Source organism: Pleuronectes platessa, chromosome 11, assembly GCF_947347685.1.
Source record: "Pleuronectes platessa chromosome 11, fPlePla1.1, whole genome shotgun sequence".
Classification (NCBI taxonomy): Eukaryota; Metazoa; Chordata; class Actinopteri; order Pleuronectiformes; family Pleuronectidae; genus Pleuronectes; species Pleuronectes platessa.
In genome coordinates this window covers 24,715,035-24,859,213 of record NC_070636.1, presented here as the reverse complement: position 1 = coordinate 24,859,213, position 144,179 = coordinate 24,715,035, and the positions used below count along the sequence as shown (strand labels likewise).

Sequence of the window (144,179 nt, the reverse complement as noted above, 5' to 3'; positions counted from 1 at the left end):
GTGGCTGCGGTGAGGTCGAAGAAGAGATGTGAGAAACAGGTTGAAATAGAAAAGGTGGTTGTTGCCGAGCAACAACAGGAGATGCAGTGTGGTCCTGCACAGCAGGCAGAACCACAGGCTGAAGTAAACAACAGTCAGGTTAGTGAGATGGATGTGGAGGAAGATTATGAATCTGATAATGTGTCTCTAGCTGACAGCATCTCACTAAGCGCAGATTTATATTCATTAAAAGAGGTCAATGAGTTTCTGGATGAATCATTTGGCAAAGCAGTGGAAGTAGGAGAGTACTTCCCAGACGTAGAAAAGTTCATTCAGACAGTCAGTACACTGCAGAAGGTGGTGGGGACGGATGTCCTGGATGAGAAAAGAAGGTATAGGCTCAGGAAGCATGTCACTGCGGCTAAAAAAGGTCTACCATGTAATATACGGTCCAAGAGAAGAAAAAGTTGTAAATAAAATTGACCATGACCATTCATCACTGGGTGTTTTCGTTCTGCTGTGTGTACCTGTTTGTCTTTTTAAGCTGCATTTTTTATCCTCTCATGGCATTACGGGTAGCCTCATTAAACATTAACGGGGGTAGAAGTGCTCAGAAAAGGTTTTTAGTATCAGAACTTTTTAAAGTAAAAAAGCTGGATGTCCTTTTTTTACAGGAGACACACAGTGATTGCCTGAATGAGACAGACTGGGGAGTATGGTGGGGGGGGCAGCACATACTCAGCCATGGCTCTAACCTGAGCGCAGGAGTCGCTGTGTTATTTTCTCCCTCTTTAAACATGACAATTCTATCCAGCACAGAGAGCATGGCAGGCAGGTTTCTGACTATAAGAGTAGAAATACACAGTATTATTTTTAATTTAATCAACGTGTATGCACACAACCAAGGTCCTGAACGGGTTACTCTTTTTAAATTATTAAAAAACATGTTGGGTAGTGTTGGTCAAGGGGAATGTATTGTAATGGGGGGGGATTGGAACTGCTGCACGGATGTCAATCTGGACCGAACAGGACAGGAGCTCCATCCTCAGTCCTCCTCTTTCCTGGGCCAGACAGTCAAGGAGGCAGATCTAGTGGACCCGTGGAGGAGGCAACATCCTTCGGCCAGGCAGTACACCTGGATAAAGATAACAGACGGCAGGATCCATGGTGCCCGGCTGGACAGATTTTACATATCCGCTCCTTTTATTACCCGTGTGACAAACTGTCAAATTCACCCGGTTGGCTTCACAGACCATCATTTAGTTCTAGTAGATCTACTTTTATCTCCTGCTAGAAAGCCTGGATCCTCCTGGCATTTTAATGTTAAGCTTTTAAAGGATTTAAATTTCTGTGGGAATTTTAAGCTGTTCTGGGCCAACTGGGAATCAAAGAAATAGTTGTTTCCCTCCCTGTGTCAGTGGTGGGAGGTTGGCAAGGGTCAAATTAAGGTGTTCTGCCAGCAATACACTGCGTACTCTTCAGGGAACATTAAAAGAGCAATGGAGCAGCTAGAGGCCGACATAAAGGAGCTGGAAAGTGTACCTACCAACACGGAGACATTAAAAACTAAAAAACAACAACTAAACTCCTTTCTCCAGGAGAAGGCCAAAGGAGCTCTGGTTCGAGCTCGGTTCCAGAAATTAAAAGACATAGACGCACCCACTTCTTTCTTTTTTAATCTGGAGAGATCCGTGGCCCAGGGGAAGCAGATGGTGGGTCTCCGGCTGCCGGATGGGAATATAACAGCAGAACCAGCCGAGATGAGGAGACACGCAGTGGAGTTTTATTTCGACCTGTTTGGGGCAGAGGAGTGTGACGCTGAAGCTGTGGCCGAGTTGCTGCAGGACCTCCCACAGCTGAGTCCAGGTGAGAGGGACATCCTGAGCTCGGACATCACTCTGGAGGAGCTGACCACTGCAGTTTCGCAGATGGCTGCAGGCAAGTCACCAGGTTTGGATGGATTACCGGCAGATTTTTTAAAACATTTCTGGAACATTATGGGACAGGATCTGCTGGATGTCTTGAAGGAGTCGTTTGGGAAGGGGCTTCTTCCAGCCTCCTGCAGACGAGCTGTAATATCACTCCTGCCGAAGAAAGGGGATCTGACCCTGCTGAAAAACTGGAGACCCGTCTCTCTTTTATGTAGTGACTATAAAGTTTTATCTAAGGTTTTAGCAAAAAGATTCAAGGTTTTTATGGAAGTGTTTATTGGTGCTGACCAATCCTATTGTGTACCAGGTAGGTCAATGCAAGACAATTTGTTTTTAATGAGAGACATTTTTGATCTGTGTACAACGTGTAATATTAATATTGGCATTATTTCCATTGACCAGGAAAAAGCATTTGATCGTGTCGATCGTTCATTCCTGTTTTCCACACTGCAGGCTTTCGGTGTTGGGGAGCATTTTCTGTCCTGGGTGAAACTATTATATAATGATACGTGTTGTGTTTTGAAGGTGGGGGGAGGGCTGAGCAGACCTGTACCAGTTGAAAGAGGGATAAGGCAGGGATGCCCCATCTCAGGCCAACTTTACAGTGTGGCAATCGAACCGCTCCTGTGTCGGCTCAGGACTCGGCTGAAAGGCCTGCGTCTGCCTGAGCTGGCTCACAGCCCCCCAATAGTAATATCAGCTTATGCGGATGATGTGAACATCTTTGTCAAGGATCAGGCAGACATACAAGAATTAGAGACAGTCTGTCATTGTATGTGAAGGCTTCATCGGCAAAAGTTAACTGGGGTAAGAGTGAAGCCTGTGTGATTGGTCAGTGGGACGCAGGGAGAGTACCCCGTCTCCCTGGGAACCTGACATGGGGAATTAAAGGGTTAAAAGTCCTCGGCTTGCATATCGGCAGTGAAGCTAAGAGAGGCAGAACTGGGAGGGAGTGCTGGGAAAGGTGCAGGTCAAGTTGTCTAAATGGAAATGGTTGCTACCCCAGTTGTCCTACAGGGGAAGAAGTCTGATAGTCAATAACCTGGTTGCAGCATCCCTGTGGCACAGACTCTATGTGCTCACTCCTCCACCGGGACTCATCGAGCAACTACAGAGGCTCCTGGTCGACTTCTTCTGGTCGGGTCACCACTGGGTGCGGGCGTCCGTGCTGTACCTCCCTGTGGCAGAGGGGGGCCATGGACTGACAGACATCATATCCAGGACTGCTGCCTTCAGACTGCAGGCAGCCCAGAGGCTCCTGTACGGCCCCACACTGTGCTGGTCGGCTGTGGCACGCCTGCTGCTCTGGAGAGCCGGGGGCCTTGGTTATGACAAACAGCTGTTCCTGTTGAACTCTCCGCAGCACAAACTAACTGGACTCACGCAGTTTTACACCTCTGTGATAGATGCCTGGAGGACACTCAACTTCACGAGAACTCCTGACCCCGCGCCTGGGATGTGGCTATTTGAGGAGCCACTGTTTGATAATGGTTTCCTGGTCACTTCAGTCCTGACATCCACACCCACTTCAACAACGGTAAAAAACAAGTTCAGGGAGGCAGGAATAGTGAAGCTGGGCCACCTGACCCGGACGTCACTTGAGAGGCTGGCAGAGGTGACGGGAATTCGATCCACCAGAATGCTGCGGAGCCTCGTGGATGAGGTGTGGCAGGCACTGCCCCAGGCTCTGCGGACCTTCGCCCAGAACAAAAGTCAGGCGGACCAGTGGACCAAAACACAGGAATACGTGTTCCCTATCCTGAAGGTGAGTCCTGCAGTGGGGGAGTGGACAGAAGAGAGCGGCCAACTGCTAGCCCTCAGGACTCCAGCACTGGGCACCTTCAACAACTCTGGAGGGAAACAGCTCTACCATAGCTGCGTGAAGGTCCTGAACTGTCGCTCTCTTGAAGGAGTCAGGGAGTCGAAATGGATTGAGGTTTTTGGCTCAGACTATTCCCCTAGTGGCAGCTGGCGGGTCCTGTATAAACCTCCGGTGGAGAGACGGATGGCAGACATCCAGTGGAGAATTATACATGGAGCTCTAGCTACAAACAGATACAGAGCTCACCTGGACCCAAGCACTGAGGGGGGGTGTCCATTCTGTTCACTGCCTGAGACCCTGGAGCACTTAGTGGTGTCCTGTCCCAGGTTAGCTGAAATGTTTAAACAGCTGCAGGAGTGGGTGGGGGGGTTAGGAGAGGTTTTCTCGTTGCCACTTTTTGTGTTTGGACCCATGTACACAGCAAGAAAAAAACATACTATGGTTTTAATGAATTTTCTTTTTTCTAATGCAAAGATGGCAACCTGGATTAGTAGAAAAAACAAAATGGCTGGGGGAGGATGGACAGATCCACTGCGCTGTTTGAGGGGGTTTGTGGCAGCTCGGCTGAGCATTGAACATGCGTATTTTACACTTACTAGCAATTTGGAGGGTTTCAGGGCTGTGTAGGGGGTGGGACAGGTCCTATGCTCACTGGGGGAGAACCAGTCTCTGGTTTTAACTTTTTAGGGTTGGTTTATGATGTGTGCGTGTATATAATGTTTTCATCCCTTGTCTTTTCCCAAAAAAAAAAAAAAAAAGGGTTTTTGAGTAATTAAGAGCTATTTTGATAATGTCTCTTAAATAAAGTTATTTAAAAGTCAAAAGTCTTCTTCTTCTTCTTCTTCTTCTTCTTCTTCTTCTTCTTCTTCTTCTTCTTCTTTTGCCGAGGATGTGCACGATGAGGACTCTGCAGCAGCGGTGTCACGCACCGGGTCGTAGTCCTCGTCGACGCAGTCGTCGGTGTCTTCTTCGTCTTCTGCCTCGTCTTCTTCTTCGTCTTCTTCGTCTTGGTCCTCTGCCTGTTCAGAGGATTGTCTCGAGGAGAACAGCTGTTCGAGAACCTGTTCTCTGGTGAAACGATCTTGACGTGACATCGCGTGACCTCGTCAGGGACAACAGCACGGTGTTGTACCGACTTGTACCACGGATGCCTTGTTAGTAACAGCCTTCTCTCCGAGCTGGTCCCCGTGACCCGAGGGCACGCGCAGCGAGCTTCCCCGGCTGCCAGCGTTGCGTACTCGAGCCTGTTCTTGTTCGGTGAGCGTTGCAAAAAAAAAAGAAAATTACGATGCGGTGGCAAAGCGTCTGACTCTTTTTTTGGTACTCTCCGCACGCCACGCTCCAAGTTGCGCGCCGGTGTGACGTGGGACCCCTGGGATGCCCGGGTCGGGGAATCTCTTCGCCCTGGGTCTCTGTGACCCGAAGGCTCGCGACGAGGGGCTTGCGCGGCTGCTCGCGTTGAGGGCCATCTCTCCCATCGGCGTCCCTCTGTTCTTGCTCGGTGATGAGAAGAAGGAGAAGAAGGAGAAGAAGGAGAAGAAGGAGAAGAAGGAGAAGAAGGAGAAAAGGAAACTATTTTTTATTATTTCTCTTATAGCTGAATGACACACGCAAAGACGTAGGGCCGGTGAATCGTGGGACCCCTGGGATGCCCGGGTCGGGGAATCTCTTCGCCCTGGGTCTCTGTGACCCGAAGGCTCGCGACGAGGGGCTTGCGCTGCTGCTCGCGTTGAGGGCCATCTCTCCCATCGGCGTCCCTCTGTTCTTGCTCGGTGATGAGAAGAAGGAGAAGAAGGAGAAGAAGGAGAAGAAGGAGAAGAAGGAGAAAAGGAAACTAATTTTTATTATTTCTCTTATAGCTGAATGACACACGCAAAGACGTAGGGCCGGTGTGACGCGGGACCCCTGGGATGCCCGGGTCGGGGAATCTCTTCGCCCTGGGTCTCTGTGACCCGAAGGCTCGCGACGAGGGGCTTGCGCGGCTGCTCGCGTTGAGGGCCAGCTCTCCCATCGGCGTCTCTCTGTTCTTGCTCGGTGATGAGAAGAAGGAGAAGAAGGAGAAGAAGGAGAAGAAGGAGAAGAAGGAGAAGAAGGAGAAAAGGAAACAAATTTTTATTATTTCTCTTATAGCTGAATGACACACGCAAAGACGTAGGGCCGGTGAATCGTGGGACCCCTGGGATGCCCGGGTCGGGGAATCTCTTCGCCCTGGGTCTCTGTGACCCGAAGGCTCGCGACGAGGGGCTTGCGCGGCTGCTTGCGTTGAGGGCCATCTCTCCCATCGGCGTCTCTCTGTTCTTGCTCGGTGATGAGAAGGAGAAGAAGGAGAAGAAGGAGAAGAAGGAGAAGAAGGAGAAAAGGAAACAAATTTTTATTATTTCTCTTATAGCTGAATGACACACGCAAAGACGTAGGGCCGGTGAATCGTGGGACCCCTGGGATGCCCGGGTCGGGGAATCTCTTTGCCCTGGGTCTCTGTGACCCGAAGGCTCGCGACGAGGGGCTTGCGCGGCTGCTCGCGTTGAGGGCCATCTCTCCCATCGGCGTCCCTCTGTTCTTGCTCGGTGATGAGAAGAAGAAGAAGGAGAAGAAGGAGAAGAAGGAGAAGAAGGAGAAGAAGGAGAAGAAAAAGACTCTTGCTCATTGATGATGATAATAATAATAATAATAATAATAATAAAGGAAGAAGGAAATTAATTTGTATTCTTTTTAGACGTAGGGCCTGTAACACGTCGGCCGGGGTCCCGGTGACCCGAGGGCACGCGCCGCGAGCGTCCCCGGTTGCCAGCGTGGCGTACCCAAGCCCCTGCTGTTGCTCGGTGATAATAAAAATTATAATTATAAGAAGAAGAAGAAGAAGTAGTAGAAGAAAATGAGGTGGCACACGTTTTTTTCTAAAAATAATTTGTATTGCTGCACGCCACGCACAAAGACGGGAGACTGTCACACACACACAAACACATGCTGGGTCAACCAGACCCTGGGACAACACAAGGGTTATAAAGGCTTAAAAGCCAATCACTAGTCAGGGCAGGAGCAAATAAAGACTTGTATAATTTTGGTTGGCAGATGGAGGCGTGGTGGGAATGTTGTATACTAGAATCTGACATGCGGAAAGCAAAGAGAGGCCCACCGTGTAGGTGCTGACTGTGACCGAGAGGCTCCTCCGCTGCTCTTGAACAGAGGGCCATGCTGACTCTGGTTTCTCTTCATAACGCACAAGTCTTTCGCCTTTTACTAAAAACTTCCGTGGAGAGGAACAAACATGAGTTGAATCTATTTTTGGCAGGCTTTGCTTTATGGCTGAGCCTTATGAAATTGGGAAAAGTCAAAGAATTGTCTAGGTCAGAAATCAAGTGTCCACACAGGAGAGCTTAGGCGGAGGTGATGAGCAGCAGCCATTGTTATGCACACCTACAAACGGGGTACCACAGCAAGGGAGATTTGCGCCAAGAGCTTGGCGTGGACATCCAACACTTGTGGATTATTGCTTCTCGGCTTTTTGGCTAAGATCAAGTGGAGAAACGGCAACAAAGTTGGACGAAGAAGGAACACAGCTGACAAAAAGATGGCCCCAACGTCCTCCAAGGAACAGACGAGCCCAAAGTTCGGTGTGAGGTTCACGATACGCTTCCAGGCGGAGACGGTGGAGGAACATCTGATTTCGAGAGACTGGTTCTGCAAAAATGTCATCTTGGAACAACTGAGGTTGAAGGTAGAAGATGTATACTGCATCCAGTGGAATCAGCCAGAAAAAGCGTTTGACGTTACCCTGGTAAGCGAGGATGTGTATTCAAGAGTGGCTGAAGCCTGTAGAAAGGAGGCTGGGACAAGATTCATAGCCGGTTACAAGATTTTGAACCTGGACAGACCAAATTTCAGAACTGTCACGGTGCATACGTACAACCCCTTCGTCACCGACCGAGCGCTAGTTGCTTTTTTGGGACAGCACGGAGAGGTTGTGACTAGTGCTAGGTATGTAAAAGACATGAGGGGATTCTGGACAGGAAGAAGGCAGTTCCAAGTGCTGCTGAACCCTGACCCAGAAGGACCTGGAGGACTGAAGCAGCCACCTGCTCTTTTCAGCCTTGGTGGGGACCGCGGTTACCTGTTTTACGCCCGGCAACCAGCTTTCTGTAGGCGTTGCAGACAGTCTGGCCATACAGAGGCAGGCTGCCGTACCTGTGGCCAAGGGGGCCATGAGGCTAAAGAGTGCACAGGGCCCAAGGCCTGTCATGGATGTGGTGAAATGGGCCACCTGTACCGCAACTGTCCAAGCCGGAGGAGGACCTTCGCGGAAGTGGCCAAGTCCAATGGAGAACCGGAAAAAGCAAAGGATCCAGGAAAGGGACCCGTGCCTAGAGAGAATGGCTTATGCACACGGTACATTTTTCTGAGATTGGAACAGAGGAAGTCCCCCTGGAGAAAGGAACAAAAGGCAGTGCCACCGGGGAGAGCGAAGCCCAGGTGACCTGTGACAACGCAGAGGGAGAATTTCCTCCCATCAGCCCAGATCCAGCCACCTCCAAGATCAAGAAGGGGGCACGGAAAGGATCACAGGTTTTCGGAGGGGGTAAGACAATTAGAAGCGGAGAGAGTAAGGAGGGGGGCCATAGTAAAAAGTCAAAGGGGGAAGGCAATGGGGCAGAGGGACAGGACCAAGAGAAGGGAGTTGATGGTGGGATGGTTAGTGGGGTAGAGCAGCAAAGAAGGGCTGCAGAGGAGGGAGGACATCAGGAGCAGGAAGGGGGTAACATAGGGCTAGGTAAGGGTGGGGAGGCTATGGAGCATATTGGAGGAGATCCAGGTGAGCTGCCAAACGTAGGTTGTGGGCTGGAGCTGGATTTACCTCCAGACCTGCTCAACATACTATCCCCTATGGGGGAAGATGCATATGAGGGACCCAACAGGCCATCAACATCGCCTAATCCAATGCCCTTTTCCTGGGCGGACCAGATGGAGAGAGAGGACTTCTTCTTGCCGTAGGGAGGTTGTATTTGGGGGGGGATTGTTTTGATGCAGTAAAGAATTCAAAAATACAAATTATAATGGCTGTAGTAAAGATGCTTTCATTAAATGTAAGAGGAATGAGGACCATGTTTAAAAGAAGGGTTGTTTATGATTTTGTGGACCATCTGCATGTTGATATTTGTTTATTGCAGGAGGTTCATTTAAGGGACATAGGGGATGTAGCGAAATTCTCAAGGGAGTGGACGAAAGGGGATTCAATCTGGAGTGTGGGAGGGGTCCACTCTACAGGTGTAGGGGTATTGTTTGGGGTTAAAGAGATTAGGGTGGAGGATGTGTTCATAATTGTCCAAGGGAGGATAATGGGTGCTGACATCACATGGGGGACAAACAAGCTGAGGGTTGTTGTGGTGTATGGACCACAAACTCAGAGGGAAAGACAAGAAATGTTTGGTTTAGTAGAGTCACACCTGGCCACCAATAGTCAGGTAATTGTAGGTGGGGATTTCAATGTGCAGTTAGGCAAGGGGGGGGATACCAGCGATATTTATATCTCCCACCTCATGGCTAGACACGGGTTAGTAGATGGGGGGAGGATGGTCAGGCCACTGGCAGACGGTCCCACATGGCGTAATTCACGCGGTACGTATAGACGTCTTGACTACGTGTTTGTCACAAAGTCTATGATGTTGGTATCAGGTCGACTGCTCCCTGTGTTTTTCTCTGACCATGATGGGCTGCTGTTTGAGGTGCGCCTGTGCCTGCCTGTTTTTGGGCGTGGGTACTGGCGCCTAAATATAAGCATACTAGAAGAGGACATGTTCAAACGAAGTTTTGAACTGTTTTTCAAAAAACTTTTAGGACTAAGACCATTGTGTACTGGAGTGATGGAGTGGTTGGAAGTAGCCAAGAAACGCATGAAAATGTTTTGCGACAGTTATTCTAAAAAGAAGGTGAGGTTGGCAAAGACAGAGGTGTTTCGCTAACAGCGTCTCCTCGAGCTCGAATACAGCAAAGGAAACAGCACTGGCACAGTAAATCAGTGGGCTTGTGACTCCCTAAAAGCAAAGCTTAGCGAGGTCTTTGAGGGTAGGGCCCGGGCTTACCTGTTGCTGGCGCGACAAAATTACCTGGAGAAGCACGAGACATGTTCCGCTGCTTTCTTCAGCTCAATACGGGCAGACAGGAAAAGACAGGTACAGACCGGGATCAGGGAAAAGCAGGGTGTGGTAGTGTCGGAGGCAGCTGAGATGGTGGGGGCTGCTACTGACCACTACCGCACAAGTTTCCAGGAGAAAGAGGTAGATGTAGGGGGAGGGGAGTACTTCCTGAACTTACTGACCAAGCAGGTGCCGTCGGACATAGCACAGACTTTGGAGGCCCCGCTCACCCTCAAAGAGCTCAGGGGTGCCCTTGGTCAAATGAACAGGCGGAAGGTGCCTGGCATCGACGGACTGACGGTGGAGTTTTATCTCAAGTTCTGGGAGATTCTCGGGCCGGTAGTGTTGGAGGTGTTGTCCACAGTGCTTCTCACAGGTGCAATGGGAGGGACTATGGCTACAGGCGTGATCTCCCTTCTGTTTAAAAAAGGAGATGGCACCGACCTCGGGAACTGGCGGCCACTGACCATGTTGTGTGTTGACTATAAACTCCTGGCAAAGGTCCTAGCGGATCGTCTGGGCACAGCGCTTCCACACGTCGTCCATGTGGACCAAACGTGTGGGGTGGCGGGACGCACTGTGAGATGGAATCTCCAGCTCATACGAGACGCTGCCGCTTGGGTGAAAGACAGACACCTGCCATTGATGGTGGTGGGTCTCGACCAGGCAAAGGCCTTTGACAGGGTTCACTGGGGCTTTATGTTTAGGGTATTGGAAAGGTTAGACTTTAACAAGGGTTTTGTCGGATGGTTGCGCACATTATATACAGGTGTGGGGAGCACAGTGGCAGTCAACGGTCACCTAGGGGAAGTTTTCAGGTTGCACTCAGGGGTAAGACAGGGCTGCCCACTCTCTCCGCTGCTCTACATCCTTTACATAGAGCCCCTGGCGGCAGCTATTAGGGCTGACCCAGGGGTGAAAGGTTTCCTGGTTCCCGGCAGCAGAGGCCTGCGGGTCAAGCTGTCACAGTATGCAGACGACACCACACTGCTGCTGGACAGTGATGAGAGCCTGATCCGATCCTTAGAGATTTTTCAGGACTTAGGTCGGATGTCTGGAGCAAGACTGAATCACGCTAAGTCCTCGGTCAAGTTCTTTGGGAGCTAGAAAGAAAGGACGGATGTACCGGGAGGGTTGTCGCTCTGCACAGGTCACCTGAAGATACTAGGGGTCAGCTTTGAGACAGCCAACAGTGCCACGATCAACTGGACCAGGCGACTTACAGCAGTCCAGAAGAGGCTGGCACTATGGAAGAGCAGGTGTCTGACCTTTATAGGGAAAGTACTTTTACTGAAGATAGACATTCTGCCATCCCTCCTATATTTGGCATACATATACCCACTGCCAGTCAGCATGAGGAGACCTCTCATGCGCCTTGTGTTCGATTTCATATGGGGGGGGAGATACGAATATGTGGCGAGGACACGCATGCTGGCTGGTATCGAAGCAGGAGAGAGGAATGTGCCACACCTCCCGCTGAAGCTGGACTGCATTTTTGTTTCTTCCTTGTGTAGGGAACTATCATTTCCGATAGAGCACCCCTCAGGCTACTTTTTACGGCTCTATTTCGCGTACCAAGCTAGGGGGTTGTTTGTCTGGAACAATTTGGCACCCAGGGTGGAGCAGCAGCCATGGCATTACAACCATGCAGCCAGGTGGTTGCAGGCTCATCCTGAAGCCTCAAACAGAGAATTAAAAATAGATCACAGAGCCCTCTACAGAGAGATCAGCAAGGGAGTGGTGCAACCTCCGGTGGTGGGGACCCCGAAAGAGATTTGGAGGGGGATTCAGCCAGGGGGGCTTGACAATGAGCTAAAAGACATAAATTGGTTATGCCTGCACAAATGCCTGCCAGTGCGGGAAACCATGTACCGGCATGGGTTGGCAAGATCCCCTGTGTGCCCTCGGACAACCTGTCCAGGGGAGGAAACGGCCAGGCATGTCATGTGGGACTGTCCAATTGCAAAGGTAGTATGGGGTAAAGTGGGGGAACGGCTAGGGCAGGTAGTCTGAGGATTTAATTTGAACTGGGACAGGGTTGAAAGAGGTTTAGGCTCAGGAAATTTCCCAATGTGGTATATCATTAGTAGTACAAAGAGGATTATGTGGTCGGCCAGGCAAGATCTGGTAAAGAGAAATAAAGACAACGGTGTGGAAGGGATCATGAGGAGGGTGGAAGCTGATGTAAAGGGAAAAGGCACTCTTACCTTGTAGAAAAGCAAACACTCAAACAACTGTGGAGTTTTAAAGGTGAATTCTACACTGGGTCAATGAAACTGATGGAATGACCTGGCAGAGTTTGACAAGTGTGCAAAACCGCTCTGATGACTCACTGCCTTGTGACGTGATCATGCATGACTCTGCACGGGGTCACAATGAGCTTCAACTGGATTCCAAATTGAATCAGAAGCGTTTGTCAAAAACTGAAAGTTGTTTTCACTAAAGATCTTCCGGGAGACTTGGTGAGAAAGCAGAGAATCTGATATAAGGTAAGCAAAGAGAGGCCCTCCGCGAAGGTGGTGACTGTGACCGAGAGACTCCTCCGCTGCTCTCGAACAGAGGGCCATGCTGACTCTTGTTTCTCTTCATAACGTACAAGTCTTTCGCCTTTTACTAAAGACTTCCATGGAGAGGAACAAACATGAGTTCAATCTAATTTTGGCAGGCTTTGCTGTATGGCTGAGCCTTATGAAATTGTGAAAATTCAAAGAGCTGTCTAGGTAAGAAATCAAGTGTCCACAAAGGAGAGCTTGGGCGGAGGTGATGAGCAGCAGCCATTGTTATGCACACCTACAAACATTTTTTACATTTACTCCCCTCTAGACGAGTTAAAATTATATATCAGTCAAATTTACACATTTCCCATTAATTCAGGATGTGTTCTAGCAATGGAAATGATCAGAATGTCTTCAGGACAAAGGGCAGTGAAAATATGATTGTTTAAAAAAAAGTGGTCTTGTGTCCCACTTTACCCCAGCTACGGGTTTTATATGTTTGAAGTTCACCAACATGTATGAAATAATTTTTTCTACCTGAATCAATTTGTTTTGACACAACAGTTGATTAAGTTAAAAGCAAGAAAATTTACTTTTACATGCAAAAAATTAATTTTTGTGAAAAAACATACTTTCCACAGCACCAGCACCAACTTCTCCTTCATGGCAAGGGGGGAATGAGAGGAGCTTGAAAACATAACGGTCACATGACCACAAATGTGTTCCGTTGCCTAGATACAAGGGGTATTTCACATTACCCAATGTCCCACATTACCCCGCTCTCCTAGCCTGGATGCCAGACGAACTTAGCCCCGCCCACAACATTTGAGGTCGGGGAATTCGGTCTGGATTTGCTCCGTTGGGGAGAAATTATGCCCGTTACGAAATCATCCGGACCAATCAGATTGTCAGGGCGGGCTTTATACGATGATGGACAGATGATCAACGGTAACGTAATCAACTACGTCATCAAAGTGCACTTGGGTTGACGTTGTTTTCTACAAACATACCTGCCGCTGGAGAGCTGAGATGTGTAGATGCTGCCATTGAGTCTGTTTTAGGAGACATCGGCAGCGCATTCATTTTGAAAGAGGAACAGAGAAACGCGATCAAGGCATTTGTAGATCGAAAAGATGTTTTTGCAGTCCTTCCTACGGGATTCGGAAAAAGTTTATTCTATCAGCTGGCCCCGATGGTTGCGAAGAAGATGGGACACGGGAATGTCGCGTTCCAACCGTGTTATTAAGTTCTTACAGGACCGACAAATGCGATACGATTTGTTTGATGTGTTGTGGAGCTGTAATCCTAAACGGAGAACTTTACTGTAACTGACTGCTACACCTGCCACTTTAGGCATACTCTTGTATTCTGTTATTTTGTGTTGGGCTTATTTTGTTTTACACGTAGCGACTCCCCTCACATAAATACCTGCAGTTTAAGGAGCGGACCATGTTAATAGACGCACCAGATCCCTCGCTTGCGGACCAATGCAATAAGACACCTGCCGTACAGTGCCGGCACAATGACAGGAGCAGGAACTACAACCGGACGCGGGCTGTGCAGCATTTCTCAAAAACTATAGTTTAACACCCCTCGCCAGCGGAACGAGGTAAGGAAGCTGATCCCATTTACTTTGCTGCAGGTAGCGCGGAACGGGAGTCGCTGTCACGTTAACGCATCAGACTTGTCTCGTGGTGATTTGTTTGTTTATTGTATTTTAACTTTTGTGTTTGGTTTTATGGATTAAAATATCGTATACTTAATGTCATTCCAGTTTTACGGTGTATTTATGGCTACGATGAAGTGAACAATAAAGAGCCGTGTGACATCAGTAGAGAAACTCTGCGTCATGTTCGGGGGGGGGGGCTGTTACATTAACTGTTTCTCTCAAAAATGCTGATCGTGTTGGTAAGCTCTCCTTGTATCCTTCAATTATTTTTACAACCCCGGCAAAAATCGTTTTTACTGATCTTCTTCTACATCTTCCAGCGTGCGTGCAGCTGAGTTCTGTTGACAACAACTATGCGTCGCTTTACATACGTCACATACTACGTTGCTCTGATTGGTTGTAGGTCTATCCAATTGAGCGAAGAGGAATTTTATTTCCTGGTTCGGTTGAAACAGGCCCCATAATCACAGCCCAATGGAGCGGTATCAGACTCACATTCTGACTAGAATTGTGAGTATGACAACGTCATGCTACCGCTCTCCCCTACTACCCTGCCAAAAAATACTTTGAGGTTCAATTGGAAGAGTACTGAAGGTTTTGTGGAGAGGAGATATTATTTTTGGAGCCTTGTCCCTCAAGATAGATGGTAAATTGGTTTCACTCAGTGTGTACACCAACCTACTCATTGTTGTAACCACACACTTGACCTTGTATTATCATACGGTGTCAGAATTGAACATTTAACAGTACTTCCGCGCAATCCAATACTATCAGACAATAATTTAAAAACCTTCGATTTTTCATTATTTGAATATATGCCACTAATAAAAAACTAATTTTCTAGATGTTTTCTAGAATTATTTCCATAAATTTAGATACAGCACTATCAGGTAGTGATAGTGCTGTAGCTAAATTTAAGGAAATTATTCTGATTACATTCGAACCCGTAATATCCGTTGATATAGACAACAAATTCTTTAAAAACCCGAGCTCCATTGAGATGGAACACCTCATCTCATACGATTAACATTAGACTCATTAGCGCCTCTAAAAAATGAAAATGTCAAACATAGTAAATTAGCTCTGTGGTTTAATTCCAAGACACATGACAACTCACGTTTGAACAGATTTAGTGTTTGGCGTCTAGGCTCCAACTTAATCACTCCCCCATATGATTACACAGGAATGATGGGAGTGATGAGCAAATACTTGTAACCCCCCGTTGGAGCCTACAGGTAGATGCTGGGCTGGTGGAAAGGCTGAAGCAACAGGTAGCAATACTGCAGCGGCAGTGCGAGCAAGAGGGGTTGATGGGAAATGTCTCTCTGGTTAAATAAACCACCTGATAAGGTGGTTGTGTATTATAGATGGTTGTGGAGATTGAGGTATGTCACTATTAGCCTGCAGGAGAATATGCTACCTAGTGAAACTGTTATGTGAGCCATTCACCGCCGCGGTGTGGCCATTCTCCATAGGCGCATTGCCTGCAGGAGAATATGCTACATAGTGAAACTGTTATGTGTGCCATTCACCACCGCGGTGTGTTCATTCGTAGGTACATTGTCTGCGGGGGAATATACTACCTAGTGAGGTTCCCTATACGGGAATATTGTGAACTTGGCACATGGCAACATATGCACCAGAATTCCACACTTTAAGCCCAGCAAACCACCTGAAATGCAATAATATAATCAGTCTGCAAAGCACATACAAATTATTCACTCACATGTTTGTTTGTATAGCCAATATTCAAAAACATAGTTTGTTTCATCGGGCTTAACGAGTGCGACATCCTGTCCTAAACCTTCGACAAGAGTAAGGAAAAACTACCAAAAACCCCCTATAAACAGGGGAAAATGTAGAAACCTCAGAGAGAGCCACATGTGAGGGAAACCTCTCCCAGGATGGACAGGAACGGATGTATGCCACGACAAGGGTGCAATGAATCCCTTGGCATCGTTCGCATTGTGTCGTCACCATTTGAGGGGATGAAGGCGCGCCAAAACATGCCTGTGACTACCCCGGACACGGAGACGTGATGGATGCCGAGTTCTGACATGAAACAAAGGAATCATGCAGCTGAGATTACATATTAAAACATCAAAGCTGCAGATGATGTTGAATGTGTAGGAATTGGATGAATAACATGGGGTCAAGACACTCGGGTTTGGTTGGACAGACATTAAAGAAGACTCCCCAAAAACGGCTGTGGTCTTAACTTCCTCTCTATGGGCAGAGATTTTACTTATTTATATTGTGATTAATTAAATTTATATATCAGGGTATGCACGGGGTCTTGAAAAGTATTAAAAGTGGATAAATACGTTTAGACCTCTACAGACCACAGAGTATCTGTTATGTGTGCGCCATTCGTCGCCGTGGTGTGGCCATTCTCCATAGGCGCATTGCCTGCAGGAGAATATGCTACCTAGTGAACCTGTTATGTGCGCCATTCACCGCCGCGGGGTGGCCATTCTCCATAGGTGCGTTGCCTGCAGGAGAATATGCTACCTAGTGAACCTGTTATGTGCGCCATTCACCGCCGCGGTGTGGCCATTCTCCATAGGCGCATTGGCCTGCAGGAGAATATACTACCTATTGAAGTGTTACACCTTGGCTCAGGTGTGCAACAAGAAAACCCTGAATAACACAAGTTCTGAAGATATAGCATTTATTTTACATAACTACTATTACAAAACACCAAAAGACAACGAGAACACCTCCACATGTCCATGTCGAGATCAACCCGGTGAGTGAGAGAGACCAGAGCCCAGTCTGCAGGTCTCTTAAGTAGTAGTCCCCCAGGTGCGCCACATCACTGCTGATGATGAAGGCTGACTCCGCCTACAGGATCCTGAAACAGAATACAAGCACAGCAGACAACTCCAGGGTTGTCACAGAAGTGTTACATGCCCCCTTTTTCTTTTCTTTTTTTCAATGTGAATAGCATATTTGTCCAAAGATTGTTTAAAATTTTAGTCTAGGTCTTGGGGAAGATTTGTATGCGCTTCATTTAGCGGAGAATATCTCAACTGTTATAGACTTATATGACCCCATTGAACAACGTGGGATGTGTGCCAAAATCACTATCCGGGACGAAAGTCCTGAAAATGACCACTATAGTTGACACTATTATAGACTATTATCAGTCTATAACATGACAACCCATAGTTGGGACCAGGAAGCAGAGCTGCAGTGCTAAACACTTCTCTGCGCTCCCTCTGGATCAGTCAAACAACCCCATAGAGATTGTGTCTGTTCACCGTCCGATTAAATTATTGAAATTAAACAATAACAGAGCGAGAACTCCACACAAAAATTTAATACAAATTAAAACAACCTCTGAAACCATACAGGAAACCCAGACTTTTAAATGTGGTCTTTTAAACATTAGATCACTGGAAAAAAAGGCTCTTTTAGTTAATGAAATAGTCTCCGATTACAACATAGATTTATTGTCCCTCACTGAGACGTGGCTGCATCCTGATGAATATGTCAGTCTAAATGAATCTACTCCCCCCAGTCATATCAATTCACAGGTTCCTAGAGAAATTGGGTGAGGAGGTGGAGTTGCTGCTATTTATAACTCCAGTCTATCAATTAATCCTAAACCTAAACTCAGCTACAAATCATTTGAATGTCTGGTTCTTAGTCTTCCACGCCAATCCAGGAACCACCAACAGCCAATCATATTTGCCGTAGTTTACCGTGCTCCCAGGGCTTATACTGAATTTTTAAAGGAATTCCCTGAGTTTTTATCAAACTTAGTCCTAAAGACCGATAAAATTATTATTGTTGGTGACTTTAATATTCATGTTGATAATAATAAAGATTGCCTTAGCGTAGCATTTATTTCAATACTAGACTCTATTGGTTTCAGTCAGTGTGTGCACAAACCTACTCATTGTGGTAACCACACACTTGACCTTGTATTATCGTACGGTGTCGGAATTGAAAATTTAACAGTACTTCCGCGCAATCCAGTTCTATCAGACCATAATTTAATAACCTTTGATTTTTCAATAACTGAATATATGCCACTAATAAAAAATTTATTTTCTAGATGTCTACCTGATAGTGCTGTAGCTAAATTTAAGGAAATAATCCCAATTACATTTAAACCCGTATTAGCAGTAGATATAAACAACAAATTCTTTAAAACCCTGAGCTCCATTGAGATCGACCACCTCGTCGATAGCTCTGCAGACTCATTACGATTAACATTAGACTCAATAGCGCCTCTAAAAAAGAAAAATGTCAAACATAGTAAATTAGCTCCGTGGTATAATTCCCAGACAAATGAGTTAAAACAAATATCAAGAAAACTAGAAAGGAAGTGGCGCTCCAGCAACAATGTTGAAAATCTAATAGACTGGAAGAATAGCATTAAAGAATATAAAAAGGCTCTCCACAAAGCAAGAGCCGCCTACTATTCAAAACTAATAGAAGAGAATAAAAACAACCCCAGGTTTCTCTTCAGCACTGTAGCCAGGCTGACAGAGAGTCACACCTCCACCGAACCCAGTATTCCTCGATAAATAGCAATATCTTTATGACCTTTTTTAATGATAAAATTCAAACTATTAGAAATAAAATCAACCATCTCCTGCCCTCAATTGGCACTAATACCCTCCCAACAACAGAGATCTCAGAGACGGCTGAGAATCCTACCAATTACTTAGACAGCTTCTCTCTGATTACCCGAGATCAGTTTACCAAAATAATCTCAGGTTCTAAACCAACAACCTGTATCTTAGATCCCATTCCTACCAAATTACTTAAAGAAATTCTGCCCCTAATTGATAATTCGTTGCTTAACATTATCAATCTGTCATTATCATCAGGTTATGTACCACAGTCTTTTAAAATAGCTGTCATCAAACCCCTACTCAAAAAACCCACACTAGACCCAGAGGTTTTAGCCAATTACAGACCAATATCTAATCTCCCCTTCATGTCTAAAATCTTAGAAAAAGTTGTTGCCAATCAGCTGTGTGAGTTTCTCCGGGAAAATAATATATATGAAGACTTTCAATCGGGGTTTAGAGCCAATCACAGTACAGAGACAGCCTTGGCAAAAGTCACTAATGACCTTTTAATAGCCTCAGATCAGGGACTTGTGTCTGTCCTCGTTCTGTTAGATCTCAGTGCAGCATTTGACACAATTGACCATCAAATTTTATTACAAAGACTCAAACAGTTAATTAACATTAATGGAACCGCCCTTAACTCGTTTAAATCGTATTTTTCTGATCTCTCCCAATTTGTGCAAATTAATGATGAGTCATCTGTGCGCACCAAAGTTAACCATGGTGTTCCACAGGGCTCTGTGCTCGGCCCAATTTTATTCTCATTATATATGCTTCCACTAGGAAACATTATCAGGACACACTCGGTAAATTTCCACTGCTATGCGGATGACACCCAGTTATATTTGTCAATAAAACCTGAACAAAGTAATCAATTAACTAAACTTCGAACATGTCTCAAGGACATAAAAACCTGGATGACCCGCAATTTTCTCTTATTAAACTCAGACAAAACAGAGGTTATAATACTTGGCCCCAAACACCTTAGAGATGCATTATCTAATGATATAGCTGCGCTAGACGACATTGCCCTTGCTTCCAATGAAACAGTCAGGAACTTGGGAGTGATCTTCGATCCTGAGTTATCCTTTAATAGTCACTTAAAACAAATTTCTAGGACCGCTTTTTTTCCACTTGCGTAATATTTAAAAAATTTGACATGTCCTTTCCCAAAAAGATGCAGAAAAACTAGTCCACGCCATTGTTACATCGAGACTGGACTATTGTAATTCATTATTATCTGGCTCCAGCAGTAAGTCGTTAAAGACTCTACAGCTTGTCCAAAATGCCGCAGCACGTGTCCTGACGAGAACAAAGAGAAGAGAGCACATTTCTCCAATATTAGCATCGCTACAATGGCTTCCAGTTAAATCTAGAATAGAATTTAAAATTCTCCTCCTCACCTTCAAGGCCCTTAATAATATAGCGCCTTTTTACCTTAAAGAGCTGTTAGTACCTTATAAACCCGCTAGAGCACTCCGCTCCCAGAATTCAAGCCTACTTGTCGTCCCTAAATTCTCTAAAAGTAGAGTAGGAGCCAGAGCTTTTAGCCATCAAGCCCCTCGGCTGTGGAATAATCTACCACTTTCAGTTCGGGAGGCAGTCACCATCTTTTCGTTTAAAAGTAGGCTCAAAACCTTCCTTTTTGATAAAGCTTATAGTTAGAGCTAATTAGTGCGCCAGAACGTTACTTGTTCTATTTTATGACACATGACACACGGAGCTTCTCTTTCCAGCTTCTCTTTCCTCTTCTCCATCCCTATCCCCCTTCCCCGGAATCCCTTTGCTTTATCACCCGCAGATCCAGGGCCTCTGTGGCCGCACCATGGATTGCGGTTTGTGGATCGCGCACCGGGGGTCGCGGTGTTGGATCCAGTGTGGCGGATTCTGAGTCATGTGGGCTGATCGTGGTGCTGGTGGCGGACCCTGTGTCGCGTTGGCATTGGGCACGGGCGGTGGACCAGGACCGCGGTGGTGGCTTGTGATGGGTCCTGGTGGGCGGCGGTGGACGGTGACTGAGGACTGGAGTGGCGTCTGGTCTGGATGGTGGATCGTGGTCTAGATGGTTGCTGACCATGGACTGTGATTGCAGCGGGACTGCTTGGCATGTCATGTTGGGGTTGTCCTTCGGGATGTCTACCCTCATCAAATGCTGCTAGAGACTTTGATTATTGATGATGTTCTCCTGCACGTGGCATCTATTGCACTTCTGTCCGTCCTGGGAGAGGGATCCCTCACATGTGGCTCTCTCTGAGGTTTCTACATATTTTTACCCTGTTAAAAGGGTTTTTAGTAGTTTTTCCTTACTCTTGCTGAGGGTTAAGGACAGAGGATGTCACACCCTGTTAAAGCCCTATGAGATGAATTGTAATTTGTGAATATGGGCTATACAAATAAAATTTGATTGATTGATTGACTATTATCACACTACAGGTGAACCGAATGAAGCTGAAGAGCCTCATTCGGTTCCAGAGCCGCGGATGGCCGACCCCTGTGTGGAACCGAATTTGTATGGTGTATTGGACGTTTTTGTGTCTGCTTTGGCAGCAGTGTCCACATCTACTGATCTTTCTAAGGTTGGAACAGAGGAAGTCCCCCTGGAGAAAAGAAAAACAGTCAGTGCCACCGGGGATAGCGAAGCCCATGTGCCCTGTGAGAACGCAGGGGGAGACTTTCCTGCCATCACCCCAGGTCCAGTCACCTCCAAGGTAAAGAAGGTGGCATGGAAAGGATTGCAGACTTTCGGAGTGGGTAAGACAATTAGAAGTGAAGAGAGTAAGGAGGGGGGCCATAGTAAAATGTCAAAGGGGGAAGGCAACGGGGCAGAGGGACAGGACCAACAGAAGGGAGTTGATGGTGGGATGGTTTATGGGGTAGGGCAGCAAAGAAGGGCTTCAGAGGAGGGAGGACATCAGGAGCAGGAAGGGGGTAACATAGGGCTAGGTAAAGGTGGAGAGGCTACGGAGCATATCTGAGGAGATCCAGCTGAGCTGCTAGCCGTAGGTTTGGGGCTGGAGCTGGATTTACCTCCCGACCTGCTCAATATACAATCCCCTTTTGGGGAGGATGCATATGAGGGACCCAACAGGCCATCAACATCGCCTAATCCAGTGCCCTTTTCCTGGGCGGACCAGATGAACAGTGTGGCCGTCTACTTGCAGTAGGGAGGTTTTTTGATTGTTATGATGCAGTCAAGACATAAAAAATACAAATTATAATGGCTGTAGTAAAGATACTTACATTAAATGTAAGAGGAATGAGGGAAACGTTTAAAAGAAGGGGATCGTAGGTGGGGATTTCAATGTGCAGTTAGGTAAGGGGGGGGGGGGGGACACCAGCAATAGTTATATCTCCCACCTTATGGCTAGACATGGGCTGGTAGATGGGGGGAGGATGGTCAGGCCACTGGCAGACGGTCCCACATGGCGTAACTGACATGGTACGCTTAGACGTCTTGACAACTTGTTTGTAGCAAAGTCTTGGAGTCTGGTGTCAAGTCGACTGCTCCTTGTGTTCTTCTCTAACCATGATGGGCTACTGTTTGAGGTGTGCCTGTGCCTGCCTGTTTTTGGGCTTGGGTACTGGCGCCTCATTAATAGCATATTAGAGGAGGACACTTTCAAACAAATTTTTGTACTGTTTTTCACAGACCAATGTGTCCTGGGGTGATGGAGTGGTGGGAAGTAGCCAAGAAACGGATAAAAATGTTTTGCGATAGTTACTATAAAAGGAAAGTGAGGTTGGCAATGAGGGAGGTGTTTCGCTTTCAGCGCCTCTGCGAGCTCGAGTACAGCAAAGGAAAAAGCGGCAGCACCGTAAATCAGCGGGCTTGTGACTCCCTAAAAGCAAAGCTTAGGGAGGTCTTTGAGGGTAGGGCCCGGGCTTACGTGCTTTTTTCAGCTCAATACAGGCTGACAGGAAAAGCCAGGTACAGACCTGGTTCAGGGACAAGCAGGGTCGGGTAGTGTTGGAGGCCGCTGAGTTGGTGAGTGCTGCTACTGACCACTACTGCACAAGTTTCCAGGAGAAAGAGGTAGATGTAGGGGGAGGGGAGGTCGGACATAGCACAGGCTTTGGAGATCTCGCTCACCCTCAAAGAGCTTGACTGACCATGCTGTGTGTTGACTATAAAATCCAGGCAAAGGTCCTAGCGGACCGTCTGGGCACACTATCTTCGCTGGAGATATAATCATGCTGATCTTAAGACTGCCCTACCAAAACTTCATCAGCATGTCAATTTCCCAACAAGGGAGAAAAACACCCTGGACCTGGTTTAAACCTCACACAAAGGAGCGTACAAGGCCACCCCTCTCCCCCACATAGAACTTTCCGACCACATCACTGTTATGCTAATGCAAGCATATAGGCTCAGAGTGAAAGTGGAAAGACCGGTTTCGGAAATAGATCTCAGTGTGGCCGGATGGCTGTGGTCTTCAGGACTGTCTTGCGACAACAGACTGGGACATGTTCAAGCAAGCAGCTACACAACCACCACATAGACAATGATGAGCTTACAGACACTGTTTTCTCTTACATCCGCAAATGCACAGATGATGTGACCCACACAAAGACCATCATGTCCACCAAGCCATGGCTGACAGGAGCTGTCCATCGGCTGCTGAGGGCCAGAGACAAAGCCTTCAGAGCCGGGGATAGAATTGGCCTGAGAACAGCGAGAGCTAGCCTGTCCCGTGGCATCAGAAGAGAAAAACAAGACTACTCCATGGCATTACAAACATGCAGCCAGGTGGCTGCAGGCTCATCCTGAGGGCTACGACAGAGCTATAAAAATAGATAGGTCAGTAAGGGAGTTGTTGCACCTCCAGTGGTGGGGACACCGACAAAGATTTGGAGGGGGATCCAGCCAGGGGAGCTTGACAACGCGCTCAAAGACATAAATTGGTTATACCTGCACAAATGCCTGCCAGTGCGGGAAGCCATGTACCGGCATGGGTTGGCAAGATCCCCTGCGTACCCTCGTACAACCGGTTCAGGGGAGGAAACGGTCAGGCATGTCTATAGGTATATAGACTTTGTCCTCATTCATTTTTTGCCAAATTAGGAGTTTTTGTGAAACTCACCTGATCACTGATTACAGTGACAGGTTACTCTTGTGTTGAATGCTGAGTTTTTATTGCTGGGCCATTACCACCTTGGGCCGGTTTTTCAAAAGTTTTAATCTGGATCAAACTGATCCAGATTTGGAAATCTCTTTTTCTGCTATCCAGGATCACGTAATCCATTTTATTTTTATGATGGTTTTTCAAAGCAATGTGGGATTGGATTACTCTGATCCGGATTCAAATTTTTCAGGATTACCAAATCTGGATTACCTGTGGTCTAAATGGGACTATCCCAATGTAGCTATATAAGAACAACAGGTAGAATAGTGTGGGATCACTCCAATATGCTTTATTTGAACAGAAAATAGGACTGAGCGGAACAGCAAACAAACACTATATACATCCCCCTCCATTTTCCATTTATTAGAAAAAGGCAGTCCACTCATCTGAGACCTACAACAAATAAATAAATAAATACATACTTTACTCACAAATACATTATGGATGTTTCGAACAGGTTTCAAACAAAGATTCATTGAATTGAACTGGATAAAAAAAGGCTTAAATGTCCAATACTTAACAAAATAAATTACTTCTTAGTTCTTGTTATGAGTAGCTCTTCTTATGAGTTCTCCTTCTTCTTCTTCATCATCATCATCTGCTTCGTCTGCTGTGGAGAGACCAGCTTGTCCAATCTTGGCCTTTAGGAGGCGGATCTCAAATCTGGCCTTGGTTTGCTGCAGTCGGGCAAGAATAAGCTGTTCCCTCTGCTAGATGGATCTGTACTTCTGCCCGTCATCTTTCTTTGGGTGCTTTGAGCCTCTCTCTGGGGGTCCTGTGGGAACTAGGCCTTCTGGCTCCACCTGTGATTGACCTTCTCCCTCGATTACAGGGCTGAGATTAAGAATAAATGTTTCTGAAGAAGTCTCACTTTCTACTGTCATCACAGGCTCACCATCCTCTGCAACATCTTGGATCCCATGCAGAGCTTCCGACTTTTCACCTCCAATAATATCAAGGACTATGTCTGTGTATTCACTCCTCTTATATGGGTTGTTGCCTGTTTGGCTGTTCTTGGCTTCAGCGTGGTCTTTTGTTGCCCTGGCCTTAAGATTCTTCCACCGAAATCTTAGTTGCTCTGTTGTCTTCTTCTGGCCAAACCCCATGGCATTCACATGTTGTGTGATTTCAACCCAAATTTCCTTCTTCATTTTACTGCTCACTTCACCACCCTTGGCAGAACTAAAAGATCCTACCAATGACCTATAATGGCACCTAACACCCTCCAGTAGGGCGTGGGTTTCAGCAGCAAAGAAATTCGGGCTTTTTGAGTCCATGGTTCCACCGCTTTGATGTAGCAAGCATCATTTTATAGGCCTTGGGTATGATTAAATTAATTGAACACAAGCCAAAGCAATTAAGCTAACAGGTGTGTTTGGGAAGACCAATTTACACAGCGATATGTATATCCAGCCTTTCTCAGAGGACTCAGAGAGAAGGTCACAGAGAGGCAATGACATGGCAGGTGTTGTCCATCGCCACCACAGGAGAAGATACCGTCAAAGGGTGTATGTTGAGCGTATAGATCCACTGCAGAAATATATATATATATATATATACTGCAGAACCCAAAGGAGTCATGGTCTGTCTGTGGAGGAACAGGTCCTCATTGTTCTTCGCTTCTATGCGTGTGGGACTTTCTACCAAGTTGTGGGTGACTACATGGGTGTGAAAAAATCAACTGTATGTGATGTTCTGAAAATTGTGTCAACTGCATTGGCCCGCCTGATTAATGAATTTGTTTCATTTCCGAAGGATGACCAGATCATCCAGGCCAAGCAGAATTTTTTTCTTTTGGGGAATATGCCCAATACTATTGGAGCAATCGACTGCACCCATGTGCACATAAAAGCACCTCATGAGAACGAGTGGGAGTTTGTAAACCGAAAGGGAAGACACAGCATCAACGTTCAACTTGTGGGCAACGCTGAGCTCCTCATCACAAACTGCATTGTGAAGTGGCCTGGGTCTGTCCATGATGCACACATCCCGAGGGAGAGCGCTCTCTATATAGAGAGCTCCAAACCAACCGACCAAATAGTATCATATTAAGAGACAGTGCCTACCCTCTTCTACCATGGCTGATGAACCCTTTCTGGCTGCAAACACGCCTGAGCAGGCACGCTTCAACACTGCTCATTGCAAAACAAGATGCACCATTGAGCGCTTAAATGGAGTTCTGAAGAGGCGCTTTGCATGCCTTAACTACTTGAGAGTGGAACCACAGAAAGCATGCAACATAATACTTGCTTGCATTGTCCTACACAACATCGCGACCAGGTGCAAAGTCCCTCTCTGTGATGACATCCCTGATGCACCTGAGCCCATTGGAGACACTGACCAACCTCCTGCATTCTGTCAGAATGAGGGCCCGACTGGACGACCAATAAGAGATGCAATTGTTAGATACTATTTTTGATAAGTCCATGACTGAGGATTGTGTCAGTGGGATTAAGGTTTAATGAACAAAAACAGAATTTATTATTTGAGTTCAATATTGACAGCTGTTTGGGGGATTATTTTATGGGGCGAAATATTTATAATTTATAATTTGCTGTACTGAAAGGTTGCTAGCCTACATAGCCTACCTACTTTATGTACTTCCTGTTGGGAAATTGATGAATAAATATAAATACTGTAAAATGCATGATATAAATGTTGTATTATTTAACTAACCAATTTTAGTTACCTAGTTTTATTACTGATATCCACCATGAATCCACCCTCCTGCTGGGATCAGTTTAATCCGGATTTTTGGGATCAAAATGATCCCAACCCTACCAAAAAGTTTTGAAAAACCCAAACTCAAGGTTTGATCCAGATCAACAACAAGATTAGATTACGTGATCCAATCCAATTTCTGAATCCTTTTTTTCTTTTGAAATCCGATCAGATTACTTTTGAAAAACCGGCCTGATTGAATCATGAGCAGGGGCTGTGGTCAGCACAGCTATATCCAACCATCATCAACTCTGGTGTAAAAAACAGGAATTGTGTGAAGATTTCGTTGGAGTCTTTGGGGGGAGGCTGAGTATAACGCTGCTCTATTTCCTGTAATTTGAAAATGTGTTTACTGTCCGTGCGCATCTCTACTCATAGATACCACTGCATGAAAAGAAGAGTTTGTGTCAGTTTGTGTCGCTAGAAATTTTCAGTTAACAGCTGTTCACAGGAATCTGCAGGCAGCATAGAAAACTGCCAGGAACTGCCGGGAATTTGCGCGGGGTTCCAGCTTCTGGCAGTTTTACAAGCCTGAGAATGTTGCCCAATTATTCTAACTAGACGGCAAAGCTCTGCAAGCCTCCCGCAGCCCGCAAGGGATGTGATTGGTCTGCTAACTACATCCTTTCCGGAGTCGCATTGCCGGTTTCATGCCACATAATACCGGCAGAAACAACGGAAGATTTAGAAGAACGAATATGGACCAAATAGAAGAGAGTTTGGCAGAAGAGATCCGATAGTATGACCACTTGTATAACCCGTCACTGACTGGCGGATTTGTCCGCCAGAAAAAGGCTACGAGGAATAAACAATCGACGAAGAAGAAAGAAGGCGTCTCTAAGGTCGTCTTCGACATAAAACATTATTCCGCCTAGTGTTCTGGCGGAATAATCAAGGCTCCTCTCCGAGGCTCCTCGGAGAGCTTTTCTTGCAGCTCTCATTTTTCTAACTACACGTCGAAATGGCGGACAGCCCACGGATAGCCCTTGGCTGTGATTGGTCCGCTAACGCCAGCATTTCGGGACATCATTATTTCCGGACCTCTAACTTCCTGTTTCATTCCCTAAATCACAATAAACCTAAATCATAACTACGACTCTATGATTAATGTGACAAGTGTGTTAAGCCAGCGGCGTAGTCCGGCTGACGGTGGCTGGTTAGAGCACTTACAGCATGTGTGTACGGTCACATACGGTTATAACGAACTTTGATAACGGGGATAGCGGGCTAGCCACCATGCTAACTGCGGTGGGAACAGCGCCAAAACCCGCTGACTTTAATCCCACGGCTCTCATGACACTGTTTCTCAAACACTGTCAGGTTAGAAGCAAACACTTGGTAGTAGCTAGTATCGGCTGTCCGTGTTGACTGTGTGTGGAAGCTAGCTGCCTCCGTGTAGCTTCAAGCTGTTGCAGCTGTTAAATTAGCAACGCAGTTTGGAAACAAGACCGGGGAACCGCTGCGTTAAGACACGATAACATAAGCATTTTGACCCGCTGGGTGTCACTTTATTTCAGCAAAACTGTCGCGTCATCAACAGCCTTTTTCTGTTGTCATCGTTCTCTGTGTGTGAGGAGCCGGGAGGACGTAAATAAACCAGCGTGGACTTCTTCTATATACCTCATGAGGTAGGCTTCTCTAAGCTCGACTTCCGTTGCGCCATCTACTGTTCTGGCGGTGAATTGTTTTCGGAACAAAAAGGCTTGTAGAACTATAAATCAAAAAGGGTCTGTCCGCTCCGTCCGTCCGTCCTTCCGCAACGGACTCGGAGAAGCATACAGAGGCCTTTAGTGTTGAGGGGGAGACAGCGTCTTGTCCAGCTGCCTTACGGGGGTTCAGTCTCTTCAGGAGCTTATTTACATCTCTCTCCTGAATTGAGAGAGGTGTGATGGGGTGTGATGGGGGGGATGGATGCGTGATGGGGGGGATGGAGGGGATGGGGCAGTCTGGGGCCATTTTGTGGGGGGGGGCTATTGTCTTTGTCCAGGCTGGGGAGAAGAGGTGTGATAAATGCGGGGGGGAGGGGGGGGGGGGGTTGAGAGTGTCTATCGAATCTACAGTAGAAGTCATTCAGTTCGTTGGCTGGTAACTGTTGTTCCGGTTTCTTTGAACACTGTCGTTTGGCCTCCTTAATCTCCTTGCCAAACGAGTATTTAATCAGTCTGAACCTATCCATGTCCCCACTCTTGAAGGCCACCTCTTTCTCCAAATGAAGCTGTTTGAACTTTGCTGTGAACCAGGGCTTGTCGTTGTTATAACACACCCTGGTGCGTGTCGGAATACAACTGTCTTCACAGAAGCTGATGTAGGACGTCACAGCATCTGTATATTCGTCCAGGCTGTTAGAAGCAGTTCTAAAAATGTCCCAGTCAGTGTTGTCAAGGCAGTCACGCAGCTCCTCCACAGCTTCTCTGTTGCTCCAGTTCTTGGATCTCAGTACAGCAGGTTTAGAAAGTTTAAGTTTCTGTCTGTAAGCCGGGATCAGGTGAATGAGAGCGTGGTCGGATAGACCCAGGGCAGCGCGGGAAACTGCATGATAAGCCTTGCTGATGGTGCTGTAACAGTGATCCAGGGTGTTATCCCCCCTGGTCGGGCATTTTGTATTTTGGGAGCTCCTTAGATAAGTTCCCCTTATTAAAGTCCCCAAGAACAATAACGGGGGAATTTGTGTTCTCTCTCCTTCTCTCCACTCCCAGTATCTGCTCAGCGAGTTGTCGTTGAGCCTCGCACACGTCAGCTTGCGGCGGGATGTAAACTCCGGCCAGGACGAAAGAGGAGAGTAGAACGGTCTGCAGGTGATGAAAAAAGTTTCCAGGTCCGGAGAACAGGACTGTAAAATTACTTTCACGTCGCTGCACCAGCCATGGTTTATATAAAAAACATTTCTCACCAATGTTATCAACACTTCCCTGTCAACTGGCGGTTTCCCCAACTCTCTGAAGGAGGCAAGAGTAAATCCTTTCCTGAAGAAACCCACCCTCAACCTGTCTGAAGTTAACAACTACAGACCTATCTCTCTCTTTCCCTTTCTTTCCAAAACTCTCAAGCGAGCTATCTTTAATCATCTCTCCTCCTATCTCAACCATAGCAACCTTCTTGACCCTCACTGGTCTGGTTTCAAGGCAGGCCACTCAACTGAGACTACCCTCCTTGCTGTCTCTGAGCAACTTCACACTGCTAGAGCAGCTTCTCTCTCCTCTGTCCTTATTCTTTCTGCTGCATTTGACACAGTGAACCACCAGATCCTTATTTCCTGCCTTAAGGACCTGGGTGTCTCAGGCTCTGCTCTCCTCTCTCCCTGCTCTCATCTTACCTCAACGACCGCCTTTACCGTGTAACTTGGAGATGACCTGTGTCTGAACCAGGTCCTCTCACTACTGGCGTCCCTCAAGGTTCCGTCCTGGGTCATTCACTCACATGGCTGCTCCTACTAATCCAACTAATCCTCTCGTGTCCCCAATCTGAAACACAGGTAGCAGAACGAATCTCTGCCTGTCTCAATGACATCTCTCAGTGGTGACACCACCTGAAAATTCACCTTGACAAGACTGATCCAATTTTCCTTCCAGGAAAAGGCTCTCCCACCGAAGACCTGACTATTACCTTTAACAATTCGACTGCTAGAAACCTTGGTGTGACACTCGACAGTCAACTCTCCATTACTGCCAACATTATTACAACAACACGTTCCTGTAGATTCATGCTGCACAACATCAGGGGAATACGCCCCCTTCTCACTCAGGAGGCGGCGCAGGTTCTGGTCCAGGCTCTGGTCATCTCACGCCTACACTATTGTACCTCCCACCCAGCAGGTCTATCTGCTAGCGCCATCCGACCTCTGCAGCTCATCCAGAATGCAGCAGCTTGACTTACCTTAATTCACTAACACTACTCCGCTCCTCCGCTTCCTTCACTGGAATCCGTTTCAAAACATTAGTACTTGCGTATCATGCTGCGAACGGATCAGGTCCAGTCTACATCCATGACATGGTCAAACCTTACACCCCATTCCCTTCACTCCGCTCTGCATCTGCAAATCGGCTTGTTGCTTCCTCACTGCGAGCTAAACACTCAACAAAATCACAACTGTTTGCTGTGCTGGCTCCTAAATGGTGGAATGAGCCACCCAACTACATCAGGACAGCAGAAAGTCTACACATCTTCCACCGCAGACTAAAGACACCGCTCTTCCGACTATACCTTGAATAAATATTTAAACTAACAATTTAGTAGCACTTAAATGTCACTTACTGATAGCACTTTTTATAGTTTGTTTGTCTTGAAGAAATAGTACTTTCATGATTGTTGTTGTTCTGGGTTTGTACCCTCATGGTTAAATGCACTTATTGTAAGTCGCTTTGGATAAAAGAGGCAGCTAAACGTAATGTAATGTAGAAAACCATCATATTGTATGTAGTTATTGTTTGTTACTTTCAAGTTGTTCTTTATTTTGGTTTGGTTTATTTTGTTTGGAATGTTTTGTTTGTTTTTCCTTGTTTGGATGAGCACTTGTGGCATGTTTTAAATATATTTTTATTGTTGGACAGGTGCTGTGGGCCTGAGGCGGCGACCAAATCCCTGGTGGTGGCGTTTTATTCACGGCCCGTTTTGTTGGTTTGCAGTGTTTAATTTCATATAAAAAAATTGTTCTGTTGACTGTTTGTTTCATTTTTTTTTTTTATTGTTTTATATGAGTTAAATAAAAGTGTATTTTCTACGAGAAAAACGCATCTCTTGCCCAGTGATATCAACGAACCTGTGCTGTTGCACACAAAAGAGTTTAGTCATTTCCTGGAGGTGAAATTCCCCAGGTGGGGAATGGCCACACCACGGCGGTGAATGGCACACACATAGGAGTCTCACTATGTAGTATGTTCTCACGCAGGCCAACGCGCCTATGGAGAATAGACACACCGCGGCGGAGAATGGCACACATAACAGTTTCACTAGGTAGTATATTCTCCCGCAGGCCAATGCACCTACGGAGAATGGCCACGCGGTGGCAGCGGATGGCGCACACATAGCAGATAACGATCCATATGTCAGGCTCCGAATTTGTGCAGCCCCCCAGCATCCACCTGTAGGCTCCGACGGGGGGTTACAAGACTCCCATCATTCCTGTGTAATCATATGGGGGAGTTATCAAGTTGTAGCCTAGACGCCAACTACTAAACCTGTTCTAATGCTGCAATAAATGTTTGAACGTGAGTTGTCTGACTGAAATGGAGTGATGCCTGCGATCTTGTTCAGGCATCCAACTCGAGCAGCGCAGCTCCAATCAGTTGACATATATCATGTGACATACCTCACTCTCCAGAATCATCTATAATACACACCCACGTTATCAGGTGGTCTATTTCAGCAGAGAGAAATTTCCCATCATCCCCTTTGCTCGCACTGCTGCTGCAGTATTGCTACCAGTTGCTTCCGCCCCTCCACCACCCCACCATCCACCTGTAGGCTCCAATGGGGGGTTACAAGTATTTGTGTACACTCCCATCATTCACATGTGGATGGGGAGTGATTAAGTTGGAGCCTAGACGCCAAACACAAAACCTGTTCTAATGCTGAAATATATGATTGAAGTGAGTTGTCTGACTGAACTCCAAAGTAATACAGTTACTGTTAGATATTATATCTTCAAAAGAATATAATTGTTTTTGGGATAAAAAAAATTCAAATATAGTCTTTTCTGGAGAACAAAACTTCAAAGAAATACAATTATTGTACAATGACAAAACTTCAAAGTAATACAATGACAAAACTTTAAAAGAAAGACAATTTTTTCAGATTTCACAAGTTAAAAGTATTACAATTAATGTTAAATATGAAATCTTCAAAATAGTAAAATGATTGTAAGCAATATGATTATTGTAAAATGACAAAACTTCAAAGTTATATAGGCAAGACATTGAGGGGGGGTCGCGAGACCGTTATTTTGGGGGTCGCAGGCTTAAAAGTTTGAGAACCGTTAGACTAGGGTTCACAAAAGATAAAGGAAAGTTTATGAAGTAAAACAACATAACATACAATGTATAGAAGACTGTTAAAATATCCATTACATAAACTCCCCTTTTGTAATTTTTTTGACGATCATAGTATTTACAAATTAATGGAAATTTATACAACAAAAATGTAAAATCACAAAGATCCAAAACATTTCATCATAAATTCTTATAATATGAAAGGTACTTTGCTGTTTTCGTTGACATAGACAGCCTAACACACTAGCAAGCAAAGGGGGTTGTCATTCAGAAGGTTACAGTCTAAGCTTTTGTGTTGTCATCATCATCAGGGCAGTCTGAATAAGGGGGAATCCAATTGGGAACAGGGTAGAGAGCAGCGTGACAATTTCTTCTTGACCCCTGTACGTGCCATATGATGGAATAAATATACTCAGGATCCTTGATCCTAAGGAGATGGCACATCTGAGGCGTACATAGAACGGAGCAAGCTCAATGGAAACAGCATCTCCCAATAATTGGCTGACCGAGTTTCATGAAGAGATGAACACAACTGTAGGCAATGTTGCCAAAAACTAATTAGCTTTTTTCTGGTAATGTGAAGACTTGCGATTCGCTGAAAAAATGTATAACATTAGCAGTACAGTCGCTCGCGCCTATGAAAGATCTGCCCAATGCCCGGAATTTAAGACATTGGCTGACATTAGCATGAGTATGAACTGGACCAAGGGATCTTGTGCCTGTACAATTCCTATTTTTTAGGCCTAATAGCCTCAAAGGTTATGTCTAGTGAAAGATGAATGCGTGAGTACGTTTATTCACCCTAGGTATACCTATTTCGAATCGAATAGAAGCTGTATTTGGTATCAGACTACATACAGAATTAAGCCAATCTTTTTCTGCCGTACAATTAGTTTCAGCGTGTTAGTTGCATTCGATATCTCAATCTCTGTTGAACATATTTCTTATAATACGTATGTTATTCTAAACAGAGCCGACCAATTAGTATCTGTAGGTCTGTATCTACGATTAAGGGAACTCATTGCAAAATGTATGATACTCCTTTTATCACCTCCATAATCGACCATGTTCTGTGTGGTCATTGCAGTGTGTGATGATGGAGTGTTGCAGTCTTCATTATCACTCGTCCAATCTGCTTTTGTGAAAGGCACAGGAACAAGCAAGGGAGAAGTAGACAAAAAGGGTACGGTATGGACATTTTCTAAAATTTAAAAGATACATTTTTTGAGGAAACTCAGTCATAAGAGTTAGTGCAATGTTATTATCTTGATAAGGTGATATATACGGGAGAGTTGGTTACTCTGCTCTTGGTTGTCTCTACACGCCTGCTGCTAGTTTACTGAACCGTGAGAAGCAGGGGCTGTCTCACAGCTAGCAGGTATGTCACACCAGTGTGGATGTTTTCAATCTGAATTAAAGTCGGCATGTAGAGTCATACTTGTATTTGTTATGCTCATATTTGTAGTTATCTGTGGCTATAGCAGTTTTTGCTGGTTCAGTGTCTGTACATGGAGGTCCAACAAAGACAATCTCAAATGGACTGAGACCATGTTTATCTCTGATTCGCCTGCAAGTTTTTCTTTGATAATACCATTCTCTCATTCCACTGCACCTGCAGAATGGGGGTGATAAGAACAGTGATGTTTTATAGTAAAACCAAGATATTGAAACATTTCTCTGGAGGCAAGCACTGCTTTCTCTGCTGCAGCCACTGCTCTTATACAGAGAGAGAGAGAGCCATGGCTGAGAGAGAAGCTTCTCTTTCTGGATTGGAACACTGGTGACAGAATGATTTCATTTCTAATAAACTTATCTGTTTCTTAGTGACAGGTTTTGGAACTGATTAGAAAGCTTCAACACGTTTGGAAGTGAGGGATCTGCCCTCGGCTGTGATCACATGTCACAGATAAGTCACTTCCTGTTTAGCAAATTGCAATTAAGGTAAACTGGCTTTCTGCCCCTTCTCTGAAAGAAATTTAAGTAATACAATGGTTTCTGTTTAGCAGGCCTGTTCTGATGGACTACATATCATCACATCTTAAATCTTTATTTTATCTTTTCTTTTTCTGTGATTGGGAGAAAATGTGAATCAGAGAAGCGACACTCTGCTTTTAATCTATGAAGCCAGCCGTGAAATGGTGACACTTCTACAGATCCATGGGTCCTGATTGGTGAGAGGCTTCTCCTGGAGCTCAGCAATGCCCAAAAGAGTGACCCACCGTCTGAGTCCCTGATTCTTATTGGAAAGAAGTGCAGGCCATCCTCTGCTGCTCTGCTGGAGGCTTTTTTTCCTGGTTGGTCTGGCATGAACCGTCTCGCTCGATCCGTAGACATATAAAGGAGGCTTCGAGCTTGTAACCGCAGTTTTTCTGAGACGTGATTCAGAAATCAAACTTCATCCAAAATGTCTGGAAGAGGTAAAACAGACGGGAAGGCCAGAGGAAAGGCAAAGACACGCCCGTCCCGCGCCGGGCTCGAGTTCCCTGTTGGTCGTGTTCACAGGCAACTACCCACAGGGTGTTGGTGCCGGCACACCCGTCTAACTGCCAGCTGTGCTGGAGTACCTGACTGCTGAGATCCTGGAACTTGCTGGAAATGCCGCCCGTGATAACAAGAAGTCGTATCATCATAATAGAGTACAGATAGCAGTGTTCACAGTCTGCCCTTTTGTCCCTGTTAGACCCCAGTTCGTCTCTGTATCTCCAGTGTCTAGCGTTCCAGCATTTTTCTAGTGATCATCCTGCCTGTGTCTTTTGACTCTGCCTCATTTTCGCCCTATTTGGATTATTTGCTTTGGTCCCTGTCTGCCTGTGAACTTACTATTTTATTATTTCTCGCTCTGTTTTCACAACATCCCTGTCAAACCATTGATTATCCCATTACACACACAGTGGATCCGGATTTGTCTAAAGTTCCTAAGTCTTATAATAATCTTATGGAAGTTTTGTAACAAGACTGAGGCAACCTCATTACCATGTCATCATGATTATAGTTTTGCGATAAACTTCTTACCAGGCGCCTACACCCCAGAGGAACGATTGTACTCTCTTTCAACCCTGGAAATGTAGGCCATAAAGGATTATGTGGATTCTGCCTGGGGAGGAGGAATGGACTGATAACGCCGGGTTCACACCGGACGCGGAAGCGACGCCAAAGCGTGGCGTAAGCGCAGCGCCAAGCCTCTGGCTCCCATCCACATCCATGTTAAACCTTTGTGCCGGTCACACCGGACGCTGAAGCGCCGCGCCACGCCGCGGCTGCCTAGCGCCGTGAAGCGATCGTTTCGGCGTCGAGTCTATTTTTTCCGCTTGACGCGAGCGTATCGCGACAGGAAACACACTGGAAAATTATTTTAAACTATATTTTGTATGATATAAATGATCAAATATGCATCCCATACTTTGTATTCACCTTCTGTTGTCTTGGAGTTTTAATTGTATCACTTTTACCAACCACATTATTAAATGTCCCCCTCTGCCCATCCACTACAGCCTAATTATAATTAGAACAGTTTAATTAGGTCACTACTGCCTCTATGTGAGTTCAGTGAACTTCAGCATCCTTACCAGGTGCAAACCCAGTAGAAATGAATCTTAGCGTAAGTTCAGTGAGGAAGACTTAAGCTGCAGACGATCAGCTGATCGTAACGGGGCACTTAACCTGCATAGTGGTCAGCTGATTGTGGGTGTTCCTAAATGTCCAATCAGGTCTGGCGCGGTCTTTTCAGCCAATCATTCAGCACCTGTCAAACTTTAAAAATCCCTTCTCTTCTCTTCCGCAGTCAGGCGTCCTTCAGTGACGCGGATAGCCCCTCCTCCACCCCAATTTCCACCAGTGTCCAGTAGGATATTCATCGACCTCAACTGATTATATGCCGAATCTCACATCACGTTGGCAGCAATCGTGGACCTTGATGACGGATGCCAAAGTGTCAGTGGAGCGTGATTACGGCAGCACCCGATCATGGTGGCAGCTGAGAGCGGACTAAAAAAGCAACAAACTGCCTGTCAATATACCTATTAATCGTGGCATCCATTGCACTTCTGTCCATCCTGGAAGAGGGATCCCTCGCATGTTGCTCTTCCTGAGGTTTCTACATTTTTCCTTTTTAAGAAGGTTTTTGTAGTTTTTCCTTACTCTTGTTAAGGGTAAAGGGCAGAGGATGTCACAATTGGCGAAGTCCAACAGGACAAGTCTCCCGAATATTGGCCATCCAAAACTGTTGTTTGACTGATGAACCACCACCAGAGTCTAGACCCTGGGGGGGTATTCCTGTTCGATGATGTGCTCCACCCCCTTCTAATCCTGATGACATCTCACAGGGGTCTAAAAAGCCAGACTGTAAAACATTCATATCTTCTGTGTTTGCAAAATAAATATTGTAATTGGAAATCAAGTCTCTCCTGATTGAACCTCTGGAATGTGGTAGAACATGAATGGCAGCACAAATGTGCAGCTGATAAATCTGCAGAAATGTTTTGATCTTGTCAACATGGAACAGAATATCAGAGGAGGGCTTCCAGCATCTTGTTGAATCAATGTCACAAAGAACTGTGGATGTTTTAAAAATAATGATAATGGCTTGCATTTTCGTTGCGCCTTTCACCGGACCCAAGGGCACTTTAAATATGTCGGTGAATACCAAACAGAAGAAATGGGAAAAAAGTAATCGTACAAAACAAAATAGAAATAAAGAGCTGGTTGGGGCACTAACTGAGGCCAAAGGCCTTAGTGAAGAGGTGGTGATTGAGGATTTTTTTTAAGATGTCGAGGGATTCAGCTTTGCATAATTCGGCTGGGAGAGTTCCAGAGAGAGCAAAGGGGGTCACTTGATTTGTCACCATGAGTTTATTATTTTGCTGTTTGATGTTGTCTGCAGACTTTGGAGAGACATAACTGCTGCAGTTCACTTTTAGTGTCACCAAGTGCTTTCGTATATCTACTTGATACTTTTATCAACTCTGTGTGATTACAGCAGCTTACAGTTTTTCTCCATTGCTTTGGATCATTTCACGAAACAGAAATGACATTCTCAGAGCTCTAAGTGCAAATGGCAAAATAGCCCATATGGTTCAGCACAACTACATAGATCACCTTCAAAAGGTCATATCTCACCCAAAACAGTTAACTCAAGTTTCAAAACCAAATCATTTTCTCATATAAATAGTCAGTGCCCCCAAAATGAAAATTTCCTTCTCGATTGCTGTGGCTCATCTCTCAAAATAACATAGATGGTTCAGCAAAACTCCATAGCACACCTGCAAAAGGTCATATCTCTTCCAAAACAGCCAACTCATCAGTCAAAACTAAATCCGTTTCTCATACAAATGGTCAGTGCCCCCAAAATGAAAAGTCCCTTTGGCATTGTTTAAACACTACAGGTCAAAATGTTTAGATGTTTAGTCAGTATGGCAGTGGACCATAGAAATATCCCTCATGTGCACATTTCAATCTTGGCTCAGTCCTTGAATGGTCACTGAATGGTTACAGTAGATGTTTTCCTTCCAGAATATTATGTGTATCAAACAGAAAAAAGATTAATTCAAGGTTTCACATAAAATATGTTTATTGAACTCATACTGCCATGGAAATTGTTACAGTAGTTGCCATACATCGTGCTTACAGTAACAGAAAATGTGTGCAGCACAATATACTGTCAAACAATAAGCACATCAAAACTAAAATTTGCCATAGTGAGATATGACCTTTTGAAGGTGATCTATGTAGTTGTGCTGAACCATATGGGCTATTTTGCCAATTGCACTTAGAGCTCTGAGAATGTCATTTCTGTTTCGTGAAATGAGCCAAAGCAATTGAGAAAAACTATAAACTTACTGTGTGATTGGTGATCAGATGTGTGAAACTCAACCTTCATTACTAAAGTTCTAGTTTCACCTGAAAATTAATTTTCATGGTATTATGTGCCTGTACGATTTTGACAGTAGAGTGAACTATTGTGCAGGTGATGATGTAAACAATGAAATTATGCCAACATGTTCTGCAGAGAACAACCACTTGACTGAGAAGCGACAGTCAGTTTTCACCAGCAATATATATTCAATTGGTAATTGGGCTAACTGACGGAAGTTGTACCTAACCGTTTGCAAAGGTGTTCTAAATCATTTGAAATTTGTGCAAGCTGTTGGAAATTGTACTTGTCATTGAAAGGATGTGCTAATACAATTGCAATTTGATTAAAGGAATGAGATATTCCAATCTGTTGTGAACAAGTGCCCAGTGGTTTGGAGGTTTGCACGTGTTGTTTTGAGAATGTCATTTCTGTTTCGTGAAATGACCCAAAGCAATGGAGAAAAACTGTAATATTTTGAGGATAATGAAGCATATTGTTTTACTTCCACACTACCAGCAAAATATGTTAGTGTGTTCTGCCCTCTTGTGTCCTGAAAGATACACAACACTCAGTACTGGAAATACTTGATACTCATCAGGGGTCTGTATTTCAACAGTTTAGCATGGCGGAACCTCTATCATGTTGGCATCTGATAGTGGACCACGATTGAGGTGGCAGCTGATGGTGGATCATGATGGCGGCAGTGGACAATGTCTGTGGACTATAGTGGCATCCGATCTTGATCGTGGATCATGATGGCTGCTGACCATGGACTATGATTACAACAAGACTACTTGATATACAATATGTCTCCTCAGATACGCAAACATTACTGACAATAATCCATCAATTCAATGACCTTCCATCATGCTACAAAGTGTTTATTCTAATCAATGCTGCTAAATACCCTTATCTTTCTGATGTTCTCCTTTACACGTGGCATCTACTGCACTTCTGGCCGTCCTGGGAGAGGGATCCCTCACATGTGGCTCTCTCTCTCAGGCTCCTAGGTTCTTTTTAAAACGTTTTTTTTTTTGTAGTTTTTCCTTACTCTTGTTGAGGGTTAAGGGCATAGGATGTCCCAACTTCTTAAAGCCCTATGGTACAAATGTCATAGTGATTTGTGGATATGGGCTATACAAATAAAATGTGATTGATTGATGTTCCCTCCACACTCATAAATCCTCAAATTAATTTGCACATCCACCTCTGAACACTGCTGGTTTGATTCAAGTAACACCTGCATATTTAAAAAATGTTGCATTTGTTTTCTGAGAGAAGAAACAGAATATGTCACATTTACTGTTGATTGAAAAAACAGGCTTTATATCTGGTACTTCAGATGACTACTGTATCTCATCTCTCTGTGGTTTTTAGACTGGGATACCAAGGTTAGCAAGACACACACCATCCATACGAATATGATTTTGTTTGAAAATGTATAGCTTAACCTATAAACCTAAAATGGAGATCTAAAAAGTTTAACTTATCTCTAGTTGTTAGAATAGAGACTAGTTTAAACATTTAGTCTAAAGACCAGACTACAACATAAACTGGCATATGAGCAGGAAATCTAAGTTGCCCTCTGTCAGCTGAAAACTTCAATTTAAAAAGACTGGGAAGAAGAGTCAAGAAAGTGCAGTGACTTTAAGAGAGGCTTTAATAAAACACATCTAAATAAAAGGGAAACCAATATTTTGAAATGTACAGTAGGATATGGTGAATTGACACCATATATGGCCACCTATGTATTCTTTCAATACTGGTATATACAGTTTCCGTTATATAAAACAATCGTATTTCCCAAAAAATTTATAATTTTAGTATTTTAACTTATTATTTTAGGTAGTTGATGTCAGATGATGAAGTTACTCGAAGCTGGTTTCAGCCAATATCTTTCAGTGTTTTTTTGACACAAACTGACAGTTTTGACCAATTTTACATCGTCTGGTTTTGGCGGTCCAACAGCGGCAGCACGGCTACTTCACAAATGGTCCTCCTGAATAAGGGTTCCGCTTCTTAGCCCCTAGCTCAGTTAAAACAAAATATTCCAGTGTAACATTGTCTCTGTCAAAATGTGGTCTTGTGGAAGCTGCTTGTTAGACAAACTCAGCTGAGCATTAACTTTATCAAAGGTGTGTAATATAGAATGTAAATAATGAAATGATTCCTTCGTCACTTTCATGTCTTTCCAATATCAACAAAGTCACAGCTACTACTCCTCTTTCTCTTCGACCTCTCTCCATCCACTGATCCTTCATGGTATCCGTCTGTCTGGCCTGCATCAGTCCTGTGGTGAAAAGAGGGTGTTTCTGGAAAGCTCTGTCCGGGCCCCAGTACCTGTCTGATGGTCACATTCACTCTGGAGCTCTGGATGTACCTGGAACACACTGCCCAGTCCTGCTCTGACATCTGCTCCACCACAGTGCTGTCCCGCAGGGATGAGGCCAGGCTGTAGCCTTCCATCTCTAAAGCAGTATGTCCCTCTGGCGCTGGGATGATGCGTGGGACAGCATGGTAAAGGAGGCGGCTCTGTCCCGACATTACCATCACATCCCCACTGTGCATGTACATAGCAGTGGGGGGGTCATGTCTGCATGTACCTCCCAGGAGGAAGATGGCTGATTGCCCAAAACTATTAAAAAAAATAAGATGTAGAGTTAAGGGGTGGCAATATTTTTCTGTGGTTAACCAAACTGCAGTCTGGATTACTGGTGCAATAAAACAAAGGCATCAGGATTTGAAAACTCTACAAGGGTGGAAGAATTCCATCCTCTCAGCGGACTTTTCGCCCCTCTCACCTGAATGACAGCAGCGGCCGGCTGTGATCCAGTTCAGATTCATCCACGTGGATTCCTAGAGAGGAATCTGATCTGTAGTAGTTGAGGATTCCAGCCTCTGCATTAAATCCTGGAAACCCACAGGCGGCTGTTATTTGGAAGGACAGCTGGTTCAGCTCAGCTGGGAATGGAGTGTAATGGTTTGCAGAGTAAGTCTGTGAATGGAACAATAAAAGAAACACTTGGTCCATTACACAAGTAAAGCAATGTGAAGAGATATGTTGCTATAAGTGATTTATTTCTTCATATGTACAAACTTGGTCCCAGATAACCAAAAGTACTCAAAACAAAATTATAAATAGACTAAAATCTAGTAAATGATTTACTCAATGACGGTCTGGATGTGTGGATATTCCTTCCAGCCCTCATCTCATAAACTGTGTAAGAATAAAAAAGGAATTATGAAGTGGACAACGCTGCTGTACGGAATGTAATATGTTCATATACAGACTCAGTAATATGTGCACACAATATCACTTAACTAACACACACAATCTTTTATCTCATTTAATCTTCTTTATCAGTGGATTGTCAAGTTTTAGCCTTTTGAACTTTTTCGGGTTTCATTATTTCTGTATTTGTGAATAATGCTTATTGATGTGAGATTCCTACCATAAACCTCCAGGAGTTTCTTTAATCTCATCTGCACATTTAGAATTTTTTATTAGGGCCCGAGCACCTACCGTGGGAGGCCCTAATGTATTTCGAAGGATTTGTATTTCCCTTTTGGGCTTTTCAGGTCCTAGACATGCTCAAATTCAAACCAAAGTTTGCAGGAAATGATCGTGGCATGGTGTAAAAGTTTGATTACACGCCATCAAAACACGATGTTCTGTATCTCAGACATACATTGTGCAATCGACTCCAAAATTTACATGTAAGCCGAGTCCCGGCCTGATGCCATCTACACAGAAATTATGAATTAAAATCACAGCTCCCCCTGGTGGCAACAGGCAATTTCTTGTTTTTGGAACATCTTACACTTGGAAGTATTCCTCATCACTGACTGCAACCAGGTCAGTGAAGAGCTGTATATATAAAAAAACACTTCAAAGGATTAATTAAGCAAATAATTCTTTGTTGTCAGTTTGCTTTAATGTCCCAGTGTAAGAGATGCTAGAATCCTTTGATGTCTTAGATGCAAAGATGAAAGATGAATACGATCTGAAGAGAGAACAGTGTTTTGACCTGAATAGATCTATTACACTAGTAAAGTGATAGCGATAGCACCACCTACTGCCAAAAGGAGGTAAGCTGTATATTAATGGTAAATGGTTTTGTATTTATATAGCGCTTTTCTAGTTTTGATGACCACTCAAAGCGCTTTACAGTACAGTTTTACATTCACACACACATTCATACAGTGCATCTATTCGCAGCACTTTGTTATTCTATGGGGGGGGCATTCAGGGTTCAGCATCTTACCCAAGGACACTTTTGCATGCAGATGAGTCAGACTGGGGATTGAACTGCCGACCTTCCGGTTGGAGGACGACCACTCTACCCCTCAGCCACAGTCGCCCTACTCTGTAGATATGAATGAACGTGATGAGGATGTTCTAAGGCAACTAAGACGATCTCTGTCCAAACAAAGGTTTTATCGGAAAACCTCATTATCATTTTGGCTCCTGCACATATAGGAGGTTGTAGTTTTATAAAATCGCTTCTACCAAAGTCAAGTGTTTGTAGAGTTGGGACTAGTATTGAGGTCACCAGGCCTATATAAGTCTAGTTCCCTCTCTTTCTACTCACTTCTCCTGGACGAGAGGTGTAGCTCTCCTGCTCAACCAGCCAGGGAGAAACTCTCCCTAACCAAACACTTCCACCTAGCTTGAGCAGACTGCTAAAACATTCAGAAAGGCAGCGACGAGAGAGCCTGCCTTAGAACTTCAGAGAGCTGCATCGACAAAATGTCTTGCCAGCAGAACTACATCAACAGAAGCCACAAACCAGCACGACCACTTCACTGGACTTCAAACCGCACATTAACCTTTTCCCCCTTTTCATGGACTGATAACACGACTGGGCTTAATAATTACATTAGGCTATGGACAGGACTGTTGAATTATATTCATATGTTGTTTTATAAGTTTGATTTGTGATGTTGTAATATTTGGTATTACGTTAATAAAGCAAATGTTAGTTCTGCTTTGCTCTTCATAGAATCATATTCTTTCTTTGCATGCAACTAACTACTTCCTTTAACCTGGTACCAACACCCCACACAGTCTTCATAGTGGCCAGCAGCCATTTTGAAAGTACACTTATACACACACACATGTATTTAGTAATTACACTTAGTTCGTTAGTTTGTGTGTTTATACTTTTATCATTTTCATAATAAATGTTTTTCCAACCTCTACACTGTCAAGAACTCCATTTCCTTCAACTTTGCTAACTACTTACACTACCGTTCAAAAGTTTGGGGTCACCCAGACAATTTCGTGTTTTCCATGAAAACTCACACTTTTATTTATCAAATATATTGGAAAATTAATAGAAATATAGTCAAGACATTGACAAGGTTAGAAATAATGATTTCTATATGAAATATAATTTGTTTTCTTCAAACTTTGCTTTCGTCAAAGAATGCTCCATTTGCAGCAATTGCAGCATTGCAGACCTTTGGCATTCTAGCTGTTAATTAGTTGAAGTAATCTGTAAAAAATTTCACCCCACGCTTCCTGAAGCACCTCCCACAAGTTGGATTGGCTTGATGGGCACTTCTTGCGTACCATACGGTCAAGCTGCTCCCACAACAGCCAAATGGGGTTGAGATCTGGTGACGGCGCTGGCCACTCCATTACAGACAGCAAACCAGCTGCCTGCTTCTTCCCTAAATAGTTCTTGCATAATTTGGAGGTGTGCGTTGTGTCATTGTCCTGTTGTAGGAGGACATTGGCTCCAATCAAGCGCTGTCCACAGGGTATGGCATGGCGTTGCAAAATGGAGTGACAGCCTTCCTTATTTAAAATCTTTTACCTCGTACAAATCTCCCACTTTACCTGCACCAAAGCAGCCTCAGACCATCACATTACCTCCACCATGCTTGACAGGTGGCGTCAGGCACTCTTCCAGCATCTTTTCACCTGTTCTGCATCTCACAAATGTTCTTCTGTGAGATCCAAACACCTCAAACTTTGATTCGTCTGTCCATAACACTTTTTTCAAATCTTCCTCTGTTTATGTCTGTGTTCCTTGACCATATCAATCTTTTATTTGTATTGGCCAGTCTCAGATATGGCTTATTCTTTGCCCCTCTGCCTAGAAGGCCAGCATCCCGGAGTCGCCTCTTCGCTGTAGACGTTGACACTGGCGTTTTGCAGGTACCATTTAAAGAAGCTGCCAGTTGAGGACCTGTGAGGCGTCTATTTCTCAAACTAGAGACTCTAATATACTTGTCTTCTTGCCGAGTTGTGCACCGGGGCCTTCCACTTCTCTTTCTACTCTGTTTAGAGCCCCTTTGTGCTGTTCTCTGAAGGGAGTAGTACACACTGTTGTAGAAAATGTTCAATTCCTTCGCAATTTCTCGCATTGAATAACCTTCATTTCTAAGAACAAGAATAGACTGGCAAGTTTCAGATGAAAGTTCAAATTTTCTGGCCATTTTGAGAGTATAATCGAACCCACAAATGTGATGCTCCAGATACTCAACTAGCTAAAAGGAAGGCCCGTTTTATAGCTTCTCTCAGCAGCTAAACAGTTTTAAGCTGTGCTAACATAATTGCACAAGGGTTTTCAAGGGTTTTCTAATCATCCATTAGTCTTCTAAGGCGATTAGCAAACACAATGTTTCATTAGAACACTGGAGTGATAGTTGCTGGAAATGGGCCTCTACACACCTATGTAGATATTTCATTAAAAACCAGACGTTTCCACCTAGAACAGTCATTAACCACATCAACAATGTATAGAGTGTATTTCTGAGTAATTTAATGTTATTTTCATTGAAAAAAACAGTGCTTTTCTTTGAAAAATAAGGACATTTCTAAGTGACCCCAAACTTTTGAACGGTAGTGTATGTGGAAATTTTGGTTATACTTATTAATTCAATGATAAATCAGAATTCCAAATTTGTAGTTAGTACTTTAATGAGACTTAATCAATACATTTGCTATCTTTCCCTTCCTTTGAGGAGTTGTGCCCCGAGGTAATTTTACTCAATTAGTTATTTCATTTTTTTCTATATAAATATTCAATATTTTTCTGATAGCCAAATTGATTGAATACCCAAAGGCACACCATTTAATGGTGTCACGCTTAAAGTATAATAATCACAACAGTAATCAATGTCCTTTCTCCACTGGTAGCCGAGGCTAATGCCATTTGCTTTCTTCTGAAAAAGGGTCGAGTGATAGGAGTGTTATAAATCAGGGAAGGATACATCGTGACTGATTAGACCTAATCAGGAAGTGAACACGGGTGTCTGTGTCTACAACTACAAAAGGGCAAGCAGCACTTGACATCTCCAATAAACATAGGTAATTTAATGCATTATCAAACAACATATGTTGGTATGGACGGAATAGCCTGAGAAAAAGAAGGGTGTATCACCAACCTTGGTATCCCAGTTGTAATGATATCCAAGAGTTACCCAGCGCAGCCTCTCCAGTAGAGTCTTTGGTTCTCTCTTTCCAGAGGGAGGACAGCTGTGGAGGGAATCAAAAACAGAGCACACTTACATAGGCAAGCTGCTAGAAATCAGGACCGGTACACTGTCACTAAGCAAAACAAGCTTCTAACAAGAAGCTTAAATCTAAATGAGCAAGAGTTGTGCACTGATTAAGCGTTGCACTCCTTGGCAATGTTACAGCAGGACAACAGATATAATTTCCTTTATTCCACACATTCTTCTTTCAAATACTTCTTCCCTGTCAACGCCTGGTGGCTACATTGCCTGACAGACGCATCGCAAACTGCGATAAATGATGACATGATAGAATTTGAAAACAGTCTTGCACCGCCTAAATTAAAGTATGGAGCTGGAGGAGGTGTCGGCAGCGCGAATGACAGAGCAGTCAATTACAGACAGAGACACTAAAAACTGTACAAAATGTTATGAAAACACCAAAATTAACACTGTAATTGGACTTAGTGGAGCTATGCGCTGTGCACCAGATACTGTTTGTTTATTTATTTATTTATTGCAAATCATACCGCATATCTTCCTAATATTGTGCAGCCCTAGAAGGAGCAGTCAGCATTTTGGGAAATATGCTTGTTTTCTTACTACACAAGAAGATCTGTGGCGAGCTTAAACTAGTTTTAACAAAGACACTGCTTCCTTTTGCTTGATCAAAAATGCTGAAATGGCCCAGGTCAGTCTCACCTGAGGCCATGTATGCTCTTGCCCCAGATGTCCTGAGTGTCAGATGAAGACATGTGCATGTCCAGGTTGCAGACATTGGGTTTCTGAGGATACGTCTTCAAACACTGTCGTACCCAGAAGGGTTGGGAGCCCAGCAGGAACGGGTTGGAGATGAAGATGAACCCTGAAAAACACACAATATTAGGGTAATGGAACGCAGTATAGGGAAGTGAAACAAGCTCCATAACATTGAAACATAGTTATACAGCTGTGCTATGGACACGCCTGGCGCCCACACTACTTAAAATGGTGTTTAGAAATGCTGCTGGCGCCGTACTAATTTGAAAGTTTAGAAATGACTATTGACTGATGTTAGTATACGGTTATGATTGAAAATACTTTTACAAAATGGTCAAATAAATCTAATAATATTTTTTTTTTTTTTTTTTTTTTTTAAATTGTAAATATTCCTCTGGCTCATTTTAACTGTCCCCCCCAAAGCTGACGGTTATTTGTGCAAAAATAGGTCTGCCCTCATTATTTTTACTCATAAATCACCAAGGTAATATACATGCTTTCTCCAATTCAGGAATAATTGGTTGGGTTAGTATCATTCCTTCTATTCTAGGTCATAAGACACAAGATCATATACAGCAACTCTTATCCTCGCCACACTGCACTGGCTACATGTTTAATTCAGAATTGATTCTAAACTTTTTCTTATTACTTTTAAAGCCATACATAGCCTTGCTCTTCCCTACATCATAAAACGTTGCGCACCCTATGAGCCTAGCTGCTACCTTAAGCAGGACTCCCCTAGATGCTCTCACAGCCTGTCTTGTTATAAAAGGTAAGTGTGATCTGTCATGTTGTTTTTACATGTTATGCGGTCTCTATTTTGACAATATCTTCATTTTTCATGTTATGTTGTTTTATATTGTCTGTGTGCTCTAACACACACAATCTTTTAAAAGGAAGTTGTTATTATTACGTTTTGGAATAATGCGTTCTCTATTAGAGAGAACCCAGTAACCTGTTATTCTTTGAGGATCCTCCAGGGCTGAACATAACCTAACAATCGCAGTCAGTCACAGGAAGTTGGTTATCAATTTGTTAAGTCAACCCAGGATTTCTTAATAAAGATCTGAATGCATGCACATGAAAGGGGCGTGTCTACTTCGTATGACCAATCGCAGACATGGACAAGTGAAATGACAGCATATTTCACAAGGAAGATCAAACTGTTATATTAGAAAATAGGAGGAGAACATACACATTATCCAGACTAAGACAAACACAGTTACAGCTGCTAAATGCGAAAAAAACAGCTGGTAAAACATTAATAGAATAATGTGTGGGAATGAAATAAATAACTCTGAGCCACGGGCTATGAATCTGTTCTTTACTGACAAGATCTGTAGAGAAGAAGCCTCTTGATGAGCGATGAAACGCTTCTCTAAATCACATGATGTAGCCTATATAATGAGCTTTAGTTTGACACAATTTCTGCACAGACTTTGAGGACACACTGTAGTGGAAACCTTTGCAATTACCAGTCAATAAACACAAATGCACCTAATATCGTACACCATGGCGAACAGAATGTGACGTGCATCTCCACGGCATCCTCTAAGAACGCTTATGTCATGATTAAAAGGAATTGATTGGTCAGTGGGAATAACTTTTAGACAGGTTGATCTCTTATCTCTAACTTAACCTGCTCCGGAGCAGGTTAGCCATGGTGGTTTCCACCGATAACAAGTGAATGAGCTTCATATGACCGGAAACGCTGAATTTACCCTGAAATTACCCCGATATAAGCAAATTTGGCTTCGAAGTACACTGGTCAGCTTCTTTGCTCCTGGTCATAGGTCCCCCAACTGTATTTTCCTTTCATTTGTCATCCATCTGTATTTTTGCTCCATGTACATTTTCTCACCAGTAAGCACTGGATTAAGTCTGTGTCACCCTCTTGGTATTTGGTTTATGTCAAGAACTCCATGTTTTGTGTATCTCCATCTGTTTTTACCTGGGTAGCCCTGCAGGCTGAAGGCTCTCCAGTCTCTGACAGGCTGTAATCCAACCCTGGCAGCATCTGTTTCACTCACTGCAACAAGGTCCAGTTTAGCTGGAATAACCTATCAATCACATGTGCACGCGCACACACACACACACACACACACACACACACACACACACACACACACACACACACACACACACACACACACACACACACACACACACACACACACACACACACACACACACACACACACACACACACACACACACACACACACACACTATTAAGAATGGCCTAACTTTGTCTCCAAATCATCCCCCTCTATGAAAGTTTCATTGTGTAGGTTCTAGGGACATCTAGTGGTAAATCTGAATATTGTAAACAGCTGAATGCCTTTCACTTCCCCCTCCTGAAGTGGCCTTCGTGTAATGTAAAACATTAAAACGAAATTATGAGTATTATATTACATTACTGTCGGTAGATTCCCCCATCTTCTACACACTACAACTTTAAGTTTCAACTGTGTAGACTTGCCAAACAATTCAGATAAAATGTTGACAAAGAAGCTGATTTATTTCTGATCATTTGAGAGACCAATGCAGAGGTTTGTTCTGTTGTTGCATTATACAAGACTACAATGTGAATCCAATACATCTTTTCCCACTGATATTGCAACCATTTGGGTAAAAAACACAATATATCTTACGTTCAGTGGCACTTGCAGTTGTTCATTCCTGTTTCAAATGCACTTCAAGACATCTGCTGAAAGATGGTTATAGCTTCTTTCATACTGTGTTACATTAGTAATCTATGTCCCATGGTTCTGCTAGCCTCCAAGATAAAAATGTTTGTTACTACAGTTATGTTGTGCTTGAGGTATAATGTCAGACAACTCATTCTGCTTCTACGTTGGGTTATTAATGGATGAGAGTACTTCTCCCACTGAGACCAACTTTGAGGTTGGGCTATTTTGTTTCCACAACATCTCTTATTTCAGTCCACTGAAAAGAGAACAGGTGTTAATCAAACATCAATACATCTGTTTGAGTCATTAAATTGACTACAACTACTACTACTATAATAATGACATTTGTCTAATATCCTGAGGCAGAAATCTTCACTAAAACAGTATCATTGTTACAGTCAGCAAACCTTCCAGTTTCAAGGTTGCCAAGGATGTTTTCATTCCTACCCATTTGTGAGCAATATTACACAAAAACTAAACGGACTTCCATTAAACTTGGTGGAAGGATATCGTTGGTATAGTTCATTAAGTTTTGTAGCTCCTTATGACACACAAACTGCTCTTCATCTCGGGATGGTGGTCGCAAAGAAACTTATTCTTCTGACTTGGAAGTCTACTTCTCCACCTTGCTTCACACACTGGCTTAACGAGATGTTCTCTGTTATTCAAATGGAAAAACTGCATCACCACAAAGGCAACACACAGAAAAGGTTTGAGAGAACATGGGGACCTGCTTTGGCGCAGTGCAATATTTCTTTAACTCCAAAAAAAAAAAAAACGTAACCTACCTGGCTACGATATAGTATATTGATCTGTTCACTTATTCGTTTTACCTGGTCCTATCTTTTAGATAGGGCTATCGTGAGAACATTCCCGAAAGACCATATATGTAAATGAGTAATCTGTCTGGCAGCTTGTTTTTATTTTGTTGTGTGTTGTTACCCTATGTTTTGTTTTTGTTTGTGAATTTGTATTATGTCTTGTCCACACTTTGTTATGTATCTGAAAATTGTAAATAAAGTATTAAAAAAAAAAAAATTTGTAGCAGATCCAGGAATTTTTCTCTTAATATAACATTGAGAGATGGTGATATTTTCAACATTTTCACAGGTTTCCCAGGGAATCATGCCTGGATCATGATGATAATAATCATTCAAACATAGGGAAAGAATATCTATAAGTGTGTGTAATTTGGTGCAAGTTGATTGGATTTAAGGGGACATGTGTACGCTCTACTGAGTGCCAGTTCCTATCTTTATTCTAGAGTTTTTTTTTTTTTTTATGAGGGCTTTGTTCATACATCACTCATAACCAAATCTCATAGAAATGTTATAACTAGCAAATAGTGATATATATTTAAAAGCTGTAGACAGTATAAACTAATTAACAGGTAAAAACCGTTGGCTCGAATATGTTAACATAATGAAACAAGACGTGTGAATTTAAGTTTATCCAATGTTCTGTAGGGGATATCCGTGTGATCCCAGTACAGTTTTATAAGATAATGCTTTTTTTAGTACAAGTAATGTTCGTCTTCAGGTTAGTTATGACCTGGGAGAGTTTCATGTGGAGACTGGTTAGGTTATTTACTCTGATCACTTATAATGCCTCGCCTTCACTTTCATTCTGATGGTTCCATGTTACAAACACACTCGCAGAACTGGAGTAACGTCCAGTGGCTGCTATTAGTTATAAATAACACCACTGGAGATGTGTCTACAAACTTGAATGTGCACGGTGAACAAACCTGTCACTCAGCGTCAACAACGTGCTTCTCGTAACATTCCACTCACCTTGTCACTCGGTACACCTCTTGAGAAGTCAATGACGTCGCTGAAATCTGGCGGTGGGTTTCTTCTCTTGTAGAACTTAAATATTTTACGAAATGCGTCTTCTCCACTCTCCACCATGGAGGCTGCCATCTTGGCCATGATGACGTAACTCGCCTTTCAACGCTATGCTTCAACGGGAATCTTCTTCTTCGGATTAAAAGAATAGACGCTTCAACGGCATAGTGCTGCCATCTAATGTTTGTTATTAAAGCTAAACAGTCTAACAATAATAATATATATATTTTTTTAGAGTCAGTGGATGCATGACGTATACGTTTTTGTCACGTGATATCACGTCATAGGTCAAAGGGAAATTTCAAGGACTCAACATGGCGGCGCCAGCTAAGAAAGTTTTCGAGGTCTTCGTGTCTAAAATACCTTGGACCGTAGCCAGCAGTGAGTTAATTCAGCTTTTTAATTTGTCTTTCAGATTTATTTGAAGCGATGAATGTGTCTGTAGTGGTCGTTCTTTATTGTGCTGCTGTGGTGTATCTTCAGCTATCAGCTCAAGCATGCGAGGAGGGTGATGTTTTAAAATTGAATCGCAGAGCCGCCTGCCTCTTGCCTCTAGAATACTAAAATACTCTGCACTCAGTTTCCACTTTATTCACCACACCCAGCTAAAACTGGTGGAATGCAATTCAAGGGTCTCTCATGAAGGTTAACATGCTGTACTGTGTCGTGTTTCAGAGATGATGTTTCAACCTTATCGTCAGTATGTGTACATTTATAATAAAAACTCCATAAAAAGCTGTAACATATGTAGGATGTGTTGTATAACACAACCTTAATCTTAGCCGGATTACACACACTGTAAAATCAGTGCATGAGAGACATATGCTCAGGTACATTTGTTTCAGAAGAAGTCGAGTAAAACTGAATTGTGCTTGATTACATGACGTGTGTGTTCTTTTTTCAGAGGAGATGAGAGAGTACTTTGTGCAGTTTGGCTCAGTGAAGAAGTGCCTTCTACCATTTGTAAGTTTTCACAGCATTGGGATGATTAAAAGTGTTTAATACTTAATTTTCTATTTATTAATTCCTACTCAAATGCTCATGTTCCGATTTTGTGAACAATGTTTTCCTTCCTGGCAGCCACTTTCTAAACAAAACCTTAACTTGCAAAAACTGAAGTTATTTGTCCTAATAAATTTAATATGTGGTTTCATTCTTACACTTGTGTTTCACTGTGTACTGTGTGTGGTACCAGGATAAAGAAACAGGCTTCCACAGAGGCTTCTGCTGGGTTGGATTCTCGACAGAGGAGGGACTGAACAATGCAATTGAGAAAGACCCACATATTCTGGAGGGAGCCAAGGTACAAGTAAAAACATCATCACCCACCATCGTCTTTGTTCTTGGCCCTGTGAAAACCTGGTATTAACATCCTTTCTAAGAGATCAAATCACATTTGGTTGTTCATGCTTGACATTAGAATGTCTCGTGTGACCACTTCTGATAGATTTTTACTCCTCCATTTTAGTCCCCCTACAAATCAACACGTATATCATTTCTGTTAGTGAAAACTAAGTTTAAAACTATGTTGCTTTTACCCAGAGAGAGGAAGGGAGTCGAGTCAGTGGGAGCTGATTGAATGATGCACTGTAAGCAGCTCTACTATTGAATAAGATTTTACCAATAAAAGAAAAAACTAAGAAATCCTTATGCAGTCTACGTCAACTGTACATCAGGACTCTACTTTATGAAGCCGTGCAGCTTCTCATCGGTCCTTCAAATATTTCACAATTAAAAACCTTCTGAAAACCATAAATGAATGTATTCAGTCCACAGGAACACTAGAGTGGTTTTACTTTAAAATGGTAAAGAAGGAAGTACTACATATATTCATGTTTTTGACATATTTTACAGAACAAAATTGAAACGGTAATGTGCGGTATGTGGTGAAAATAGGTGTAACCTACACACATCTCACACAGGTAGTGCTGGCCAAAATGAAAAGAAAGACATTCTGGGAAATACAGGCGCTTCTCACGCATCCAGTGTGGCCTCGGGTGTTAGTGTTTCTTCATATGTGACCCAAGAGATATTCACGTTCGCACTGCTACTACAGAGAATGTGGTCACGCGTGTCTCTGTCCTCTACATGTGGTTTGAATGACCAGATATGAAGACTCATTGAGTCTGAGTTCGTTCAGACTTGTACTTAGAGCTGCCCACTTGCGATCAAATTACTAAGGATGGATGTTAATAACAGGTGTGAACAGGCTCCTTTTCATGTCACTCATGTCTGCGTTTTATTAGAACAAAGCTTTTATATAATTTTTATAGTTTTATGATTTTGTTAAATACGTAGCTCACTGTATCTTTTATTAATCTTATATTAATATTCATTCTACTATTTTCAGTTTTTCACAAATTGCTTAACTTATGACTCTTTTAAATAAGTCCAAATGTTATTAATTTAAAGCACCCTTGGCCAAATATATGTTATACATTTATGCTCATTTGAAAATATGGACAGGAAATGTTGCATTCAAATGAAAGAAGCAATAATAAAGATTAGAAATATGAGTCAAATATATGCGAAAGTTTATTTTCTGTTTGCTCTATATCCTAATTGATTTGTTCTCTTGTTTGTTTCTAGCTCCAGGTTCAGAGGAACAGACGGCCATTTGCAGGGCAGAAATCCAACAAAGGCAGTGAACCTGAGTGAAGCTCTCTGGTGTTACTGTGTCAAAGACACAAAGACATGCTATTGTTTTTCTTTGTTTTCAAAAACTGTACAATTCTTTTCAGGCACTAAGGGAAGACTTAAAGCAGTACACCAGCATTGTTGTGTTTACTTTATATGTCAAAGTCTCTGTATTACACCCTCAGTAAATTTGGTTCTTAGGTTTGTTGTCATTGTTTTAATAAGTTTCCCAGTAGTATTGACTTTATTTATTCTCAGTCATGTTATTGTCAACAGTCGCTGGTTGATGGTAGCTGCTGAGATTATACATCATTCCACTGTAAGGCAATAAAAAGTGTTATACTCCATTGCGTGTTTTGTTCTTTGTTTATATGTTTGTATTTGTAATTCAGAATTGTATCTTGTATGAGTAATTTCATTCCACTGAGCATTGTGTGGGCTGAACAGGTGAAAGTTCCTGGCAGATCAAATCATCCTGTAAGTTTTAGCAGTTTAAGTCCTCCGTTGTTGTCCACTGACCTGGGTGTTAATTGGGATTTTCAAGAAATTAGGATTTTACTGACATGAGTTTTAAACTGTTAAATAAAATTGTTCCTATTTACTCCTCAGTTCATGCTGCTGCTGAGAAGAATAATGTAAAGGGAAATTACTTAATCTTCTTGATGTGTGGTCAATCCATGCATCAGAAACATGTATGGGTCTCCTGACTCGTTTTACGACTCAAGGTGCCTCTTTTAATATCTTAAGTTTGAGCATAGCTGAAAGGAATGCATATAAGTGAATATTTTACATTTATTTATTTTTTGATACTATTCATTTTTTTAACGTATTTATTTATAATATTTTGTCTTGGTCTTTTATCACAGTTACATTAGTTTTTTTTTTACTATCACTTTAGTTTAGAATTGACCGTAAATAAAGTCTCTTTGAAGAACAGCTGATCACCGTGTGGCGCGTGTTAAATACGTCATCGTTTTCGCCAGCTCGCTAGTTTTTAGTCTGCTAAACGGAGACAATCAAAGAACACGTTCGTGCTGTGATAAGTAAACCCTGACCCAATGATGGGCACCGTGAAGGTTGTCTCCATGTCAATCAGCGTATTTAGCGGGTGTGGTGGTTCATGTTGACAGAACGATATTCGTCCCCCTTGGAACTACGTTACCCAGAGTCCCTCGCTTTCACGTCGTAAACCGACGTAGAGGTCGAAACAAAACCGGCTAGAGAAAGTCAGACAACGCGTGTGGTGTAGACACTGGTGAGTTAGCTTTCTGTCTGTGTGGAGATGTGAGTGTATTTCCTATGACATGTGTCTTAAATTACACAAGGCTGCGTGTAGTTGTATAACAGAAGTGTTCTCGGTAACAGCCGCTGTAAACCGTACATCAACGTGTTTTCAAATGAGCTTTAACGTGAGACTCTCAAACCGTGAAGCAGCTCTTACACTACATGTTCCTTCCTGGGCTCTGCAGGAACACAGTTGTCACATAAGAGAGTGACAGGGGGAAGTTACTCTGAGTTTGTAACTGTCGACTTGAAAAGTGGCTTCGGTGATGTCAACTATGTAGTATTGTGTAATATAAGAACATTACATGTGTATCTGCCCAAACAGAACCTTGCCCAAACAGAACCTTTCACGGCAGCCATTTTGACATGAAACAGCATGTAAACAGAGGTGGTACTAACATAGCTGTATGTAAATAGAACAGAGACCAGTTACACTAGTGTTCACCTCCTGCTTCATGTCAATATGGCAACTTTTTTTAAGATGTCAGATATATAACATAGTCGGCTTATTTAAAGGGAAATTCCTCCAATTTCCAATTTCAGTTGGCTGGGCAATAATAAAATCAAGCGAGGTTTTGTGTCAGTGATGGCAGCTCCTCAGTTTGGGTTTGGAGACTATATTTTATGAACTGGAGACTCCTAGCTGCCAGTGAAGAATTATGGAAAATGATGTAATCGCTCTAATAAAAGTTAAGAAATTAGTTTCATCTCCACATACGTTTGTTTCTAGGGGAAAAAAATCGATTCTATATTGGTTTAGTAATCATCATGACAGCGCTGTCGCATCATCCAAAAAAAGACGTCAGGAGGGTTTTCAGCCTCTAAATGTTTTCAGTATTATTACAAATGTGCTGTGATCGCTAACAGAAACAGAACACATAAAGTACATTAAGTAACATGGGCTAGCATAGTATCAGACAATGCACATTCATATATGACAGTCAACAACTGCAGTACCAGTTAATAATAAGCAGTCAACTACAAAAACTACATAGTAGTGTAGGTGGGGAACATCATTTTCATACTCTTCCTTTTTAACATTGGAAAACTGTAAATGATTTGATTTATCTTGATTGGCCCTTTCACTTCGGAACTTCCCTCATACATACAGCTTTGAACACCAAGACTGAACTACTGTCTCTAGTCACGCGGCCTTACAGATATCGAAGCAGAGCTGTGGACTGTCTCACAAGCAACGATTTGAAGCGAAACGATGACAGTCTTCTAAACTAAAGTCAGAAAGTTTTCTGATGGGAACAGGTGACCAATGGCTCTGATACAAGATCTAGGAGGCTTTAAAAAAGGTCAACAAATTCAGATATTTCATTGGGAGATTTGTTATGGCATTAGTGACAGCAATAATAGTTGATTCCTTGAAGGATGCGTCCATAAATAGTCATTGTTTCAGATCTGGGAAATGAGGCTGTGCCATCACTAGATTTCTGTCCACATTAAAAAAAACAATGACACAATAAGTATTTCTCTCTATTTTGAGTAGTATGTCTTTAACCGGCAGCTGCATATTGGATCCTCAGTAGAAGTGGGGTAAGGACTGTGTGCACCACAAAGTGTGTGCTGGTGAGAAGAACCGCATGGCCAAAAACTTGCACAGCAGTTGGGTTCACTGTTGCTGGTTTACACTCAAATCAATGTGACGCATGAGTTCCGCATCCATCTTGTGTCTATCGGTGTTGACTTAACACTGAACATTAGCAGAGGCATTTGTCATAAACCAAGAGAACAGTAGAGGTCTGAATGCTTGACCACCACAGGGGGAAATAGTATATAATTTACTGAAAAGTCACTCTCCTTTGCTTTACATGTTTTCTACAGATGAAACATTGCGTTATAAACTCTTAAACACTTTGTGAACTTGCCCGACTCTTGTTGTTTTCCCTGCAGAGCCTCTGATGGCTGGTCGACTCCTCAAAGTCTCCTCTCTGGCTACTGTGGCATTTGCCTCGTCTGGGTTTTATCTGCATAGCAGACAGCTGGACCTCAATGACCTCAGTATCATCCGCTTTGGACGAGCCGCTGCCACTGTGAGTAATTTCACACCTCTGCCCCAACTGTCTTGATTTGGAGATTTTGGATTTGATGCACTTCCACAGTTTAGATGCTTAATGTGTTTGCCTTGATGCTTGATATGAATTTTACCACCCAGGGACCTGTATCATGAAGCAAGAGTAACGGATTAGCCAGTTTTTTAGCTATTATTGGCCTTAACTCAGGTTTTCAGGTGTCATGAAACGTAATCTGCATAATTAACCTGCTAATGATCATATTAAGATCAAAACCTGTCAACAGCCTGACCACCAGATCAGAAACTACTATAGCAGGGGTATTCAACTAAAATTGAAAGAGGTCCAGTTAGAGACAATTTCTTGAAGCAGAGGTGCGGAAAATTAGCCTGACGTTGTCATACTCACAATTCTAGTCAGAATGTGAGTCTGATACCGCTCCATTGGGCTGTGATTATGGGGCGTGTTTCAACCGAACCAGAAAAAAAAATGCCTCTTGTCTCAATTGGATAGACCTACAACCAATCAGAGCAACGTAGTATGTGACGTATGTTAAGCGACTCATTGTGAGTTATTTACTAACGCCGGGTTCACACCGGACGCTGAAGCGCAGCGCCAAGCCTTAAATAACAGCTGGCTCCCATCCACTCCCATGTTAAAACTTTGTGCTGGTCACACCGGACGCTGAAGCGCAGCGCCAAGCCTTAAATAACAGCTGGCTCCCACCATCCACTCCCATGTTAAACCTTTGTGCTGGTCACACCGGAGGCTGAAGCACCGCGCTGCGCCAAGGCTGCGTCGCGCCGTGCAGCGATCGTTTCGGCGTGGAGTCTATTTTTTGCGCTTGCTGCGAGTGTATCGCGCCAGGCACAGCCACACAAGCAGTGATAAAGATAAAAAGAGAGAGAGAGGGGGGGCTACGTATTCTCCACATAGGCTTGAGTGGAGAATACGTAATTTACCCTCGACACCCGACATTTAACGGAGCAAACAGCGGAGAAGTTCTTCAACATGGATGACATTAAATTAATAATTGAAGTGGAGAAGTGCAGTGAGTTGTATGATCCTCGGAACATGTTGTATAAAGACAACACCAAAAAAGACAAATGTTGGGATGATGTTGCTTAATGTTGGAGCAACAAGTAAGTATATGCTTTTATACTACTGGATCAACGGGTGATATTATTAGCGCTGCCCGGCGGTTCAGCGTCGCTTCAGCGTCCGGTGTGAACAGCCAAGCGCCGGCGCGATAGGGTTTAGCGGCGCGGCACTTTGGGGTCGCCTCCGCGTTCTCTGTTCCTCTTTCAGAATGAATGCTTTGTGGATGTCTTCTAAAACAGACTCAAATGCAGCATCTACACATCTCAGCTCTCCAGCGGCAGGCATTCAACCTAAGCGCACTTTGATGACGTGGTTGATTACGTTACCGTTGATCATCTGTCCATCATCGTATAAAGCCCGCCCTGACAATCTGATTGGCCCGGTCGATTTCGTACCGGGCATAATTTCTCCCCAACGGAGCGACTCCAGACCGAACTTCCCGACCTCAAATGTTGTGGGCGGGGCTAAGTTCGTCTGGCATCCAGGCTAGCGGAAAATCATAATGTCTAACTATTTAGTGTGATATATATATTAAAGTGGACTAGTAGTTGTATCAACATCTGATTGCAGATATGTATAATGTTCTCTCATTAACTAAATAAAAGTAGAGCTGCATTTCAAAAACGAGAAAATAAATCAAATATGAAATTTTGCTGTTCAAATAAAGGGCTTAACTTCAGAAATAAAATAAAGGGAGCTAAAGCTATAATTTCAATTTTTTTTGTTTCACATCTTGACTCAAAAGTCTCAACCAATTTTACAGATAATAAATCTAAACACATCTTAACAATTGAACAGTTTTAGAATCACTTTCTTCCCCTCTTATAACCTACTCCCCCACTCTTTTCGTCTGTTTCTCTCCCTTTCTCAGTCTCACTGCTTTTTCTCCACTTTCTCCGTCTCCCTCCTCTGTTTCTCTCATTTTCTCCGTCTCACTCCTCTGGTTCTCGCATTTTCTCCGTCTCACTCCTGTTTTTTCAACTTTCTCTGTCTCACTCCTCTGTTTCTCAACTTTCTCTGGCTCAATCGTCTGTATTTCTCCCTTTGTTTTCTCTAACTGTATCGCTATCTTTCTTTTTCTTTCTACTGTCTTTTCATGTGTAACTTGCCTCTAACTCTCTTATGTGTCTGAATTGTAGAGTCGCAATGTTAACCGCCCGGAATGCACAGACTTGATTGGCTGAGTAGTATCTCGTGGAATATCTTAACTGACATGCAATTGGTCTGTGCGTTTCCTAATCTGCTAAACCACTACCGTAAAGACTACAAAAGCTGCGCCGGTTCCAAATAGAAGGGCCCTGTCAGGTTTTAAATCATTAACTTCTGTTTTGGCTGTAGGTCAGGGGTCCGTACGGGACGGCTTCTGGGTCCGGAAGCCGACCAGGTCCGTCTGTTAGTGACTCTTGTTATATAGGTTCCTCCTGAGAGACAAACGATTTCAGTGAAGAAAAGTTTTTTTATAGATAAGAATTACTTACCTACCATTACCTTACCTGTTTACAGCTACGATAATGCAAATGAACACTCATTGATGTGTCTTGTCGGACTTTAGGTAGAGACTATTAACACAATGGAAAGTTAACCACACCCACAGAATAATGACTTGTGAAATTAGGCCCTGATCAGACTTGGGTATTAACATCCGTCCTTAGAGATCAGATCATACATGGTCAGCATTAAGTTGGTCTGTTTATACCTGGAATTTAAAATGTGTGCTGAATGTGTCTCCTGTGACTATTGTGATCAGATCTCACATCCCCGCTCTATATACAAACAAACATTTCATATCTGTTTGCTAAACACAAATTAAGCCAGACTGAGCTTACTGATGTGTCCGATGTCACTGTTTGTGTCTGTGTGTGTGGATGAGCGAGCAAGAGAGAGAGGTAGAGATGGGCTAAATTAATCTCATTCAGCTGTACTGTAAAGAAAGATTTTTACCAATCCAAGAAAAATATCAATCATAATATGGTAATCAGTGTCGATATCGAGATGGTGGCCACAAAACAAATTAGTGTATTTTCACTGTCGAGTGATTCAAAACTTTTAATTCATGTGAAACTGTTGCGTCAGCTGAGAAGAAAGTTTGAGTTATCGGATTGCAGGATGCATTTAGGTGTGTTCACATCGAACTAAATGCTGACCACTTGTCATTGGATCGCTCAGGACAGATATTGATACCTGGTCTGAATGTTTTCACATTATTGGAGCTTTACTGTTACTTGGCAAATGTTGCAGCATTTTGGAAGGATAGTAGGGCTGCTCGATTATGGAAAAAATCATAATCACAATAATTTTGGACAATATTGAAATCACGATTATTCAAACGATTACTTTTGAGTTTAAAAACATGATGCATTTATTCAGTATATCTCTCTAAAAAAATACTGAGAAGGTGTGAAAAGCCAGACGGCTGCGCGCTTGAGAATGGTGCGGCGCATCAGCGCCAGGTGTAAACCAGGCATTATCTGGTTCACTGAGTATCATCACTAATCTAACCCTCATGGCATTTTTCACATAAGAATAATTACTACTCACCTATGGCCAGGTGGATAGGTGACCGATACATAGGAGCCTCAACCATTACCCCAAATGCCAAATAAATCGTTTCAACTCGATTAAATTAGTTTGGAGATTGTTTGACCCAAATCACGATAAAAATCCAATTAATTGCACAGCCCCAAAAGATAGGCCTATTTAACCTTTTTCTTTAGACCTTTCTCAGACAGAATGGGTTTTATTTGCTTCTATGATTTGCAGCAGAAACACTCTGTCTTATCATGTAACTGCTTTTATTATTGTTATGTTTTCGGGTAGTCCCTCTGGCCGCATATCCATCCATCCATGTTTCTTGTGAACATGGAAGCTCATGTTAGGGAATTGTTTAAAACTTATGAAAATATCAAACAAAACATAGCAATTTTACTTCACAGCTTAGGATCTTCCACCCTTGGATCTGGTTGATTAAAATGTTTGTTCATTAAAATCGCCAGGAACTACAGTGCATCCGGAAAGTATTGACAACACTCCACTTTTTCCACATTTTGTTATGTTAAAGCCTTATTCCAAAATGGATTTATTTCATTTTTTCCCCTAAAAATTCTTAACACAATACCCCATAATGACAAATTGAAAAAAGTTAGTTGAAATTTCTTGCAAATTTCTTAAAAATAAAGAACAAAAATTTAACATGAACATAAGTATTCACAGCCTTTGCTCAATACTTTGTTGAAGCACCTTTGGCAGCAATTACAGCCTCAAGTCTTTTTGAGTATAGTGCTACAAGCTTGGCACATCTATTTTTGGGAAGTTTTCTTTGCATGCTTCTCAATTCATGTTGGATGGGGAGCGTCGGTGTACAGCCATTTTCAGATCTCTCCAGAGATGATCAATCTGGTTCAAGTCTGGGCTTTGGCTGGGCCACTCAAGGACCTTCACAGTTGTCCAAAACTCCAGGCGGGCTGTCATGTGCCTTTTACTGAGGAGTGGATTCCTTATGGCCACTCTACCATACAGGCCTGATTGGTGGAGTGCTGCAGAGATGGTTGTCCTTCTGGAAGGTTCTCCTCTCTTCACAGTGCAACGCAGGAGCTCTGTCAGTGTGACCATCGGGTTCTTGGTCACCTCCCTGACTAAGGCCCTTCTCCCCCGATCGCTGAGTTTGGCCCGGTGGCCAGCTATAGGAAGAGTCCTGGTGGTTCCAAGTTTCTTCCATTGATGGATAATTGAGGTCGCTGTGCTCATTGGGACCTTCAATGCTGCAGAGATTTTTCTGTACCCTTCCCCAGATCTGTGCCTCGATACAATCCTGTCTCGGTGGTCTACAGACAGTTCCTTGGACTTCATGGCTTGGTTTTTGCTCTGACATGCACTGTCAATTGTGGGACATATATATGGACGGTGTGTGCCTTTCCAAATCATGTCCATTCAACCGAATTTACCACAGGTGGACTCAAACCAAGTTGTAGAAACATCTCAAGGATGATCAGTGGATACAGGTGTCATGGCAACGCGTGTCATGGCAAAAGCTGTGAATACCTATGTACATGTGATCTTTTTGTTTTTTATGTTTAATAAATTAGCAAAAATTTCAAAAAAACGATTTCAAGTTATCATTATTGGGTATTTTGTGTATAATTTTGAGGAAAACATTTAATTGAATCTATTTTGGAATAGCGCTGTAACATAACAAAATGTGTAAAAAGTTAAGTGCTGTGAATACTTTCCGGATGCACTGTATAATCAAATGTGCAGGTCTTCCGAGCAATGTAGCAGTCAGACCACACAGTTGTCCTCTTCCCATTGTGGCACCTGTTGACAAATTATGTGATGACACAACTCTGCCCTGATTGGCTGAAGGCCTCACTGACACATGTCATAAATCTTTCTTCTTAGAAGGTCAGATCCGCTCTACGGCTGGTTGATGCCAAGGGGGTAGAGCGGTCATCCTCTAACCAGCAGGTCAGTGATACGATCGCAGACTTTCCCATCTACGATCGAATCACCGACCTTCTGGTTAGAGGGGGACCCCGAATTGCCCCTCATTGAAAAAGTGCCCATGATGCACTGTACTTGAACACATACTGAAATATTTTCATGTAGAGAGATAGAGATGTATACGTTTTTTTATCAAAGTATATGTAGTAGAAGATATGTTTTCCAATGATTCATAAATAAAAAAAGCCAAGAAGGACAAATGTTGATTCGATTTATTTGTATCTGTATTATTGTTCAGTACTCTCAAGTCTTTGGATTTCCAAGAAACTGAAATAAATTTATTTTCTCTAACAGTGCGTTTCTCAAAAAACACTCACCGGCCACTTTATTAGGTACACCTTGCTAGTACCTGGTTTGACCCGTTTTTGCCTTCAGAACTGCCTTATTCATCGTAGCATAGATTCAACAAGGTGTGGCGTCTAAACAATGCTCAATTGGTTCTAATAGGCCCAAAGTGTGCCCAGAAAAATATCCCCCACACCATTCCACCAGCACCACCAGCCTGAACCGTTGATACAAGGCAGGATGGATCCATGCTTTCATGTTGTTTACACCAAATTCTGACCCTACCATCTGAATGTTGCAGCTGAAATCGAGACTCATCAGACCAGGCAACATTTTTCCAATCTTCTATTTTCCAATTTAGGTGAGCCTGTGCGAATTGTAGCCTCAGTTTCCTGTTCTTAGCTGACAGGGGTGGCACCCGGTGTGGTCTTCTGCTGCTGTAGCTCATCTGCTTCCAGGTTCGATGTGTTGTGCATTCAGAGAAGGTATTCTGCATACCTTGGTTGTAACAAGTGAATATTTGAGTTACTATTGCCTTTCTATCATTCTCCTCTGACCTCTGACATCAACAAGGCATTTTGTCCACACAACTGCCGCTCACTGGAATTTTTCTCTTTTTCGGACCATTCTCTGTACCCCTAGAGATGGTTCTGCTTGAATAATCCCTATTATTTTGCACATTTGTGTTTATGTAAAATGTTCTTATGTACAGACTTTTTTTCTTATAAACAAAACAGATTTTACTTGCTCATACAATCATCCTGTGCCACTGTACTTTACTAAAGCATTTCATACAAACCATCACAGTGAAAAGTCGTATATACTCTTCATTTAATTTTTCTATTTCTTTATTCTAATGTCTACCCTTTTCTGGGATCTTCCCTGCATGAGTCGACCTCAGTCTGCCCTCCCCTTCTCTACTCTTCTCATCTCATCATATACCAACCCACTGTCCATCCCTTTACTGGCTATACTAGCCTCATGCACAGACTTTTACCTTTTACCACTTACATATTCTTATATATTTATATATATATATTTTGTTGTTTTTATATTTATATATATATCTGTTTATACTATCCACTCCAGCAGCACAAGAACACTTTCATACTAGACACTGACACAATCCGACATTGCATTCTGTACCATAGGGTCAGACCCGTTCATGTACCTGTATCTGCAATGTTCTACGTATGTATGTATGTATGTATGTATGTATGTATGTATGTCGGTTAAGTTTATAAGTTTATAAGCTACTGGATGACCTACATTTCCCACAGGATTAATAAAGTGTCCATCTATCTATCTATCTATCTAAAACACTGCGCTACGTTGTAATTTGCGGGAAAAACTTGTGTGTGTGTCCCCGCTAGTAGCTGTCCCTCTTCACAAACAAACTGATAATCACTTGGGATATTCCCCATCAGTTCCTCTATTCTAAAATGGTTATTAATCGATGATGTCAGATAATAACTCTGGATCGTTCTAGTCACTTTACCCCTGATGCCCTAACTGGGCGCATCACGTTACAGCCTGTGTAACAGGTTTAAACATGTGTCTCATATACTCTGGAGACAATCAAAGACAAGAAAAAGGCAGTTCTGTACGAGTCATAATAACCAACTGATCAGTGTTTATTGTTAGAGTGTAAAGTGAGCGCAGGTCAGAGTAGGAGGTGAAGAGGAGGAGGAAGCAGACTCCGAGAGACTCTGACACAGGACGACCAGACTTTTAATGAGCGTCTTCACTGAAGCAGCAGTGTTATAATTATTCAGTGGTGGAAACTAAACAATGAACGTAGCTGAAAACCTGATCATGTTCAATCACTGCATCGATGCAGAGTCGTCCACCTCTATGCAGGAGCCCAAACTTTAACACATGCGCTGCTCCTCCTATGTTCTGTGCTGTGGGGCGCTATGCTCATTATCATTGGCTGTGTGTATTGACGGTCAAAATATGGATGGAATGAGTTCTATCGACGTTATATTGACATGTTTTAAATTTCTATCAAGGAAAAGTTATATCGGGATAATATCTATCGTTTTATCGCCCAGCCCTATGAGGAGGTAATGTAATTTTAATCCAAAAGGTGAAAGATCAGCTTCTCTGTGACTTCTCAGGATACACATCAAGGTGACATTTTTGCAGGGAATTTTCGCTATATTTATTTTGAATTTCATGAACTACAGAAAATGTTGACAATATTTAAAGCGGCCAATAATGATTCTAACACTTATTGTAGCATTTCGTTAATTATTTGGATATTTTAATGTTGACTGTTTCTAGCTTCTTGCTCTGTTTATATTTAGGATTTTAACCTCACTACGGCTTACTCCCACAGTCCAATGACATACAGGTTAATTGGTGACTCCAATATTGCATTTGGTGTGAATGGTTGTTTGTCTTCATGGCAGCACTGTCTTAAGCCTGACGACCCATCCAAGGTGTATCCCGCCTCTCGCCCCAATGTTGGCTCCACACACCCCCCCCCGCAGAGGATAAATGGTATTGCTAATGGATGGGTTGGATGTTGAACCTTGCAATAAATCATTTTTTCTTGCCACTGTAATCTAATATGGAAGTTCCGCTTGAAGTGGAGAACTCAACATCGTATTGACCTTTCCAAGTAGAAGTATGATGGCAGGAAGTATTAATTGTCTCACTTCATCATGCCAAAAATCAAGTGGCTGCCCTAAGCCAGGCCTTTCCATTACTCTTTGTGCTCGCCTTAAATATGGAATGCGTATATCAATCTGCCTAAGCACATATTTAAAATTGTTTTCAACCGTTTTATTATACAAGCTTCATTGAACTAATAAGCATATTAAAAGCAGTAAGACCAGTTGGGTGGTTTAGCGGTTTCATCGTGGTCTCAGATTGAAGCTGAATCCAAATGTCCAGGTTTTCACCACAAGCTGCAGACTCCCTAAACTTTACAGGTGTGTGGAGGATTGTCCAAATAGACAATTATGCAAATGTTTTGTTGTATAAAGATACTTTCAGACATAAATTGAACTCTGCTTAATATCTGGACATTCTCCATGGCAGTGAATTTCAACCTTTTTTGAGCCGCGGCACATTTTTTACATTTACAAAATCCTGGGGCACACCACCAACCAAAATGACACTCTATGGACTAACACAGTACATATAATACATATAGTTAGTAATATAATTTCTAAATGTATTAAAAAGCACTATTTTAAATTATTTCAGCCCTTTCTTACTCTTACCTTTTAATGAGCACAAATTGAATCAGATTTATGAAACAATCTTTGATTTAACTAAACTTTATTTAACGGAGACATATTATACCCATTTTATCAAATTTGATATGGTTCCTTGGGGTCTTATTGAAATGTCTGTAACATATTTTGGTCAAAATACCACAAGGATCATTTAAAACAGGACCTTTTAACCCTGTCTAAAACAGATTGACCTGTTTTGAGTGCCAATAGTTACTCCCGCCGTTTACCCGCGCTTCATTGAATTTCTTCACTTTGACATTCAGAGCACTGGGCAGAAATCACATCGCGTCAACACCTACCGTGGGCCTTCGCGATGCTTTGTTTTAATTAAACAGTCGGATTCCCCTGGTCCGCACCAGTTCTAAGTCAGCTGCTAGGCGCCAGCCGAGGCGCAGCGCCGGAAGGGGCCCCCCGCGCGAACGGAGGGTTCCCCCAGCGGGCGCCGTAGCTGAGGTGATCCGCGAGAAGGGCCCGACACGCGTCCAGAGTCGCTGCCGCCGACCGCCGTACCCGGTCCCCTCCAACGGCCCGCCTTCCGCACCGGCGACGGACACCGCCCAGCGGTCCAAGAGAAAGAAAGCACCCCGCACCACTGACGCCGTGAGGCACAGCGGAATAGGACCTCCCCCCCAAAAAAAAACGTCGAGGCGTGCCGCACGCCGAGTCTCCGGCGGCGTGGAGAGGAGGGCGACTGCTCCCCCAGCCGCGGCACCTGCCCAGCGGTTTAACCACAAATACCAATGATATCGGTGAAGGTCAAGTCTATTACTGATGTGCAGAGGTCGGTAAACGAGGCAAATATCTGCCGCTACCGATGTTCGGCCGATACTTCGGTGCAACACTAGATATTAGATAATTTCCCACGGCACACCTGACGATCTCTCACGGCACACTGGTTGAAAATCACTGCTCCATGGTATGTGAGAAGGCAGTTGTACAAGTGAGAGACTTCTCTGAAGGCTCTCTGGCTAATCCCTTCGTAAAAAGTCAGGATAATGTGCGAACGACCCCATGTGAGACAGCAGCAGGAGATCCTCTGGGCAATTTGCCATAAGCAAGTGGGCGTGTTGATGACATTTCTAACACGGGCCAGACGCAAGACTGAAAGGAAATACGAATATCTCAGGATGAAAAATGTGGTGCAATACACGTAGAAGACACAGGCAAAAAATGTCGGGAGAGCTTTTGGTGATAAGGGTCGTTTGCAGGTATCGATGTGCTGTAAACAAGAATGTGTTTTCCGTAGCAGAATTAATACTATCTGTTCTGCCTCTGCCTGCTGCTCCACACCTCACATTGACTTAGTGCTAAAGAAGCTTTGTTTTCCATTATAACCAGCCTCATGATACCAGTTATTCAGAATAAAGAGGACACAATAGTGTTGGGCCAACTGAAGCAAGTATCCTAAGAGAGTTAGTCTCACTAGAATTTGCTTCATGATAGAGGCCCTGGGTGGGAAAGATATTCATAATTTTTTTTTATGTTCTTGCATTATACGTAACTTTTCACAATTTTCCCAAAGATAACAGCATTGTTATTGAATTTTTTTAATGTTTTCACAATTGTCACTGGAATCAGCTTAGAGTTGAAACTAGCTTCAGATAGGTGACTGGATATCTCGGTGTACAATAACATACCCAATTCGTATCCTAAGCATGCAGATGATTATTTCTGTAGCATTCCACAATGAGACTTGCAGTGTATTTGCTTTTGCACATTTTATGATGTTCTCTACATGTTGTGTTTTTTTGCAGACGGTGGTTATCAGCTACGACTATCTGACTGCTTTCCAACATGTGGAACACGGCACAGAGGAATACTGGGCGCTCAAGTCCAAGGTATATAAACACAATGTTTTTCCATAGGGAACTAAATCAGAGCAGAGAGAAGATGCAACCATTAATGACGTGATTCACAAAGCACTACAAGGTGAAAGAGTTTGCTGGCCTTGAAAACGACTGCAAATTCACTTAACAGGATCATATTTGAATGAGAAATCCTCCACGCAGGGGAAAAGGTAATAACAGTAAATGCCAGTTGATGTACAGTGAGTGATTTGTGCTGGTGTTTGTTTAAAGGCCACAGCTCAGTCAGGTTCACTCTTGAGACCGCTACTGCAAAGGTCAGAGACCACCTGCTTTGACAAAAAGTGCTCCTGCTGCAGCGAACCTTGAAGAGCATGGTTCAGCTTGGCTGTGTGTGTGTGTGTGTGTGTGTGTGTGTGTGTGTGTGTGTGTGTGTGTGTGTGTGTGTGTGTGTGTGTGTGTGTGTGTGTGTGTGTGTGTGTGTGTGTGTGTGTGTGTGTGTGTGTGTGTGTGTGTGTGTGTGTGTGTGTGTCACACAGACACCCTGTTCAGCCCCTCGGGCCCTGCTGGTCAAGCCTGGCTACACATGCTGATTAGAATTAATGCATGCTGCTGATTTAATACAGAGAGGAGGCATGCCACCTAATTATTATGAAGTCATAGAGGTGAGGCGACAGTACAGCGGCTCCTCACATGTTTAGCTTCTTTATGCTGCTGATTTTTCCTGCAGCATGACTTTTCTGTCTGTAAAGAGAGACAAAAGGTCACTGACAGACCATTTATTGAAATGGTTAAAGCTAAATCTAGACTTTATTTCAAGTATTGATTAATTATTATGACTCATGCTTTCATCATTTGCGATGTGACAGCATATAATTTCCACACAGTCAAAGTAAGTGGAATTGTGGGCCCTTGTCATTGTTAGGAAATAGTCCTACATTGCAAAGCTGCTCTCTTGGCTGATTGCTGCCATTGCTGTCATCGGAAGTAGTGGCCGAACGGACTGCGGTCTGGTTGAGAAGACATTGCGCTGGGACTCACTCACCTGTATCATGTTAGAAGTTGTCTTCACTGTGAGGAACGGATTTGTGTGGGATGCTGCATGCAGAGCGGATGATTAAGAACAAACACAAAATGTAAATATTTGGGCTGGCTGAAACATTTATCAATATTTGGCTGTTTCTATTTGTCCATGTTAAATACTAAGGATCTGATGCGGGGCTGTTATGGCTTTGGAGCGGTTGGAAGGCACATTTGTTTTGTAACTAATTACTGATGAGCCCTCCAGTGCAGACACACTATTTGTAACAAGTTTGAGATCTGGGGTGAATGTCTTCATGTGTATAATAACCACCTCTATAAAACATTGTCAATAAAAACTGACTCACATTACAACCTTGATGAGGGCTGGATTTATTACACAACTCTTGGATTATATAAAATTATACTAGGTTTTGACTGCAGGCTTTAAATATGAAAGCCTATGTGTCAAATGAAGTCATCGTGTCAGTGCCCTTCAACCTCCAGCTGTGTGTTTGTTTCTTGTCCTGAGGGACACATATGACTGCACAGTAAATGAGCTCTTGTTTCCGCATCTCATCGTCCTTGTTTTATGCGTGTCACCCCGTGTTAGTCTCGTAGCGGTGCCGCCAAGCTGCTTTCAGACTCTCATGAAAAGCTTCACTCAAAGGCCACTTAGGCAGCCACTCTTCCAGGCTCATCAAAGGCTGCCCAGAGAGAACTGAGGGGCCATTCACAGCCAATTAGAGTGTATCACAGAACGAGCACGGGAGAAGTCTGAAGTCTGCCAAATGAGCAGAGGAACATGACCTGCAATGATAGAACAGATGGACATCTTTTTGTCCCCCCCAGCCTCAGAAACACACCGTGGCTGCACAATACGCCAAACCCCCTTTTGTAATCTGTGCAAGAGCAAATACTTTCAGCTGATCTGATGTATGTTTTGCAGTTTCCTGTTATAAAAGCTAAGCTATTCAGGTTTTCCACTATGTTTTCACTCCGCTCTGGAAGCCTCTATGTTAGCCTATGTCTTTTTCCCTTCATTCAGGGAAGCAGGGGCACTCTCGTGGAGTGCTTACTTACACCAGCAGCTGTCATCTATTCTTGTTGATCCGGTGATGAAGTGTCTGTGTCTGCTGTTTTATTTTCTCATCTGTACTGGTACAACAGTCATTATTTAAAAAAGTGTAATTGTCATCTTTTCTTTATCGTGATTCAGTGTCGACATTTCTTCGTGAACTTTACACTGTTCTGTCTTTGCTAATTACTTTTTGTTTACTGACTTTTGTGCATGCCATCCTTGGGGTGATCTTGATATATAGTAGTGAGTGGTTGACTCCAGTGGTTTTGTTAGTTTGGTGCAGTGTTGCACGGTATCGCAATACTCGGCCATTAAAAACGTTACAATACCTAATTTTATTAGAATCGGGGGCGCACCGGCTGCGGAACGTCAGTGGAACATCACGTTACCTATTAATACATACCAGTACTATACAGTATGAAGCCGTGCATCTTCCGCTCCTGCAAATATTTCACAATAAAAACCTTTAAAAACAAATGAACGAATTCCGTCAACAGTAACTCTGGAGTGCTCTTATTTCAAAAGCTTATCCTATAGGAAGTGTGAGGGTGAGAATGAAGAGCACCCTTGTTTGTGTTTGAATATGAGCCCTATATTTCCTGTGTGCAAAACTTTCCACTCCATGCAGTTGAACCTGCAGTGCCTCCCTGTAGATGTGTTTTTTTTTCTTTCTCACTACAGCAGATGTCACATGTACATCTATAATAAGATGTTGTGTATTAACGTTACCAAGTTATGATCTTGAATGATCCAAACTTTAAACAAACAAGCCAACACTTAACAGATAAACTACAGTTTTATTGAGCATGGAAATAATGAGCATTAACGACATTGTAAGTCTTGCATTTCATGGTGAAGCCATGATAGCACCAAGGGCCTTGCCCCCTTTTCTGCCCTGAGGACCTGAGAAATATCTTTTCCAGGGCAAACATTCCAGCAGTCATTTATTGTGCGGAACCCTATTGTTGTTGACTCATTGATACATTTTTGCTGAGGGATTTTGAGCTCTGCTTAAGCCTTACTTTTTCTTCCAGCTGAAGAAGATACCTGACAACATTCTTGCAGACCGAATTTCTATCTCTCAGATAGAAATAACATAATTGTTAGTACTTCTTCTAATTAAAAGAACAATTTATTTAGTTAGAAATAGGATTATTATATCAGATTTAACCTGCATTAAATCACACCCCAAATCACCCACAATTTATTTAAATTTGTACACTGCTGTTTTACTGAAAACAGTGATTACAAAAACAGTTTAATATAATGAAATTATATTATATCACAACAATGTCCTCTTTGTGTTACTACTGTACTAATGGTTGTATCTTGTTAATAGCAGTTTTTTTATTGATATTTATTATAATTAAACTGCTCATACAAATGCAATACAATTGGCATTAGTTTGTTCCAGTGTGTAAGATTTAGATAAAAAAGGATCTTTTGACAGCAATTTAATATAAAATAATCCTAGTGATTGTTGTGCAATAGCAGTAGACTTGACGTTGGCTAATTATTAATAATCCTAAAACAGGATTATTAAAATAATAAAAAATATTTATAAAAAATAATTAAAAATGATAAAGCTATCAATTAAGAATAATAAAATAATTAATTAGAAATGATACAGTTATCAATTAAGAATAGTTAAATAATTAATGAAAACAATAAAATTATCAATTAAGAATAATACAATCTTTAGTTATTATTTATCGACGACGGGGCACCATCCTCGTAACAGGGGCCAACCGTTAATCTGTAAGGATCAGTCTCAGTTTATAAAAGTTCAATCAATGAACAATGACAGGTTCTAAGTTCCAGCACAGGCTATGCGTGCGTGCGTGCATGCGTTGAAGGAGGGGGGTCGATAATAATGAAATTAAGAGGGCCGAAAAAACCCTGGGGTTTGAAACTCAAAATGGTGGTGTAACCCACCAGATATAGTATCAAAATGGCTGACTTGCCTTATGATTTTAGAGCCCCAAAAAATTGCGGACGGGCCTTGTGATGTGAAATCAACGTGATATCATTAATTCTTGCCGTCAAACTGAAAGAACACATGCTTGAATAAAAATGTGGAAGGAAGCCCAAATGAAGTTGAAGAAGAACCAATATAAAGACTCAAATACTAAGATCATATCGAAGCACAAAAGTCTCACATGATAGTTTCCCAGTTGACACCTACTCTTCTTAATTTACTAAATAAAGGACCCAAGACCTTAAGACACAGAAGAAGGGTGCTCATTAGGCAGTGCACTAACTTTTTTCAAGGTATAGATAGATAGATAACCTTTATTTAGACAGGGTATAAACCAATTGAGAGCAGAGCTCTGTCTCTGTCACCTGTAATAAACCTTAGGGAACTGTGATATAAAGCATCCAGTGGTTTGAGAGTATGTGTAGCATCATGCATGTAAATCACACCTGCGTAGTCTAGCACTGATACAAATGTTGCCTGCACAATCTATTTGTGAATGTAAAACACTGCCTATTTCTATAAAAGAAACCCAATTTAGATTTCAACTTCTTCGATAGTTCATTAATGTGAGTTTTAAAAGATAGTTTGTCTTCCAGCCAGATACACAGATATCTATAATTTTGAACTCTTTAAATTCAACCCCTTTTTTCTACTGATATTTAAAATTATGGGGGGGTTGAAGAGCATGTAATTGGTCTTATCTGGATTTAATACTAGTCAGAGTTTAGCAAGAGCAATGTGATTTTGTAACGACAAGACACTATGTGATTTAGCCATTTAAAGGGAAGAGAAACTCTGCACTCTCTCTGGATAGCCCTTTTTTTTTTACCAGGACAGTACCAAACATGGGGGTTAGTTGTAATTCAGGGGAAGCATCCTAAAGTAGCTGGAGCAAGCCTATATCACAGAGCCTGTCAGGGATTAGCTGTCTTCAGCATATGCCACTTTAAAAATTGAAAATGTCCTTCCAAATACTCCTGAGCTTGGGGGAAGACCAGAAAAGATGACCCAAGGTCTCGTCACTCGTCTTACACTTATTACAGGGAACCGAGACAAAAGGTTACAATTCTAAATGTTTTTGTCGGCTGGTGGCTGAAACTAACATCAGTCCAGCACTGATTGGAAATACCTAGATCCCATACGACTCTTACACCCATACCTCATCCAAAACCTCTGCACATGTTCTTAATCTATATCTCCTTTATACCAAGATGTCACAGAAAAAAAAGACTGACAAGCTATCAGATCCACCAAGCCAGACTTAAAAGATGGCATTTTACCAAACCTCAAAATGTTTACTTTATCCAGTAATTTCACAAGCTTTTGGACAACAAAACTAATCAAGCATGACATGAACTTATACATACTTTTAAATCACAATAAAATATCAGGTATTTGAGGAGGTACAATATTGTACAGTTCTCATGCAGCTTCTGGCACTCAAGTGAACAGCATATATTGTTCTTGCTGGATATTTGCTTGTGAATCATGCAGTGGAGATGAAACCAGTGATAACTGTAGTTTTTCATTTCCACAGAGCACAACAATGTAGCTCTGTGAAACTGTTGTCTGCATACTCATGAGTCACACAAAAAAGTATTAGGTTCAGGCTTCTCAACTTTTAGTATCTCATTACAAGATATGCCAACAGATGACTATGAAAATATGGAAATTCAGTAATGGGTATGTCTCCTAGACAGAACTTCTGTCTTTAAGCAGAACCCATCCCATTTCCCTGCCACAAAGCAGTAATTTTTTTGGGACATGGGTATGGCTAGTGGCTCTATAATGCTTTCTATTAAAAAGCATTCTTGTAAAAAAAATGCATACTAAACATGGCGATTTGTGTATCATTTTATGCAAAGTTGGTCTCAGTCAAAGTGATGAAAAAAATGCAATTGGATGCTCAGGCGATTGATGTCTGATTGACAAAACATGCCATCTGCACTGTTCCCAATCAGGTTTCCATGTCGACTTCTATAATGGTGCAAATCTGTCTCCAGCTGGTATCATACAGAACATCAGCTTGTCCTCAAAACATTCCGCCATTTTGTCACTTCACTGCACTCACCGGCCATATGCATTTATCGCATCTTCCATACATGTACTTTTCTATTATACCAATGCATGCAGAATGTGTGAGTCAGCCATCATTCACACTCAAATGTGGTCATAGCTACTTAAAATAAGTTATTTTTCTGGTCTACATCTTGCAGACTCACATAAATGTGCATGGTTCGGATTCTGGTTATGAAGTCATTTGTAATATAAAATATGTAATGTTTAATGCATGAATTTTATCTTAAATAAATGCAAGGTTGGTATTTGCTATATTAAGATCCATAAACATGATCAAATATTACATTTTTGTTTGAATTTTGTATTTCTGTTTGCAATTATTGTTGAATAAACTCAGGTGAAATGCTTTCTCGATGCTGTATTTGACGATGGAATACAAAGAAATAGATTTTGTCTTGGTTTGTGAGGCAGATTGAAAGCAGCCTCATTAGGAGATGCCGGTACACTACAAGTCACAAGATTATTTTACAGATCGGGGTGAAAAGAGGAGGATAAGAGGAGAAGGAAAAGATTTTGAAATGGCAACAGCAAGCACAAACAGATGCTGATGTCTAATGATCGCCTTGCTTTCTCAGCTGCATGAGAAGAAGGCAAGAGCGTGGAGCTGATTTGGGGAAGCAGCCATTTTGAAGGTGGCTTGTTATGGCTGAGAAGAGGGAGAGAACAAAACGCTGATTCATTCGGCACATATGCACAGTATCATGCAATTCTCTTTCAGCACCACCCCAAGATTAGAGATAATGAGTTGTCTTTTACCCCTATTTTCATGAATGTGTCTGAGGTTGTCGTAGTAATATGAAAGCACAGCGGGGGAGAAAATCAAAGTCTCTGCCGGATTAGGGACTACTCACTAGAGGAAATATCTTCCCAGTGTCAGCTAAAGTGACTGAGTTCTACATTTTCATTTTCAATATCCATCATTTAGCTGATTTCCTTGTGAAATGTCGTAACAGTCGGAATTCTTCTTTTTGACTGTTCTCAGACCTCAGGTCACCCAGTTTTATGATTGTAAAATGTTCACCTATCGATAAATTGCAACATCATCATGATACTTATTGTTAATCTGGCTTCAGAAGTTGTACAGCTGTACGTAGGTAACTGGAATTGTTTGTGTTTCTTGAAGATGTTTCACCTCTCATCCAAGATGCTTCTTCAGTTCTAACTGACTAATGGGAGGTTTCAGGTATTTAACCTCTGGGTCTGTAGGGTACATGTCCACATGTAGGCTGCAGCGTAGCTTTGATGCAGAAGCATGAATTGGGCTTAAGTTGTTGAGCCACCCTGCTATTGTGTGAGTCATTAGGGTCTCCGGAGTTGGAGTTTGGTTGGGTGTTTCTTTGGGAAGGAGATTTTGAAAATCATCATAAGTGGCTGAAAGTCTGTGTCATAGAACACCTCTGTTAAGTTATCGTTTGTGTGATGTGTGGAATGTAATGAGAAGCATATCTGGGTTAAAGGTAAGAGACAGAGAGCCAGGAGGTCCCCTGAAGAACAATTCACCACCAGAACAGTAGGTGGCGCAACGGTTATTTAGCCTCTGGTGGAAACCAACAGGCTGTAGCGGCGAGCTACAAACATGCATCCTGCATGGTGTCCGTCATTGTTTCCGAGGTGTGCAAGGCATTGTGGACAGCTCTACAGCCAGACTACCTACCCTGTCCCTCAACCAGCCAGTGGACAGCGATAGCAGCGGACTTTTGGCGGCTCTGGATGAAACAGAAAGTGTGAGGTCCGGAAATGTGAGATTCCGGAAATGATGTAGCTCAGAAATGATGTTGTTAGCGGACCAATCACAGCCAAGGGGTATCCATAGGCTCTCCGACATTCCGACGTAGAGTAAGAAAATTCAGAGGTGTACGTAGAGCTCTCCGAGGGCTCTCTGAGGTGCTCAGAGAGGGGGTTCCACGTCGGAGAAGGTGTTCCCATGAGTCCGTCTCCGTCAAACCAGAGTAGCATCGGCCTTTAGAGCACCCTTAAATTGTCAGTTCATCTATGTTTCAACATTCACCTATCATGAGCACTGTCTAGTGAACAATATAATTAGAAAGTTGACGGAATTAGTTACCTCTGTAGGAGCAGACATCTAAAGAAAATGTGTTGCTTCCTTCGTACCTAAAAGAAGGTTTAAAAAATATCGGAATCCTACACAGCACCCGTTAGAGGTTTTCTAGGTATTCGAACTGGGAGGAGATCCTGGATTCCTAACTTTGGAGAGGTTTTATGTCTAATCTGGCTGATGGACCTCTTTAGGATGAGCTAAAAGATGTCTCTGTAAAGAGGAACATCTGGACTACCCTACTTCTCCTGCTGCCACCATGTACCTGCCCTAGATAAGTGGTCTTCAGATCCACTTGGTTCATAGTAACAGAGATCTGAACTATCACCTGAGTTTGAATGGATCCAAATTATATTCAAAGTTTGATTCAGTAAGGTGCTGTTCTAAACCAGGGGTCTGAGACCGTTTTTTTTGCAATATTTGATGGTTAAATGATGTGGCATCATGCTGCTGTCAGTGTTTGTTTTCTAACTCTATTGGGTCTCTTGGGGTCAGAGTCAGGTTCCTGGCATCTAAGTTTTTTTCAAACTATATTTGATCGTCCTTGGTCTAAATTCAAAAATGTATTTTGGAAAAATAACACGAATCCCATACCATATAGTTCTTCTCCTGGCCCTTATACTAGTTGGATTTGATTTGTAATAATTGCATAGGTTTGTCTATGAGCCGAATCCTGTATCAATCTGCCATGTCTGTAATATTTCCATATACTTTATATCTCTTGAGCCCTGCAACTTCCACTGACTTAGACTCTAGACACTATGGATAGCTGTTACAATTTGGGATTGATGGGGTTTTTCATGTGTCAAGTATTAGAGAGGCTCTTGTTCTTTTGGGTTACTTCCTTGAGCTCATTCAAAACAACTTTGCAAAGAGATGCAATAACTGTGTGGAATGTAAATTTGATCTACTCTGCATTTACAACCACAGTGCATTAAAAGTAGAGTCTGAAGCTGGATTTTTATTTTTGTAGAATTACGGTGCAGCATCCTGAGACCTCAGGATGTATTGTGAGCGTTTCCCCTTAAATGTGTCCATGCCTGGAGGCTGCACTGTTTGTTGCAACCTATGAACTAAAGTATTGCACACCATATTGACTAATGATTCTCAGAGCACAACCTGAAGCAAGTATTTTCTTTTGCATTTGGGCCTATAGGGTTGAGTAAGAGCGTTCGCCCTCTCATGAGAAAGATGGTTCTTAGTACATAAAATGTCAAATTGTCAGATTCAGATTTTCCTGAATACAACTGGAATTTGTTTTCTTGTTGCCAGCATTACAGGAAATATTGGGGTAACTGATCAATCTTCATATTATTCATTTTCAGTTTTACCTTAAATATTGCCTATAGTGGCAATATTGCAAAACTTGAATGGGATGGTTACTTATTCAGATTCATCTTAATCATGTTACAACGATGTGGTGTCTTTTTCTAAATACAAGTATTCGTAAAAGTGCTTTTTTTGCATCTGTAATGAGCATCAATTAGCACTAAGGCAACCATTCTTCTGAATCTGATGTAGGACTGGAATGCACTAAATCTTTCCACCAGCAGATGTCAGCACTGATTGCATCCCTCAGTTTATCACTACTGCTGTCTTCCCTTAGGAAAAAAAACGACAATGTTCCGCTCAGATAAGTGCCCAATGCCACTCGTCAACTTCTGGCTCTTCTCAGGGACACACTATGTAAATACTAGGGTGGAGCTAGAGAATTGTTGACCTCGAGGAGCTCATGGCACCAGCGTATCAGCAAAACGAGTCTGAGGTGGTAAAATCCTGTAGGGATATGAAGAATGGGGAACGTTTAACATTTGCTTCCCAGCTGTCTGCTGTAGTCAGATCACTGCTGACAAGCTGATCTCCAGCCCCAGCAGCAGCAACAGCAGCACAAATACTCACTGGTGTTGTCTCTGTGCCACTCAGGGCAAAGGAGTCAAACAGCAGCTGGTACCGCACCTCAGAGCATGAAGTTTAAATGCTGTATGTTTTTCAAGCAGTGTACACTCAAACATGATTTGTCATTAATAAAAAAAAAAATTGAGAACACTCTAGTATTTTTCATCATGTAAACACATTTTACTACTTTTCAACATGTTTTGCACAGATTTGGGCAAACGGTGCCAATAGCACAAGCTATCTGCAGTTTTTGCTACAGTACAGGTAAAAGTTAGAGATAAATATTTGCTGTTGAGTTGATCTGTAGCCTGTGTTTACATTATAAATAACTTCTGAAATTTAATGAAAGACAAAATATCTTTGCTATAAATAGCGAACAAATGTTGCATGCGTTAAAAAATTACTTTTTGGAATTTTCTTTGACCAAAAGCAAGACTGTTCAAAATGGTAATAGTCAACAATCTGATAAGGTTAGAAGTGTTAGTGAAAGGGCTTATGGAGTCCAAACAGGGGAATAATGATTCTGAAACAGAGACCAAAACCTTTATACAAACATTCACAATATTGCATCTGGTCCTGACACAGGATGAACGGACAGCAATACTGCAACCCAAAAATCACAAAGGAAGTTGGTTCAAGTTGTAAATATTATTAATCACTCTTATTCTGTTGTCTTCTATCTACATTTGTAACAAGACTATTTTGGTCCTGTTATGATGGAGTGATGATGCCTGCAGTAAATGTTTAATTAGGTCAAGATAGAAAACAACCCTATAATTTCAGACCCCTTGAGCAATGAGGGAACATTTGGGTCACCATCCCCGAAAAAAATAAAAAACTCTGAAATCAAGCTCTATTCCAATCATTGTTTAATTGCAGAGGTATTCTAAAGGCCTTCCAGATCACCCAAATCACCTCTGCTGTGGCTGGGCCAAAATCTCATGCTGAAAGGTTATATGCAGATAATGATCCTTATCGTCCCTTGTTACTGATACCTTTTCTCTGCCATAGTTGTACCATTACAAATTTAGGAATACTTTTCTTCAATGCAAAAAAATAACTGACACACTGGTGAACTGCCAGGTACTCTGTGGTCATCTAGACTTTGTTTTTTTAACGCAGCTGAATTAATTATACATAGTATTCTCATTTGCATTTTCACCATTTTTGTTTCTTAACAAGGAAGAAATAGAATAATTGATCATTAATTATGGATTTCATAAAAAAGTGTTATCCCTTCTGTTGGTGAACAGCCATTCATCTGTTGTGTTCCTCTCTTTGTGCCAATATAGTTAAACATGTGGTGCTATCATTGGAGTGGATCTGCAATATGTAATGGATATCTAGATTTAATGTGTCGATCTCCCAAATCCCCTACAAGCAGCTTGGAACTACATTTAGGTGCAACACTGGTCTTTATACATCACCATAGTTTCTGACTCTGTTACTAGCATTTCCATCCTCTAGTATTATTGTGGTGAACTGGGTAATTGCTTTTCTTGCCCTCGTGGGTTAGTGTGTGTTCCTCTGTTTGTACCGATACACCACACTGGTCTGGTTGCGTAATCGTAGTGTGGATTGATGAATATTTACCCTACTCCTAATCAGACATACAAACTGACATTCACAATAATATTACACTGATGAAAATATACTTGTAAGTTATTGGTTCATTTAATGCAATGATTATTAATATTATTATTATTATTATTATTATTATTATTATTATTATTATGCATTGTAAGACCCATGTAATAAATGCTCTCTTCTTGAAGTTTGTAATGATTAGTTTTAGTTTTTTAGAAGTGGACTCAACTCTATGATCCCAGCTTGTTTAACTCAGTGAAACCACACAAATCATTTGTCGTAAAGTCGTCATTTCATTTCAGCCTATTAATCATTTTAGCTTAGTCAGCAACAAGCCGTCACTGTGTCCTCTCCAAAACAGGTACTGAATGTTACTTCTGTAGCATGTGAGCAAACTTTCTAACATGCTCAGGCAGATCAGTCTGCAGACATGATCCTCCTCAGGAATTCAACAACAGCCGCATCGGGGGTGAAATATGATACATTTCCTCAAAATTTGTAAAACTCACAAAATAAAACACTGATGTTCAGAAAAGGAATTGGGCTGATTGCCAGGCTCATATGTTTTTAGTCTCAATATAATGAAAATGACAATGAAATAAACTTTGTGTCCAAATTTATGACAGAGTAGACCTCAGGGTGGCTTTTTCACTTTCAAAGTTTAGTGAAGTTATCAGATTTACATTTGTTAAGGCTTTTCGTAGTGAAAACTGGGCCAAATTATCTGCTGTCAGACGACACATTTTTTATGGAAGCCTCACAACCTCAGCCAGTTCCAGTACAATATCCATGGATTAATTGTTGCTGTGCTCAAAGAGCTAAATTAGTTTTTTTTCAGTTGAAATATATATTATTATGCCATTTTTACCAAACAGTAAACCAATCCCAATATTACCAAATGTTGGTTGCTTCACTTCAAATATGAGGGTTTGCTCTGCTCTGTTTCAGTCTTCTGCACTACACCTTCTTCCACAGCTGAAAAGGTAGATGGAAGTGTAGCGTATGAAATAATTCTAGACACTATGCAAACACATTAAAACAACGGAAGTCCTCCATCGTCCTTACTATATTGAATCAGTTTCTTCAAAATCAAATCACTGTCAGAAAGTGCCCACTGTAATAGAGTTGCAGCAGGTGTATATCCGTAATGTAAAAGAGTGAGACAAGCATCTCACGCTGTTTAAAAATCACAAGTTTCTGCAACATGGCACAATTACGCAACAAAAGGTGTAAACACTCATGAGAGTGACCACAGCCATTTGTGCAAACCAGTTGCAGCTAAACACATCATGGATGAGACGTTGGGGAATGTAGAATTAACAGGTGGAGTCAGGGTGGCTTCAGCAGTAATCGGTCATATTATTGTATAAACACGAAGTAAAACAAATGATGAGACATTGAGGAGAGAGAAAGGACACAAAATTCCAAATATGAAATATCATCAACCAAAAATGTTGACAGCTGGTGTTATTCTGTAATGCTTTTGCTGGCTCATTGATGTCTTTCAAGTGTAAAAAGTATAATTTCTTATTCAGCAGAGCCAGCAAGAGTTCACACTGTGCTTGAAATTGTAGAGGTGTGAATCTGCATCAAGTTGGTCTGATCAAGGTAATAGTTAAAGCTTATTTAAAACCAAAAACCCTCAGTACTTTATCTACCAGTCGGTCATTTGCAACAAGTGCTAGCTTTTGATATATTTTGCAATTTTTTTTTCAAGTTTCAAAATGTGATGGTGATGTGATACACCCACCTTCAATTGCTGTTTCTCCTGCTGAAACATTCATAACTCACTGTCGTTTGGCCTTTGCTTGTACGCCATTTTTGGCTTCTCTGGCATGCGCACTTTTAGTATGAGTCCTATGCACTGTTTTATAAATGAGGCCCCTGGACTTTAATTTAGATCGGCAGCAAATTTCACATACTCATAAATATCAGTTTCTCTCTAAATATGACTGACTTTTTTCATCATGATTCATGAATTATTGTCCGAGAAATCCTGGATGTGTTCTTCCCTGGTTCATGCCCCACTCTTCTGCAAAATTCCATCGTCTAATGACAAAACGTAAAGATAAGTCATAATAAGCAACTGGCACGGACGACGTGGGTATTTTGTGGAGGAGGACAGTCTTGCTGATCCTCACTGATTCCCAGTATCCACCTGGTCGTGGCAGAGAACGTTTCTGTTGTTCATGTGGCACTAAGACACAATTACTGAAGCATGATAATGAAATGAACTGAGGCTTGCAGTCAAACATCACCACCCAACACCAGCACATCTCACTCTCTCGTCCGTTCTTCATTTCTTTTACTTATTACCACATTTGAGACTGACTCCCACATCCTTGCTATGCTTTTCACATCACAGTGAGAGAAAACGGCAGCATCTCAGGAGCAAAGTAAGGGCCTGTGCCTACTGCCGGCTGCAAGAGATAACAAATAGCTGCTATTTTTCCTACCTTGTTGTATTGCTGTTGGCCTTTGTTAAAATAAATTACATTTAAAACACGGCACAACAGAACTGTGAGAAACATTCAGTATCATTATTAAACGCTGAAGAATTTTTTTGTGAATGCCTTTGCTCCTCAACACCTCAAGCTTCGTTGCTTTAATACTTGCTAGTAGACGAGGCCTCTTGACAACACAGGCTTAAATCTGCTCACAAACATGCACATCCACATATAGGACGTGACAGGCGGCAAGATGAGCCTCAGTGAGCTGAATAACGAGCTAATCACGAGCAGCCCAATAATAAATAGTCCTTGTTCATAGTCCTCTAATCCCAGTCATTTAGCAGTGGTGTGGCAGTAGAATCAATTACTGCAGCTGGGCTCCCAGTATAGGGCCCTGCTCTCTGTTCTGCTGTCCAGCTGCACACAACACACTCACAGCTTGGACCCGCTACACAATGAGACACAATTATAAATCTACTGTTGTATATTGCTTTGCATTCATGATATAAATTATCTAAAGACATATGCATTATCCACAAGACAAGGACGCCATACATTATGACTTTATAAAGATACTAGACAGAAGAGGATACATAATTAAAGCATGTACAAAAAAAGTCTTATAAGACAAACTTATTGTGATAACGCTTGCTGAAATCCTTTCCTACATATTGCACACAGGAGTGGTGTTGATCTTCTCTCCCAGTGCATATTGTCCAAAGTGTTGGATTGTTCCTAATAATAAAAAGAAAGTACAGGAAAACATTAACAATTATTGGAGCCCCAGATCAGCTTAAGTCTGGCCTATTGTTCACATTAAACCAAATATAATGGAGGCCTACATACATTATTTATAAACCTCTCCCCATGGGTCTGAGTTTCAGCTGATACTCAGTCGCCGAAAGGAATGTCTTCCCTATGTCTACAAACCATCTAATTTGATGTGAACAAAGCATAATGAAATATGGTATCCAGGTGCATGATTGGAATCATTGGAGTCAATGTTTTTCGAACAAAAAATAAACTATATAGACAAAGGTATTGGGACACCTACAAATCATACCTACAGCAGCTTTTATGACATCCCATTCTAAATCAATAGGCATTAATATGGAGTTGGTCCCCTCTTTGCAGCAATGAAAGCTTCCACTCTTCTGGGAAGGCTTTCTGCAAGATTTTTGGGGAATGTTAGTGGGAATTTTTGCCCATTCATTCAGAAGATTATTTGTGAGGTCAGACACTCATGTTGGACATGAGGACATAGCTCGCAATCTCCGTTCTAGTTCATCCCAATAGTGTTTGATGGGGTAGAGATCAGGGCTCTGTGCGGGCCACTCAGGTTCTTCCACAGCAAACTCACCCAACCATGCTTTTATGGACCTTGCTTTATGCACTGAGTACAGGCATGCTGGAACAGAAAAGGGCCTTCCCCAATATGTTCCACAAAGTTGGAAGCATATCATTTTCCAAAAGTTCTTTGTAAGCTTAAGCACTAAAATCTCCCTTCACTGGAACTAAGGGACCCAGTCCAACCAATGGCAATGTAACTGAATGAAACCCCTGAATTTGACGATTAAGAGGTGTTTCCCAATACTTTTGTCCATATAGTGTAAGTCAGAATATCACAGCCTCTGCTATACAGATGTTGATTTATTTTACTCCCTCCCTTGTAAGTCCCCTGACCCAATGAACCTATTTAAATACATATTGACTTTAATAAAAGGTCCTAACCCCCCCACCCCTCCTCAAAAACGTGTCACGGCATGCTTATGTAAAGTGCTTTTTAGACAAAAGTGTAAAAAAAAAACATAATGACAATAACAATAATGATATTATATACATTTTATAGACACACATAAGCCAGTCACATTGGACGTATCTATTGATCACACAGACATATTAACAATACTGCAATAGCATAAAAACAATTCATAATCATTTATTTGTCTGGTAAAAAGTATTTTATTAGCATTTTGGTTGAGTTCATTGAACCTGTCTGCCTGCCTCTCTGTCTGTCTTTCTGTCTACAGTGAGAATCAGTGGAATTGATTTCAGAATTGTGTGGACTCTGCTGGCTTTATGTCTCTGCCTCTCCCTGCAACACTTGCACACAATCAGAGAGCACAAAGGGAGAGGAGGAGCGATTCCTAGAAAACAATTTGCCATCTGTGCTTAATGGCATCGGAAGGCTGTCCACCGACCTGCACCGCAGGGAATTGGCCCCAGGGCCAATGCTTTAATTACATACATAGAGACAGAGTGAGTTACAGAGAAACAAAAAACAAGAGCACAAAACTGTTTCAAAGCGGTGAACTTTGAAACAGTTTTTCACTAAACAGTAGCACTTTTTCATAAACTGAGAAAGATATTTACCGTTTGAAGCTGTGAACAATGGGCCAAATTGTTTCCAAATAGGGGGGGACGAGCTTAACTTTGTGTATTACAGCCTGGACATTTTGACAGCTTGTGTTTTTATTTATTGGGAAATGCGATTATTTCACTGTGACTATCAATCTGATAATGAACCACTGAGGCAAGAAGAGACGACCGTCACACCCATCTTTTCCCCTCTTATCAGCAGAGTATATTTATTAGACTGGTGATGCAAAATCATATAACACTGGGTTTAAATCAAAGTGTCTTAAATCTTAATATGATGTTATACAGATAGGAGATACCTGAAATGAGAATGAGAAGTAGAAGTTGAGCCATGCTCAGTCTTTTCTGCCAGGCAACCCTGAACCCAGAGTCCTGTGTGTTTGCTCTTCCACAGTGTCACAGTTGACAGGTATGTGTTTGTTAAACATTGCATATAAAATGAAAGATCAAAGTCTAAAGCAATTATTGTGTATTAATTGCATTTCTACATCTTATTTCAGTACAGCGTTATAGTCATTTAAATAGTCGGTGGGAAAATTATGTATTGCTCCATTAGTCGGTAAGTTGTTGCACTATGTGGGGATCACAATGGATTTTGCCCAGTGCTTTGGTGGGTCATTTTTGGAATTGGAATTCAAAATCTAAATCAGCCACAAACTAAAAGGATTACTCACTCCCAATCTTGAACCGATTCTGGAATGTAGCCTTTAAATCAGTTGCAAATAATAATACTAGACAACAACTACTAGATGTTGTTAAAGATTTTGTTCCCTCACCTACTTATTGCAAAATATTTGCCATGCACCTGAATTTCAGCCATAACTGCCAGCTTCACTGGTGTGTCATAGTGGTTTAGATTTTGTCTTTGATGCTGTCGAGATGATTTTCTTGGATTGGCTTTTGGTTGTCATCAAATTTCCTCTGGAGTTTATTGGCGGGTGGAACTAACATTTCTATGTAAGTTGCTGCTAATGGGCAGGGCTGGGGCCCAGAAAGGCAGAGTTGGTGCTGTGATCAGGCGCTTTCATTATACTGACTTGAGACATGTGACAACTTAATCCAAAATCATTGAAACAAGTTGCCCCAAACTCCCATGTTTTCTAATGTTAGCTATATCTTAAAATTAGTTCTAAGCAAGAATTTAGCAAGGGTATACCAAGATACTTCATTCTCTCCTTTACCAAGTCCAAATTAATATTCGTTAAATATTTTAATGAGAAGGAGATTATAACAAAAAGTGTCAATGAAGTGTTTTTAACTTTTGAATATGAAAAATGGTAAATCGGTGGTCCCCTCAGTGAACTATGGCCAAGTCAGGAGGGTCTAAATTAATCTCATGCAGCTGTGAAAAAAGATTTTACCAATTTAAATCAAGTATCGATAATTATGTTGTGATCAGTGTTGATACTGTGTCGGTGGTCACAAAAAAAACTATAAGAAGAGAACAAATATATTTGATCATAGTGAAACTACAGCAGGTCAGGGGACGTGTAGGAGCATATGCATTAAATCTGATAAAAGAATTAGGTCATATGTGGCCTAGACCACCTCCGAATGTGGTCTGCTTTGATCAGATCTTTATATTCTCTGAATGTGTTCACACCTGTACTTAGAGCTGTCCACTTGTGATCGGGACACAAAAAACCCATGTTAATGCCAGGTGTGCACAGGCCAAATGTGCCTTGCTTTTCCCAGACCGGATATGACATCAGACCAAGCAGATACACAAATCTAGTATTCTACTTGTAAGCATCGCCCTCCAGAGGTTAAGATGTCAACAATGTGCCAAATTACCCATGTGACAAGATGCCCGGTCTCCCTAATGTGGATGACCATAAAGGCCTTTGAGAGTGTGTAATGAATTACTCTTATTTATAGTTCTTCACGTTTTTTTAAGATAGTGTAAGTATAGTAAATTAGGCCAGAGATGGATTAAAGAGTTTGATTAGAGATGTTTTTCACCACAGTAAACATGGCCTGCCTTAAAGTAACCATGTTACGGTGTTTAATAAACTGATTTGTTAACTGTCATTATCAGGGTAGAGGATTAACAAAACCTAATTTATCAGGTTTCTTCTGAATAACGTTCATTGTTTTGAGAAAGAACTATAGTGAAGCAGCTGGATGAATTGAGAGATTATTACATTTTGTTTTAAATAATCCACCTAGTCCTACTAAAACTGAAACTTGCACGAAATTGCCTGTAGAGATAAAAATAAGTAAAGCCTTGTTTTTTGTAATTTATTACCTGTGTAATCTGATTCCTCTGAAGAACCTTGTTACTTATACAGTTAAAAGCTTTGATGTGGGTGTTTGCACTTACCCAATGGCTCATAATGTATGAGTCAGCCTTTGATTTCAAGTAGATATTCGTCAAAATGAGTCAGTGTTCTAATGCCAATCTTACCATTTATAAAGTACAACTCTGTGTCCATCCACAGATTCCAAAAAGTATTTATGTTTTGTTAATTATGTTATGGTTTCTCTTTGCTGACACCACACCAGAGAACAACTTTTTTCAATTGTTTTCTCATGGAGGCAGACGACTGACATTCTTATCTCTCTGTTATTTATTTAGACAATGACTATCATCAAGATAATCTCTGATCCATAATGTAGTCCAGAGGCTACAATGTGATGGGTCAGATCTCTCTCTTATCCGACCATTGAATGAGCATGATCATCATTTTGATATATAGATAGCTGCAACGTTTAACTACTTACATTTGTATAATAACAGCATTTCAAGGTTTCCTTCTTTCCTTTCCTTCTCCACTTTCACCTTGCTCTATCCGACTGTCTCCTCTTTCTAGCTGTCATTCCCTCGTTCTTCCACCTTCTAGCATCCATTACACCACACACACATACACACACCTCCAGCCTTCTATTTAACGTCCTTGCCAACTGTGTGAAGAGGATGAGTGGAGAGATACCCAGAGGCATTCTGCACTGAGCTCCTGTGTCTCTGTGATGTACCACAAATTAACCCCCGTGTCTAATTCACTAACGGTCCATTTGATTGGATGCTGCGCGTGTGGAGATGGTGGGTGGTGGCCATCGTCAGCCTATCCCAGAGCAACAGTCCCTCTCAGGCTGTCAGTGAGCACCATTGCCATGGTGATGTCATCCTCAAGCTGTGAGCCCACCTCCATTGGACAAAGCATACTGATTACTGAAGGAGAGGGGAGAGAGAGCAGTGATGATGAATCTGATGATTAGGCTACAAGCCGTGGACAAACTGATGCCAGATATCCATTCTGATCCGAGCCTATAATCAGCTCACATACACAGTCTGCCAGAAATAGATCTGACGTGACTACAGGTGATGTGGCTGTCTGGAGGCAGAGGCTGTGCTTAGTTCAAATCATTGATTTGTTAATTGGACTGAGAAATTATACAACACAGTCAAGACACAATAATTGATGAGTTTATTTTTCTCTTTTGTCAGCGATATATTTTACACATACAAAAGAACACTTGCTAATATGCAATACAACTGTTTTGCAGTTGTACATTTAAAGCACAGCATTAATAATGTCACCATATTGTTTTTATCACAATTATGACCGCACTGTGCCAGTGAGGTTTAAAGTTAAGGCTTTCAGTGTGTGTTTTAGTATTTAGTGTGTGTATTTCCAGTTCAAATGTCAAAATATATGAGAATCCTACATATTTCTCCAATTAACGGGGGGAAATACGTAGGATTCAAGTGAGAATTATCAACATTAAGTTGATTCTGACACTTTTTTTATAAACTCACCAGCATTGTGAGATCAATTTTGAAAACGGTTAATCTCAGAAGTAATTTTTTCCATATGCGGCCAATTATAAAAAAAATTTGAATTTGAATTACCCATGCCTCAAATAGTCAGATTGACTTGATTTAAAATAGTCTCCTTTATTGTTTCGTTGTTAATTAATTAATACATTTTTATTATTTGGTTGTTTAGATATACAAAAAGTCTGTTTTATTATGGAAGTTGGGTAGTCCCAGTTTAAATCCCATTTTTTTTTTTGTATAAATAACTACCTCAGCAATCATTTAAGTTTCGTGCGAGTCAAAGCATTTGCGTATAATGCTCCATATGGTCCAGCACAGAGGAGGTGGCTTAAATGTTTTTTCCTCGAGGAAAAGGCTCATCTGGTAATCTCTGGTGACTTGTTTCTGTCATTGCGTTGTCATCAGTGCCCAGATGACACTCATGTCAAAATGTCCTATGGGAGTTTGTGTGTGTGTTGTGTGTGTAGTGGGGTTACAGAGGTTAAGGGGAGCTAATTTCACGGCTTTTTATTTCCACTGGTCTCAGGAGAGGAGCTCTCTAAGCATTATCACTTCCAGCTGGTTCAAGTAGAGCAGACGGGACAGGACCATCACACACCATCACCTCAGACACAGTCTCATCTGATTATTACCCTCATTTGGTTATGTATATATATTGTATTTAAGTGGGCATTGGGTACAGAGTTACAAAAACAAATATGTATTTGTGGGTTTTGTTCCATATGTCCGATTTAAACCAGCTGGAAGTGAAAATGCTGAAATGCTCTTCTAAGACTATATATATATTAGGGCTGTGAAATGATTAAAATTTTTAATCAAATTAATCACAGGTTTCTATGGATTAATCATGATTAATCACATTACCGATTTTTTCGGAATATTTTTGTGAAAACAAGATTTATGACATTTAACTTTTCTTTTGTGCTGCAACTCAGCAGTTCTTCAGCAGTTATCATTGCTTTTCCATATGGAACATTAATATAATCTTCATCCTAAAAAGAATTCGGGTTCCTTAGCCATTGTGTGGTTGAATAAAACTTTTTTTTTTAAATTAAACAGAAATTATTTGAGCTTCTTAGCCATAGGATGGTTGACATTTTTTATATTTTTTGTCACACAACCATTAACCACACCATGATACAATCTAATGCCTCTAAAGGCCCTCTTAGCTACTCGGTCTTTAGCCAGTTGGTGAGGCAAACTAACTTGTTCAAATTCTCTGACAGTAAAGCTGACCGCTTCTTTTGCACAATGTGTCCAGCGAGTGAGTCTGGTTTGGCGCATTCCACTTGAACGCCCCTCGCCAACCAACACATGCTTCGCGTTGCGGTGGTTAGGCGGGTATTGCTACGGTGAAACGATAACGTCTTCTCGCAGAGTGTGCATATCACCTTGGTTTTACTGAATGTTCGATCTTTGTTTTTTTGGAACACGATCTTCCCGTCCAGAAGGTCCTCAGGTTCATCAGAATTATCCATGTTGTTTGTTTGTTTGAATGGCAGCTGCTGTCTGACTGCATTAGAGCGGCGACTAGTGCAGAGGCGGCGGAATTGGAAGGTCCTTCTGCGCATGCGTTAAATGCGTTAAAAAAAAACAACGAATTAATCCTGTAATTTAATCATAACGCGTTAACGCGTTATTTTTCACAGCTCTAATATATATATAGTATAGTATATTTATATATATATATGCCATATCACTTCAGTCACTGTTGTTAAGTAGCCAGTTGAGCAGTGTTTTTTATATATATATATATATATAACCCTGCTCAACTATATATAGTTGAGCAATGACTGAAGTGACATGTGCATTTACATTAGTGGGAAAACCGTCCATAAGCAGGTTGATAAGTTGTGGTAATTGGGACTACACATGTTTGTGATAATGATGCTTTTGAATATGTAAGGAAAAACAGAAGACCAACTCTTCATCAGACGACTGAGAATGCCAACATAGAGTGTGGCCTTACAACAGTGTCAAATTAGAGAAAACCTTTCGTCCTTAACTTCCTTAGGTGACATAAAATCATTAACTCCCAAAGAATTTACATCCATTATATGCCAGGTCACTACAGCTGCCCACCGCTGCAAAATTATTGCCGCCCCTGCTTCAGGATTGCACCAGATGAAGATTAAAAGCATAGCATTTTTTAGCTGTGCCGTATTAACCTGCCATAAGCGCTCCCTCCTCACTGCCCAGCTGACCAACGTTCACTTTACACGGTAATAATAAACACGAACACCAATCCGAAGTTACTACAGCTATACAGTACTTGAAGTAGGGCTGCTCGATTATGTAAAAAATCATAATCACGATTATTTTGGACATTATCAAAATCACGATTATTCAAACGATTTTGTGCTCTTATTCTGAAGTCTATGCTTTATTCTTTAAATGACTGGAGCGTGCGCAATAAAGTGAATCACTTCCGGTTCAGGTAAACACCGATGACGGCTGCGTGTGTTATTCCTCCGTGAAACCAGGATATCGGTGCCCGGTTATTCAAACCCTTAAGGATGGCAACCCTAACACTCTCTGACCGGCTGACCGGCGCGGAGAAATGCGAGACCGGTCTGACAGGTCTGAACAGCCAGGCGGGAGAGCGCTTGAATAGCGGTGTGCGGCGCGGCCGCTACATGGTGTGCTGCTGCTCGAACTTTTTCAACCCTTTTTGTCGATGAAACGGGGCTGCCCTCCCTGCTTTTCCACTCGCGCTGTTTTTTTTCAAAGCTTGCCCCCCACACACAACTCGCCTCCTTCACTTTACGGCTGCTTGATTTAGTGCCAGTCAGCTGGGCCACTGAATGCTTTGGGGGAGGGACTGAATTGTGCATTCGCACAAATAATCGTTTCAACTCGATTATAGTAGTTTGGAGATTATTTGACCCAATAATCGAAATCACGATTAAATTTCGAATAATCGAGCAGCCCTAACTTGAAGTTCACTTTGTTTTTATTTAATTTCCTCTAGTATTTATTAGACGCAAATGTACACATTGTACGGTGGCCCCGAGAGCTCAACGCACAGCAACTTAAGAAAACACATGCAAGTGGACTAAACACAAACAAAATAAGAAAACATCTTCATCAATTTCACAACATAACACATTACAGAAACGCGCAGCAAATACAGAAACGCGCAGAGAAAGGGAGGAGAAACGACAACGGAAGTGTTTCTAGAGGACTCCTAAAAGTGATGGACACTGTTGCCACAGGAGACACAAAAACTTCCATTACATCAAACAAATTTGGTTCCAAACAGGGGTTGGCAACCCGCGGCTCTGGAGCTGAATGCGGCTCTTCAGTGGCTCCCATGGTGTAGGGCATATTTTTCGCTAACGGTGAACTTAACAAATCAGTTTTCAGATGATGAACATGAACGTAACAATGAACGTGAGTGAATGTCACGTTCATTTTTTAAATCATCATCGTATCAGGCCATCATGAAATACCAGGAGCGGGCATGTGTCTGTTTGCGTGTGTGTGCGCTCCCAAATAGCGCACACACATCGGCCCCGGGGCTCCGACCTCGCCCACACACTCGGAGACACACCGCTCGGAATTTCGAGTTAAGCTAATTTTCCAAGATCACTGACGGACACCGACTTTAACAACTCCAAACTGCAACAGCAACAACAAGCGGACGTGTCCATCACTTTTAGGAGTCCTCTGCAAACACTTCCGATGTCGTTTTCTCTATTTGCTGCCCGTTTCTGTATTTGCAGCGTCTTTCTGTAATGCAATTTTGGCACGCGGTTCATCTGCCACACACAACTCGAGAGGTAACATGACACGCACAGCCAGGACATCAGGAATAAAGTGACCGGAACGATGCAGGTTCATCATCCAACATCATCGACCAATAACTTAAATGATCGTCAGTTTTTGTGAGGAGCAAAAGCACTCACACACACTCTTGCAGACAGGAGTGAAGTTATTTTCTGCTCACTCAGGCAGTGTAGACACACTTATCTGTTCAAATTGGTGCCGAAATTATGTATTTTTTGGAGAAGTTCAATAAATACATGATGTTTTCAAAGTCAATGAGTAAAGTTGTTAAATAATCATGATAACAATATTGACCAAACAAATCGTGATTATGATAATCGAGTAGCCCAAATGGGCATGGATGGACAACGGCGTGTGGATCATGACTCCAGACCACACTTTATGGTAAAATATCAAATCAGTGGAAATTTTACATTGATGAAGTGAATACTTACGTTTCTTGTGCTTGACTAATATATATTCCTCAATAGCAATGTGACAAATAATCTCTGGTTTGTATCTAAGTAAATTAGCTCTTTTATGGTGGATGAGTGTGTTTTTTAGATTCGGCACATAAAACTATTTGCCTCATGTTCAGGTATGATGTTTTCTTTTTCGAATAAGGGAAACAATTGTTTTCATATAAGCCAAATATTTCATGTCAGAATGACATGAACATTGTTTTGTGCTCTCATTCTTCCAAGGAAACAATATCTTTTGATTTCAGTGACCCTCAAGCCTTTCCTTACCATCCCTGTGCCATTTTATAAAAGTGTGTTGTTTTTTCTCTGTTCCATCGTCTGCAGGTTCACCGGCGGTCAGCAGAGCGTCTCCTAGATTTGTGCTGTGCCAATCGTGGCACTTTCATCAAGGTGGGCCAGCACCTTGGTGCTCTGGACTACCTGCTGCCTGAGGAGTACACATCCACGCTGAAGGTGCTTCACAGCCGAGCTCCTCAGAGCAGCATGGAGCAGATCCAACAGGTCATCAGAGAAGACCTCGGTAAAGAGGTAAGTGTCAGTAGACTGGACTTGGATTCTGTTATTATTCAGGAAGGCACAGACCAAATCCAACATAGAGCATCAGTTTAATAAATAAAGAAAAAACTATCTAAATTAGGGCTGCACCTATTGACTATTTTCTTATCGATTAATCAAACAATTATGTTTTTGATATACGTATCTCACGATTATTTTTTATTACTCAATTAATATAATAAGGATCTAATACAAAATCTCTTGTTCCAATCAAGAGCTTGTTCTAATCAAGTAAAAGGAGTATATCAATCTACAGTATGCTGTCCAACAACAAAATAAATGAAAACCAAAGTAAAACAATTCAAGCAACTTCATATCAATATTAAAACACTGTAAAATCAAGTTTAGCAGTCTATCAAAAAATGAATCTTGAAGTATCCTAGTAGTTGTATCATTGCCTGTATGAAGTCAAAAACTGACAAACTAATAAATAAGTATAATTCAATAGTATTTAAAAAAAATTATAAATAATTTTCACACTGAACTGTGCTCTAATAATATAATAAGCGTTCTTTTCTCATTCGTTTCTCGTTCGTTTCTCAGCTAAAATAAGGTTTGCATTTAAAAACAAAATAAAGAGCTTTTGAAAACATCATCTTAAAATAAAGTGCTTAATTTTAGAAAAAAATATAAAGGATGTAGTTTGAGTTTCCCCTTTTCTGTTAATAAGATGCATTTATTCGTCCCAAACACATGCACAGTCATGCAAAGGCACACTCATGCAGGTAGGGAAATGTAATCTCTGCTTTTGACCCATCTGGTGCAGGACACACAGAGCAGTGAGCAGCCATGTACAGCGCTCGGGGAGCAGATGTAGATGATGCAGATGGAGTAAGGTGCCTTGCTCAGGCACTAGACAGGGTAGGGAAACTCTTGGATTTTTGGACAGATCAATCCAGGTTTGTCTTTTGTTGTCTCTCCGTGGAGTCGAACCAGAGACGAACCAGAGACCTTCTCTGCCCATAGTCCAAGTTTCTGCCACTAGACCACCGCCTCTAACTACATTTCACATATAAACAATTTCAGCAAACATTAACAACTAAATAGCTTCAACATCTTGATCAGCGAGAAAGGTAAACTCTACCGTGTGCTGCCAGGATTTACTACTGTTAAGAAGGAATAAGGTGGTTAAAATAATAACAGTGTCTGTGTCCGTACAGAGTGTCTTCTGGATCCGGTTCCGACCGCGGTCCGACTAACGCTGAGCTATGCTAGATTTCACTTCAGGTTGCTCTTCAGGTGAATTAATGCTTTGACTATGCGCAACCACCTGCCATATAACGCACGGACACGCGTTCTGCGAGTCGACGTATTTACGTAATCGATGACATTGATGACGTCATTTACGTCAACATGTTGCCCCAGCCATCTAAATGCTTTCTCCTGCTGGGGATAAACATTATGCAAGTTTTATTTATTGACACAAATTCAACAACTGTTAGCCCTGTCAGTGTATCAGTGCCACGGAAAACTGTCACTGTGCCCAGCCCTGTCACTTTTGGATATTTCTAATGGTATCAGTAGGTCCCATCTCATTATGAGCTTATGGTGGAATCAAGGCAGCTTGGGAAAAATGTATCGCTAAAGAAGAGAAAACCATTTATTTATTAGTATTCTCATTCAATGAAAAGTAGATGTTCCAACTGTGTCTGTCCAGTCCTAATCTGAGCACTAAGCTTATAATTGCAAGGTGTGTAGATGTTTTAAAGTTTACTTTACATCTTCAAGGGCTCACATCTGTTCAGAGCCAAATTAGAATTTTGACTGACTGCTGCATTGTGTCAGCAGAAAAGGTCTGAATCTTTGGTTAATTTATCCAGTATTTTGAGGAAAAACCCTCCACAGCTGTTTGTGTAAAGCAATTATTATGGATTTATTTAACTTGTTGTGTATAAGTAAGTTAATGTCCAAGTACTCATGGATTATTGATGTATAGGTAGGACAAAACATATTCTTTCTCTTTTATATTCATGTGAATCATGTATCTTTGTATTTCTTGAGGTTACAGTTTAATTTTACTGCCTGACTAACGCTGTACGGGTGGGAACTGCAAGAAGCTGAAAAAAGGACTTATTAAGCAGAAGTGGATATGTCAGACGCTCTGTCCTCATTTAATTTCATAACTAAAAGCCATACTCCTGATGTAGCTGTTAATGCTGCTGTTAGCACAGAGTGCGGCGTCTACTCTCAAACTAGTTGTTATGACAGCCTTTTAGAGGCTGCCGGTTGGAAGGCAATTGTTCCGTTATTTTCAGATAAAGTACATTAGTCTTCTCCCTCTGCCACACACTCCCATAGTGTTGTGTGTGTCTGTCTGTGCTTGTCAAAGAAGTGCCTTTCGTATTCTCAGTTGAGTATTTTACATCAGTAATTCCACAAACGGTGAACATGTTGCTGCACATGCCACAGACCCAGTCTGGGTAGATTTCATAAATGTTTAAATTGGAAAAAATGACACTTTTACGTGTGTATTGATCTTGGTCTGTTGTGTACTTTATTTTACTATCTTTTTTTTTATGATGGCAAGTATGTCTGTCTGTGTATATGCATTTAACAGAAGAGGAATGATCTAAAGATAAAGTCAAAGCATAAAAAAGCCCTAAATGATCACACAAGTCCAAAAAGCGAAATATATGTGTTTAAACTTCAGACACTAGATGCCTTTTCCTGTACATCTTTTCTCGCTGCTGTACGTTGTTGCTCTCATGTATAAACAGACACACACACAAGACGTTTGAGTGATTCTTAGGAGGTCAGAGGCTCAATACTGTGTATCAAAGACTGGTCAACATGCTTCCACACTACAATGCTTTAAAGGTCTTCATTAATTAAATATCTATGTCAATACTTCAACTTTCACACAAACCTCAAGTTTCAAATCTAAAGTTTGAATTTAAAGCTCAAATTTTCAGTTCAAATTCTAATTCAGCTCTTTCAAACAACCTTTAAATCAACCTTCAATAAAATAGCAAAAACAAAAGAAATGCCTTTAGACTTTTGTTTGAGTTCCAAATACAAGAGTGGTGTAGACTCAGTTGGAGCCCTTACGATCCATTTTTGAGTCACTTAATGGATATGAACATAAATTTACTCATAAAATGACTGAACACAAAGAGAAAGGTGAGAATGTTACCACTCAAAAATACATGGCTTGCACTTGTCCATCCCAGCAACCAGAGCCTCATCATTATTTTCCACCTGAAGCTTTTTAATTTTAGCTTATACAAAAACTGTACTATGCGCCATATCAGTGTCACTATATTCTCTGATATCATTCAGCTCAGTGTACAACATGAATGTGTAATCAGTGCCTTTGAGAACTCTGATTGTTGGTTACTCAGCTGTTCTGTCTGCCAGCAGCCTCCAGGATTTAAATATTTAAAGAGAAAAACATCCTGTCTCCAGATTTACTTGCACTGATTACTAATAATAGCTAATGTGGATTTACCACAATGTTTGATGTTACTAACTTTATCCTTTCATCATAGAATTTGCTGACAGTAATATAAAATATTAACTTGAAAGAAAGAACAACACTTCAACCATGACAGGACACTATTTTAAAGAGATTCCTATAGCAAAAGGGCACATTGACCTAAGCAACATTCATTATTATCCAGACTTTTACATGCCGGAAAACATTTAGAATTGAGAATACGCCCCCTTCTCACTCAGAAGGCGGTGCAGGTTCTTGTCCAGGCTCTGGTCATCTCACGCATAGATTAGCGTAACTCCCTCCTGGCAGGTCTACCTGCTACTGCCATCCGACCTTTGCAGCTCATCCAGAATGCAGCAGCTCGACTGTTTTTTAACCAACCTAAATTCACTCACACTACTCCGCTCCCTTCACTGGCTACCAGTGGTTGCCCGCATCCGGTTCAAAACACTAGTACTTGCGTACCATGCTGTGAACGGATCAGGTCCAGTCTACATGGTCAAATGTTACACCCCAGCACGCTCACTCCGCTCTGCTTCGGCTAATCGGCTTGTTGCTCCCTCACTGCAAGCTAAACACTCATCAAAATCACAAGTTTTTGCTGTCCTGGCTCCTAAATGGTGGAATGAGCTCCCCATCGACAACCGGACATCTGAAAGTTTACACATCTTCCGCCGAAAACTGAAAACACACCTCTTCCGACTATACCTTGAATAAAAAAAAAAAGTTTTTGAAACTAACACTTTAGTAGCACTTAAATGGCACTTACTTATAGCACTGTGTAGTTTTGCTTTATTTTGAAGAAATTGTACTTTCTTGATTCTTTTCGTCCTGGGTCTGTACCCTTGGGGTTGAATGCACTTATTGTAAGTCGCTTTGGATAAAAGCGTCAGCTAAATTAAATGTAATGTAATGTAAGGTAATTTAGAAACCAGTGTTACGTGCTTATAGGATGAATATGAGCTCAAATCACAGTGAACTGATATTGCTACTCTGTGATTAAAACCCACTAATACAAATGTATTTTCTTCCTCTCTTTCATGGTTTTTTAATTAGATGTGTTTTCAGTTTTAAGTTCTTCCTGTATCTGTATGAGACATCATGATCCTTGAAAAAAATGTTGGTATAGCTTCTCTGTGAACAAAGAGGGCAGCAGAATGAATGAGCCCTCCTCCCTTTTGGAGTGAGGAGAAGAAGTGACACTGATGAGCGGTGCCAGGCAGCTCTAGTGATGGAAAAACAGCCTCAGCATAATTTCAGTTTGACTCGCATGCATCTTTCTGAACATATGTAAGCATTTTCTCGAGTAGAGAGTAGCATTTGGTGCCGTGCTGTATTCGGCAGCGTTAATGGTGACGTATGCATTCCCACTGTGTATGATTTGGATGGCCTCCCCTTTGTACTGGCTATCGTATCCCCTCTGTAGTAAAAAAAAGCCGAAAGACCAGCATGTGCAATATGTCGTTTTTACCAAACAGAATCTGTATCCTGGTTGAATATCACACTTCGCTGGGGATGAGCCACAACAGAAGAGAAGCATCATGGGTAGTTGGCGTCTAGACAAGGCAGTGTGGTACGAGTGTCTGTGGATGCTGAGCTTTAGGAAATGGCAGTGACTGCATGGCAATAACACCAAGAGGTGCTTCCCTGCCAAGCAGTTTTCATCCCAATGTCTGAAAACTACTTGGCAAGGTGGCCACAAATCGGGCATTATGGCATTCACTAATATGTTCTTACCTAAAAAAAATGTATACTCTGCGAACAAATATACATTGCCTTGCATAAGTATTCACCCCCCTTAGACTTTTTCCCATTATGTACTGTTACTTACTGGAATTCAAATAGACTTAAATAAACTTTTTCCCGTTTGATCAACAAAACATGCATAGTACTTTGGAGGTGCAAAATAAATTTTATTGTGACACAAACAATAATTAGAACAAAAAAGTTGACATCTTTTGGGGTATGTCTCTACCAGCTTTGCACATCTAGAGATGGAAAGGTTTGTCCATTCTTCTTGGCAAAAAAGATGAAGCTCAGTCAGATTGGATGGAGACCGTCTGTGAACCGCAATCTTCAAGTCTTGCCATAGATTCTCTATTGGATTGAGGTCTGGGCTTTGACTGGGCCATTTTAAGACATTAACATTCTTTAATCCAAACCATTCCTTTGTAGCTCTGGCTGTATGTTTAGGGTCATTGTCCTGCTGGAAGATGAACCTCCGCCCCAGTCTCAAGTCTTTTGCAGACTGCATCAGATTTTCTTCAAGGATTTCCCTGTATTTGGCTCCATCCATCTTTCCCTCTATTCTGACCAGTTTCCCTTTACCTGCTGAAGAGAAGCATCCCCACAGCATGATGCTACCACCACCATGTTTCACTGTTGGGATGGTGTGCTCAGGGTGATGGGCAGTGTTGGGTTTTCGCCACACATAGCGTTTTGCATTGAGGCCAAAAAGTTCAATTTTGGTCTCATCTGACCAGAGCACCTTCTTCCACATGTTTGCTGTGTCTCCCACATGGCTTCTGGCAAACTCCAAACGGGATTTTTTATGGATCCCTTTCAACAATGGCTTTCTTCTTGCCACTCTTCCATAAAGGCCAGATTTGTGGAGTAGACGACTAATAGTTGTCCTGTGGACAGATTCTCCCACCTCAGCTGTGGATCTCTGCAACTCCTCCAGAGTAACCATGGGCCTCCTGGTTGCTTCTCTGATTAATTTTCTCCTTGTCCGACTCTTCAGTTTGGGTGGAAGGCCTCCTCTTGGTAGGTTTGCGGTTGTGCCATATTCTTTCCATTTTCTTATGATGGATTTTATGGTGCTCAGAGAGATGTTCAAAGCTCTGGATATTTTTTTATAACCTAACCCTGCTTCATATTTCTCCACAACTTTATCCCTGACGTGTTTGGTGAGCTCCTTGGTCTTCATGATGCTGTTTGTTCAGTAATGATCTCCAACAAACTCTGAGTCCGTCACAGAACAGGTGTATTTATACTGAGATTAAATTGCAGACAGGTGGACCCTATTTACTAATTATGTGACTTGCAAATGTGACTTGTGAATGCAATTGGTCGCACCAAATCTTTGTTAGGGGTTTCACAGTAAAGGGGGTGAATACATATGCACTCAACACTTTTCAGATTTTTATTTGTAAATAATTGTGAAATCCATGTAATATTTCCCCCCACTTCCAAATGATGCACTATTTTGTGTTGGTCCATTACATAAACTCACGATGAAATAAATTTGAATCTGTGGTTATACCATGACAAAATGTAGAAAAGTCCAAAGGGGGTGAATACTTATGCAAGGCACTGTAGAACGTCCTCAGACCATGCGTATGTAGTACATTAAAACTCCATTTATTTAAATAAAAAAAGGATTTAATAGACAACAATAATTACATTTACCAATGCATTGACCAAATATATTAAATAAATCAATTTGAAGCCCTTTCATCCTCATCATTTATTGTACTAAATAAAACCTTTAACCAGTTGAGAGTTTACTTAGTTTACAATAGAATTTATGAGAATATTCATATTGAAATGTAACAGTTTGGGCTTTCATTAAATTGTTTATTGGCCTCTAATTGATCGGTCACTCCCAACAATTTCTAGTGCCATGAAAAAGAGCAAAAAGAAAATCAGATATGAAAGCTTTTTAAATTATTTATATATATATATTTAGTATATGCAGACAAGTTTAGTTTTCACTGTAACACGTTGCAACACAACACCAATACTTTGAATAAAGAGCTTCAGGAGACGTAATGCTACTTTAAACAGCTGCTCTTAAAATGCAGATGTGACTTTAAATACTCACGTTTCAGTTGATCAGAGTAAATCTGTTTCTGCAGAATAATAATCTGTGTAACGTAGTCAAGTCAGATGGGTTGGCGAGTGAAACAATTTTACATAACATTAGATACCTTACATGGTGGAGCTTATTCTCCAGACACACACAGTCGCATGTCTCAGTTTAAAAGATTCATCATCAAACTCTAACACTTCTATCTGCTGGGTGGATCGGTTCATGTCGGTGTGTTGGTAATAACTCTTGTACGGTCTCGTTAGCAACAGCATTACTGCTGGTTTCTTGCCCACGGGCTAGCGTAGATAAGCTAACAAGCCAGGTAAAGAGACAACGATACCTGCGAATCACTACTAACACATAAATAAAATACTAAACTTTATTTACCACAGAAACACGAGTGCGGACGTCTTTAACTTGTCCGTCAGTAGAACAAGCCGAACATCAAACCCTATCAGTCATATGTGAGTGAAAACCTCTCCACAGACTCAGGTTCTGTTCATTTAGGGGGATTAGCCTGTTAGCTCAGGTGAAGCCGATCATTCACCAGCCTAGGAGCTGCAGTCGTCGCGCTGACTGATGTCACGTAAGAATTACTCATAATTTCAAACCTCTATATCGTTAATACGAGTGAGTTATAAAGAAATTTACTCCCCTCAAGAGTTGTCATGAAGGAAGAACCTTGTGATTGAGACTAAAATCGTTTTTTGAACCAGGCTGTAAACAGGTTTGATTCTGCTCTAAAGTCTGAGTTTGTACCATGGGAGTCAATGGTAATTAACTCTTTCTTGGAGCCAGCCAATAGTGGCCACCCAGTGAACTGCAGCTTTTTACACTTCCGTATTGGCCTCATTGCTCAGCCCAGGATGTTGCCCCTTGACTTAATCCAGAGTTTGCCTTTCACAAGTGAAAGGCAAGCACATGATTCTCCTATCAGACGTTGTTAAAGGTAGGATGTAGATGAGCGGTTGAGCTCGGTGGAAAAGACTCTCAGGAGGACTTGGAGATGAAGGTTTAAGATGGGAATTTTTATTGTCCCATATAAGGCCGACAAGGCAGAATTAACAAAGTAAATATAGAATAAAACAAAAGAGCAAAAAAAAACAAACACTTGGAAATAAGAAAATAAATTTATTTAATAATTACAATATCAATATACTTTTAAGAAACGCTTCTCGGGGGAGCTCTCAGACTTACGTCCTTCCATCAGCAGCCCCCCCCCCTACCGACTGAACAGACAGGCTTAAATGGAACCCAGCCCCGCACCCACAATTGGAACAAACCAACATAGTATTATACACAGGGGTGTTACAGGTAAGGCAATCCCCAAAGCTTTCACAGCTTCTACCACAAATCCCGTATGGCAGTAAAAAATAACAGGCAACATATCTCCCATTCAATTGCTTCATGAAGGCATAGCCAACTAATAATATATCAGCCTAAATAACATTAAATACCCCGCGGGTTAACTTACGGCAAACCCGGAAGTGGAGCGCCTATTTACATCGGCATCACGGGCTGCTCGCTTTTCACACACACAAACAGAGACGCGACGCGGAACCACGGTAAAACGAACGCTGTGTAATATTGAATTATGTGAGATTTAAAACTAAATAAACGGAACATTTATAACACAAGACATTGTATGGCGTGGGGATTTTAACAGAAAACCGACGGGCACAAAGGTATTTAAACTGTAGCGGTGTAATGGTTGAAGGAAGCTTTTGCACTATGCACGAAAGTTTGGATGTAAAATGGACGGGTTAACAAACATAAACACAGAATATGGACCCGGACAACAGACATGCAACACATAGTTAACACTTCAAGAGGAGGTGTGTAAACGGGGCAGTGTATTACTGCCGTGACGGTCGCCGTGCGCACCGTCACAGACGTAAACAACATAATTTCTATAGCAAATAGATGAGGGGGTGGCACAGCATGCAAGGGTGTCGTTATGTGTTTTACCACTTTTTGATCCTGAGATATTCAAATTCTTCAACTTTTTAGTTTTATGTTTGTCGCAAGTTAGAAACATCCTCAACACGCTCACGTGGTGAATCATCCTGTGGATCTCCTGCTAGTTTCTCACATGGGCTCAGTTTTGACTAGGAGGCTGGCAGGAGAAGTTCCATAGAAAGTCAAGGTGTCTCATTTTTAACAGTTGCGTACACACAAAACGGCCTGAAACGTGCGTAGGCCACTTCTCACGCAAACGTTGGTATCTATAAAGACAAACTTGATGGGAAAATTTGCGTATTTCCACGCAAACTCTGACCCATGCGTACAAACTTTTTGGAGACGGGAAAGTGACGAAGCAGACGTGAGGTAGTGAACTGAAGCCAGATTATTGATCCACTTCATCATTTACATTAAAACCAACAGCTTAGTTTTGATTTATAAAATATATAAAAACAATTTACAGCAAATTAAGTTTAGATTCAATTTAACAGCGGAGTTACAGAGCTGAGTCATTAATAGTTTTTAATAATATCTTCTAACGCTGTGCGTGTATCATCATATCACTGCAGTGAACGTGACTGCCATCAGGCGCACAGAGCGCACAGAGTGCTCAGAAGATCACTTACAAGAAATGAAGAAACTTTCCAGAAAATATCCCAGAGGTTAGGATCCACTGATGTGAGGGAATCGGTCCGATGCTCTAATTCAGGGGTTCTCAAACTTTTGCAAGCTGGGCCCCCCCAAAGCTGGTACATACATACATACATACATACATACATACATACATACATAGATACATAGATAGATCGATAGCATATTGTTACTGATAGGCCTGACATGTCAAGGTTAGGCTATTGTTATTGTTAGGCCCATAGAGACAATTATTATTACTATTTTACTATTTATTATTATTGTTATTATTATTATTATGATCAGTAGTAGTAGGCCTATTAGTAGGCTATTAATAATAGCAGCTATGTGAGCCTGCATGCTTTCTTATTATACTAATTATCATTATTATCACCATCATCATTATATTATTATTATTATAATGAATGATAATCGACCAATTATTATATTATTATTATTATCATAATAATAACATGCACACAAATAATGAATAAGGCTGTGCTAGGGAATGGTTCCTAACAAAACAAACAGTACACAATGTAGACAAGGACAGCACAGAATAGTATTCAAGTGCTGGTGTTTTATATGATGCAACACGGTGGATGATTGAAGATGTAAAGTTAGGTGTTAAGGAGAAAAGGGCTAGCTGCAGTTGGAAGAAGTTAGCTAGCTAGAAGGCTAGCTCTTGGGGCTACGAGCTTTCTGAAAAGACTGTGGCGCAAATTACTCCTTAGATTAGGCTACGAATAGGCCTGCTGCAAGTGCAGGAAGGTATTACTAAGGAAGGAGTGAAGGCCTCTGTATGCTTTTCCGAGTCCGTTACGGACAAACTGATCAGACGGACACTTTTTGATTTATAGTTCTCCTGTGCTGAAAACAATTGGGCGCCAGAACAGTAGGTGGCGCAACGGAAGACGAGCTTAGAGAAGCCTAACTCATGAGTTCTCAGAAGAAGTCCACGTTCATTATTTACCTGCTCCCGGCTTTTCACACACAGTGTACGATGGCAACTAAATAAAACAAAGTGACACCCAGCGGGTCAAAATGCTTATGTTATCGTTTTCTTAGCGCAGCGGTTCCCCGGTCTTGTTTCCGAACTGTGTTGCTAATTCCACTGCTTGAAGCTACACGGAAGCAGCTAGCTTCCCCCCCAGCTTCCTGACAGTCAGCAGGGACTCCCGATACTAACTACTAACAAGTGTTTGCTTTAACCTGACGGTAATGGTAAATGGTAAATGGCTTTGTATTTATATAGCGCTTTTCTAGTCTTGATGACCACTCAAAGCGCTTTACAGTACAGTTTTACATTCACCCATTCACACACACATTCATACGGTGCATCTATTCAAAGCACTTAGTTATTCTATGGGGGACCATTTGGGGTTCAGCATCTTGCCCAAGGACACTTCGGCATGCAGATGGGTCAGACTGGGGATCGAACCGCCGACCGTCAGGTTGGAGGACGACCACTCTACCCCTCAGCCACAGCCGCCCAAACGGTATTTGAGAAACAGTGTCAGGATAGCCGTGGAATTTCACAGTTTCACAGTTACCACCACAGATAGCATGGTGGCTAGGACGCTAGCGCCGTTATGAAAGTTTGTTATAACCGTATGTGACCGTACACACATGCCGTCAGGGCTCTAAGCAGCCACCATCAACCGGACAACTCCGCTGGCTTAACACACTTGTCTCATTAATCGTAGAATCGTAGTTGTGTTTGGGTTTATTGTGATATAGGAAATGAAACAGGAAGTTTGAGGTCCGGAAATGATGTCGTTCCGAATACTGTCGTTAGCGGACCAATCACAGCCAATGGCTATCCGTAGGCTCTCCGCCATTCCATTCCGTGGAGCCCGGAGCGGAGGTTCCACGGCAAAGAAGGCGGTCCTATCTGTCCTTGTCCGTCAAACGGAGCATACATTGGCCTTTAGTCTTTAAAAAGACTGTTTATAAAGCAATGAATATCTGAATGATAGAGGAAACAAGAGCAATCGCACAAACTCTGCAGGGTGTCGTCTCAGTGAGGGTGAGCGCTGACCATGCCTGCGGTTACTTTTATACTCTGAAGCATCCGTGCAACTCGCGTTGAAATGATAACACTCCTCTTTTGATTGGTGGATCAGGAACGAAACACTATTTGATTTGTTTGTGTCAGTCCAGTTGTTTGTGTCTCCGTCTGTGACATCGCGCCCCCCCTGGAGAGTGTTCGCGCCCCCCACTTTGAGAACCACTGCGTGATGTGTGCATGCGAATGGAAGGACGAGGAGGAAGAGAGGGTTCAGCGATTTCTGATCTCAAACATTGTGTTATCCACAGCAGCGGCAGAGTGTCAGTGTATTTTCTTTATTAGTGACATCACTTCTTTCCCATAAAATCGTTTTCCATCTCACTAACAGACACCTCGATGTCAGTGTCAGAAAGTTTCACTTCCTCTTCTCATCTTTTGCGTACGCCATTTCCGGCTTTTGTATGTACGTACACTTTTAGTATGAATCCTACACACTCTTTTATAAATGAAACCCCTGAGCCTTTCACTGGGATATTTACGTTCTCATAGGGCTGTATGTGAACATGCAAATGTCAGTGTCCAGAGTTCACTGCATGTCTGAAGCAGCTTAAATGCCATTAAACCATTCTATACCAACGACACAGCACTACAGGCGTAGCAATACTAAGATTATGACAATAATAATTTTTATTAAAAACTACATATGTATATATTAATAATACACATATGATGATATATTAGAAGTAATTGAACAATTTTATATAATTTAAATTCTCTCGATGACTCTGGCTATATCTTGTTCAACATAGCAGCTCTTTGTATTTTTGCTGTTTTTTGAGGGAATGAATTTGCCAAAGAGACGAAAAAACACAATAAAAAGTCAAAAGTTAATTTCACTAATAGCATTGCTGTTTTCCACATTTTCTATGTATATTGTGATAACATAGTTATCATGAATTCTTTTGGCCACATTAATAATAATAATAATAATAATAATTCTGGATTGAAAATCTGAAATCATGATAGCTCTATATAGCATTAAATTATTTGGCAGTTTGGTATAATTTGGAGCTTTGTATAAAGGAACATTTTGAGTTAAATGTATGCAGCCCTGATTTCCTTTCCATAGTTATCACTATTCACCAGTTACTATAAATTGCAGCATACTATACAATGAAAAAAATATTAATCATTAATTGTACTATTTTCCAATAAAAATATGTAGGGGAGAGCGGGGTAATGTGAGACATTTTCTACAGTTGCTCCCCTCTAGGCGAGCTAAAATGAAATATCAATCAAATTTACACATTTCCCATTAATTCAGGATGTTTTCTAGCAATGGAAATGATCAGAATGTCTTCAGGACAAAGGGCAGTGAAAATATGATTGTTTTTAAAAAAGTGACTTGTGTCTCACTTTACCCCAGCTATGGTGCAAAGTGGTCCACTTACTTTTCCACTTTAAAACTACCATAATAACACATGTTGTAATAGTTAAAATCCTGACAGCTAGATTGACAACCACACATTCCAAAACTAATATCGAACTAGTAACAGAATCATGGGGATTGGTCAATTAAGCACATTTATGATTATTATGATTCATGTGATCTCTTGCACACCCTAGCTTACCTGCACATTGTTTCTCTGTCCAATTGGCAGGGACAGGGATATTGTTTTTCTCTGCGTATTCAAATGCCAGTTCACGGCACTTAACTGGAGCAAGGCCATGGAACTGGTCAGCTAGTTGTTTCAAGTGTTTGGCAAGCTCCTCCTCCATCTCATCTGTGAATATTCTCTTTACCTCAGCTACTGACCCCAAGGCTACTGATTTTACTTTCCCTTTCTCTTTTTTCTTTATGAATCTTTTGAGGGTTGTCTTATCAATATTTCTATCCCTTCCAGCTTTTCTTAAGGACTTCTTTCCTTGCATGACCTCAGCGGCTGCACTCTCCATCTCTGCGAAGGGTGTTTGGCCCCAGGTTGTCTTCCTGGTGTATAGTTTCTTGGCATGATGGCTTTTCTACAATGTTTATGACTTTAAAAATAAAACATATATAATGTCATTTAACACTAAAATATGTTTAAGACTAAACTTAACTTGTGCTTTACAAGTTGTTTTACACGTAGCGACTCCCCTCGCATAAATACCTGCAGTTTAAGGAGCGGACCATGTTAATAGACACACCAGATCCCTCGCTTGTGGACCAGTGCAATAAGACACCTGCTGTACAGCGCCGGCACAAGGATAGGAACAGGAACAACGACCGGACGCCGGCTGTGCGGCATTTCTCAAAAACTATAGTTTAACACCCCTCGCCAGCGGAACGAGGTAAGGAAGCTGGTCCCATTTACTTTGCTGCAGGTAGCGCGGAACGGGAGTCGCTATGTCACGTTAATGCATCAGACTTGTGGTGATTTGTTTGTTTATTGTATTTTAACATTTGTGTTTGGTTTTATGGATTAAAATATCGTGTACTTAATGTCATTCCAGTTTTCGGTGTATTTACAGCTACGATGAAGTGAACAATAAAGAGCTGTGTGCCATCAGTAGAGAAACTCTGCGTCATGTTTGGGGAAGCGGGGGGGGGGGGGGCTGTTACATTTACTGTTTCTCTCAAAAATGCTGATAGTGTTGGTAAGCTCTCTGTGTATCCTTCAATTATTTTTACAACACCGGCAACAATAGTTTTTACGGATCTTCTTCTACTTCTTCCAGCGTGCGTGCAGTTGAGGTCTGTTGACAACAATTATGCATCGCTTTACATACGTCACATACTATGTTGCTCTGATTGGTTGTAGGTCTATCCAATTGAGCGAAGAGGAATTTTTTTTCCTGGTTCGGTTGAAACACGCCCCATAATCACAGCCCAATGGAGCAGTATCAGTCTCATATTCTGACTAGAATTATGATTATGACAACGTCAGGCACCAGCACCAACTTCTCCTTCATGGCAAGGGGGGAATGGGAGGGGCTTGAAAACATAATGGTAAAATGACCACAAATGTGTTCCGTTGCCTAGATACAGGGGGTGTCTCGCATTACCCTATGCCTATACAAATAACAGTATTATGATGATAATAAATGCTACTTTTAGAAAACCTTTCAAGATACAAAAGAATGAGTAATTCAACTACACTGCAGGCCCAAGCAAACAGTGCCTTAAATCAAAAATTTAAAATTTAGCTATTAAACTCAACCACAGGCCTAGTAGAAGTAAATGGACCAATGCAGTATGTATTTCCACAGATTCCTTCTTTATTATCAGACCCTGAGCCTCACATTGGAACACTTGGATAGGGACAATAGGAATTTTTGGAGTTGAGACTTTGATTTCCTCTCACCAGTAAAGTAATCTCTCTCATTGCTTGTTGTCTGTGTTGTACTGATTTATGCTTTTTCAGCTGGGGCTGCTGCCAGCCGCCCGCATTCCAAAGTGGCCACCTTGCCGCAGACACCGATGTGTTGCCATCCAACTGTGATGCCTCAGGGGCCACTTTATTTGTGCCGTAACTCATTTCAGGGAACGTATGTCACTGTGGGTCTCCCCTCTGGGACTGGGGCCCACACGCATACATTACCATGTTTATTAACTCACACAGCTGAGATTAACATAAGCAGTGACTGGGTGGTAGCTTTGAACCAGAGGGTACAGGCCAGGCACTGTTTACACAACTACAATCACAAACACTGCATGACAAGAGGTTTGGCTGTTAGTGCCAACATTTTAAGAAAATATTATGCAAAAATTATCCAAACATTTCAGTATGATTTCTCAGATTGTCAATGTTGCGTAAAGTGACAGCTCCATCTGAGAAATTACACCTTTCCTTAACCCATGAAAGTACACTCTGCATGTCAGGTCCCATTGGGTGCTCATCGTCAGAGAGGGAGGACACTGGTGGGTGTAGACAATTTCATTCCATTTAGCATATTTGCAAAATGAATAACTCAGCTGTTCCCACACAGGATCCCTTGCCACTTGCATAATTTATGATCTGATGGCATCTTCAAGAGGGCTCATGTTCAGCCTTTACTTGATGGGCCAACATCATGTTCAAATTAGCCTATTTTTGATGATTCACCAGGTACTAACAACAGGGGAATTCCCCCCAATGGTACAGTTTGAAGTATGAATATGAATTAAGATATACAGTCTTTCAACAAGACAAAACCAGCACAAGCTGAAAATGTTAACTATTTGACTGTTGTAGATGAAGAAGAGTGATGCCATTGAGGCCATAGTCTAATGGTATATGTTAGGTTTTAGATTTGACTGTCTAAAGACAACCAGAACTTACAGATTGTTATACATTAATTTAATATGTAAATAATTCTGAATGTTTACAGTAAATTTCAAACCTGCAGAGTTTGTATGGAAGGTAACGGTCCGCTACATTCGGTTACCTCTGAATGACGTTAAATCCCTTTAACTCACACATCAGCTTTGTTGTTTTCTACTAGAAGAGTCAAAGTGGAATTTTAAGTCATTTTTTAACAATGCACTTATTAGATCTTGGATGTTCTTAAAGGTTCATTGTTCAATTTAGTGATACCTAGTGGTGACGTTGCATGTTGCAGGTAAATACCCCTTACCTCAACCTCCCCTTTCAAACATGAGAACCTGTGGTAGCCTTCAGTTGTCATAACAACTCAAAAGATGTTTAGTCAGTCCTGTTTAGGCTACTACAAGAAACATGGGGGGCTCCTTAGAGAGGACCCACTCCTGATGTAAATATAAAGTATTTAAATATAAAGGGCCAATTCTAGGGTTATGAAAACAACAATTTGTACAATTTAGATGGAACACAATGAAAGCATCACTGGATCTTAATTCTCTTCGAATCTTCCACTACTGTCCGAGAAACATGGATTTTTTATGTAAAATTGCTTTTAAAATGTGCTCACATGTGTCTGTTTGTTTTGGATAATTCAGCTCCTTATACAAACCTTCAGAACCATAAACACTGAAGAAGTCCTAACGGGGGAGCAGACTGCAATGATGGCATTAGTGACGAGGAGAACTCCCATGATCTCAGGCTACTTCACAAAGTCACATAATTTATTATTATTTTGATTGAGAGACTGCTTGTGGCAGAACCTGCATTTATATACAGTGCCTTGCATAAGTATTCACCCCCTTTGGTCTTTTCTACATTTTGTCATGGTATAACCACAGATTAAAATTAATTTCATCGTGAGTTTATGTAATGGACCAACACAAAATAGTGCATCATTTGGAAGTGGGGGGAAATATTACATGGATTTCACAATTATTTACAAATAAAAATCTGAAAAGTGTTGAGTGCATATGTATTCACCCCCTTTACTGTGAAACCCCTAACAAAGATTTGGTGCGACCAATTGCATTCACAAGTCACATTTGCAAGTCACATAATTAGTAAATAGGGTCCACCTGTCTGCAATTTAATCTCAGTATAAATACACCTGTTCTGTGACGGACTCAGAGTTTGTTGGAGATCATTACTGAACAAACAGCATCATGAAGACCAAGGAGCTCACCAAACAGGTCAGGGATAAAGTTGTGGAGAAATATGAAGCAGGGTTAGGTTATAAAAAAATATCCAGAGCTTTGAACATCTCTCTGAGCACCATAAAATCCATCATAAGAAAATGGAAAGAATATGGCACAACCGCAAACCTACCAAGAGGAGGCCTTCCACCCAAACTGAAGAGTCGGACAAGGAGAAAATGAATCAGAGAAGCAACCAGGAGGCCCATGGTTACTCTGGAGGAGTTGCAGAGATCCACAGCTGAGGTGGGAGAATCTGTCCACAGGACAACTATTAGTCGTCTACTCCACAAATCTGGCCTTTATGGAAGAGTGGCAAGAAGAAAGCCATTGTTGAAAGGGATCCATAAAAAATCCCGTTTGGAGTTTGCCAGAAGCCATGTGGGAGACACAGCAAACATGTGGAAGAAGGTGCTCTGGTCAGATGAGACCAAAATTGAACTTTTTGGCCTCAATGCAAAACGCTATGTGTGGCGAAAACCCAACACTGCCCATCACCCTGAGCACACCATCCCAACAGTGAAACATGGTGGTGGTAGCATCATGCTGTGGGGATGCTTCTCTTCAGCAGGTACAGGGAAACTGGTCAGAATAGAGGGAAAGATGGATGGAGCCAAATACAGGGAAATCCTTGAAGAAAATCGGATGCAGTCTGCAAAAGACTTGAGACTGGGGCGGAGGTTCATCTTCCAGCAGGACAATGACCCTAAACATACAGCCAGAGCTACAAAGGAATGGTTTGGATTAAAGAATGTTAATGTCTTAAAATGGCCCAGTCAAAGCCCAGACCTCAATCCAATAGAGAATCTATGGCAAGACTTGAAGATTGCGGTTCACAGACGGTCTCCATCCAATCTGACTGAGCTTCATCTTTTTTGCCAAGAAGAATGGACAAACCTTTCCATCTCTAGATGTGCAAAGCTGGTAGAGACATACCCCAAAAGACTTGCAGCTGTAATTGCAGCGAAAGGGGGTTCTACCAAGTATTGACACAGGGGGTGAATACTTATGCACCCAACAGATGTCAACTTTTTTGTTCTCATTATTGTTTGTGTCACAATAAAATTTATTTTGCACCTCCAAAGTACTATGCATGTTTTGTTGATCAAACGGGAAAAAGTTTATTTAGGTCTATTTGAATTCCAGTTAGTAACAGTACATAATGGGAAAAAGTCCAAGGGGGGTGAATACTTATGCAAGGCTCTGTATCATGATATGACTGGCATATCTTTGATGATCAACATTTCAATCATGTGTTAGAGAGGTTCGAAGAATTTCAGCTTGAACAGATGCTGAAAGGCCACTGATAAGTAAATGTTCTTTGTTTAGCCTTTGTAGAAGTGATGAAAATATTGAACATCAATAACAAGCCTTCAAATATCATAGGAAACAGTTTAATTTGTGTTTGCTTGTAGAAAATTGAGGGCCTGAATTATATAGACACAAGTCAGTTTGAACTGGTGTCTTTTATGAGAGCAAACATTTTTATACATTACAAATTTAATAATGACATTTACCAGTTTTAAATACTTTGGCTTTTAACAAACTATTCAAGACAGACCGAATCTGTATTGTTTGCTGAAAGACAAAGGTTTGTGGAAGCATGCAAAACTGACCAATTGACCCCTGTATAAGACACTTTGTGGTGAGGACAGCTTCCTAGAGCTCAGATTTGTCTGTGCAGGTTTGTCTGGTAAAAGCACTGTTGGGTCTGAGAATAACACTAAATACTTAAAGTGCATAAAGATGTGTGGGCCTAAGTAGAAGCGGTGTTCTTTAAGCTGCACACCACCTTTTTTTCAGTTAACAGGTTTGTATCAATGAGGCAGGGCCGCTCCAGGCTGCTGTGGAGGTTCCAGAGCATACAATAAGTCTCTTGTAATGACTCCAGGTCCCTTGGGAAGCCTCTTTAACCTTCAAACCCACACACTAATTAATGTGTGTGCGTGTTCTGTGTCCACAGGGCTAAGTGGAAGCTAATGAGGGACTACCTCTGCTCAAGGGGCACACTACGAAATGCTAAATGTTAAGCAGATTTGTAAAAAGGGCGTGGGGGAGATTATATCAAGAGGCAAAACAGAAACGGCATATTTACAGTAGAGGCATCAAACCCTGCGCCCAAATCTGTACGACAACAGTCACTGTCACAACTGATCTTGTAAAAGAACTGACTTTAGTGGTCCTTGTTATTGGTAAATGGCTAACCCTAACCCTAACCCTAGTGTTGGGATTTTAAATTTGACCTTCTCTGTGTTTGTGTGTGTGTGTGTGTGTGTGAAGTGTGGGGTGTGGGGGCAGGAGCAGTTTGGGCCAGATATATGGCCTTCAACCAATAATTTATAATAATCGTTGCTGCTTGTTGTTAATCTTGAAGTTAGTTACAATGTGTGTGTGTCATATCGCTGGTCAGTCTCACACAGACAAAAGGTCTGATAAGGCCTGTGGGAGACTGTAAATCTGGGACATTTAATACACTGTACTTTAGCTTGTTCTTATACCTATATTAAAGCATAACTCCCTTAGTTCCAATCAACATCACACAGAGTTTTAACCAACTGCCCCAGCTTCAGGTGGGAAGATAGAAAGGCCTTGTTTTGGTTTGGAGGAATGCAAATGTTTACACAAACAGAACATACACAATAGAGCTAGATAGAGCAGGAACACAATATTCTTTACTCCAATGAACAACAACATCAACCCACAAGGCGTCAGCTGTGTCAAGGCTTGTTTCCCAGCAACTATCAGAGGAGGAGCGAAACGGAGTGGCTCCTCATCACTTCCTGATTCCAATGTCAAGAGGGTGGAATACGCCTGCACACCATCGAGGAAGAACCAAGTCTCGACTCCCCTTCATTATTGACCAATCAAATTATACCTACTGTTATAAAATATTGCAAACGCCTTCTGTTCGGCGCGACTCGTGACTGTTGGGTGCTGCTAGACTGCCGGGGTTTTACTTTGGGTGCCCAATGCTTTGCTGTACTTTTCATACCTTTTCATTGCTTCTTAATAAATACTTGATTGAACCAAACCAAGACCGGCTCTTCTCAGATTTAGGATAAACGAACACACAACGACAGTAGTTTTTTTGCTGTTTTTTTTCCGTTTCCCACTGTTCCCGAGTATACTGTTGTAGCTCTCACTGTCTAAACAATCCACAAGCCCCGACATTCATATTCGACTAAAAACTAGGTAATTTACAACATGTTTTAAACTTTAAAACATGTTGTAAATGACCTTGTTTACCGGGTCCGGTTCCATATGGGACGGCTTCCGCGGCCCGCCAGTTAGTGACCCCTGTTTTAAAGCATTAATGTCCGCTGATATCTTCCGACGAGGTGCATTCAGGGGCCGTCAGAATAATAACGTCTGCTAGATTAGCCACCTCTGGTGGACTTTAAGGCATAAAACGCGGTGGAAATTACTTTGTTTCGAGTTGAATATGAATGTTGGGGCTCGTAGATACTTGGATGAAACCACACAACCCTAAAACTCCACCATAGGTGGCTATAAAAGTCATATATAAAATGTTATTTAAAAAATCCTAAAGCAACTGCGTTTTATTAATGAGAGTATTTGTTTTGACTATTTTCATCAAGCCATATTTGGTGCTCTATAGTGAGTATTTCTGGCAGTTTGTGAGCGTACATGGGACTTATTCAAAATCAGATACTGTTCATGTGTCCTAAAGGAACATGTAACCCAGTGTGGTTTAATGATGTGTTCCATGGCACAGATGAACACCATGCTTTTTACACAAACCAAACTTGTTAGTTGGATAAGAAAATAAAAAAGTGTTGCTCGATTTACCATTTAATTGGTGTTCAGGTGCTGTAAGAGATGTTCTTCGTGATGTTGAGCTTGTATGTAATGACACATCAACACAGGACTCCATCGATCTTGACACTTAAAATTACTCCTATGATCCCATCGTGAGCCACAGCCTCTCTCAGCTTAATGATCTTTTAATCCGCCTTAACCTCCTCCACTGTCACCAAAATTGCTTTGCTGCTATCTGACTGCTGCCTAACCAGATTGCATTCAACAGAGAGGTCCCACTGGAAAAAAAAGTATCCTTAAGGAAGACATTTGAGTTTTTCACTCCTCAAATCTTACCGATTTGCAACTGATAAAACTTGCTCTTTGACCTCTCTAGTTTGTTTTAAAGCATATTGTCATTGATTTTTCACTTAACACTATGTATTGATAATGCAATAAATTATTAAAATATATAAAAAGGCGGAAATAATCTTATTACACCAATGATGTTAAATTACAAAAGTGGCTCTATTTTGATGTGTAAAAAGAGACCATCTTTCACCATGGAGGAGAAACCTCCCAATTGGTCACCAAATTATGTTTAATGTATTGAAAATGGCGGACAGAATGAACATGACCCGGTTCGAAGAGGAAACCAACCAAGCCAAGCCTGAACCCAACAGGCATTTTGTCTTTTGTACCAGAGCCTGAAGCAGTTAACCCTGTCCTTGACACATGTGGATTTCCCTGATTACAGATATGTACAGAGTCAAAAACATCAGGGGTCACCTTTCCACTATATATACTTTAACCACCTGCACCCCATCCTGCCCTCTGATTGGCTGGAGCTGACTAGAGGTGTCAGCGACCACTCTTACCAGATTATAGATTATATGATTCAGACAAACGCCTTATCTTCTGTTTCTCTCTGAAGTTGAGGTAAATAAAGTCAGTATTTGAGAGTTCACTTGTCAGTTAACATTCATCTCTCCATCCATCATTGTTGTGACTCTATTTCAGTCCTCTACCTCACATTATCTGCCTCCTCTCGGTCTCAGTCTTTTTTACAGTTCAATAGTGTCAAACATAAGCATCATACCAACCATCAGGATAACGTCATTGCACATTGCATTTACTTCATGCTGGGTTTGTTGTGTTGCCACCATGACATAAAAAATAAAATACTTTGCCAATGCAAAAAGAGAATTAATCTAATTTACTGTATATCTACATGTACACATCTCTTCTTTTAATGTGTTCTGCCTCCTTCAGTTTTAATTTATACAGTACCTTGTAAATGGAGATGATCAGATTGATGATCACATTCTTCTCCCAATCCCAAGCCTCCCTTTTTCTCCTGTCTTCTTTATCATTATCTGTACCTCATTTATCCTCTGCTCTCTCCCACTCCTTTCTTCCCCATCCCTATCTCTGTCCTGCAGCTGTCCGAGTTATTTGTCTCCTTTGAGGAGAAGCCTCAGGGTGCAGCCTCCTTAGCTCAGGTCCACAAGGCAGTGCTTCATGATGGGAGGACAGTGGCTGTCAAGGTCCAACACCCCAAAGTCCAGAGACAAAGCTCCAAGGACATAGTGGTGATGGAGGTGAGGACGTTTCTGTTAAACCTCTTTGAAATAAGTGAAGAAGTGTTTCTGTGGCTCAGAGTTCTTAGACACAGACTAGTGATGTACTGACCTTAAACCACTGATACCTGTTGCTCTACGCAAAAGCAAGAAAAAAAAATGAAATCATAAAAAAAGGAAGTATAGACATCCTATTGGGTTGAGATGTTCAACGTTAAAATTTTTAAGTAGTTGCACTTTAGTAAAGCAGCAGCAGCAACTTCAGTCCTTCTTTTATCTCTGCGTGGGATGCATTCAGGGACCAATTGAGTGTAGGTCACCCATGTTTGGCATTGCTCCTAACCCAAGACAAAATTACATTAAGTGGGTAAAGAAAATTGAAAAACAAAAATTTAAAGATACCGTTTTGGTCTATTTACATCTATCTAGTGTAGAGCTGTTTTTACAGAAGCTTCTGTTTTCAAACTTGACTTAGCCAGTAATACTGTTATAAACTGGTAGCTGTTAGCAGGATAGCACTTTAAACTCACTGAGCCCTTTATTAAGAATACCTGCACCAGCTTATTCATTCAAAAAATATTGTATCAGTGAAATGCAGAAAATTCATAGATTCAAGAACTTCAGTGTCCTCCGCAGTCAGCAGATATGAATCTGGTAGAACCTCTGGGATGTGGTAGAACAGGAGATTGGGAGCTTGAAGGTGCAAATGACTAATCTACAGAAATAATGTGATACATAATTTCAACATGGAGCAAATCAGTAGAGCAAAGTTTCCAACATGTTGTGAAACCAATGATAGTATTAGTGTGATGTTCCTAATAAAGTGCATCTTAAATTTTAACTTGACAGCATGACTGTATAATAATATTTTGTAATTTGAAGGTATTGTTGAGGGCAGTCCATAAGGTCTTCCCTGACTTTGCCTTCATGTGGTTGGTGGAAGAGGCCAAGAAGAACATGCCACTGGAGCTGGACTTCCTTAATGAGGGACACAATGCAGAGAGGGTGGCCAGAATGCTGGCCCACTACCCCTTCCTCAAGGTAAACACATACAATAATCGGAATCTGTTTTTTCCGCTAGGCTTCTTTTTCTATCGAAAAGCCTCTAGAGTTCATGACATTCTATTTTTGACCTGTTTGGCATTATCTCTGCAGACATGCTAGTAAACAGTGGGTAATAATCTGAGACAGTCTGATTTAATTTAGGGCCTGACTATTTAGAATTGTCCTCCATGCAGTTACTTTGTGCAGTTAATAGAGGTCATACTTTTTGACTGTGTATGACAGGATCCTCTGTACCGCCTGTCGGCTCATCCTGAATTGTAATAGCAGGGTTAGCAGAACAACACAAATTATGCTTCCTTTACTAGGCAGAGTTGGACTTTATGTCTATTATCATTTAATTTCCTTGTGTGCTTTTTCTTAATACGTCTCTTTGAGAATTTTATTAGCTCTGCTGAATGTGACATAGATTTCTCTTTCCAGTTGCCTTTCTTTGTTCCACGTTCAAATCCAGACAGTTAAGACTTGTTTAGTTTTTTCTCCTGTCTTTTTATCAGCTCTTTTTAATTCTAAAAGTGGTATATGCGAGAGACGTACTACTTGGTACAATGACAGACAAATTGTCCAAATGCCTTCTTGTACCACAAAAAAACAAAATAATTTAACTGTTGAATTTCCAAAGTTTTGTCTGGCGATCAATTAGAAGAAAACCTAAATATTTAATTGTTATCATTATTAATGTTATATTTTTGAATAACATATCTCAGGGAGACACCTTTATGCAGTACAGCAAGAATTGAACACAGTGAGGACAGCAAAAAGAGCACCAAAGAGAGGCTGAGGATAGGACATACCAGACTCAATATTACACTGCACTTAATAAACAGACATCCAACAGGTTTATGCAATTGTTGCCAAATAGAGGATGTGTCACTGACTCTTCTATTTAAACAGAATGTTAGAGAATGAGAAAAGCTGAAGAGGGAAATTGCAAAGCATGGAATGGAAGAACTGAGCTTGGAAATAGTATAACTGCAAACAGTTACAATGTAACTTAATTCTCATTCTGATCTCATCCGTCTTTTTTGTAAGAGACACAGAGTTGGCGAGGAACATTAGCCTGACTTTGTCATACTCATAATTCTAGTCAGAATATGAGTCTGATACTGCTCCATTGGGCGTGTTTCAACCGAACCAGGAAAAAAAAAATGCCTCTTCGCTCAATTGGATAGACCTACAACCAATCAGAGCAACTTAGTATGTGACGTATGTTAAGCGACGCATAGTTACTATGTTACCACATTTGATTCATATCACGACATTGTGAGTTATTTACTAAGTCAGACATTCAAGACTTTCTCTCACCATTTGTAAGTTAGATGAACTTCATCCACGACGATGCATATTACACCGGGTTCACACCGGACGTGGAAGCGACGCCAAAGCGGAGGGTAAGCGCTAACCCCTAGCGCGGCGGCGCTTGGCTGTTCACACCGGACGCTGAAGCGCCGGGCAGCGCTAATGATATCACCCGTTTATCCAGTAGTATAAAAGCATATACTTACTTGTTGCTCCAACTTTAAGCAACAGCGTCCCAACATTTGTATTTTTTGGTGTTGTCTTTAATGTTGTGGGCGGGGCTAAGTTCATCTGGCATCCAGGCTAGAGGAACAGACTAAGGAGCGCTGGTCTGTATGGATTAGCCTAGCATGTAGCCCAGCTTGCTTCCTCTGGTTCTGTTTCCTCTCCCTCCGCCTAAACATAGGCTTTTCCAGCCTGATTGTCAAAAATCATTGGTCTGATCTCGCAGGTAATCCGATCCGGACCATAGACATTAAGAAATTTTATGTGAAAAGTTTATTGTAAAAATCAATTTTCTCCCTGATTGTATCATTTGCTGTTGTAGGTCATAAAGAGGCATCAATATTGAGATAATACCGTTTCATAACCAGTTAAAAGTTCCATGTAATGGCTTGAATATAACATGCTTTTGATATTAAGCTTTTTCTAAATATATTATATATATTTGCTATTTCATGAAATAGCCAGCGGAAAGTTGTGTGCATTAGCATACTCTTTGCTAATGAAAATTTGATAGAGATTAGTGAGATTGATTTATACATTTTTTTGTTTACTTATTGTTTTGGTAAAAAACATACAATAACGGTATAGCGCTAATGTTGTAATAGGGATCATTTTGATTTTACATATATATTTATTATGTAAGTATGTAGGTAATAAGTATAAACACCACATCACATTACATTATCATACAGATCACTTTAAAGGGATATTTCAGCGAAAAATATAATTCACACATTATCTATTCACTACTTTGCCGATGGAGGGCTGGGTAAAGTGTTTGAGTCCACACAACTTCTGGAGTCTCAGGAGTAAAAAGCGTGAATCCAATACAATTTAAATAATTGGTAACCTCTTCTGGGCGGCTGTGGCTGAGGGGTAGAGTGGTCGTCCTCCAACATGAAGGTCGTCGGTTCGATCCCCAGTCTGACCCATCTGCATGCCGAAGTGTCCTTGGGCAAGATGCTGAACCCCGAATGGCCCCCCATAGAATAATAAAGTGCTGCAAATTGATGCACTGTGTGTGTGAATGGGTGAATGTAAAACTGTACTGTAAAGCGCTTTGAGTGGTCATCAAGACTAGAAAAGCACTATATAAATACAAAACCATTTACCATTAACCATTCTTCAGACGTAATAAAACAACAGATAAAACACAACATGCCTCCATACTGCGTGTTCGGTGAAACCAATATGTTCATAAGCCCCAACATTCAAATTTGATTTAAAACGTTGTTAGATTTACATTGTGTTTTAAGCCTAAATGTCCTCTGATTTCCTCCTCGGAGGCGCACACACTATCGCCGAAGGGCACACGCTGAGTGCGCATTCATGTGGCTCCGTCCGCTGGCATTTCCACTTCCTGTAGTATACTTTAAGGCTTAAAGCATGGTGTAAATTACCTTATTTTGAGTAGAATATGAATGTCGGGACTTGCAGACACTTGGATGACACCACACGAGTAGTAAGGAGGCATGTTATATATTTTTTCTGTTTCATTACGTCTGTAGAAGGGGTCACTTTGGCTGCAGCACTGTACCCCTGAGACTCCCAAAGTGTACCCCTGAGATTCACCCAGCCCTCCATCGGAATAGTGGTGAGTAGATAATGATTATTTTTCTGTGAACCACCCTTTTAACTGCATCATGTTCTGTCTGTATGTCCTTCGATCACCTACATATACAGTGCCTTATCTATCTTGTATGTTACTTTCTGTTCTCACCATCTCACAAATAAAATTTACAAAATTAAAAGTAATAGTTTGAAAAACATCTCCCCCTCCTCCCTACCTTTCCAACCTAAGGTTCCCATGATCCACTGGGATCTGTCAACAAAGAGGATCCTGACCATGGACTTTGCTGAGGGCGGCCAGGTCAATGACAAAGACTACATGAAGAAACACGGCATCAACGTCAATGAGGTACTGCCTGCTGCTCTGCCTTCTACCTGTAAGGCAGCGTGTATGTGCACAGGTTAAGCAAACAAATAGATTATTGACCGGAATTACTGATTGTTAGACACACAGCGGACACATTGCTGGATGTCAACAGAGTAGCAGCATCAGTCCTCTGTCCATTGTCGAGTTTCCATCCAAATGTGTCGTTAATTTGAGCCATATTTTCAGTAAATCGACAAAAGAAAAATATGAAATTGCTGTGTTTGTTATCATCTTATGCAAATGTAACAAGTTTATTCATGAAATAATAATAAGCAGTAGGTGGATCATTCTTCAGTTAAGTACCATCTGTTGCAGTCATAGGTTGCAGTAGAGGGTCCAACAAGATGCCAATTAAATTATATCAAAAGAGCAACAATCAAAGTTTAATGGAATCAAATGAATAATCATGAATGTATTAACATGATGGACAGCTTGCTAACAGTGAATACTCCGTGTTTGTTTCTTGTGTTAATTCAAGGAAAATTTAATCTCATAGCTTTACACACTAATCTGCAGCCATTTTTCATCTCACCTTGTGCAGAACTACATTTGAAGTCATATGGTTTCTGTTTGTCATAATCTATTCGCTAAATTGCACTACACCTTTGATTGCTACACCAACTGTTCCTAATCTAGCAAACAAAAAAACATTTTTGTAAAACTTCGTCTTCATACCTTTGCAATGCTCACAGCCAGTGGCTGCCGGCATTATGTTTCCGGTTGCCTGTCTGTTCGTCCGTTTGTCCCATTCTTGTGAACAGGATATCTCAAGAAGGCCTTGAGGGAATTTCTTAAGGTTTAGTACAAATATTCACTTGGACTCAAGGATGAACTGACTAGATTTTGGTAGTGGTTAAAGGAATAGTTCATAGGTAAGGTCACGGTGCCCTCACAAAGCAAATGTTTTATCTTGTGAACGTGATATCTCTTTACGATCTCAAGACATCCGCAAACATTCACTTGGACTCAAGGATTAATTCCCTTGATTTTGGAAGACAAATGTCAAAGGTCATGAACACAAGGCCTCATGAACTATGTTTATGTTTTTGTTTACCTCACGACCTTGGAATGTGATAGGACTGTCCATACGGAATTTCATTACATCTGGTACAATTAGCTTGGACTTGACTGAGTGAATTTTGGTGCTCAAAGGTCAATGTCACTGTGGCCTCAAAATACTTGTTTTTGGCCTCTTGCATGTGAAATCTCAACACTGCTTGAGGGAATTTTTTCAACTTCTAATCAGATTTCCCTTGGACTCAAAGATTGAAACCAAAAAAACAACAAAACTCTCACCACAAACAAATTATTATTTATTTCCATTTAATAATCCGAGCAGTTACAATAATCATTCAAAATCAGCAGGGGAGATATGATGAAACACACTGTGACAGGATGGATAGAATAATAGTGTAGATAAGAGATACATGACAATGGCACAGATTTTTGTTATATATTTTCAATGATCAATTTTGCATTTCATATCTCACACGTGAGGATTAAACAAATCTTCATAAAAACATTTACAGTGTTATGTATAGTGAATTTCTGAATAGTTGTACAGCTGTTTTTTATTATTCCATTAAGAAGTTTTCCTCTAAAAAGTATTTTAAAACCTGAGCATTGTTTGTAACAACCTCCTGCAACCTGGGGTTTTCAGAAATTAAACAGATTTTCCCTGAATACTTAATTTCTCAACTCTAAAGCAAAAAGAAGCATAATTTTTTTTTTTTTTTTGAGAACTCAAACCTTTGGCTCTAACTGTAAATTACAGTAAGTACATTGGAGTTATGGCCTGTAATGATTTTGTAGCATCAATTTCTTCACACAGTTAAGGAAGAGTGCTGAACACTGATATTTCCATCGATTTTTGTAAGTTGGCCAATATGCGTGTGTTTGAGTTAAAAGTTTAGGGAGCCCGCATGTAAGATATTGAGAGTAGGACTGCAGTGTTCAGGATCAAGTGTTTCTGTCCCTTGGAATAGATCTGTTGCAGATCTAAAAACATTTCACATGTTTTCATAAACAATTTCACAAAAATACAAGTATAAAATATAATTTGTTCATTTTTGTGCTCAGTATTTCATTTAAACGAAATGATGTGTGCCTGACCTTAAATATTGCCAAATGCTGCGTCACATCGCTTTGGACAAAATAAGTTTGTGCTAAAACAAAGTTTCCAGACCCAGATGAGAAACAGCTTGTATAACTGAAGATGAGACAGCCTCAGACATTTGTGAGGGGGACAAATCAGGATATTGCAGGCCAAATGGTAAAGTTGGAAGCAGTGCATCTCAGTCATCCCTGTGTTTGCAATCCAGCAGTTAAATCATGATCATCGTGTGTGTGTGTGTGTGTGTGTGTGTGTGTGTGTGTGTGTGTGTGTGTGTGTGTGTGTGTGTGTGTGTGTGTGTGTGTGTGTGTGTGTGTGTGTGTGTGTGTGTGTGTGTGTGTGTGTGTGTGTGTGTGTGTGTGTGCATCGCTTTCTCTCAAGTGACAATCTGTTGAGCACTAATTAATGGTCATTAGTGTCTACCCATTCCTCTGAGATAATTTGTCAGCTTTCTTGCTAAACGTGTGTGTGCGCGTGAGAGAGAGATGGACTGTATACATACATAGTCTATTTCCAGTGTTCAGCTATGCTAAAATTAACAAAAAGGAAATAGCAAACTTGCTGTAATGACTCATTTTGTAACCAGACTTTATACCTGTGTGACTACATATTTTTCCTATCTATCATTTAGTAAAAATTTGTGGTAGTTATCAAAGATAAATATTCTGTGTTTAACTGTAATGTGACACTTGATAATATAACCAAGCAATTAAACCATTAATTCTAGATTTTATATTCAGTTGTTGTGAGGATTTGCAGGGATATTTTCTTAATTTGCTTGCGTCTTTGAGCTCTCTTGACCACTGTTTTGTGGCTTTCTAATAAAAAGATCATGAAGGAGTCACAGAATCATAGCCATTATTACTAGAGAAGAAAGAAGCTGATACAGATTACGCTTGCATTGATTTCTTAACACGATGAAGAAATCTTGACACCTAAATTTAATAAATTTAACATTGTTTAATATGTCTGGTTACAGATACAGATTAATTTCATTTTGACAGGAGAAAATACTTTGTTTGACCTCGTTTTCAACGATCGTGTTGGAGGAGGAAGGGACAGGCACTCTTAGTCTTCTGACTAAGTCTATAGCTGGAAAATTATAAAACCATCATTTTGACATTTGAGTCATGGGAGAAAGAGGAAGATGTATATGTTTACCGAACCGACATTTACATCAAAACGGTTTCTCAACCAGTTCAACCATGGCATCCCCAGTATAGTATTGTAATGTCCCTTAGTTTCCCTTCTGTCTCTATTTTACCAGACTCAATCCAAACGGACTCCAACCTCCATCCACCAGTTGTGTTTTTTTGTTACACTTTGCATAGTGTGTCTCATGCCACCCCCCTCCTGTAGTTGTACCATAGTAAGGTTTGGTGGAGGACAGGCATAAACACGTAGATTCTTTTTAATGAAAGATCATTGAGGAAACAGCCAAGTTTGTGAAAAGACAGCAGCGGGTGCCAGCAACTGAATCCTCACCAGAGCTTCCACTTTCAGAAATACTGTCAATGGTACTGACATGTTCAGTGGACAGAATAATTGTCAGTAGACTTCTTGGAATGTAAATAAGAAAAAAGACAGAGAAACAGTTAAACTCTCGTTGGAACTTCTGCCCTCAGCACCAACCACATATATGAATCCTTGATCTGTGAATTGCAGTTTGATGCCTCTGCTGCCTCACTGACTGACAACAGCTGAGTCTGATTTGTTTTCATAATAAGAGTTGTGTTAAGGGGGGAATTTTGATATTTCCATTTATGACGCTCAATTTAAAGTACTTAATTTCCCCATATTTCTTCTTAGATGTTTTAATGTGACTTTCCGTTCTGCATAGCTCACAAGTTTCCACCACTTAACAACAAAAAATACTGCCTAGTATTACTGATAGGATAATATGGTTTACAATAGGTCAATGTAAAAGCAATAAAAGTACTTTACTCGTACACTAAACTGTTACGTTGAATTGTAATGTATTTGTTTCTAGTTTTCTCATGATCAAACATTTGTGATATTGAATAAATGGTGACAGCCTTTATTGTCAATATGTGCTTAACCTTGACATCAGATGTTTTGAAATATTTTGAACCACTGTCTATTCAAACACAATAAAATAAAGGTCAATCTGTATTGACATTTATTTAAAATATCAAGCCTGTTTGTTGGAATCGATGGGAGCTGAATAACACGCTTAAAAACATACTTTTCCCCCTTTTCATAAATTATTATAACAATAATGAAGTTAATCCAATCTGTTTACCCTTACATAACCAGCTGTTCATTTATTTCATGTAATTTTTCTGATTGATCAATCTTTTATGTCTCCGCATCCACCAAAGCTTTAGATAGACACATATATTTTTGGTTGCGCATCCAAACCGGCCTTATGAACTTCATGTCTGTTACATGCTGTGAAGGAATTTCTTGTTATTTAGACAAAACATTCATTGAACTGATGAGATTAAATTTAATAGATTTTGATGGTCCAAGGTCACAGGGCAAGGTTACTATGACCTCATGTTTTGTGAAAATTATTTACCAACATGTCCGGAGGAAATTTCATTGCCTCTGTTACAGATATTCACTTAGACTCAAGGATGAACTGATTAGAATTTGGTCAAAGGCCATGGTCACTGTGACCCCTCATGAGCACAGTTTCCCCTAAACGCCTCCAGTAACTTTCTTTAAATTTGGATGAAACGTTGACGTGTGTGACTACATTTTGAGGGTCAAAGGTCACTGTCTCTTCAGAACACACAATGTTGACCATAACTCCAAAAAATTTTTAAACCTTTTATTTAATAATGACATGAGTTGGGACAGATATGTAAACTGCAACTTGATTGGCTAGTGAAGGCGTACAGCCTCTGTGCAAAATATGTCTCTTTGGACTTAATGTTCCACTTTTTCACTTTATGACCTACAGATCTCAGAGAGCCTGGGTAAGATGTACAGTGAGATGATCTTCGTCCACGGCTTTGTTCACTGTGACCCGCATCCAGGCAACGTGTTGGTCCGAAGGTGTCCCCAGAACAAGAAGACAGAGATTGTCCTGCTTGATCACGGCCTTTATCAGGTGGGAGATCTCCAGGCTGCCCAGACATAAAGAAAATACAATTTGTTCGAATATTGCAATCCATTTTTCATGCTGCTGCCTGAGGCCTTGAGTGTATAGGTTGAGCTGCAAACAAACAGTGGAGATGCACATGAAAAGCACACACGCTCACAGGCAGACACACACTTTTATTAGCGCTGCAGCAGAATAAAAGCTTTTTGATAAACAGCCCATTTGATGTTGTTCTTAGCAGAGTGCAGTGTGCTGTGTTTGGATTGGTTCACCACAGCCTTAATTATAATGGCACATACTGTATGTGTGCTCTCATGTTGTGTACACACACACACTCACCTACACACACATGCTTTTTGATTGTTAACACACTTGCTTTTACAAACACCCACAGGTCTGAAATGAGTTTGTTTATTGCTTGTTCCTGTATTAATGAAGAGAATGTAGTGATAAATAATCTTTGAGACACACAATACAGACACAATACACAGACACACAACGATCTCCCTTCGACCATAATGGCACCAATTTATTCCCTAATGACTTCAAATTTCAGCTGTCATTTTGGAGTAGAATTTTAATCCACTCTTCAAATAGAAACACACACATGCACACACACACACACACACACACACACACACACACCCACACACACACACTTACACACATACACACATACATTTCCTGTAATATTACCAGGATGGGAACTACACATTGTGTAAGTGTTGGGAGTGGCACAGGATTCTGAGCTGGTAGATGGGTTGTGTGTAAAAGCAAAGCAGCAAAGCAGCACATTTGAATATAATGCAAATGTTCATATTGACACATGCATAATGAAGAAATGAATGCTTATCAATATATATATAGTTATACTTTATTCAAAATGTTTTTATCATAATGCTTGTTAATGTTCTTTGTTGTCAACATATTGAAAGCAGAAACGTACCCTAAAACATAACCTAAGATGTATAATTTATGACAAATAAAATGTAAAGTCCCAACATAGTTAAAATGGAAATACTTGAAGCAACAAAGACTTCAAGTTACTATCTGACCACAGGAGGGGCCATAGGGCAATGCTTTTATGGATGGGTCCTGCTAATGTTGTGGTTTATATCCTGGTTGAATTGCCAATGGGAGCATTGCAATAAAGGCAGCAAAAGACATATTAGCCACTGATCAGGAGGGTGTGACTTTAAGAAAAATCCTACCAACTGCCACTGTGCAGGAGCTATGACCAACCAACAAGAGTGACTAGTGCACAGACAAGAAGAAAAACACTGCAGGTTTGCCATCAGCAAACATCACCAGTTGTGTTCCTTCTCATAGCCACAAGTATACGTGTTAGCTCAGCTGCTTAGAAACTTGAATGGAAAATACTGCAAAAAAGATAATGCAATCATAAACAGATAGAAACACTCTAAATACTTTGTTGTTTACAGCTCAAAGTACCAATGATTATTATTAGTAAAGTAGATACAATTCTAATTAGAAAAAGCAGCAAATCAACCTTCTCCCCTCTTTCCAGATCCTGAAACCAGACTTCAGGTTGGACTACTGTCGGCTGTGGCAGGCTCTGATTAACAGCGACATGTCCAAGGTGGAGCGTTACAGCCGCAGACTGGGAGCCGGAGATCTGTATCCGCTTTTTGCCTGCGTCCTTACTGCTCGCTCTTGGACCGCAGTCAATGCTGGCATCAGCTCTGTGCCTGTCACAAACTCTGAGGTATGATCTAACACACTAACATGAACGTGAATGCAGTGTTTATTTAAAAGATTATGTTCACATATATTAGACAGTATTTTACAGTGATTCATAAAGAAAATCAGACTCTACAAAATAATCTAACAAAAAAGCAGCAATAATAATATAAAATTGGACAAGAGTACGTCTTAGGTTGAAATCATATGATGGAGGTATTCTTGCCAAATTTGAAAAACAATGCCATTGAAAATGATTAAAACTATTATCCAGCTTCACAGACTTTAGGGAAATATTAAGAAACAAACTTTAAATTGTTTTCTTCTGTTTGTACTATTAAACATCATTAATAACAAACATAGTACTATTAATAATTACATTTTACGTCAATTGTGGGTGTAAATAAATGCATGAATGTATCGACAAGTTCATTTAAGGTATCAAAGAAACTAGCTGCACCAGGCTCCATCAGTTGTAAGATACATGCAATGACTTGGATGAATTCCTCAATTACATGAGCAAGTAAATAATTTGTGGCAAGGTTTGGAGTTTTTAACATAAACCTCAGCTACAAACACATTTCTATCCCAATCCTTTAGTGTCCTTTGAGTTTAAGAGTGTTGTTGATGGTTAAGGACCAAACCATCAACAGCAGAGCTGAGCTGTGATGTAAAGTGGCATAGTGGCCCCACACCTACTTCACCATTTCAACTGTTCTTCTTTGTGATGAACATTGACCCATAAAGCATCCATAAAACAATCAGTGGAAAAAGGAGCCTTGTCTTGATTGACATCCACAGCTGCTTCACACACATTGGATTAACTGGAAAGCCAATTGGGGGCCAGACCTTATCAGCCATCAGTGTGGACCACATTAATGAATGGGAGTAAATCCTTGGAGCAAGTTCAGCATCTGATGAGTAGAGGATGTTACAGCAGCCTGTCAATGTCCATGTTGTGCAAATATTTCCAGCACAAAGTGGAGCAGACATCGACCCAAAAATGATACAACATAAGTGTTTATGACTAGGATTGGAGTTCCTACGTTTTTTTTAGAATCCACCAGCAAAAAAAACTTGTTTGTGTGCCTCAGTATCCCTTTGCCCACAGGGGTTCCATAATGCCATCTGTTCTCAAGAGCGAGTATATTTATACCTCTCTTATGCAACATTTGAAGCTGACAAAAGCACCTCACATGATGGGCAGGGCAAGGAAGAACTGGGCAGTGGCCAGTGCATGAATAACGCCTCATGTCTTCTTCAGTATTTCTGAAAAGGAAATTGATATGTTTGGAAAATTTGACATGCCAGTAAAAGGATATTCATAATACTGTCATGTTGAACTATTCAGAAATGTAAAACATACCCAAGTAAACCACAAATACAATATCAGTATCATACAAACATGTACATCACTGAGTCTTGAGAAGTGGGACAAAACAGGATCCAATATTGAAAGCTACATGTATTCATCTACCGTCTACTACGCTACTGAGGTATGCTTTGATACAAACTCCCAACATTTCTCTTTTTTAACAAAATGTGCTTTTTGCTTTGCCATCACTTATTTTGTGTCAACACCATCAGACACCAAAAACACAAATACATTTTCATTCACATTATGCTATAGACCTATAAAGTGTGTCTATGTACCTTCACCATTATGAGTGTCTAAGCCCTATCTTCCCTCAACTAAACCCTGATAGTGTTGAAAATCAACGTTGCTCTGATATGATGTATTATCAAGTTTTTCTTTTGATGAAACAAGCTCTTTTAAAATGTTTTATCTATATTATTGCACATAAATTATTAAACCCTTCTCGGTGGACATGATGCTTTAGATTTAGTGGGAAGACAGTAAGAGTCATAGATAAGTTGAAGGAGATAATTGTGTTGAATACATTATATTAATATCCCTCATTACATCTACTAATATCAAAATATTGAATTTTTTAAACTAATAGCAGTTTCAACTGCTGGACATGTTTTGTCTCACTCAGACTGTTTGCATGCTTGTTTTGACGTTATGAATAGCGATTTTCCTGAAATGCTTCTCACAGCAATTCAATTACATTTTCATTTGCTACTGGATTAAACTAAGATATGAGCATTTTACCTACAGCGGTTGCCACGTTGATTTACTTCCTACGTTCGTAACGCGTTCGAGAATTTCCACCACCCCTAGATTACATAGAGAAATGGGACAACAATACTCCACAGCCACGATCAAAACGAAGGGGTAGGGCCAAGTGGTAGGACTAAGTGGTAAACTGGGACAATCCCCGAATGATTCATATTGAATTAAAGCTTTGGGGCCAAAAGTGTAGTTTCTACTTTGGTTCATTCTATGATTAAAATATAAATTTCTCACATCAAAATCATATCCATCTTCTGAGGAGCAGAAAAATGATCAGCACATTTCATGTCCATCCTCCTATGACATAATTCAGAGTCGACATTTTGCCCCCACTTTGATATTTTACTAGCCCACACAGTAAAATAACCATTGTGTGCTGAATTGTGTGTGTGTGTGTGGGGGGGGGGGAATTGTGATTTCATGTGTAGTTCCTTCATTTTCATAGCTCTCACAGCTCAGTGATTTGACTTTCCTTCTTAATTTCCTGTCTGCTTTGTCTCCACTTCTTACTGCTCTTTAATTTCTCCCTTGGTCATCCTGATTTTCTCCATTCACTCTCTATTCATCATCTCAGCCCGTATTTACATTGAGGAAAACTTCTGTCATAAATTAAATGTTTGAAACATTGATGTAGGGCACATCAAACGGTGATGTTTTATGAAATTGGCAGAACAAAAAAAAATGAAACCGTTTTTCTTTCAAATTACAGTTTATTGTCTTTCGATGTTGACCAAAACGCAATTTTGTTATGGTTATTCATAATATGTGACTTGTTGCATGTTATTAGCATTTGTAATATCTGTGATACTTTGAGGCAAAATATGTTCATGTCATTGGTTGTTCTCTCAAGAAATTCAACAGATCGGTCAGTTCTGACCTGGCATCATTACATCCGTATATATTTACAAATGGATCCTTTCAATTAATTTTCAGGGGGGTGTTATCAACAGTCGCAGACCAAGATGCTTCTGGATGCAATTGGACAGACCTATAACTAATTACAGCAATGAAACATCTGATGTAGTGTATCAACAAACAATTTGAGTTTTCTCCTTCAGACCTGTCCGCATCAACCATCTCTGTTGTTCAATAGAATGCCTCAGCGAGGCTCCCCTGTCAGTCATAAAATCTAACCTGCCCCATTTTAGATAAATGGTTGTGATTGGCCTGACTTGTCTCAGAAGAGATGGAAATCTTGGGATGGATTACAGGCGTTTCCGCAAATGCCCACAAATGAGTGCATTTGTCTTTAAGTCCAAAAATCGATCAAAAAGAAAGAAAAGGGAGATGATCAGTTCACTTACAAAAAGAGAGAGTTGACTTACTGGACCACAACACTGAATGTTCTTTTCATGTAATCTGCTCAGCTTTGACTTACTTCAAGTTAGTGTGCTACACTATGCAATTGTCTTTCCTTTACATTATTTGTTCTGGCATCATTTTAATTACAGACTTCAAACCTATTTCTGCAGCTGTTGAGAGATAAACTCATGATCAGTATAACATATGAAGTTTTAGAGCTTGAAAATTTGCAGAAAGTTATTCTCTTTTATTTGTGATTGTAGCCATTCCCAACTTGAGACAAATGGTTATTATTTTTAATCATGACAATCAAGGTCCAACCCTAATTTAAGAGTAGAGATGTCAGTTTCAGTTGTGCAACATAACAGTGGCATTATATATATCGCACTGGATAATGTTGACAAACAGTTGTTTTGTGTTGTTTGGTCTAAATATTAGTTAGTAAATATGTGTAACTTGTGAGTTAATCTGTACCAGTATGTTAGCTGTTAGTCACTGCATGCAGTAGCTTGGCAGAATTGCGCAGATTTTTTGACAGAATTTTTGCTATTCAGATTCAGGCATTTGACCAGATTGTCATAGTGAAATGTGGAGAAGCGGATTGACACACCAAAATGCTATTTAATGCAAATCATGGTATGGACGAAATAGCAAGGTAAAATGAGTTGATTATCTTGATGATTCATGAATTTATGCAGCACAACACAATAGAGGCTATAAGAGGACAAACAGCTTTAGAAGGTTGCTTTAGGGGGGGAAATATCCATCATGTTCTTTCAAAGAAGCTGGATCGTTTCACGTTATTTAAGGAATTTTATGCACTCTTCAGAATAATAGTATTCCAGTGTGAGAATGTGTGTAAGTTGTATTTTCCTCCCTCCCTCTGTCTTCCTCTTTAGCTGACATGAAAGCACTTCAATGTAGGCCATCTTTGTCATTTATGTCCCCGGTTTTTATACGCACACACACGCACACACACCATTAGGCAGAATCCACTCAAGGGCCTTCTTCTTGCACACACTTGTTGATTGTCCAGCACTCTAGAGCAAAAAAAAGACATTTTAAGACATTTCTGTTGCTCCAACCACTCATCTTCTTTGCTTTGTCTTTTTCATCTCTTCTGACCTTTCCTCTTTTTCAATGTGCTGTTTCCTTTCATCTTTATGTTGCCTCTTTTCATTGTGTCCTCTCTATCCACTTAATGCATGGATCATTTTTAACTCCTGCTTCATCAAGTGAGGGATGAATTCCATTAGTGTTAATGCAGTCACATGCAGAAAATGTTGAGTGCTTTTAGAGCTCTGGCTTTTTCCTGCCTTTCTTTCATATGCAGGAACATTTATTATTTTAATGAATGTTTCTCTTCCAGTCACTGAAAACAGATTTTTTTTTCCAAAATAGAACCAGGTGATTTTTCTCGAATAGTAGATTCGAGAAAATTCGAGAAAATTCATGATTTTAATTGATTTTCATCTACAAGACTTCATCTTGTGTGAAACATCCTTTTAGAACTCAATGTGCATTACAAGTGAAAAAGAACAGACAGGTACCTCTTGCAAAAACTGCCATCATGCAAAATAAATGATCAAATACGTAACTAAAATTATACATAGCCTTTGGCATTGGCTCACACTGTCACAATGGCATTGGCTCTTATCACTGAAAGCATCTTTCGAAGTTGACACTTTTTTGGGGGTTTTCTATGTGTTTTGCCACTTCATTGCGCTGCTTCCACTGGATAATCTATATATAATCTACTATTCGTACATGGGCTTTTGGACATTGTTTTTCGCTGTGTTTTTACTCTGGGTCTGGCAGGAGGAACTCAAGGAATATCCACAGCAACTGACTCAGACATTTGTGTTCTCACATACAGCTCCAGATCATTTCAGGACATTATTTGGAGTTCAGTGCATGTCTGAAAGCAGCTCTCCAATTTTGATTCTAAACTCAGCATTTTTTCCATATTCCTAAAGACTAATTCCTATAGTTCAACAAAAGAGAACAAAAGTAAACAAACAAGGGGTGTTTCATGTCACTAATAATGTGCTATGCAAGGTAATTAAAAAAAAAGAATGCTGCATATATCATGCACAAAATATTGTTAGCCTTACATCACCCTCAGCCTTGACACGTCCAAAAGACGTGATAGATTTCAGCTTCAGACCCAACACCAACGTTGGAAAAGTCTGGGTAGAGGCAAAGTTTGTTTCTCAGTTGCCTCACCATTAATTGGGCCAAACATCCTCAACTCATGAAACATTACTATTCAAGTCATCAAGAATTTTTTAGTAATTACACCATTGAAATTTTGAAGAAAAGAGAAAAATTTACCAAGTGCAAGTGAAGATTTGCATCTCTTTAGTGCAATTAATTTACTGCCCTGTGCACGGTTGCATTTTCCCACTCAGAATGCCATTGGTAACAGCTGATCATACTGTAGATTCTGTTATTCTTCCCCTGTCTCTGCCCACAGTTTTCTAATATCTGCTGGCGGCTGAATTAAATCATTCTGCCAACTCTCTGCTACACTGGGGAGAAAAGAAAAATCACCGGCACAGATTCCTCCTCCCCCCAACTGCATTTGCGTTGCCTTTTGCGCAGCCTATTATCGCATCACTCGCAATACAATATGTCCTTATTGAAGCTTTCAGATGCAAATGAGAGCACTGTCGCCTTCTCTCTGTCCTGCTGACAGCTGTGAGGGCTGCTAACCAACCTCCTATAATTGCTAGTAATTGTTATTCCCCAAGCAGGACTCAGCAGAGCTCTTCAGAACACCCAGCCCCCTGTTATTTGGACTTGGATGGGGTGGGGGCTGGATGTTTGTGATGGGGTATTATGTTGTATTTGTATGTCTTAAGCCTGGTAGCTCGGTTTTTTATTTTGGTTTTGTCAGTTATGGTTAATAAAAAACTTGGGCCCAATAAATAATCATACATCAAATCAATATAGACTAGATCTATTCCATGGCACGTTCCAAGAAAATGGATTTGCCTAAGGTGGCCGTTGCCCTTGTCCTTTTTTTTTTTCAGATGTTGTGGACAAAGACAGGTTCAGCTATATGCGGACGCAAGCGAGTACATATCACTGTTCTTTTGCAGACAAAGTCAGTTGAGTAGGCGGTCCTTCAAAATGGCCTTGAACACATTAGCACACACTGCTTAAAGAATGTGACTGTTGAATGTGGTCTGAGTGATCAGATCTCAAAATGTCTATGATGCATTCATACCTGTACTTAGAGCTGTCTAATAAAGATTGAATCATCGGAGTTCTAGTTATTTGCTGACTTTGAAGTCTTCTCTTTTTTTGTTGTCTATAAAAGCAGAATTGTACAATTCCATATGGCAATGGATGGTATGGAGGACCATACATGACTTAAGTATAAATAAATAAATAAATGTATAAATAAATACATAAATAAATAAATTAATAAATAAATAAAAAAGGAAATAATTAATCAATACAGAAATAAATAAATAAATACGTTAATAACGACATAAATAAATGTCTTAAATATATTTGCACATTTATTTATTTATTCCCTGATTTATTTTTCGATTTCAGTGTCCTTATGCTAATGAGAAAGGCGGGCCTAACCGCAGTCTCATGCAGGATTGGTCACAGGAGTGTAATGATCCATCCCTACTACTTCTGCCTCTCAATGCTGACTGGTGTCCAGTAGCTGTTTGCAGCTTTCAGCCAGTTCACACTTAAAATGAACTAGACTATTTATTTCTGTATTTATTTATACATTTATTTATTTATTTATTCATACTTAAGTCATGTATGGTCCTCCATAGGATGGTGACAATACCTCAATTCTGATTCATGCTGAAGTCCAGAAAATGTAAATGCTGATAATTTTGGCAGCGCATGATACAGATTTTTAAATATTTTGAACTTGCGTGGATGGGTGAACTGCCTATAAGCATTTCCCAGTGCAAGTTTGTAGCTATTTGCGTCTTTGCATTAAGTTGAACGTACTAAAACTTTGCTTTGTCACTGTGTTTGCCATGTGGGTGTTGATTGATAGCTGTGATCGACAGTTTGATTACCTGGTGCTTTCTCCAGCTTGAGGATTCAAACTGACTCAGACCCTCCAAGCTTTGTAGAATAAAACACTGATTGTTTTCCATACAGGAGGTTTTCCTGTGGTCGCCTCAATTTTGTTTACCATTTTGGTATTAATAGGCTGTGGTTAATGAGGTGTCCTCCTAATAAGATGATATCTGATTACAGATCTCTTTATTTTGATATTTTATCCCAGTTTAATTAGACATAAATAAACTGTGGCAGTTTTGTAGAGGTAATTGCAGCTAGAAAGAGAATGAACCATGGTATTGCATGGATTAGCAATGAGGAATGAGGCACCACCCTCCTGATTTCTGCTCCCCTGCTCCTGACCCAGACACATGCAGTCAAAATTCTCTGGAGTTTGTCGGTTCACTGAGATTTTTGTCTGAGTGTAAAAAGAAACTGAACCGAGGTTAAAATGCTCCAAATTAATAAAGTCACAATTGATTGAGAGCCAAGTATAGTTAATGTTGGTGTGGTTCATAAGTGAAGTTGTTATGGACAGTGATACAAAGACAGATAATTTGTAATACATCTGAACCCTTTTGATATTGAAATCATATCATAAAGTACAGTCATGGAGTCATTTTGTCACAAGTAAATACTGTATATATGTGTCTCCTTTTTGTCTGTCAGACATCAAATCACAATGCAGCCCTCTTGGAACTGGTGTTTGTGTCTGTAGGTAGAGGATAATGCCGTTGAATCAGATGTTGTTTGCTGCGTCAGTGTTGTTCATTCACATCACTTCCTGTGGGCATGAGACAAAGACAGACAGACAGAGAGCAGAGACAGAGTTTATCTGTGTCAGGATGTTGACTTGCTGTCTGTCTTTCTCTGTGCCTGTCAACTCTCTGTTTATCTGCAATGACAGCTCCGACAGTTTGTCTCACGCGCACATGCACACACACACACACAATGGATAAATACATATACAACAAGCCTATGAAAAAGTTTGGATGGTCCTTGTATTTACTTAATGTTTTCTAAACAGGCTGCAATATGATAGTGGAAGTGGTTATGTGGCGTGGGCTGTAAGCATTCTGCTAATGTGTCCAAAACATGTATAGTCTTATGTAAATTATTTATTTTTCCTAAAAAATAATTGATCTCTTGTGTTGCTGAGATCTCTTATTCAGGTAGTATCCCATGTCACTGTACAAACCTGTAGATGCTACCTGTGTATCACATGCTAGGGATGTCACAGCACTTTGACAGTAGGAACCGGAGTTGATGTCCAGAGCTCCATATGGTGGGTGATTTAAAGGGGACATATTAGGAAAAATCCACTATTGTAGTGCTTCTACACGTTAATGTGGGTATCTGGCATGTCTTCCGTCCCAAAAACTCTGGAAAAAAACAACTCCCGCGATTTGTTGTGGTTCCTCTATGTAAGAAACTATACGATAGAGTGCGTCGAATGGGAACACGACCAGAATTGACGTCACAGTCGGTCTACATGGTGGCGGGTTGGATCCCGGCTGTACCCGGGCGGCTCACTGCGAGGCTGGCGATGCTCCCGCTGACTTCACACACCTGAGAGCCGGACACGTCTCACCGGCTTAGGGTTCCCCACGTCTGCAGGGTATGTCTCATTTTCATCATTGATCATTATCGATCTGTGACAAATCTCCAGCCTGTGTGTCCCCTGTGTGTCCCGCTACGGTTAGCAGCAGCGGGCTAACGCTAGTTGGCTGTTAGTTTGTCTTTAAAGTTGCATGTGGAACCCCGGCCGGGAGGCTAACCCAAGTCGTTGCTTCTGTGTGTGTCGCCCGGTTGAAACAGCAAGTATAACTTAAAACAGCTGTTTGTGCAGCTTTGTTAGAAAATAGCACCGGAACGTGTTCCAGGACCTTCCCCCCCGGCTAAGCGGAGGAGGAGGAGGGGGGGAGAGAACTGCGCCTTATAACTTTTGTGGCCCGTACAGATTTGCTCCATGCACCCCGAGCTGCACGAACCGGTGCCGGTCACCAGCAGCTCGTTGCCGCCTCCGTCGCTCGCTTTAAAATAGACTCATACCCGGGGTTTTAAGTGCATTTCGCCGCAAAAGTTGCAGCAGTGTTAGCCTCCAAAACTGTAGTCCCTCCAAGGATCCCTTTGTCTGAGTGTGTGTGTCTGTGTGTATGTTCATCGATGAAAACTATTGCATGTTCGCTAAGTGGCATGAGGTCGGGATATCCGAGTTACCCTGAACGCAGCACAGCGATGTTGTTAGCAGCTGAACGAGGCAGCCCGGAGCTAAGCCCTCCACTGCTCGCTCGGCTTCATGTCCGCACAAGGACTGTCAGTCCAGGCGGAGGGGAACCCGGACAGACCCGGGTCTGGGTGAGGGGTTCCGGGAGTGAGGGCGTGACAACAACCGGACTGAGACGTCGAGAACCGTCAACTCTAACTAACCTTGTTGGCCCCCTCTGATGTTTCAAGTCACCTTTGACCTTTAAATATTTTAAGACCATCAACTTTCCTGAATCTCAATGATGTTTTTGGAGTTGCCTAAATGGGATCATACTTTAGCTTTAGTTGCTACAACCAGATACTGTCGGATAGGTATGAAACACTTTATTTCTTCTGTCTGTCAGAAAATGACCCTACTTCTCACTTGATTCATAATGTCAGTATGTTAGTATTTAGTAATTTTTATATATATATATATATATATAAATATCAGTATTTTGTACTTTAGTATTGCATACTCGACCACAGTCAAGTAGATATTCTAAAGAGGCATTACAATATGAGGACTTCTGAGTCCCCAGTGTGTAATGTAAACAATTCAATTATTTTCTTTCCTTTTATCATAACATCACCACTCATTCCTGCTCCTGTAGCCTTCACCTTTTTCTTGTTTCATGACTGATGCTGTCATTTAGACCGGTTGATAGAGGACTTTCAAGTGAGTACAGAGTGGCAGAGGGACATTCACATGGAGACCTAAGCAGCCATATTCAGAATCAAAAGGAACAAAATAGCCATCATGGAGGCAGATATCATCTTGTCAGACTCTCCTCTTTGTCCTTGCTAAACTTGCCATCAGACAAAAAAAAGAAAATATAATGTCAATATGGGGTGTAATAGTCTGACCAACTAGAAATGATGACAAAATAATAGCATCACATTATGTATCATAAAAACACTTAAAAAATGGCTCATTACTCTTTGTTTAATTATTCTGTAATTGATAGACAAGGCAACTAATTCCTACTTGAAACCTGGAAGCGTAATAAAATGTTTCTTTCCAGTCATTTTGTGTTTGTTGTAGATGCTAAATATTAATACTGCCACCCACAACGGCAGCAGCATCAAGTTATGTTTTTAAAATGTTACATAGCACATGTTTTTCAGCATCATTTTGGTCTGGTGCCAACAATTCTGATCTGTTTAATGATTCAGATGTGTTGTGTGCTCATTGACACCCGTTTCCCCAGTAGGAAAAAAACAAAGCAAATATCAGGGTTTTCAAGCCATACCGAAGGAAGCATTGGTTTAGTACATAATGGTGATCAGCATGTTTTCTAGCTGATTCCTCTGGGTCTGATGGACCCAGAGTAATCAAGCCAGATGGGCCTGTGGATTCACCCAGAGACAACTAGTCCGACATAATCAGAGAAAACATCAGATCAATGAGTGTGCAAATGCATGGCCTTTATATGATTATTAATAATGTAACGAGTAAAGAAAAAACTTGGCTCGTTGTCTCTCTCCTTTGGTAGGATGTTGAGATTCGGACCAACGCAGCTCTGTACCTGCCCCAGATCAGCGAGCTCTTGAATCGAGTGCCCCGTCAGATGCTGTTGCTGCTGAAGACCAATGACCTGCTGAGGGGCATTGAGACCACCTTACAGACCAGAGCCTCCTCCTCATCCTTCATCAACATGTCCCGCTGCTGTATACGTGCCTTGGCCAGGTCAGGGAGTTTTTAGCTTTTTTTCCTTTTCAGCCTCTTTTTATTTTCCACCAAGGTGGTTATGTTTTCATCTGTGTTTATTTTTTTGTCTATTGGTTAACGAGAGTACACAAAAACCATGTGACAGATTCAATGAAACCGAGACCGATTTGGTATGGGTCAGGGAAAAACCTGTTAGATCTGGATCAGGGGGCAGATCGGCACCATCATTTCACTTTTGTTTAACATTTTGAGATTTTTCAACATTTGTTTTATTTCCCTTAGAATAATTTAGAGATCTTGATTTAAAACAAATCAGGAATGTGTTCGGGACAGATTTTCCTGAGTAAAATTAAAATCTGGATCTAATGAATTTGAATAAGGTTTAATAATTGAACTGTTGGGCCTTGACAGAAGTATGTGCTCGACTGGGTGCCATTACTGCAGCCCAAATCACAGCAAAGTGATGCTTCTAGGTGTTGAGGATTAGGTTAAATGGTTAAAGACGTTTTCTGCTTCACTCTGATTAAGTGAAACCTTTCCAACTTTTTACACCATACTCATATCAAATTGAACACTCACAAACAGGAATAAAGTCAGTAGTAGTTTGACCATTTTTAGGTGATTATTCTTCTACAGTTATAGGGACATTTCATAATGTACCAGCTCACAAACTGAAGGCTGTAGTGAAACATCAAGACTCATCGGTTTGTGAGACTTATACATGTGTTCATAGTGAAATGGTGAAATTGGAAATGTGTCACAACTAAAGACAAACTAAGCTGACAAGTGAGTGGCTTTGGAAGAGAAATTGAAATTTGCCACTACAGGCTGGGAGAGGAGGGATGTAGACTGTCACTTCAGCTCACAGCTGAAGGCTGAGGGACAGGGCTGTGGACACACACACGCACACCCACACACACACACACTCAGACGGTCTCTTGCCTGGTGCGGTTCTGCTGACAGTGGTAGAGCTTGTTCGAATAAGTACATCTTATAAAATATTAACCAATTGTAGTGCCATGGGTAGTAATGTAATACAGGCACCAGGGGATACTGTGGTGCCACCTCATCTCTAGCAATCTGTACAATCTGCTTTTCTGTTTCCATTTTGACAACTAATGATGTGTTCATGTGCTAACCTCTCTCAGGAGTGTGTCGCACCTTTACTTTCCTATGTTCATGACCATTCAAAATGGAAGATTAAGTAGATGAATGTGTTTATCTTCCTGCCAGTCGGGGCCTGTGTGTGGACTTCACATGGTCTCCCATAGCTCTTTCCCCATTGCTCTTTTTTGAGCAGAACCCCTGTAATTAAAGATGTGTCATCAACAGAGACGGTTGCGCAATTCACAATAAAGCTCTTTAAAATCTGTAGAATATGACAGAACCACTGTTGTTGCCACAGTTCCCACTTGAAAACCTGATGTTTTCTGGTGTATATTGGAACCAACTATTCTGGTTCTGATAACAATTTATTTTTAGTTGAACTGCCCCAAACACCAACGAATCATGGGCAAGACTAAAAAAGGGGCCTGTTTCTTGTTAATGGGTGAGAGGCTACAGTGCCTGCTCAGATTTCCTCCTATATGTTGTAGGTTGAGGTATGTGTGTCTTTTTTCGTCATCAGATGATCTGCTCTGTGTACAGTATAAAACTGTATCAATAGGTTATCACTTGTCAACACTACGTGTTTCATACTTGATAACAACTAAATAGATGGAGAGAGTCCTGGAAATTTGTACTTAATTATTAGAAATCTCTATCAAGGAGAAATAAAATAATTTAGGGGGCTACACACCTACCTTGTGTGGTCTGGATCTTTAAGTTTTGAACCACAATAACAGGTGTGAAAGGTGCCTTGACCCAAAGTGTGGACCAACTGACCACAGTTTAGGCTGGACAAAAGAGGTAGTTTTGGTCCGTATCATAAAAACCATGATTTTCGATCATATGTAGTCTGAAATTTTTGGGGGGATAGTTTGGACTTTCAGATCAAATTGGGGAAGTTGAGAAAGCCTTAAACAATAGAAGAACAAAAACATTGTCTCGCAGGGTCACCTGTAGTCTTTGACAATATAATGTTTTAAACGATGAGGATGTTCATTTTTCTCTTAGTAATACCATGATGATATTGTAGGGACAAAAGTAACAAAGTGAACAAGCTCAGTCATTTGCTCCATTCAAGGGAAAACCTATTTTCTTCTATGCACTTTAACTGAATTGACAACACGTTAATGTCAGATGCATGTCTGTCAACAAACCAATTAATATCAAGTACAAGTAGACGCAGCCCTCATAGGTGATGATTGAAGGGAGATTGTATGTAATACGAAAACCTTTTTTGTGCTCCTTAAATTACAATGTGAAACCAAAACTTATCAAATCAAGTGGTACGATATGTACAATATAAAAAATACATGAACCTGGGTTCAGACCATGGTCCGGACTTTCAATTGAGAAAACGTCCTTACCCTAAATTAACTCAGATAAAAGTACAAAGCAAGTAATTTAAAATATACGAATGTTGCACACAGCTGTCTTAACGTCACTCATTGAAATAAAGAGCATCTTTTAAGAAACCCAGTCTCTTCAAACTATGTCTAACCTGTTCCCGGTCCTTCTGCTGATCTTGTCGACAGGCACAAGAAGAGTAAGGCTCAGTCCAGCAGGAGGCGTTTGCAGATAAAGTTGGCTGAATCTCTCAGCCTTGGGAAACTCACTCTCTATGAACTGTTTCTGTGGGTGAAGAGCTTCATGTCAGTACACTGGCTCACTACTCTGCTGCCATTTCTGCACTGACACACATGGACTTCAGACTGGAACATCAGCAACTCATCGCAAAAGATGACAACTGGCTGATTTGTAAAACATTGTCTGATAAATCCATTTAAATCTGTGCCCATACACACACACACACGGCCAATACACGCTGAGGTTTTTTAACACCAGGACTGTCAAGATCACAACTTTTACAACATGGGCTGATGTCGTTTTTCTCATGATTATATCATAATTATGTTTCTTTTATTTAAGATAAGTCAATTTTTGTTTTATTTGTTTTACTCTTATTTAAGTTCAGAACATACTGTCAGATAATTATTTCTCTCTTAAATTTATCTTATGTACATTATTTATTGTGCATGAGTTCAAAATAAGCCATAAATGGTGCTCGAAGAAATAATGTGTGTGTGGATTAACTGCAGTTTGTCAAGTATTAAGTTAAGTAAGTTCCAGCACATTACTGAAGCCACCGACTCGTTCCTGACTCCAGCTCCATACACTGACATGAAATTATCATCCATCTCATTTCAGTTTCAGAAAAAAAACAGTTCCCCACGTTTTCACTTTAATTCTTAGAAAATATAATATATATACGAATGTTCCCTCTGGAAGAAGCTGGACCACTGATTCATCCACACTCCTTAACTAAATACCTCAGAATCCAGTTTGTGTCAAGTTGCATCTTTTTTAGGTGTAATAACACCCTTGTTACTGTCATTATATTATAACGGGTTATGTTTACTGTTTCATTGTTACTGATGTTTCTTGGTTAAATACTGTACACTCATTCCACACAAAGCTGTTTTTTCCCCTCCAAAACATATTTTGTGGATGAGCCACTGTGTGTCACAACTGCAGATGATCTATGGACCTACCTGTCGTATCACGTTTGTCTCGTTCAGGAACAGTGCTGTAAAGTCAGAGTCATGTCAGAAGGATTTGCTGCAGGATCTAAGTTCACTAACTTTGTCACAATTCTAAGGCTACATGCATTGGACTAAGTTTTGTTTTGAAAACAGCGTTTTCTCTGTCAATCTCTGTCCACACAAGCATTTTGGATCCTTATAAATTTGTATCCCCCTCCATTGTAACACGCCTGAAAATGAAAATCACATGACATACACTGGGGACGTGCCTGTTGATGTGCACAGTAAACATTTGGTTGTTAGTTGCAGTATTGTTACTCAAATAGTAGCTCATCTCATATACATGTAAGCAGTTGTATCATTGTAAAATACAGAATTTAACTGTACAGCTGTTACAAAGACAACAGGGTCAGCAACGCTTTTTAATTGATTATCTATGTTGCGTTCAACACTGCTACGTTGCAACCGAAAGGACTCGATCAGCAAATGGTTTTGTGTGTCTTCTTCATAGATTCCAAACATTTATCTTTCTGGCTGTCCAGACTAAAACTTGTGGCTTGTATAGTCAACTGTACTTGTCACTGATAATGCAATATGAGTTACAGCGATAAACTGGTTATAATTATGTAGGGGATCAAGAAGGGAGCCCCTTCAGATTTATGACCAGTGTCAGTTTTAGCATATCACCTAGGATGCTACAAATGACACCCCCCCTCTTCAATCAACTTCTTCTTCTCTCTGTATTAATTTTTCTCTCCACATAAGCTGAATTTGTGTACAAAGAACCATAGACTGTGTATAACGATCAACAACACGAGGGCTTCTTAAACTGAAGCCAAACCTTCTCCATCACCCCCTGGTGGATGGCTGCAGTTTAGTCTAAATTCCCACCTCCTCCCTCCTGGTCCAAAGGAACAGAAACGCTAGACATATTCGACAAACAAACATTGAAAGTGAAAAGATAATTTTGAGTGTATATTCTGCTATTCTCCAAATATCTAGAAGAGCAGCTCCGGCCACCTGAGACGGTTTCTGTCATTTTAGGAAGTTCACATTGATTTATGTACCATGCAGACCCGCATCCAGGATATATTCACTTAAGAAGTGGAGATGTGCCATCCATCTTTACATACAGTCACTGCCAAGAACAGAAAGTGCACTTGTTGGAAGATCTGCTGACATATTCAGAGAGTCAGAGGCTGCTCAGATGATGTTTTGAAATTCTGAAAGCAAACTATACTACAAATGAAGGAGGGAACAACCTGTTTATTATACACACCAGAATCCTAAAATACATATTGTAGACTTTTTACGATGTAAGAGGAGAGAAAAATCCCAAATACAAAAAAGCAGACAAGCCTGAAAAACTTAGAAGGAAAGGTGCAAAAGACAACTGTGGAAGAGGAGGAGAGGTGGAGAGAACAAAACAGAAAAGTTGGTGAAAAAAATAAACGTCCAAATTCTTAATTCAACTTTCTTTTTAGTCTCCTTTCCATTTAATTCCATAAACCACAGGGATCATTATTGTCATGTCCTGTTTTGTGTGAAGTTTATTGAACATTGATAATGTTAGTTCAGACTATGGGTTTTGTTTTTTTCGAGTTGAAAATGATTTTGTTTGTGGGTAAGACCTCTAACCAGTGTTTGATTTATTTATTTAATTATTAAAAATGATAATATGTAAATTCACCACAATAAAATGTCTAAAACATGTTACAAATGTTTTGAGTTGTTTAATTTTAAATGTTTTCAATAATTTTAATTGTGTTTGTGTGTGTTTGTGACTGGACCATATTTATTGGAATTCCATTTAAGTTTGAACCCAAATGCAGGACCAACCCACAATCACCATTTCCCAAACTTTGTCTGTTTGTAGTGATTGGCTGAGGCAGCACGTGAAACCAGTCTTCTTCTAGTAACAAAACACAGACAAGATGAAATAAATAATCTT

General features: G+C 41.1%; 3 protein-coding genes and 2 non-coding genes across 6 annotated transcripts; 4 read left to right on the top strand and 1 right to left on the bottom strand.

Annotated features, from left to right (window-relative positions):
- The first annotated feature begins 6,925 nt into the window (after window positions 1-6,925).
- Window positions 6,926-7,038, top strand: LOC128452529 (U5 spliceosomal RNA). The gene has a single exon (XR_008341021.1). It is a non-coding gene; the product is annotated as a U5 spliceosomal RNA (small nuclear RNA).
- Window positions 7,039-12,429: 5,391 nt separating this feature from the next.
- Window positions 12,430-12,546, top strand: LOC128452538 (U5 spliceosomal RNA). The gene has a single exon (XR_008341030.1). It is a non-coding gene; the product is annotated as a U5 spliceosomal RNA (small nuclear RNA).
- Window positions 12,547-39,934: 27,388 nt separating this feature from the next.
- alkbh1 (alkB homolog 1, histone H2A dioxygenase) lies at window positions 39,935-51,248 on the bottom strand. Its single transcript, XM_053434788.1, has 6 exons — window positions 51,005-51,248; window positions 48,470-48,578; window positions 46,462-46,624; window positions 45,691-45,781; window positions 41,094-41,287; window positions 39,935-40,927 (listed from the first exon to the last, which is right to left on the bottom strand). The coding sequence occupies exons 1-6, from the start codon at window positions 51,140-51,142 to the stop codon at window positions 40,474-40,476; spliced, it is 1,149 nt and encodes a 382-aa protein (XP_053290763.1). The 5' UTR covers window positions 51,143-51,248; the 3' UTR covers window positions 39,935-40,473.
- Window positions 51,249-51,331: 83 nt separating this feature from the next.
- On the top strand, window positions 51,332-54,042 carry slirp (SRA stem-loop interacting RNA binding protein). Its single transcript, XM_053434790.1, has 4 exons — window positions 51,332-51,439; window positions 51,963-52,021; window positions 52,254-52,361; window positions 53,648-54,042. Exons 1-4 carry the CDS (start codon window positions 51,373-51,375, stop codon window positions 53,714-53,716), a joined length of 303 nt encoding a protein of 100 aa, XP_053290765.1. The 5' UTR covers window positions 51,332-51,372; the 3' UTR covers window positions 53,717-54,042.
- A 713-nt stretch (window positions 54,043-54,755) lies between these two features.
- adck1 (aarF domain containing kinase 1) lies at window positions 54,756-143,948 on the top strand. 2 transcript variants are annotated; one of them, XM_053434340.1, is made up of 11 exons: window positions 54,756-54,950; window positions 56,882-57,021; window positions 67,886-67,969; window positions 92,818-93,021; window positions 115,636-115,794; window positions 116,656-116,814; window positions 120,161-120,277; window positions 125,338-125,487; window positions 127,007-127,204; window positions 138,406-138,599; window positions 141,221-143,948. In XM_053434340.1, the coding sequence occupies exons 2-11, from the start codon at window positions 56,890-56,892 to the stop codon at window positions 141,378-141,380; spliced, it is 1,557 nt and encodes a 518-aa protein (XP_053290315.1). In that variant the 5' UTR covers window positions 54,756-54,950; window positions 56,882-56,889; the 3' UTR covers window positions 141,381-143,948. The 2 variants fall into 2 exon arrangements, with proteins under 2 accessions (XP_053290315.1, XP_053290316.1); XM_053434341.1 differs by lacking the exons at window positions 54,756-54,950; window positions 56,882-57,021; window positions 67,886-67,969 and adding an exon at window positions 93,815-93,909 and having other exon boundaries at window positions 92,883-93,021.
- Window positions 143,949-144,179: the final 231 nt, after the last annotated feature.

What these genes read in the sequence shown, in the direction of transcription:
- alkbh1 (XM_053434788.1), bottom strand. Translation starts at nt 51,142, where the DNA reads ATGGCCAAGATGGCAGCCTCCATGGTGGAGAGTGGAGAAGACGCATTT. An exon ending in GAGGTGTACCGAGTGACAAG is followed by an intron (nt 48,579 to 51,004) that starts GTGAGTGGAATG and finishes TGTGATTGATAG; the next exon opens with GTTATTCCAGCTAAACTGGA. An exon ending in ATTACAACTGGGATACCAAG is followed by an intron (nt 41,288 to 45,690) that starts GTTGGTGATACA and finishes TTCCATTCACAG; the next exon opens with ACTTACTCTGCAAACCATTA.
- slirp (XM_053434790.1), top strand. Translation starts at nt 51,373, where the DNA reads ATGGCGGCGCCAGCTAAGAAAGTTTTCGAGGTCTTCGTGTCTAAAATA. An exon ending in ACCTTGGACCGTAGCCAGCA is followed by an intron (nt 51,440 to 51,962) that starts GTGAGTTAATTC and finishes TTCTTTTTTCAG; the next exon opens with AGGAGATGAGAGAGTACTTT. An exon ending in ATATTCTGGAGGGAGCCAAG is followed by an intron (nt 52,362 to 53,647) that starts GTACAAGTAAAA and finishes GTTTGTTTCTAG; the next exon opens with CTCCAGGTTCAGAGGAACAG.
- adck1 (XM_053434340.1), top strand. Translation starts at nt 56,890, where the DNA reads ATGGCTGGTCGACTCCTCAAAGTCTCCTCTCTGGCTACTGTGGCATTT. An exon ending in GAGAAGACCTCGGTAAAGAG is followed by an intron (nt 93,022 to 115,635) that starts GTAAGTGTCAGT and finishes TCTGTCCTGCAG; the next exon opens with CTGTCCGAGTTATTTGTCTC. An exon ending in TGCCTGTCACAAACTCTGAG is followed by an intron (nt 127,205 to 138,405) that starts GTATGATCTAAC and finishes CTCCTTTGGTAG; the next exon opens with GATGTTGAGATTCGGACCAA.